The following is a 144179-nucleotide window of genomic DNA, read 5'->3' as shown; positions in this document are numbered from 1 at the left end:
TCTATAAATCTGGTCGGCTGTTAACTCTCTTGGGCATCATGGAGAGTGTCTTGTCTCTTAGGAATCTATTACCCCACTCAATCACTTAGGAAGGATATATTTTATTTGTTTAATCAGTTGTAATGAAAAAAAAAACTTCATTATGAACCAAATAATTTTTCCCTTGAGTATTTAAACCAATGACTGGCCATATGTTTTGGTTCAAAGAGCCTTCAGCACAGAATCTGAAGATTTGGGCTTCAATCATAAATCTGCTACTGGTAGCTGGTATGATCTTGGGTAACTTATTTAACTTATCTGGACCTCAGTTCCTCATTTGCAAAATGAAGGGTTTTGATTAAAAGACCTCTGAGGCCTTTTCCGTCTCTAAATCTATGGTTCTGTGACCAGCTCTAATTAGGGTGACAAAATCTCAACTCCACTAAGGCCTTGTTAGATTCAGTCAGTAAATCTTCACCTTTGATTACTATATCACAATAGAAATAATTTAGTCAAATTCAATTTCATATGAGTTATAGCTAAATTTTGGGGAAGAAAGTCAGATTTAAGCACATGCTTTAATTTTAATGAGATAATAAGTTTAGCATTAGAATGGTCCTTAGAAGCCTTGTAATTTAACTCCCTAATTTTATATATGAGGAAACAAGTCATATAAATTAAATAATTTTCCTAGAGTTACACAACTAGTACATATTTGAGGCAAGATTTGAACCAATATTCCTGCCTCCAAGAATAATTTTTGCCCCTGCAGTAGATTTCCTACATAGAAAGGTGCTGTTAGTACTCTGGCATAACTTTCAAGATCTTAAAATCACCTTTGTACTGTGATGAGGCATTAAAATGGGTAGGATTTTAGGTAAGCTTCTTGAGAGCAGGGACTATATTTTTGTCTTTCTATTCTTGGTGCTTAATTTGATACCTAGCACATAGCAATCATTTAGCAAATGGTTGTCAACTTGACTCTTTAAATATAGCCATCGAAGTGGATTCAAATCAAGAACACATGTGATACCCAGTGGAATCACGCCCAGCTATGGGAGAGGTGGTGGGAGGGGGGGAGGAAAAGAAAATGATCTTTGTCTCCAATGAATAATGTTTGGAAATGACCAAATAAAATAATGTTAAAAAATAAATATAGCCATCTATCTATCCATTCATCTATCTCTCTATCTCTCTATCTATTTGTTGAACAGTTGGTCTGTCTGTCTGTCTGTGTGTTTATTTATCTACCTGTCCGTATGTTAGTCTATCTGTCGGTCTATCTATCTATCTATCTATCTATCTATCTATCTATCTATCTATCTGCCTGCCTGCCTTCCTGCCTGCCTGCCTTCCTGTCTGTCTGTCTGTCTATCTATCTATCTATCTATCTATCTATCTATCTATCTATCTATCTATCTATCTATCTGCCTGCCTGCCTTCCTGCCTTCCTGCCTGTCTGTCTGTCTGTCTGTCTATCTATCTATCTATCTATCTATCTATCTATCTATCTATCTATCTATCTATCTATCTATCTGCCTGCCTGCCTGCCTGTCTGTCTGTATATCTATCTATCTATCTATCTATCTATCTATCTATCTATCTATCTATCTATCTACCCATCCATCTATCTATCTATCTATCTATCTATCTATCTATCTATCTATCTATCTATCTATCTATCTATCTATCCATCCATCCATCCATCCATCCATCTATCTATCTATCTATCTATCTATCTATCTATCTATCTATCTATCTATCTATCTATCTGCCTGCCTGCCTGCTTTCCTGCCTTCCTGCCTTCCTGCCTTCCTGCCTGCCTGCCTGCCTGCCTGCCTGCCTGTCTGTCTGTCTGTCTGTCTGTCTGTCTGTCTGTCTGTCTGTCTGTCTATCTATCTATCTATCTATCTATCTATCTATCTATCTATCTATCTATCTATCTATCTATCTGCCTGTCTATCTATCTGCCTGTCTATCTATCTATCTATCTATCTATCTATCTATCTATCTATCTATCTATCTATCTGTCTGTCTGTCTGTCTGTCAGTAGGTCTATCTCTATCTATATAGATAGATATAGATATATCTCACAATTATAACTACAAATAAATACCTCTAGTTAGAGTATCCTGACAAAGGCAGATGCTGGCAGAGCCAAATATAGCAATTATTAGCCATGCTCTCAATCATTGGTGAGTGGCACCATTCCACTGATGTTTTGATTATCATCTCAAAAATTGTAAGACACTTCTTGACCGAATCTCCTGTGTCACTCACAGTACACACTAAAATCTGCTTTATCATCTCTTGCTCTCTATTTGATCAGAATAGCTAATACATTTTCTTGGATCAGCTGCCAACTTGTAATTCTCCAGCTTGGGTTGTCTTGTAGACTGATCTAAATCCAAGACAGGCTAGGTCCTGTCTTCACCTCTGTGAAATTAGTCTTTTTTTTAACATCTAAGCTATCAAAGGCAATTAATGAAGTACCATTCCAAGCCCACTCCAGATGAATAAAGTTTGGGGATATCATTTATAGGCCAAAACATTTTTCCTTAACCAATAGGATTCCTATTTTGAGGCAAATTGCAAACCCATACTTGATTCTTACATAAACTTCTCTCTGGATTCTTAGAAAAAGCTTCTGAAGATGTCTCATGGAATAATTTTGCTTCACCTACAGTGAGATTATTCTTTAAGTTAGAAGGTTCTGTTTTCAAATTCTTCTTCTTTTTTTTTTTAAACTCTTACCTTCCGTCTTGGAGTCAATACACAATATTGTGTATTGACTCCAAGGCAGAAGAGTGATAAGGGCTAGGCAATGGGGGTCAAGTGACTTGCCCAGGGTCACACAGCTGGGAAGTGTCTGAGGCCAGATTTTAACCTAGGACCTCCCGTCTCTAGGGCTAGCTCTCAATCCACTGAGCTACCCAGCTTCCCCCTCAAATTCTTATTCTTGACAGTTATGTACTAACCTCAGTTACATTTATGATCCTGAAGGACTCAGAATGGCATCAACATTGGTCCCCAATAACACATTTTAGCACTTTCAGACAAAACTAACAGAATTATGGATTTGTTCAAATTTGAAAGGATCTCATTAGAAATCTAATCCAACTGGTGCACCCAAAGAATCCCCACTTCCTGACAATTTTCAGCTTGAAGGCTTTCAGGGAGGAGGAGACCCACCACTTTGAAGGTAGTTCATTTCACTTTAGGATAGCTCTAATTATTGGGAAGTTTTGTGTTTGTTTGTTTTTCTCTTATGGAGGTTAACATTTTTTGTTGTTCTGTCCTCTGGAAACAAGCAGAAGTCTAATCTTTCTTCTACAAATCAGTTGGTGGTGCCTGGAGTAAAATTGGGGGCCTGCTGTAAAGAAGTCTTGAGTTCAAATCTAGTCACAGGCATTTAGTAGCTTTGATACCAGACAATTCACTTAATCTCTATTTGCTTCAATTTTCTCAAATGGAAAAGAAAAAAATGAGCATAATAATAACAGTGATCTCCCAGGATTAGTATATGAATCAAATAAAATATTTGTCAAGAACTTGAAACATATCAACTGCTCAGTATATGCCTGTTCCCTTCCTTTTTCTTCTCCCATGGAAGCCTTCAAATATAAGAACACACACACATCTCATCATCTTGATCTTCTTTTCTCCAGACTAAAATTTAAGTTTCTTCTACTTATGAAATTCCTTCAAGGTCCTTTATCCTTATTTTTATTCTCTGTTGGATGCTATACAGTCCACTCTAATGTGAATATCCCAGCTTCAGGAGCCCGCCCCTCTCCCTGAGATCCTTTCTCAGTGTTGGCTCCATCCAAGATTGATCCAGAGACCCCCTGAATAATAGCAACCATTTTCCTTTTTATATGTACACATTTATTGGGGAGAATTTCTTCCCTAAATGACAGGATATTTATCCTTGCCTTGTTGAAAGCAATTTGATTTCAAGCTAAGCAAAAATGGCTCTCTTGAAATCCCCATGCCGGGCTGCTTCAAAGTTCACTCAGTGACTGAGAACTCTAGCATAGGACTGTCTCATCAGCATAAAGATGAATGCTGCACTCAGTACACCGACCTGTCAGCTCATTTATAAAGATCATAAATAACAATGGTCCAAGGATTGATCCCCAAGGAACCCCATAATGACATCCATTAAGTCTGACATGACACCGTTTAATAACACAAGTTGTGTGTGCCCTCTTAAGTAGCTAGCACACCGATTAATTAAGGATGATGCCATACCTCGTCCATTCCACTTATCCAGCAAAGTACAAGCATGAGCCACCAATTAGAAAATAAAAACGTATTTAAAGGCACACTCTGCATTTCCTGTTGGAAGATCACTTTCCTTGAGTTGCAGTGGAGAATGAATAAAGGGACTTGGGATGATACACTCTTGTGGTCAAATACACATCTTCAGTCTCCATGATCTGAGATTATCAATTTGAAATTAAATGGATTCATTCTACTGTTTAACCAAAAAAGATGAGGAGGGAGAAAAGAAAGCGTGGCCAGATCTTTCAAACAGAAATGCCACTTAAATAATACTTTCGGAAACTTCTGTGATTAGGGATGTTTTTGTTGCAACTGAACTTTTAAGTTTCTCCTTTTTTCATTACCACTTAAATGAAGTCAATAGGACAACCTGGGCTATGGTATACTTTGGAGGAATTCTTTAAAACATCATTCTATCTTTGGTTGGAAAAAGTGAGTTGTTCCAATTTGCGTGAGCCAACCTATATTTGCAAAAGCAAGTGTTTGCACTTTGCACCCTTCTCCCTTCTCTTTATTTTAATAGGGTGAAACTTATGTACCTCTCCAATACATGTTCACATTATGATTTTAGCTGTGGTCCAGGATCAATAGCCAATGAAAGGAATAAGGTGGAGTAGAAACAGTCAGATACTGGGAGACATATTCAGAGAGAAAGAGACTGATGAAGACAAAGAGAGGGATAGAGACAGAGACATTGAATGAGAAACTCCTTTGTCAGAAAGTAATATGAGCAGAAATGAAAAGAGGATGGACAGAGAAAAAATGGTAAGGAAAAACATCCCTTCATCTGAAAAGCTGTGGGAATCGAAGAGAGAGAAGGGAGGAACCTCTCTTTGGCATTTGAGGCAGACTGAGATAATGATGATGATGCCACATTATTGTACTTAATTATGTTGAATCAATTTGTGATGATGTTGTAGATGATGATGATGCTGATGGGTTTTAACTTGAATCATCTAATGTTCTTTCATTAGCATGAAGGGAGAGTAGTTGGGGAGGGAGAAAGAGAGGAGGCAGAGAGAAAGATCAAAAGATAATACATTTAGAGGCTCAAGGGACTTCAAAGTTCATATAGTCTAATCATTTCACAGATGAAAAAACGGAGGCTTGAATAGGTTAATAATTTGACCAAGGTCACCAATAGGGTAAGTAAGTAGGATTTGAACTCAGGCCTCTGTCTAAGTCCAACACACTTTTGACTTGCATGGAGAAAAGAAAAAAGACCATTTGTGAATCCAAAGCTAGTTTTCTAGCCATTATGGAGAAGTTGTTGAAGCCAGTCACATGCATAGGAGAAGTATGAAAAGTGGATAGAAGACTGAACTCAGAGTTAGGAAGACTTAGGTTGAAGTCCTCCTTCTGACTTATATAAGCTTTATAACTGGGAAATTAACTTAAACTCTTAGTTCTCAAGTAGGTCACCAAGAGGAAATGTGGCAGAAGAAATTGCAGATCTTAGCGTAGAGAATTTTCATATCTGGTGGTCCACAGACAGACACCCCCTAAAAAAACACAAAGAGATGTATGTATACCCTCTACTCTGCTGGACAATTTTCAACAAAAAAAGTTGTAGCTGGACTGGTAAATGCTTTTTCAACCCACCTGTCCCCCCCCCCCCCCCCCCACAAACCCCAGGCCAAGGGTCAGAGACATGGCCAGAAATGTAGCCAATGAAGTCTCCCCCTCCCAGAAAAGGCCAACTGAACAAATGTCTCATTGCCCCAAAGTCAATCCCACTGGGAACTCCGTAAATCCCTTTTTCTGCCGTCAGGAACTCAGACCTTAGCTACAGCTGCTAGACATTCTCCAATTGAGGAGTTGGCCCTGCTGAGTGCTTGACATTTGGAAGGTGCATATTTCCTCTAAACTCAGTCTTTATAAACCGAAAAATCATGAATTTTCTATAATGACTAGCTGGGGCAAGTGTGAATTGACTGTCAATGGTGGAAAGCCTTTTGTTGAATTGAGTGGCTGTTAAAGGTTTGTTTTATTTTATCTTTTTTTAAAAAAATAATTACACTAATGTTTAGGTGAAACCAGTCTTCATGAGAAGATATCAAAAGGATTTATAAATGTAATTGTGTAATTAGATCTCACCTGCAATTAAGAATGCAGCTCATTATACCAAACTGCATTAAAAAATAAGGATAGCTATCTTCTCTGTTTTATATCTAGGGAAACTAAGGATCAGAGAGATTTCATCACTACCCCAAGGTCTTTAAATAAACTGCAATGAAATCAAGATTTGTGATCATGGCTTATTGACTGCCTCTCTTCCTTTTCATTAGATGAAGTTGAGATGTCCAGGATGCTTTTACACTTGCATCCATCAACACACATTCCTCTGCTTTCTGAGGCTCTGTCTATATTGTATATAACTAACAGCATATCATTAGTCAGATTAGTTAAGGGAGACCAGAATGCTGAGGGTCAACAAATCCCCAGAGTGCTGAGTTAATTTGGGGATCTATATTAAATAAGTTCTTTGAGGGCAGGGCTGTCTCTTTCCCCATTAAAAAAAAGTGTACCTACAGAATGGCACCTGGTAGTCTTTAAATAAATGTACATTGAATTAATCTTGAAATATTAGAGGCACCATCTCTGATTTCAAGGAATTTATTTCCATGTCAATCTATCACTTAAACAAAGAATGTTTGTTAAGCCCTTACAATATGGCAGACGTTGTCAATCACACAGCAAAAATTTATTAAATAACTAAGGAGATAGTTTAGTATAGTGGAAAGAGACAATGGTAGAAATCTTGGGTACAATCCTACCAGTTTAAGTCCAAGAGCCTCTGTTTCTTTAACATTAAAATGGGGTCATAGAACTGGATTGCATCTAAATTCCCTTCTGGGTTGTGAATTATGATTCTGGAATCTTAAAAGTTTAATAAGATTCTAGTCTATCACAAGCATTGTGCTGGGCACTAGAGATAGACAAAAGTGAAATAGTTGCTGACTTCTAGGAGTTTACAGACTACTGGAGGGGGAAGATCAGAAGTAGATAACTTCTGTACTCCTATTAGTGAAAGCATTTCGATCAATCAATATTTATCAAGCACCTACTATGTGTCTAACACTATGCTAAGCACTGGGATATAAAAAGAGATTATCCTCAAGTACATTACAATCTAATGGAAGAGAAGACAAATATATACAAAACAAGCTATATATGGGATGAAAGGAAATAATTAACAGAAGGAAGGCACTGGGTTAAGAGGAGGTGGTGAAGGCTTTCTGCAGAAGGTGAGATTTCAGTTGGGATTAAAAGGAAGTCAAGGAAGTCAATAGTTGGACCGATGAGGTAGGGGAGGTGGGAAAACATTCCAGGAATGATGAACATCCAGTAAAAAAATGGATAAATATAGAATATCTTGTTCATGGAACAGCCAGGAGGCTTGTGGATTGAAGAGTGTGAGTCATATTTAAATCTAGTTTTCCTCTAATTTCTTTCCTTACCAGATTCAGGTATGTGGCTATCATCTTGTCAGTTCCTTAGCAGAAACGAGGTGGTACAATGGTTGGATCATGAGACTTAGGAACAGGGAGACCTGAAGTCAACCTGATATCTCTTAGAAAGAGACAAACTGGAAGGACTTATCAGAACACAAGAACACTTAGCCTCTGTCTACCTAAGTTTCTTCAATTATAAAACACAGATGTAATACCACCTATCTCCCAGGTTTGTTGTAAGGATCCAATGAGATAGTATTTGTAAAGCAACTGGTTGTTCCTTTGTACTTTGGAGATAATGTGAATCTTATAAAACTCCATTGGCACAGTCCTTTGCCATTCTTGATGTTCTGGTATCTTCATAATTATTAATCTCCCTACCTACTGGCATAGCAGAAGAGCTCGCCATGTCCTCAGTGCTTCATGAAGTCATTGAAAGGATCATTGATGGTGGTGGGTTATCATCCTTTGGGATGCCTGTGACCTTTCCTCGCTATTGTCATGGAAGCTGTGAAGCAGTATGCCTTTTGGAGATTTTCTTTAGCAGTTTTCAAAGACTTGTTCACAAGAATGAAATTGTCCCTGCTCAATAGAGATTGATTTTGAACAGTGATTCCTAGGGGCTAACACAGGAGAGAGACCCCCTGCTACGAGAGTAAAGCCTTGTTGGGGGCGGGATACGTTGTCGTCTATGATATCTGATCTTATTGCTTTTCCTTTTGATTTCACAGAGCCAAATTTGTAGAATTGGAAGGTAGTGGGGTTTTCCACTCTTTCTCCAAGCATCAGACTTTTATCTGGTGTTTGAGATTTACCAGCAGTATTTTGTCTGATATCTTACCTTTCTGCCTTCCCCTTTCCTTTTACGTTCCCCTATTTTTTCCTTTTCTTCTATTTCTTTCAACATTTTAGGGGAGAATAAAGTCATTTTAAGAGAAAGACATAAGCATGTAAATATAATAAGAGCAGAGATCACTTTTTTCCTACTTATCCTGTTACCTTTATTCCTTTTCTTTCTTTGGTTTCACACATACAATGTGATGGAAACATTTCAGTGGAGAAATAGGTTGCAAAGGTCTTAATTTAACATAAAAAGCTCCCTGCCCTAGAAGAATGATTGTGATATCTTGTGCAATCTAGCATCAGAATTTTCAAATTAACATTGTGCAAGACTGGCCAAGATAGTGCCTCATTTGTGGTCATGGGCAAGTGGTTGGCCCAGGAATATCTCTTGGTCATAGGAATTTGCATGCTTTTGATATATATAAAACTATTGACTTAAATAAAAAGATCCTGGATCTCAGTGGTACAATGAACATGCTGTGTTTTAGAAAGAGATAGACCAGCTTCCATGACAATAGTGAGGAAAGGTCACAGGCATCCCAAAGGATGGAGATATAAAAAGGGAAACTAGAGTTAGAGATCTAGCTGGGACTTTAGAAGGAATCTAGTTTAGTCTTCTGTTTTTACAAATGAAGAAAATGATCCCGAAAGAGTTTATGCAACTTGTATAGGGGAAAACAGCTTGAGTTCTTTTGTGAGAGGACTTGAAATCAGGTTTTCCTGAATGCAAGGTTAGGACACTATACCTACACTATGCCACATGGCTATCTATAGCCATTCTCAAAGAGTTAAAGTCATCTAGAAGGATTGAGATCTATTGTCACTTTTTTTTTAATTAGGTCCTTGTAGAAATAAATTTCTGAAAATAAAATTGAAAGTTCTAGAAAAACCTGGTACATTCAGATTCTAGCCTAGATGAATTGTTCTGATCTCATTTTACACTATTTATATTAAACCGCTATGAATCCGGATGTGAATTATAATACCAAGGGAACAGGGTCCCTTCCCAGGTAAGGACCAGAATGCAGGGCAGGAGAGCACTGACCATACCTTTTCTTGATTCATGGAAGCACCCAAAACCTCAAAACCCTGAGGACAAATTCTGAAAACAGCCCAGTCAAAAAAATCCTGAGGTGTGAGACAATCTCCTTCTACCTCCTAACTGGGAACATATCCCAACATTAACATGAAATCGAGAAAGATGAACAAATGAAAATCAATAAATGAACTCACCATAAAAATCTACCATGGTCACAAAGAAGTACAAGGCATAAACAAAAAAAAGGTAATAGAGTCAAAACAGCTATAAGCAAAGCCTCAAATTAAAAATGTGAATTGGACGCAAGCCCAACTAGGCTGCAAATACTTATATGAAGGGATGCAAAGTGAAATGAGCAGGACCCGGAGAATGGTAACAGTAATAATGTAAGATGATCCACTGTGAATGAGTGAAAGATTATCATCAAAGCAAGGAACCAGGAAAATTCCAAGGTACCCATCAATTAAATAACTATCTATTGCTAAAGAAGGAACTAAGTCTAAATGCAGATTGAAGCAAACCATTCTTCACTTTATTTCCTCCATGAAAAATCTATCTCCTCCATGTACAAAAATATTAATAGCAACTCTTTTGTGGTGACAAAGAATTGGAAACTGGGGAAATGTCCATGAACTGGGCAATGGCTGAATAAATTGTGGAATATTATTTTCATTGGAATAAGACTGTTAGAAGAAATGAGGAGCAGGATGACTTAAAAAAAAAACAACTTTAAAGACTTAGAAAAACTCATGAAAAGTAAAGTCAACAGAACCAGGAGAATGGTGAACACAGTAACAGCAATATTATGAGGATGATTAACTGTGAAAGACTCATCTACTTAAATAAAACAAAAAGACAATTCCATAGTCTTCATCATGAAAAGTATTTTGAATGCAGTTTGAAGCATATTTTACATTTTATTTTATTATCATTTTGCATAAACTATATGTACATATTGTAATATATCGACCTATTTATGCTCTTACTACTATAAATATACACAACTTCTTTTATTAAGTTAAAATAAATAAAAAGTTAAAGGTTGCCAAAGGAACACAAAAGGCAGCAGATGACACGCAAAGGCTAGAAATGTAGGGCTATCTTAACGTTGACCTACATATAGATTATGATTGTATTTAACCCAAATTTTATAACAAGGTACTATAAAGACCCCATAAAAGAAAAAAGAAAAAGAATCAAACTTCTTCTCTAGTATAAAGGGAGAGCGAAAAAATTTTATGAGGATTTTCCAGATCCCCAGGGTTGAATCCCCTTAACCACCACAAGATATAAAGAATATCTATATACATTTCTTTGTTTATCATGTGAAATTAGATACATATTGCTTACACCTAGACTTTTTAAAACTTTATTTTAATTTAATTTTGTTTGTGTTTTCTTTTGCCTTTTATTATTATGATTTATATGATTATTATTATATAATTAATATAATGATTAATTATTATATGATTAATATGAACATATACTTTTCATGACTTCACATGTGTAATTCTCAAGGAGGAAGGAAGGGAAAGGAGAAAATCTGAAATAAAATTTAAAAGTTTATTAAAATGTTCAGATGTAATTCAAAAATATTGAATGAAATAAATTTTAAAAATTAAATACATTTTCACATTTTTAGACTCTTGTCCTATCTGGGGTTATTCATTTACATCAATTTTTCCATTTAAGGGCTATTAATTTCCATTCCCCACAATTCACCACCTAAGTCAGATGTATATTCAATGTTTCCTCTTCATGCCTCCGTGTTTACCACATTTACTCCAAACCAGCATTGTTTCCTGGTAAGAAAGGGTAGCCTTTTATCTTTTAGTTTTGGTAGTTATCATTCATGACCCTGTGCTGCTTCAGAGGGTTCAATTTTAGGGTTCAAAAATACCCCAAATTGAAATGAAGACTCTTCTATGTTATGAATTGCTGGAATAATAAGGCAGGTTTTTTCAATGCCTCTAAGATCATATTATCTGCATTAAAACTACCTATCCTTCGCCCAGGTCAGAATCTCTGTGACATCCTGGGTCTGCCACAAGCTCACTAAAGGACCCTGTTGAAGTTATTTAACCTCTCAATGTTTGTTTCGTCAACTGTAAAATGAGGATCATTATCTTTACCTACCTCATAGGGCTGTTGTGCAGATTAACTAATTAATGATTAGAAGTGCTACATAAATGCTAAGTATTATTAAGGAAAAGCTAAGTATTTTTAGTGCCTTTGGGTAAGAATGTTACTTAGCTGGGAAATGACTCTGAGAAGGCTACGAGTCAGTGATCATCTGATAGCCTGGATGGAGGCTGCCAGCTTCATCCCTGGGGAACACTGACTGGCTTTGATTCCAAGTCTGGCCTTGTTTTTTGCCTTTTTTACTGGGAGACATCAGGGATTATTCTGGAGAGTGGGTACTTAGAGCAGGGTTTTGTGCTTGCATTCAGAAACATTGGAAAAACTAATAGGGATGGTATGGTCATTCCAACTAAAAGAGTCAGATTTATTTAACTACTTAGAATGAACTTCCTCTTTCTGCCATGCATTTTAGGTTGCTATGAGAAATCTGTGGAAGAGAGCCGTATGATTATCCTGCTATTCACATTGTAGCTAAACTCAGCTAAGACATATTAATGGTTCATGTGTGGTTCTTTTCTGTGAGTAGGTTTTTTAAATATTTCATTCAAAAGATAAGTTGTAGTAATTAAAAAAAAATACTTACTTTCTGTTTTGGTATTAGTCTCTAAGACAGAATAGCAATGAGAGCTAGGCAATTGGGGTTAAATGACTTGCCCAAAGTCACAGAGCCAGGAAGTCTGTAAGGGTAAATTTGAACCCAGGTCATCTTCAAAGTAAGAAAGTGGTAGTATATCAAAATATATACATTATTAATCAAAGTTACTAATCAAATTTTCCTTAATTTTTTTTTCTGTGTTAAAAGAAAGGTGTAAGAAGGAGGAGAATAGGACTTTGATGTAAAGACAAAAGGCAGAAAAATATTAAAAGACAAAGAATAAACAAAAATGTTTTACTTGTATGTCTAATAAGGTTAAGGAGGGAAAGAAAACTTGTTTATGAGAGTTATGTTTTATGCATAGGTCTATGTATACATGCATATACATAGATGATACATAAGTACATAGATAAACATAAGATGTCATAGTTGTACTTTATAGTCACAAATTAATAGAAAAAGCATGATTATGGGTAAATAAATTGAATGTTGGCATATGGATGTAGAGATATATTACTTGGCTTTAAGAAATAGAAAATATGAAATATTCAGAGAAAAATACTATCATACAAATTAATTAAAAGGAACCAAGAAAAGAATGTATATTTGACAATAATAATGTAAATTGAATCAGTCAAATAAAGCTGAATCCTGTAGAATTATAAATACCAAACTGTAACCTAAAGAAGACTTAAAAACAGAACATCCTACTTTTTATTAGAGAAGCTGGGGGTTATGTGTATGTAAGGTCACTGTGTCTATTGTTTTTGCTTAAATGTTTGTTTTCCTGATGAGGAAACTTACCAGTTGGTTGTAGTGTGGTACATTTTTAAAAAGTCTACTATATAAAAATAATACATCAATAATTAAAAAAAATTTTTAATGATTCTATCTTCTTTCTTTCTTGACTTTGGAATAGTCAGTATACTGGAGAAAGATTTTAGTCTGAATCCCCTTTCTTATTCTTTTCCAGTATTTCAAGATCAAGTAACAAATTCCTGGAGGGCAGTGCCGGTGGTCAGAGAGAGTAGATCATTTCTGGCACCCATGCCATAGGTTCCCCATCACTATTCTAGACAATGAAAACAATATACACTTGATGATGATGATGATGATAACAATAATAATAATAATAAGACAAAGAAGGAGGAGAAGAAGAAGAAGAAGAAGAAGAAGAAGAAGAAGAAGAAGATGATGATGATGATGATGATGATGATGATGATGATGATGATGATGATGATGATGATGATGCTGGACTTTTATTCCTTTCCCATACCTCCTCCTGGCTTGTGTTTATAATGCATTTTATTTTTTACCCCATCTTTGAACTTCCCCCAAAGCTTGGGACCTCCTCATCGTTGCATATCTAACCATCCCTCTGGCCTTCTCAAAATGGGAGAATCTCACTGGAAACTGTTTCCCCTTCTGCCATTAGTGAGTTTCTACAGGGGTCTCTATCTTATAGAGTAGTACAGGAAGGAATTCTTGCCTCCCCCTTCCTGGTTCTTTGTTTATCTTTCAGAGTTCAAAAATATGCCCATCAGTTTTTAGGTACCTTTTATATACTGTCATCCCCCATTAGACTGTAATCTATTTGAAGTCAGGGATTGACTTTCTCTTTTGTTTATATTTGGATTCTCAGCACTTAACACAATGTGTGACACATAATAAGTATTTAATAGCTACTTCTTTCTCTTCTTCCTTCTTTCCTTCCTTTCTTCTTCCTTCCTTCCTTCCCAAAACCTCATCGAATAAAGAGACTGTTTTACATAAGAGAGGGAAACAGAGAGAGGAAAACAGAAGGAACAAGACATAGACAAATGGCAAAAGATATAATAAGGATTGGCCCAAGGACATGGCCTTTTGGGAAAGTTCTTATTGACTAGAAAAATGAAAATCCATCCAAAATAGAATTTGTAAATTCAGGGTGCAATTCATAACAACAACCATAAAAGTAAAAAAAAAATAAAGTAATTCAAATAAAGCTGTTCTTGATGTATCCAAGCTTGCCCAAGAAAACTGCCAGAAAAATGTAGGAGGAAATGGGAAAGCACAGGCTTTTACCTTTTCCCCTTTTACCTACTGGAAAGAGGAAATTGAATGCCAAGTATCTTCTCTAAGGTGGAGATTTGATTGTCTTTAGAAATGCCTTCACACTATTTCTGATGGAGTCAGTCCAGTTGCAATGACCTTCTTTCTTGCTAGTCTCTCTACTTTCTCCTCAGCTGCCCTGAGAATTGGGGGCAGCACTATACCTTCTGAATTGAGAGCTGTATGCCAGGATGAAGGGCCTCTCTAGCCCCTACAGGAGTTTTGAATCAAGGAGGTCTGAACTAATCAGCAAGAGAAAGCCACTGCTGCCTCCACCCCACCACATGATTCATTGCCACCCACTTTCCTGAGACCTAATGTTCTACCTAGATCCAAGTAGGGGAAAAGTAAATTATTACCACTTCTACCATTACCACTTCCCCCATTCTCAGTAACCAGAAGGTAATGAAGTGCTAGCTAATAACTATGATATTGCCAGGGGATAGCTATATAGGCAAGTTTCTAACACAGAGGTTGGAGGTATTTGACAGATTAATGGAAGGACTCACTACGATACTTTCTATTAAATTTAGTTATTTAATATTTTGATAAACTGTACTTCACTATTGGTTTCCCTTACAGTGGTATGTATTTTATGCATGTAAAATTCTTATTCTGAGAAGGGATTCACCAGTCTGTCCAAAGGGATACATTTTTTTTTTAAAAGAGCATGAGTAACTTTTTATTAATTAACTAATTTTATAATACTTTTAATAAAATAGGCTTGATTTTGCCTTTCAAATATAGATAGGGATTAACTGAAAAAGGAATAGGGAAATTCTTGAACAGCTACATAGTGACCCTAGACTCTGGAGTCAGAAGATATAAACTCAAATCCCAGGGATGCCACTTAATACTTGTGTGACCTTTGCAAAGTGATTTTAGCTTCCTTATGCCTCAATTTTCTTTTCTTTTTTTTAAATTAGGGAGTTTGATTAGATGAACTCCAAGGTCCCTTCTAGCTCTAAATTTATGATCTTATGATCCTATCTGTGTAACCTTGGGTAAGTCACCAAAGCTTTCCCCAGCTATTATTTCCTTATTTGTGAATCATGAAGACTGGACTATTATTGCTTCAATGGTCCCTTCTTACTCTAGATCGATGATCCTCTTTATCTAAGTATATTCTCAAGGTTGAGGGAAAGGGCTTCTCCCTACCTCACAGCAACCTATAGCTTCCAGACCAAGGGACTTGTAATTCTTCCAAGTAAGAGATCATAAATGGCTACTTATCTGATTTGAGCAATCCCTTAATCCTGACTTTTATACTGAATGTCTCCAGGGTATGGAGGTGATTAGCCATTGCTTCAACTGTTTCATTTTTGAGATATAACTAATCTCTAAGAAAACAGTTGATCAGGAGCTTCCAAAGTATGTAGAGAGCCAAAAAAAAAAGCCATTGTTCATTAGAAATGATGATCTCTTCAAGTCTTACAACACTGTGGATTACGTATACATAAATATGCATATATTATGTATATATAAATTTTGTTATGAGAACTGTTGATCTAAAGCCAATTTCTAGTGAGCATATAAACACACACACACATACAACTACCAATACACACATATATACACAAATGCACACAAAACTAACATCCTGTCAGTGGCTCAATTAACAGAAGGGGCAACGAAAAGAGAGAACATAGAAAATGAACTCCGGGTATTTTTTTCTCATTGGCAAATATATAAGACTAAAGTCTAACACAGGCAGGACCCATCAATATTTTAGTCATCTAGACAAAGCAGAAAAGCAGGTTATGCTTCATTAATTTTGAAGTTTCAAGTTTCTTTTACATGAAAGAAAGGAATGAGCCAAGTGGTATCATCACTTAGTTTAGTATCAACAAAAACAAATTCTGAATTATAATACGTATATAATATATAAGGCATATATACATGTACAGATATTTAAATAAATATCAAGGCTTATACGGGTCCTTATAAACTGGCTTTTTCCATCATCCCAATGTTGATTTGTAGTTAAAGAGAAATTAAGGAATAAAAGGAATTCATGCCTTTGCATAGACATGAGATGGGAAGAAAGCCATGTGTTGGTTGTATTTTCCTGAACCAACCTGCAACTTAGTTCGCCATTTGTAGGGCTACTGACATAGCACTTTTTTTTTAATGAAAGAGTAAGTTAAAATTTTCATTAAAATCCTTTTCAGCCTCAGCTGAATAAAGACAGCTGTTCTTTTCACTTGCTCTGCTTGAACAGTGACACCCCATCAACACTGAGACCAAAGGGCTCCAGAGGACAACAGAACTACATATGCACAACTGTGTTTTTCCCAAAAGTTTGACAGAGCAGAGTTGGCTGGCAAGAAGGAGAAAAAAGCTATCTTGATCAGAAACCTGCCAACTTCTTGATCTAGATGAGTTAACCACCTGTGAATAATAAGGCAATTTGTTTTCTTTAACAATGGGTATGGGGGTGTGGGTATCTCCTTCTGCAGAACAATACATTACTATTTTGGGGATCTTTGGGAACATTTGTCTTTTTCTTCATGGATTCTGCAAACACCCTATGCTAAAGCCCAAATGTTCCCAACGAGGGAAAACACTTTCCCATGGGCATGAAGATTTATTCATTTTATTTTCATTTAAAAATCTTTATTAAAATATCTTTTGTTTTTACATTACAACCATTTCCAGATATTATTCCCACCCACATACATCATGTGAACCTTTCTTTGTAATAGAGAAAAATGACTGAACGGATTCAACCAAAAGAACAGTCATTTCTGACAGTGTATGTGGTGTTTCACAACCAAAGATCCTCTCTTCTCTCCTTACTACCTTAACCAAGTAATCTAAGAGGATGCATTTCTGGTTCTTTCCTCCAGGGCTAGGAGAGAACACTGTTATTGCATAACATTTTCTTTATTTGATTCTAATTTTCATTTGTATCCTTGCTCTCTTTGTGCAATTAGTTTTCCTGGTTCCTTTAGTCTTCCTTAAAGGATGTTCTCTGTCTGTCCTTAGCTTCCATGCTGGTCAGCCACATGGAGGACTAATCACAAAGTTAACCTATTAGGTAATGGCCACTATATCCAAATAACAAACAAAATTTGTCCAGAAACTTCTCTAAGTATATGAGAATACCACAGTTTGAATGAAGTGGAAAGCAAGGGTTATGGTAGCTATAAGAAACAGAAAGTCAACAAATATCCAGGTAGCATAGACTAGTGGAATGAGAATCAGATTTAAAATTTCTAGGACTAGATTCCAATTTGGACTCTACCACGTACCAACTGTGTGGTGTTGGGCAAGATATTTAACTACTCAGAGCCACCACTTAGTCTGTAAAAATAATTCAGTATCTCTTAATTGTCAAATACCACCTGATCGATCAATCTACAAGTATTAATTCAATGGCTACTAAGTGCAGTGCACTACACAAAGTGCTAATGATACAAAGAATGGCAACAACAACAAAAAAGTTATTGCTTATAAGGACCAATGTTGCAAGGAGCAACCGTCTCATGGAGGAGACAACATTCAAATAACTGGAGAAATAAGATATATGCAGGAGAGTTTGGAGATAATCAAATTGGGGGAGACATTAGCATTGAGGGAATCAGGAAAGGCTTTTTGTAGAATACAGAATTTTAGATGGGATTTGAAAGAAGTCAGATGGAAATAAGAAGGGAGAGAATTCCAAGCATGAAGGACAGCCAGTGAAAATTCCTAAAGTAAGTGAAATAACATGGATGAAGAAGACCAAAGAGGCCAATGTCATTGGACCAGTGGTTATATGGCAAGGAGTAAAATGTTTGAAGACAAGAAAGGGAAGAGAGAGTGAGCTAATGAATGGCTTTGACTGCCAAATGGAAGATTTTATATTGGAGACTGGCTGTAATTGGGATACACTGAAGTTCCCTGAAAGCATGTTACATGTATATGGAAAGACCAGTTTGACAGCTCAGAGGGGATGGATTGGATGAAATAAGGCAAGGAAATCAATCAATAGAAAGTTGCTATTTTTCCAGAATGATAAGGACCTACACCAAGGTAGTGTCAGTGTCAGAGAAGTAGGGGTGAGGAAAAGGAATATACCAAAAATGTTATAAAAGTTTAATAGCTAGACCTTGACAACAGATTGAAAATGGAGGGTGAGAAAGAATAAAGAGAGAAGAATGACACCTAGGTATACAGCCTGGGTGATTAGGAGATGGTAGTGCCCTAATTAGTTTTTCTTTTCCAGATTACATGCCAGTATAATTTTTAATTTCGCGTTTTCTGACATTCTGAAATTCATGTTCTTTCCCATCTCTCCCTTTCCCCAAGAAAGCAATTAATATGGTATAGGTCGTACATACACTATCACATAATACATATTTCCATGTTTGAAATATTGTGAAACAAGACACATATTGCTTACACTAAAGAAAAATTCATGGAGTACTATCATTAATAAAAGGAAAGTAAGGAAAAGGGAGAGGGCTTATAAGGAGGAAAATATAATGAATTCAGTTTGGGATTTGCTGAGTTTCAGAAGTCTCAAGAATATCCAGTTTGATATGTCCAGTAGAAAGTTGGAGATGCAAGTTTGGAGGTTAAGAGAAAGACTGAGGCTGGATAAATAAGTTTGAGAGTCATCAGTATAGAGATGTAAATTGAATCCTTTGGCCCTGATGTAATTATAATGAATAATAATAAATAGGGAGAAGAGAAGAAGGCCTAGGACAGAGCCTTAAAGGATATCCATAGTTATTGGGTGGGAACTGAAAGAAAATTTGACAAATTAGAATGAAGAGAATTCTTCTTTGAATTTGATACTCCAACAAATTCTGATTCAATCTAACTCTCTAATTAATTTTTTAAAACTAAAATAATAAGAGAATCTATTCAAAGCTTTGCATAAATAGTGGTAAAATATCCATAGCTTTCTGTTATCTATTAGTTTAATAATTTTGTCAAAAAAGCAAATGAATGTGTATGCTATCCTGTTTTGTAGATCTTTTTTATTTGCAATTTCTCCCCTTATAATTTAAGTTCCTTGTGGGTAGAACTTTCTTTATATTTGTTTTCATTTGTATTCACAATATTTAGCTTACTGAATGATACATAGTAATAACATAATGATTTGCTTGTTGACTTGATTACAGCTAACATGGAGGGAACTAAGAAGTTTTAATTCTTCTTCAGATGTTGTCACTATTAGCAAGTCACTTAATCCCTCTCAGACTAATTTTCCTCAACTATTAAGTGAGAATAATAGTAATATGCCTCCTTCAATGAGATAATATGTTGTAAAGTGCTTTGAAAACCATAAAATACTCTTTCAAATTGTAGTTAGTATTCTTTTTTTTTAAACCCTTAACTTCTGTCTTGGAGCTCCAAGGCAGAAGAATGGTAAGGGCTAGGCAATGGGGGTCAAGTGACTTGCCCAGGGTACACAGCTGGGAAGTGTCTGAGGCCAGATTTGAACCTAGGACCTCCTAGACCTGATTCTCAATTCACTGAGCTACCCAGCTGCCCCCTGTAGTTAGTATTCTTCATAGACTGTAATCTGCATGAGAGCAGGAACTGGTTGTTCTCTTTAATTGGCTCATTAGCATTTAGGAGAGAGCCAGAAATACAGTAAACACTTAATGCTGTTTGACTGGCTTATTGACTGACTGTAAGGAAAGATCTACTAAAAAGTCAAAGAGCTCTACTGTTGTAACTGTCCTTTTCCATAGTGGTATTGATGACTCAGATAAAGGCACTGAAATCATGTTTATTGAATTTGTAGTTTATACAAAGCTGAGTGATATAATGTGCTAAAGGATATCAGAATAATGATTCAAAAATAAGTTGATATATTAGACAAAATGGTAAACATTAGGAATATGTAATTTGGAAAAGATAAATATAAAGTCTTACAGTAAGGTTGGGCAAGAAACATTTAAAGTTACAAAACTGAGGCTGACCTGTTTCTTATAGGGGAAAAAGTGCAAAACATATTATCACTGTACTTTTCAGACAAAGTTGATTATTGCATCAATAAGAGTTTTTTTTTATAATGTTGATTATGACAACAATAGTGAAAATAACATTCATTAAGCATCTGCTATGTACAAGGCACTGTGCTAAGAACTTTATAAATAAGAAATCCTTGGTAACTTTAATAAACTGCAAGACCAATTTTTTCTGAGAGGGATGTATTCATATCTAAAATAAATGCAATGTTAAGTTTCATTAATAATGTATTCATTTGACAAAGAATCATTAAGTATCTATTATGGTTAATAGAGAGTTGCACATTAAAATAAAACATGGTACCTACTTTCAAGGAGTCTGCAAAACATTTAAATACATATACTCTTTAATAGAATAAAAATTAGAGTAAGATAACTCTATTTGTGAAGTTCACTTTCAAATGAATTCAAAAAGGGTTTATTTAACTCCTGTGAGGTTCAAGGTTAGGTATTAACTTAATAGTTAAGATTAGAAAAATTAAAAAAAAGTCATGGCATCCACATTGAAAGAACCTATAATTTAAAGTTTTAATTTTTAAAAGTTTTATGTTTTATGTAGAAATAACTTTTTGGCAATTGTTTTTTGACATTTTAATATTCTGATTTTCTCCATCACTCTTCTCACTGTCTTAGATGGTGAATAGTCAGATACATGTTATACTCCTACTTCCATATAATACATATTTCCATATTGTTATATCATGATAGAAGTAACATATCAAATATACAATTGAAATCTTATAAAGGAAATACAGTGGAAGTTGGTGTGCTTTGATTTGCTCTTAGATTCCAACAGTTCTGTTTTGAGCTGTGAATAACATTTTCATCAAGAGCCCCTGCTGCTTATCTTGGAACCTTGCTTTGCTAATGCTGATTTAATCCTTCACATCATATAATATTTCTGTTACTGTACACATTGTTCTTTTGGTTCTGTTTACTTCATTTTGCATCAGTTCATATAAGTCTTTCCAGGTTTTGCTCAACTCATCCTGTTTGTTATTTCTTATGGCAACATAGTATACCATTACATCCATGTACTACAATTTGTTCAGCTGTTCCCCACGTAATTGATAACCCCTGTTTCAAAGTTTTTGCCACTACAAAAAGAACCAATGAAAATAGTTTGGCGTAGGTCCTCCTCCCTTATCTCTGATCTCTTTGGGATACAGATGCAGAAGTAATATTGATGGGTTAAAAGGTAAGCATAGTTTTATGATCCTTTGAGCTTGGTTTGATATTGCTCTCCAGAATGGTAATATCAATTCACAGTTCCTCAAACAATCTATTAGTGTTTCAATTTTTCTACATCTTTGCCAACATTTACCATTTAGTATTAGCTAAACTGTTATGTGTAAGGTGGTATTTCATAGTTGTTTTTATTTACATTTCTCTGATCAATAGTGATTTGGAACATTTTTTTTATATGTCCATGGATAGTTTTAATCCTTTCCTCTAAGAACTGCCTATTCATATAATTTGACCACTGTTGAATTAGGGAAAGTTTCTAATATTATACATTTGCTTAGTTCTCTATATATTTGAGAAAGGAAGCATTTGTCAGACACCTGCTATGAATTTTTTTTTCTCAAAGTTTTTTGTTTCCCTTCTAATCTTGGTTTCATTGGTTTTACTTGTTAAAAGAAAACAAAACTTTTAAAACTTAATGTGATCAAAATAATTTATTTCATTTTTATCATGTTCCCTATATCTTGTTTGTTCATCAATTTTTCCTTTATCCATAGGTCTAACATGTAAAATTTTCCATTTTTCCCTAATTTGTTGACAGCATCACCCTTTATTTCTATTCCTTTATTTCTAGATCAAGTATTCATTTTTACTTTGTACTAGTGTTTGGTATGGTTGGTTCATGACTAATCTCTGCCATACTGAGTTCCATTTTTCCCAGCAGTTTTTGTCAAATAGTGAGCTTTTTCTCCAAAAGTTTGTATCTTTGAGTTTACTTAACACTAAGTTGCTATGGACATTAACCACCATATATTGATTACCTACCTAATCTATTTCATTGATTCACCACTCTGTTCCTTAAACAGTGCCTGATTGTTTTGATGATTACCACATTAGTATAATTTGATATCTGGGGCAGCCAGGTGTCCTTTTATTAAAAAAATTCCCTAGATATTTTTGGTCTTTTGTTCTTCCAGATGAATTTTTTCAGTGGTGGAGTTGTTTAAGTATTCTATTTCTTCTTTCATTAATCTGGGTGGTTTGTATTTTGTAAGTATTCATCTGTTTTACTTAGATTGTCAGATTTATTGGCATATTGGGCAAAATACTACCAATAATTGCTTTAATTTCTTCTTCATTGGGAGGAATTTCAACTTTATTCTTGATTCTAATAATCTGGTATTCTTTTTTTTTAATCAAATTAACCAATTAGCTTGTTTTATTTCTTTTCTAAAATTAACTACTTCTCTTATTTATTAATTCAATGACTTTCTTATTCTCAATTTTATTACTATCTCCATTGGTTTTTAGGACTTCCAATTTAGTATTTAATTGGGGATTTTAATTTTTTTTCTTTTTGGTAGCATGTTCAATTTATTGATCTGCTATTTTTCTATTTTACTGATGTAAATATTTAAAGATGTAAATTTTCTCCTATGTGGTGCTTTGGCTGCATCTCATAAATTTTTGTATCACCTCATTGTCATTTTCTTTAATTAAATTGTTGATTGCTTTTAGGATTTGTTCTTGATTCAATTGTTCATTAGGATAAAATTATTTAGTTTCAAATTATTTTTTATTATTTCTTTCTCCTGCCCTTTGGTGACTGTAATTTTTATTGCATCATGATCTGAAAAGCATGCATTTAATATTCTTGTTTACATTTGGGTGTGAGGCTTTTATGCCCTATCACATGATTAGTTTTTGTGAAGGTATCATATATCCTGAGAAAAAAGTATATTCTTTTCTTTTTCCAAAGTTTTCTTCAGAGGTCTATTATATCCATTTTTTAATAAAGATCTGTTTATCTCCTTCTCCTTGGTGCATTTTTTGTTTGGATTCATCTACTTCTGAGAGGGGAAGTTTGAGATACCATTTTACTTTCTATTTCCTCCTATAATTCATGCATTCTTTCCTTTAGGAATCTGGAAGCACCATTTGGTGCATATATGTTTAATATTAATATAGTTTCATTGTTTATGTGCCTTTAGTAATGATATAATTTTTCCTTCCTTATTTCTTTTGATTAGGTAAACTTTAACTTTTGCTTTGCCCATGATTACTCCCCTGCTTTTTTTTTTTTTAACTTTATCTAAGGCATAGTAGATTCTGCTCTAGCCTCTTACTTTTACTCTGTGTGTGTCTATTTTAAATGTATTGTTTTGTAAAAAACATATTGTGGGCTTCTGTTTTATAATTCATTCTGTTGTACTTCTCTGATATATCCCATTTGTCCCATTCATATTCATAAGTATGATTACTAATTAAATGTTTCCCTCCATCTTATTTTTCCCTTCTTTATTCTTCTCTCTTCCTCTTTTTAGCCTTTTCTGATTCACAGATGTTTTGTTTTGGATGACTAGCTCTCCCAATTCACCCTCTTTTTTGTCCATGTCCCCCCTCTTCCTTATTTTTCCTGGCCTCCTATTTTCTTCTAGGATAAGGTAGGTTTCTATAGCTGACTGAGTGTGGGTATTATTCCAGCTTTGATCTAGTTACAGTAAAAGTGAGGTTGAATCATAGCCACTGCTTCGAGTCTTCTTGACTGTATTTGCCACTTATTGGCTTCTTAACAAAAGGGGTTACTCCTTTCTATCTCTCCTTTTCTCTTCTCCTCATATATTCCACTTTCTCATCCCTATTAAAATATCAGTCAATCTTATTTAACTTCATTCACATATAAAGATATATATATATATACACATAGATATACAAATATTTAAACATAGACAAACATATATACCTATATATACTTTTTCATTGTTCTAATAGTGATAAAGTTCTTAAGTATCATAGGTACATTTAATAAAATTTAATTTTTAAGTACCTTATCTTTTTCAAATATCATAGACAACAACTATTTCAATTATCACTTTTGGGTATGAATGTACTCTATTCAAATTCAACAAAACTCTTTTGTTTTTACTTTATATTTTCATGCTTTGCTTGAGTGTTGGATTTGCTCATTGAATTTTCTTTTGAGCTCTGTTTTTTTTTTTTTTTAGTCAGGAAAGTCTGAAATTCCTCTAGTTCATTAAATACTAATCTCTCCCTCTCCCCTGTCAAATTATGTTCAGTTTTTCAGGATATGTAAATCTTGGTAGTATATCTAGATCTTTTGTTTTTTTTTTTTTGTAATATCATATTTTATACCTTCTGATTCTTTAATGTAGAAGTTGCTAAATGCTGTATAAGCCTGATTGTGGCTCCTTAATACTTAAATTATGTCCACCATAAAGCTTGTAGTATATCTGTTTTTCCCTTGGCCTGGGAGTTCTGGAATTTGACTATAATAATCCTGTTTATTTTTTTCTTTAATTTTGGGCTCTCTTTCAGACATTGATCTGTTAATTCTATCAATTTCCATTTTTCCTTCTTGTTTGAGGATATTGGAGCAGTTACCCCTGATTATTTCTTATAATATAGTGTCCTGGCTCTTTTTTTTTTTAATCATGGCTTTCAGGTGTTCTTATAATTCTTGGATTATCTCTCCTGGATATATTTTCTAAATTAGTTATTTTTCCAGTGAGGTATTTTAGATTTTCTTTTTTTTCCTTTGTTTTATTTTTTCCAGATGTCTTATGGTTTCATTAGCTTCTATTTGTCCAATTCTAATTTTGAGAGAGTTGTTTCTTCCTTGAGTTTTAGTGTTTCCTTTTCCATTTGGCCAATTCTACTCTTTAAAGATAAGCTATTTTCATTTTGGGGTTTTTTGGCCTCAATTTCCATTAGATCCATTTTATTCGTTAGTCATTTATTTTCTTCAGAACATTTTTGTGCCTCACTTTCCTTTTGATTTATCTTAGTTTTTAGGTAGTTTATCTCTTCAGTGAATTTCCCCCAGCTATAGAGTTTTTCTGTCAATTCTATATTTGTTCATTTATTTAATCATTTTCATTTGGTCTTTTCAAGTTCTTTAGTTGGTTCTTTGAAGGCCTGACATCCTTTAATCCTTTCCTTTGAGGATTCACTTATTTCCATTTTGGCACTGCTGTCCTCTTCTGAGTTTATATTGATCTTCTCTGTCACTAAAATAACTTTCTAAGATCAGGGTTTCTCTCTTTGTCTTTTTATCATATTTTTATATATTTTCCCCTCCTTTATTTTATATATCTGTTGAGGTAGAGGGCACACTACTCCAAATTTACAGAGTAATCTATTCTGCTACTTAGTGCAGGCTCAGCTGCCCTTGTTCATCATGACATATCTATTGAGAAGGTGGTCCTGTTGGTTTCTTCTGGAGAGGTTTGCAGCTGTTTTGTCCAGCTATATTTAGCATCCCTTGCTATAAGTTCCCCTGTTGTTTCCTAGGTTGATCTATTCCTACTCTCCTGCTTCTCTATCCCTGCAAAGTTGTCTGGGCTAGATACAACCCCTGCTTTACTAGTTCAGGCACTTTGCTGCTGTATGGGAGTGCATAGGTCATTGTAGTTCTGATTAGGGCTCTACTGCCATGTGAGAATTTATGAGGTTCCTGCCTTCTCTACCTGGAGGAGTGACTCATACTGGACTCATTCCCATTCAGATACCCTGTTGTTTTTGGTAGAGTCACCACATGTTGAGCTGCTCTAAGTTCTGTTGATTCTCCAAGGGGCTGTTCTCCCTGGGACACTTTCTCCTCTTTTCCTAGTGAAATGTGTTCCTCTAACTTTTCAGCCATGAGGCAATTTATTTTCTTTATGCATATGTGTGGAGGGATCATGGGAGTGTAGCATCCTTTACTATTCCATACTCCAAGTATGCAACTAGATAGTTATAAGTTAATGAATCAATTAAAATATTTTAAAAGTAGCAAAAATATTCCAAGTACTGTTCTAGGCACTGGCACTTCAAAACAACCTCGATCCACAAGAAGTTTGAGGATAACAGTGCCTACTGTTTTGAACCTGACATGTGAATTCTATATACTTTAAATGGAATATGGCTTACATTCAGAAGCTTATGTGTCCTACAGAGATATACTTCTCTATGTATGATACATAGATAATAAGAGAAAATAATATAAAGTAGTTGAAAACATATTTTGGAATAGGGGGCATTAGTAATTGGCAAGGCAGAAGTGGGTAGTTAGGAATGAGGCATATGTGATCAGAAAAGATTTCATTTTAAAATTCTAATTTTACATATCGTTTAAAGAAAGAGAGGTACTTTGTGAGACAGAGGTTAAGCAGAATTTCTTTTCAGGTATGGGAAAAGGCTAATAAAAGATATGGAGATGGCAGTTGGAGTATACTGTTTGAGAAACAGAGAAAACATGACTTTGGTAACAGAATGCAGAGATTAAGGGGTGAACAATTCTCAATGTATCTGGAAAGAGAGGTTGAGCAAGATTATTAAGAGCTTTAAAAACTTAAATAAAATAATTTTATTCTACTTTAAAGATCAAATTATTCAGAAAAAATAAAATGTACATTTATGTATAGAATAAAAAGAGGACCATAAACAAAGCCAAGTATCTATATTATGAACAACTCACTTTACTCTTTGAGCATGTACTGAATTCATCATTATAGTTCTAATTCTGACTGGATCATGTTTCCTACTTCATTTTTGTCTCCTCTATATTTTGAAATGTTTCAATGACCTTATTTTCTCACTTCTCTCTTTCCTTTTTGGTAAACCTGTCAATAACTTTTTCCTTTGCACACTACTTCCAATTCAAAATGGAAAGAAATAAAAATACATCATTTTTATATTAGACATGGATAGTGAGATAAATTATGTCTCTATGTTGGACCTGCCTGAAATATATATGGCTTATTCTATCCATTCTTACCCATTAAGTTCATCATCTCATTGTTTATTTACTATTATTTTAGAATTATAGTTGGTCACTATATCAATGAGTTAAGTTTTCTTTAATAATTGAATTGATAACAATAGTGATAATATTTATTAAGGATACACAGTGATAAGCAATTTAAACATATTACCTTATTTTATCTTCATGACAACCCTTGAAGGTAGATTCTATTATCCTCATTTTACAGTTGAGGAAACTGACGTAGAAAGACACTAAATAACTTGCTCAGGTTCACACAGCTAATAGCTATATAGGGCTGACTTGAAACACAGCTCTTCCTGACTTCAGACCCAGGGCTCTAACCATTATACAACTTAAGTTCCAATTTCATTTGTAATTTCATTTCTTTTTAATGTTATATTTAAATTGTTCTACTAGTTCTGTTCACTTTGCTCTGCTTTGCTTTATACCAGTATTCCTAGATTTATTTGTAAACATCTTTTTCATTATTTCCTAACATGTGATAATATTCCACTATAGTGATAAAGCATAATTTGTTCTGCTATTATTCAATTGATGCTCCATTAGTTTCCAGTCCTTTTTGATACAAAAAAATGACTAACTGTCTTTGAAATGTGGATCTTTTTTCTTCTTTCTTTGAATTATTTGGGGTATAGGCTTTGTCATGATATCCTGGTCAAAAGAGAGGAAGGGAAGAAGAGAGAAAGGGAAGTTGAAGGGGATTGAGAAAGAAAAGAAGGAATTCAACAGTTAAATTACATGATAAAAGCAAAGGAGTGCTAACACAGAGGAAATGTGTGTTTGATGAAAAAAGAATCATTTTTTAGCTGAGTTAAATCATGAAGGAAAGGAAAATTTTTAGCAGGCATAGATGTAGAAAGAGTATATTCCAGTCATGGGGGATATTGTGAGTAAGGATACAGAGGGAAGCATTGCAAAAGTAATAGCTTTTTTTATAATCTAGAGATGAAAAGGATATCTGAAATCACCTAGACAAAACCATATCTGAAATATGAAACTCTTCTACAATGTCCTTCACAAGTGATTTTTCTGAACCCTCTTAAAAACCTCCATGGGAAGGAAATTCATTCTCTCTAGAGGTAATTCATTTTACTTCTGTATAACTCCTTCTTAGAGGAAGTGATATTTGAACTTGACTTTGAAGAATGTTTAATTTCCACAGGTGGAAATGGAGAAAAGGGACATGCTAAGTCATGACCAAAATAATAGAATTGGGAAATCCTGGAAAATATTTGAAACAATTATAGTCCAATTTGGCTAAGAAAAAAAAATGAGAGGGAGTGGTATGGAATAGAACTAGAAAAATTTGGTTGGGTAGATTTTTTTTTTGTACTGCAAAACACTTTTTAAAATAATTTCTTTTAAAGTATTTTTCCAAGGTTATATAATTCATGTTCTCTCCCTTCTTTCTTCTCTCCCCACTCCTGGAGCTGACAAGAAATTCAACTGGGTTATACATGTATTATCACTCAATAGTTATTTCCATATATTTGTAATTTAGTAGTCTTTTAAAAACCAAACTCCCAAATCCTATACCCATGTAAACAAGTGATAAATCATGGTTTTCTTTGGCATTTCTACTCCCACAGTTCTTTCTCTCAATGGGAAGAGCATTTTTTTCTAATAAGTCCCACAGGATTGTCCTATATCAGTGCATTGTTATTAGTAGTAAAGCCTATTATATTTGATCGTCCCATAATGTTTCAGTTACTGTGTACAATGTTCTCTTGGTTCTGCTAATTTCACTCTGCATCAGTTCATGGAGTCTTCCTAGTTTTTATAGAAATCTAGCAGTTCATCATTCCTCATAATAGTATTCCATCATCATCAGATACCACAATTTGTTCAGCCATTCCCAAATCAAAGGGCACCCCCCTTATTTTCCATTTTTTTGCCACCACAAAGAGTGAGGCTATAAATATTTTTGTACAGACATTTAAAAAATCTCTTTGGAGTACAAACCTAGTAGTGGTATTGCTGGATGAAAGGGGAGACATTCTTTTAAAGCCCTTTGGGCTTAATTCCAAATTGCCTTCCAGAATGGTTGGCTCAATTCACAACTCCACCAGTAATACATTAGTGTTAGCTTGGGTAGACTAAAGGAATTTGAATGAATCAAATGAAAAAAATAAATATTCCTGAATAGATAAAAACAAAAAGTCAAGAATACCATAAGCATTAATAAAAAAATTAAAGAAAGGAGATCTAATTATTGGATTTTAAGCTATACTCTAAAGAAGTAATTACCAAAAGTATCTAGTAGTAACTAAGAAATAGAAAAATAGATCTTTGGAACAGAGCAGAAATACAACAAATAGCTAAAAAAGTAAAGACCCATGTTTGGGGATAATAATTCACTGTTTGGTAAAATAGTCATGAAAATTAGAAGGCAGTTGGGAAGAAACTAGATTTAGAGCAATATTTTTACACAATTTACCAAGTTCAAAATGCTTGCATGCTCTAGACATAAAGGGAAATATCAAGCAAATTTGAAGAACAGGGAATATATCAACTGACATTTATGGAAAAGAATTTATGAATAAATAAGAGCATTGCAAGATGCAAAATGGATAATTCTGAATACCTTAAGTTTAAAAAAAATTCCTCTGGCTCTTTCAGAAAGATTTTGAATGTGGGTAGGAAAGTTTAATTATTGAGTGAATAGAGCACTTTAGGTACTGACAGGGTGCTATCCAACCCATTCCTTCCCCAACTCTGAAATCTATCCTGTAATGATAATGACAATCATAAAACTCATCTTTTACTATGTCTGTGAAACTCTAAAAGCTTTTCTCTCTCACTCTGCCATTTATTTAAGTCTACATGTTAGAGGCAGAAAGCCTCACAAACTCCAGGTTCCTGGGGAGCAGTCTTGATTTTTTTCAGTGCACCTGTAACCGATGAGTTTATTTCTCATAACGTAAAGATTGATTGACATGTTTAAGGTATAAGAATGGACAAATATAAAATAACAAATAAAAATAATGCTAAAATTGGAACAATATGCAAAAGGATATGATGAAAAGGTCTAAAGATAATACCAGAAGACTGTCCACTAGCAAACAGATGGCCTTTCATTTTATTTTTTTTTTTAATTTCACAGAGACAGGAAAGCAGATGGACACAGAGATACAAGGCTCACACTAGCAGGGTTATTGTTTGCTACAGTAGGGTGAGGTTATTCCTATAGCCACTTCAGCCATCAGTTTCCTCTCAACATTCATGTTGAATAGCTGTTTGATGCCCCAGATGCTGAACTCTTGTCTCTTGCTTTTTACCCTTTTTCTTGAAAGAAAGATGCACTTTCAACTCTAAAATGATAGTACAGCCTCAGGGGTCATTGAAAGGATTGATTTTAGCCATCTTTTTTTGTAAAACTAGCAAAATAAAAGCTTTCCATTTTTTGCTTTATTTCAGAGAATGAATGACAGAAGCAATAACATATCTCATGCTTGTCATGTTAGTTTCTGGAAACTTTTAGTATCCTGAATGTATAAGGTAGGAGAGCCAAAGGACAGAAATTGGGGGATATTTGTTGATATACTGTTGATACTTAGACAAGGCTCAAGGTTTATGCATTAAATACTACTTTAAATAAAAGAATGATAGAAACTGATTTCTTTGTGTGGTGAAACCTGCGTGGGATATATCGTCTGTGGTCCTTTTAAATTTCATATACTTTGTGGGTCTTCTAAGCATTGTCAACCAGTTACAGGAAAAAAAATCTCTAAGAATAGGGAGATGTTTCTATAAGTTGATACATGCCAACCCACAGGAAAGGTAACCCAAATCCAAGCCATTACTTTGTATTATTTTACCAAAGAAAATTGTTGTAAGCTAATAGAATCCTTCTTTTCCTTTTTTGTTTTTTTTTCTTTTAATTCTCAAGTTGATGACAGAAAATTTGTCTTAAATAAAGAAAACATTTATTACAAGAGGTGAAAATTTCTCAAAATTCCTCAAAAACATGAAAGAATATGATTAGAGTTTGTAAAATTGGGGAGGTTTGCTTATTCTATTCTTCCAATTATTTTAGTCATATATGCAGTGTTGAATAGTTATTTCAGTATAAATGCAAGTTTATGATATTGTTGATATAATCTACATCCATATAATTTGAATAATTACAGTTGCATATAATTATGATATGGATTCATAATTATATCAATTATAATAAAGACTGAATTTGCTGTGAGACAGGGAGAGGCAAACTTCTCTTAGATTCTTCTGCATTCACATAAGATCATTTGATGTCATCTATGATCCTAAGAGTTCCCCTTTGTAAGTGTGGTCCATGTTTAAAATACTATCTTTCATCTCTTTAAAAATAGACTTTTTTTGAAAAATCTAATTTGCCTTTAGTGAAGAATCACATTGGAAGATAAATGAGAAATTCCAAGGCAATCAGCTAATATATTAAAAGGGAAATAAACAGGGATATTTGTATAGCACTTAATAATAGGCTTAAGTGGCATTGGCTTTCAATGGATGTGTGGTTTTATTGAATCTGAGAATGGAAATCAGGGCTTTAAAACACTCCCAGACTGCCAGTCCAGTTGTCAAGGCTATCTTCCATTGGATCTATCTTTAATGTGAATTCTTGCTTTATGTTTCTTGGTGGCTTCTACCTACAATCACACAGGATCAACAATAGTGTTTTGTCCAGTAATTAATGATGTACTTTTCTGTTTACATGTTTGCTATGCCTTCCAAATAGTATATAAGATCTTTGAGGGCCAAGTTTGGTTTTCATTTTGTCTTTTATCTACTGCTGTCTATCCCAATGCCTTGGTACTTAACAAAATCTTTTTGTTTTCAGACATGGCTAATATGAAGGTCTGTTTTGCTTGACATGTTCCCATGTTACAAGGAAAGCTTTTTTTTTTTTTTTTTATTGTGAGGGTATGGAGTGTACTGGAGGAGAGAGAGACTTTTGTTCTTTTAGAAAAAGAAAAATAAAAAACAAGCAATCAAGCATTAAAAATGCACCAAATAGAATTCAAAAGGGAATTCAAAAGGAAATATAAACCAATAGAACATCTTTGGAATTATGTGCTGGCTTTAGTCCATATTCTTTTTAAAAGAAGTTTTATACAATGGAGATTTACAGTTCCACATAGCAGTTCTCTTTTTCTTCTCTTTTTTTAATGTATGGGTTTGTCAAGTTCAAAATAAGAAAAAAATTAAAGTAAGTATTGAGTGAGGCATCTAGGTGGTACAGTGGATAAAATATAGGGCCTGGAAGTCAGAAAGGCCTAAATTCAAATCCAGCCTCAGACACATTAGCTGTTTGATCCTGGACAAGTCACTTCACCTTGTTTGTCTCTTTTTCCTAATCTATAAAATGAACTAAAGAGGGAAATGGCAAATTATTTTAGTATCTTTGCCAAGGAAACACCAAATGTAGAAATATTCTGGGCCTTTGTGCTAAGCAGTGGGAAAACAAATACAATAAAAAAGAAAGTCATTTCCTTCAATGTGCAAAGTAAGGGATGAGGAGAATGTGGAATCTACCTGAGAAGTATTGAAAGAAAAAGATATCCAGGAGAGGAGTGATGAAGTGATCATGCTTTTGAGTTGGGTACAACCTTAAAATGAAAGTTTGGGGAGAGAATAAATAATATTAGGATAGAATTTCAGAGATGGAAGCATCTTTCAGGGCACAATCATCCTGGATCATAAAAGAGAAGTTCATAGAGATAATCCTATCCTGGTCTGTAAAGGGATAAATACATATAAAAAGAATGATCCTAGCTTTTCAGGAGCTTTCTTTCATCTCCATTGTTAGTTAGTGTAAAAGGTTTTGAGATTTATAAATAATAAAAATATTTAAAAAAATGAAGAAAAAGGAGGGGGAGGGAGGAAAGAAAGAAAGAAAGAGAAAGAAAGAAAGGGAGGGAGGAAGGAAGGAAGGAAGAAAGAAAGAAAAAAGAAAGGAAGGAAAGAAGGAAAGAAGGAAGGAAGGAAGAAGATAAAAAGAAAAAAGAGAAGTTTAATGATGGCAGGCCACTGATAATTGCAACTGAAGAATAAAATAAAAGAAGAAAAAAGGGACTTTTAAAAATGAATATTTAGGTGCTAGTTCTTAGAATCAAAGGTGAACTATCATTCTGCTGCCTGCCTGAACCCTGCTGGTCTTTTCTCTATTGCTTTCTTGATTATCTTATTTTCCATATTGTTTCCTGCAGCATACAACCACTTTCATTTAAAAGCCGGTGAAGCTTTTAAAAAGCAGATTTGTTTCCAGGTTTGATTTTTTTTAATGCTTCTCACCTATTTCCTCTTTTTACTTTCTTTTTTTTCCTACCCTTATAGACAAACATTTCAAAGCTCTTGTTGGTACATAAGTAATGATGAAAGGTAGCAGGCAAATGACCTCTTGCATGTTTCTGGAGAAGTAATTAGTGAGTTAGATTCCCAAGAGACATGGGTGATATATTATAGCTTGTAGGTGGTGGTTTCAAATGGCAGATAGTCCACCACCCACACAACTCTAATCAACTTACATATTTTAATGCCCAAGTGAGGAACTAGAATGAGTCAAAAGGAAACGTGTTTATAAACAATGCATGTGTGTTTTCCTGGGCAAACAGGGAAAAGCAAGAGAATGCTCATTACCTTCTGGATGTCACAGTGACAACTGATAGGAGAGGTACTTAGGAACCCAGCAAGTTCTCTAATGTCCTTTCATGTCAACAGGGTGGCTGATGGATTTTTTTTTTTTTTTATGATTTGCAATTAACAAAGAAAAAAGCTAAACAGTAATGATGGAAAATGAGGGACATTCATTTTCTACCTTCTCTTTGGGGCGGCCAAAGCTCACTATCACTCAAGACAATTCCTACCCTTGAAAAACTAACTGAGGCACGGGAACCAACTTTTTTCCAAAGCAGAGCAGGAGTTTGAAGCCCAACATGGACTTTAATCATTTTTATGTAGAAACTCTTTTCTTATTCACTATTTCTAACACAACTTTTAAATGCTTTCCCAAAGCCTATTGTCTATTTTTACCTTTTACCTTGCATTTTTAAGTCAAAGATCTAGTAATTAAGATGAGGGAGTGAAATCTGGATTCTTATTTCTAATTCTATCCCTGCTTTGCTTAGGGAACATGAATGAGATCACCTTGATTTACTGAAAGACTCTATATCCTGGGAAAAGAGAATAAAAACACTTTGAGAAAGTGCTTTGGAATTCTCTGACTGAGGGATTTAAAAATAAGATATGAAACCCCAGGAGACAAAAAGCCTAGTAGAGGGAGGCCTTGAAATCAGAAAGAGCATTGTTTATGTTTTGCCTCGAACATATACTATCCATGTGGCCTCTTAACCTAAGACCATACATTATAGACAAGTTACTGATGTGCATTGGTAGAAGGAGTGTAAAGACTTAGAATTCCCAACATCAGGGAAAGCACAGGTAAATATATTATATCACATACACAATTTAATATACATCAATTTTTAAATTTGATAATTAGTATATAATTATCAACTTTTATTTAGATTTCTAGATTCAGGCATTGACTTTTCACTAAACTATTATGACTTTGAAGTTAACAGAATAAATTTTATGTTTTAAGAGGTATAATTTTATATTTTTATCTGTACTTCTCTATTCTTTCTTTTTGATCCTCTTTCTTCTTCCCTGCTCAAATTTCCAGTATTCTCATATCTCTTCTTTAGGGCTGTCTGTGGTTATAGTTGTGGTAAATTATTGGGAAGAATATCATTGCTCTGTAAGAAAAGAAAAGCTGGTTAATTTAAAAATGGAAAGATCTCTGTGAAATTATGAAGAATGAAATGAGCAGAAGCAGGAGAACTTGAGGATTGACTTGTGTATGTCCACTTCCAGAAAAAGAACTAATAAATGAAAATAATAAAGGCATAATTCAATATATATCTGTCTATCTATCTATCTATCTATCTATCTGTCTATCTATCTATCTATCTATCTATCTATCTATCTATCTATCTATCTATCTATCTATCTATCCTCCTATCTATCTAGGTATTTCTTTGTCCCTCTCTAATGTGGGGAAGAGTAGGGAAAGATGGAGTTAACTGGGTATTTCAATGTAACAAACAAATAAATTTAAAAACACTATAATTAGTAATATTTTTAGCTACCAAAAAGAAAAATTCTCTCCCTCTCATCATCCCATGGGGGAGGTGTCAGAAAAAAAGAGACAAAAATCTTGTAGCAAATATGCATAGTCAAAGCAAGATAAATTCTTATGTTGGAGACATTCAAAAATATGTCTCATTTTGCCTATTGACCTAATAACCTCTGTCAGTAAGGAAGTAGTATACAACATCAGTGTCATCAGTTTTCTGAAATAATAATTGTTAATTATGTTGATTAGAATTCTTTTTTATTCCAAAGTTGTTCATTTTCCTAATGTTGTTCCAGTGTAAATTGTTCTCTTGATTCTTCTCATTTCACTCTGCATCAATTCAAACAGGAATTCCCCACTTTCTTTACAACTGTCCCTTTTGTTGTTTAAGTACCATTGTAATTCATTAGCTTCAAATGCCAATATTTGTTCAACCATTTCTTCACAGAAGACCATCCATCAAGATGTTTTGCATCCAATTCTTTGGCACCACAAAAACTGTTCATGTAAAAAAAATATGTGTACATATCAGACTGTTTCTTTTTTGATCTCTCGGGAGGTCAGCTGGTCTGTAGTGTTATGGATGGGTCAAAGAATATGCAATTTAGTAACTTTTTTGGCTGTAGTAGCATATGTTATTTTCCAGAAAAATTGCTTTATTTTTTATTTTTTATATTTACTTTATTTTTATATTTATTTTAAATGGTTAAAAGTTTGAGTTAGTATGACTATATTTGAGAGACAGTGTGGCTTTGGTGTTTAAATTCTATACTTTGAATCAGATATTCTCTCTTCAAGTTATACCTCTGATACTAACTGAATGAGTATGGATAATTCATTTAACTTCACTTCACCATGGGGCATTCTTTAAGACCATCTGTTGTTTTTTTAATTGGTTTTCATCCTGTCTGACTTTTCATGACTCTATTTGAGTTTTCTTGATGAAAATATTGGAATGCTTGTTACTGTTATTCCCTTTTCCACATCATTTTATAGATGAATAAACTGAGGCAAACAGGGTGAGTTTTCTCAAGATCACACAAACTAGTAAATTTCTGGCGTTAGATTTGAACTCATGAAGATGACTTTTCCTGACCGAAGGACCAGTGGTCTGTCTACTATGGTGAAGACATATCTACTGAAGTATCTAGTTTGAACGTGTGTCAATGAACATATTTTTGATACATTTCAATGCATTTGACATACATATAACTGTTCAGTAAGTATATACCAGGAAACTAGGGTTTGACCTGAATTTCCATGGGATTATTTCTAGAAAACAAATTGGGAGGAGATAGAATGCTCTTAAATGTGTTTATTATGACAGATCTTAATGAAACATGGGAAAGTCCTAGTATATTCCTGGGTTTCATCATATGATTTTATTTTTCCTCATGTACCCTATACCAATTAAGGATCAATATACATTTCATAAGTATGGCACTAATGTTTGTGGTGATTTTCTGATCATTATTGTGTAGGTCCTCAGTTAAAAGTCTCTTTGTGATTGCTGTTCAAGAGGACTAATAACATCATGGACTGATGTCTTGACTTGAGTGTGAAATGGGATTTAAGAGAGCCATAGTGGAACGAAGTCACCAACCTCATGCTCTCTTCCAGAATGATCAAAGTCCAGTGGGAAGACAAAAGTCAGGATGACTAGGGATGGTCCAAGATGCAGTACACGACCATGGTTTATTCAATGCATGACCAAACTTGTTTGAGCTGCCTTTGTGGCTTTTTGAACAAATTGTTCTCATCCACCCATTCTCCTGGGGGAAGTCTTCACATGCTCTAGCTTCTTAGAGGCACAGGTGAGAGTTGGGTAGAAGGTGGACACCAATGGTGAATGAGCAGTCCTGAAAAGGACCCAGCAATCCCTCACACCAGAGATGCTAGTCCTTCCCATTTACACAGAGTCAGGTTCAAAACAATACAACAAAGACTTCACACAATTCTCATAAATGAATAAATTTTTCTCATAAGACAGAAATTGCACCAGCTCTGTAATTGAATAGAAAGAACTGAGTAGCTCCAGAATTGAGTCACAAGATGGAATCATTGTGGTTTACTCAATCCCCACTATCACCTGAGTTCTAGTTCAATTTAAACTTAATGATCTTCAGAATCCCACCCACCTCCAAATCTCTCTCCCCAACCTTCTCACTGTTGAAGCCAGAGGTGGCCTGAGACAATGCTTCACAGTTTCACTCATTTTGTGAAACTTGGACCCTAATCATTTAAAAAAAATATTGCCTTTGTTACAAGCTTGGTTTCTGGGGTTTGCATATTATTGGCTTCCAGCTGGCAACCAAGAGAAAATAGCTTTCTTCTATTTTATGCTGGATCACCTGGCTACAGTTTATGTCTATCACTGAAGTAGAAAGGAGGTGGTAGTTAAGGAGGCCAAGGCTGGGAAATTAACTCCCCAAATGCAGCTCTTCTGTACGGTTGTGAACAGGGATTTATATGTGTAAATAAGTACAATCCTAGTCAGTGTGATTCAAAGTCAAGGATTTTCAGACTATTCAATCCCAGGCTGAAGTTGAGAAAGGTTCTGGGTGTATTTGCTTTCTTTGTAGTCAAACAAAAAGCTAGTTGAGCTAAAAAATAAAAACTATTGCCACCTTCACACAGGGGCAAATGCACATACATATGCATACCTACCTATTCTTAGCAGCAGTCAGCAATAGAGACAGGATTCAAAACTGGATCCTTTGACTCTAAATGCATTGTATTTATCATGAACTCTTCCCTTCTCTCCCAGTCTCTCACTCTCTAGTCTCTCTCTATCTTTGTTTCTCTCTCTGTGGGTCCCTGTTTATCTCTCTTTTCTGTTTGTCTCCATTCCTCTCTTTCCATTTCTTTCTCTATTTTTCTATTTCCGTCTCTATCTCAATCTCTCTCTTATACATGCATGCAGCTCTAAATAGGTGTATGCTCATTGTGTTATATGACAAGCATTCAATATGGGATCAGAATTATTAATGTTAGCAGAAAACAAGAAAATTATTATATGGCTACATGAGTAGGTATATATAAAGATAAGATTAATGTAACATTGGATAATCATAGAAAATTCACTTAGTCTCATTGGGCTTCCTTTCCTTTATTTGCAAAAAGTTGACCCAGATGACATATCAAACTAGATCTATCTAGATCTGTTATTTCCCTATGCTATGAATATCATCATGTTATCCTTTCATCTTCTAGCTATTTAGTTCAAATGAATGATAGTCTTAGAGTCAGGAAGATTTGCAATCAAATTCTACTTCATAAACAAATGTGTTGTGTTACCTTGGGCAAGTCACTTTACCCCCATAGTTTGCAGTTTCCTCATTCATAAAAAATGTGGGAGGTTGGACTATATGGTCTTTAAAGTCACTTCCTATTAAAAAACAATTGATGATCCTGTTCACTGATTTGGTGTATGGCTTGATGTTTCCTTGGATCCTTTGTTAATGTGTGGATCTTTGGGGCAGTTGAACACAGGACAAGATGTCTTAAAGTGAAAGCAAAGTAGAGAGAGAAAACAAATAGGAAATGATTCTATGAACACTGAAGTAGAACACCAATTAAGCAGCTACCCAGGGATTCTTAAAGCACTGCCTGACTTGGAAGGATAGCTTGCAGCTCCATCTACTGCCTGCAGGAGTTTTAGTGCCTTCCACTTATCAAGAGTTCATTGACTCCTCATTGCTCATTTCCCAGGAGAGGAGGCATTTATGTGCTTCAGACAAAGCCTGAAAATCTTACACACACCACACTCTTCTCCATCCTAACCTCCGGGAAAACGTGGAGACATTTTTACCACTTAAAAGTATAGTTTATTTGAATTAAAGAGCAATCACCTTAGTTCTGAACCTCCCCAAAGCCCTCAGTAATCTGAGGAACTGAGTTCAAACCTCTATGATATTGGACAAGGGTTTTAATCTGCATTGGCTCTCATTTTCTTCAATTTTTAAACAATTTTTTTAAGAGTATTTGGACTAGATGATTTCTATGGGCTCTTCCAGCTACATCGTAAGGGTGCTATGATCTCTTAGGTAGCATTTTCTCTGGATGAGCCACTCAGCTTGACACTCCCATTCCCATCTCTGAGATTTAGAGGACTGAAGCCCCCTCAGGGTTTGGGGGTTATCTGACGAATAGCATCTGACCACTATATTTCATGAATCCCCATTGGTGTGCTTCTGACTAAGTCATTTCCATTCATACAGGTAGCTCTTAGAAAAGCATCTCCTAACTTTAGCAATATGATATAAGAATATTCAATATGGAACCTTGATTCCCTGTCCCTTAGCAAAACAAAACCAGACCAGCAATGACAATGACAACTTCAGCCTCTGTATTATATTATTAGCCACAGTTTCCATGGGAAGAGTTGTAAATGTAAACTTAGAGTATGATTATAACGAAGTACTCATGTCGGGCGTATGTGTGTCCAGTGCTACTCAGTATTTTGGAACCTGGAAATCATTCCCTTTATAGAATTTTCCCATTGTTCCTCTTGGTGGCTCAATGGATAGAGCACTGGCCTTGGAGTCAGGAAGATCCATCTTTCCAAGCTCAAACCCATTACCTCTATGATACTGGGCAAGTCACAACTCTGTTTGCCTCAGTTTCCTCATCTATAAAATGAGCTGGAGAGAGAAATGGCAAACCACACCTCTGTATTTGCCAAGAAAATTCCAAATGAGTCACAAAGAAATGACTGAACAACCCCTGAAGGCAGTGTCTCTGTTGGGCAAGTTACTTGGCTACATCTCAAGGGTCTCCTGCCATAGTCTGAATCAGTTGTTGTTGTCACTAAGGGTCACACAGAAGTTGCTTTATTCATTGTTTGCTAACTGGCTAGATTTATGTCTGTCTGGAGTATATGGCTCTGTTTCCTTCTATGGTACCTTACCTTCAAAGCTGATTTGGGTAGCAGAGAGAGAGAGAGAACAATCTCCTTCATTTATTGTGTCATGAGTCTCTGCCACAGACAGCTCCCCAAATCTGCAATTGCTGAAATTGCTTGAGGGCCTCAACAATTAAAGTTCTGGGGTATAGGGGTTTTTTCTCAGCAAATCATATTGCCCTTTCATTCAACCAGAGATCCATTCACTGTCATAAAGGAATCATAGAATATTACACCTTGTTAATATAATAAAACCTTGTATTTTGTGACTTCAGAAGCTGACCTGAAAGTGTAAAGATGAATCACACTCTCCTTATGCTTGTACAATATTTTTAGCATTGAGCGGGAGAAGAGACCATGGTGGCCATCTTCTCCAATCTCCCCACATAATATAACTTGCATGTGATAATATTAACTTCTTTTTGAAGATGTCCAAGGAGGAAGAACCCATAATAGCATGTGTCTATCTGTCGTACTTTGGTCAGCTCTCATTGTCAGTAATGTTTTTCTGTTATCAAATAAGTCTCTTTGCAATTTCCAAGCAGTGATCCTGATTCTAGGGGACAAACACAGCAAATGTAAAGCCTCCTCCCTATGGCAATCCTTCAAGTACTTCTAGATTGCTATAATCCCTCCCTTCCCTGCCTAGATTTCTCCAGGATAACCATGTTCAATGCCTTTAACTAACCTTTAAACATATATATATATATATATATATATCATTCATAGCTAAAGAGGACCAAAATGACACCATTAATATATTTTGTCTAGATCATAAACTTAAGAAAGACAGTCACCAAGTGGTCTGACTCTCTTTCCTAGAGTCATTGAAGTCCAGTTGCAATACAAAAGTTGAGATGATTGGCAATGTCCCAGAATGCAGTGGATGACCTTGTTGTCTTCTGTGTCTGACCAGTTGGTAAGAGGTCTATAGCACCTGATTCTAATCCTACTTTAATGGCTTTTGGAACAAATTCTTCACACGTCTGGGGTAGATTTAAACTTCAGTATTAAACTGTGAGGCTCAGAATTGAATATAATACTCCAGTTGAGTTTTGATATGGGAGAACATCTCTCTCTACTTAGAAAATTTGTCTCTCTTGATAGAATCCAAAAATCTTGAGGTCGTTTTCACTGATTCTTTACTCTGCTGACTCATTTTGAGTACTCAGATCTTTTCTTAGAATAACTGTTATTTAGCTATGCCTTCCTCATTTTGAATTAGAAAAGTTAATGTTTTGTACCCAATTTAATCTCTATTGAATTTTGTCTCATTAGAGTCAGTCCAGTGTAGTGGTCTGTCAAGGTCTTTTTTGGTCCCTGACTCTTCTCCAGTGTGTTAGTTCTTGCTCCTAACTTTGAGTCATCTGAAAATTTAATGAATGTTCATTCAACCTTTATACATATACATATAGATATACATACCTTTATATATTAAAAATTATTTAAAATATCACATTTCAATGACTGAAGCAGAGATCCCTGAAGTATTCTACCAGAGACAACCCTAAAACATTTTTTAAGTCCAGACATTCAGCCATTTTGAAACTCACTTAATTTATTATCATTTAGTCCATATCTCCCCATCTTCTCCATGAGAAAAGTATAATATATTTTCACCAAAAAACCTTTGTTAAAAATCTAGGTGAACTGGATTCAGATCAACTCCTCAGACAAAAATGCTATCCACTACCTACCCAAAGAATTGGGTGAGTCTGAACGTGGATTAAAACATACCATTCTTCACTTCATTTCATCAGTGATTCTTTTTTCTTTAGTGTCTTCTTTCACAACATGATAGACATGGAATTGTATATTTCATGGTAGCATTTATACAATCTATATAATTTTTCTTTCTATATTGGGGAGGAGGGAAGGTTGAAAGAGTTATTGTATATTAATTTTAATTCTCACAATTATATATAATACAATACATATATGTATTATACATAATACATATATAATATACACAATATATTACATAATATAATACATATTTATTACATATAATAAATATAATATATGTATATAATATATATTTCCCCATTTTTCATGTTATAAAGATACATATTTATACTAGAGAAAAACTCATGGAGGAAAAAAATGGAAGAAAGTATTCTGACTCTGGATCATCTATTGTGGTGGGTGGACATCCTTTTATAACATGAGTCCCTAATTACCTCTTGATTGATTCTATAATTTTCCAAAATATTGAATTCAAACTTAATGTCCTATAATTGCAGACATTTTTTTCTACTTTATTTAAAATTGGGTCAACATTTTCCTGTCTGCAATCTCATAGCACCTCTCTCATTTTCTAGGATTTATATGATAGCAATGATAGTTCACCAATCTCCTCTGCTAATTTTTTTCAGAGGCTGAGGATGTAGTATATTTGAGGCAGGTGAGTTGAATTCATTAAGGTAAACTAAATGGACTTCATTATTGCCTTGGTCATCTTGGTTAACAGCTGCCTCTTGGTCATTTTTGTTCCACTATAGTGCAGAGGTCATTCTTGACAGAGAAAACAGAAACAAACAAAAAAGAATGGAATTGCTCTGCTTTCTCTCATTTTTTTAGTTATCATTTATCATTTAGTTATCATATATATATATATATACATATATACACTTTTGTCTGTTCTTTGCATGTGTGGTAAGTAGGTGACTCTCCCTTCCTTAGCTTAGTCCAGTTCCTATCCAACACACCCAAATTTCTTAGGAAACCAAGAGTTTTTCATGCAAATTTTCATTTCAGAAAGATGAATTCTGCCTAACAATGCTGTTTATAATTTTACCCATCAGCCTTCCGGTGGTAATTTGCCACCATCTTCTGTTAATGTTTACAGAGTACCCAGAATGGCACATCACTGTAACAGAGTATACAATGAAATAATTGAAAGGAAGCTCAGAGATCATTTAGTCCAACATGTACACCTCTACAAATTAAGATGATGAATTAAATGGAGATATAGTAGAGTAGAAAGTTTGCTAGCTTTGGAGTTTGAGGACCTGGTATTGAATTTTTCCTCTGAGGCATTATTACCCTTTAGATATTAGATAAGTCACTTAAATTCTCTTGTCCTCAGTTTCCCCATGAGTAAAATTAAGAACTGGAATAGTTGGTCCTTAAGTTCCCTTGTGGGTAGCTAGGTGGTACAATGGTTAGAGCATCAGGCCTGGAGTCAGGAAGACTCATCTTCCTGAGTTTAAAACCAGTCTCAGGCACTTAGTCACTGTGTGACCCTACGCAAGTCATTTAACCCTATTTGCTTCAGTTTTTTCATTTCTAAAATGAGATGAAAAAGGAAATAGCAAACCACTCTAGGATCTCTGCCAAGAAAATCCAAAATAGGATAAAGAAGAGGCAGTTAAGACACAAGAAACAACTGAACTGCAAAGTTCCATTGTAGTATAGAGCACTGGACTGAGTGTCAGGGAGACCTGTGTTCAATTCTGTCTCCTATAATGAGAAATTTAACCTTTTTGTTCTTCCATTTCCTCATTGGTAAAATGAAGAGCTCAGACTAGATAGCTTCTGAGGTTCATTCTATCTATAAAGCCATGATCCTGGGATGAGATCAGCTTCTTTTTATTTTGTAATGAAATAAAATTCTCCCTTCTTGAAGTCTTCAAAGCTGATGCAAAACACTGGTCCCTCTGAACTTTCCTAGCACTCAGTTTCAAAGCTGAAATCACACTAGGGCATTGGAGGCCATTCCCCTTTGGGGGAGCCCAGGGCCCCAGCTGGAAGTCTACCCCTCTTCTCAATTACTCACTAGATAATGAGGGAGACAATAGCAGACAGAGGATTCTGTAGTGTACATGTTGTTGGGGATGAATTTTCAGATCTTGGGGTAGATATCTTCCATCAATAGACTGTTGCTTATGAGTGGCAGTGTGGTTTTCTGCTGACAGAGCCCTTGACTCTAATTATAGTTCTACTGAAGATTATCTAGGTGGTTTTGGACATGTCTTCTTTGGGAACTTTTGGGAGAAATTCTCCTTTGTTTGATTCAATGGACAGAAAAGAAGAGAGGGGCATGGATCCAGTGTCTACAATTTCCTTATCCAATTGAGCTATCAGTCATTAGCAGACTAATCAAAGGAGTATTTCTCTTTGTTATTCTCCTAGATCCATGATCTTACCCCTATTGGTTATCCATTTATCAAAGCAAATCACCACCCTTCCATACCTTCTCACTCTGTGGAAATCTTGTCCCTGTTTCTTTTAAATTATCTGAAGGTGCTTGAGATGGTAGAAAGAACTCTGATTTACCTGAGTTCATACATTGCTTATGTCATTTTCTATCTATATGACTTTGAGCAAGTCACTTCATTTCTCTGGGCCTCAGTTTCCTCAGCTGTCAAATGAGAGTGTTGATGACTTCTAATGTCTCTTTCAGCTAAAAATCTTGTAGCCCTCAAAAAGAGCAAATGACAAACATTTTGGAGATACTGTCATTTTTTAAGAGACCCAATAGACCCTGTGTCTATTTATTGTCTCAATTTTAGCACATACGTGGGCTCGATCCTTTTTTAGTCATACCAAGTCTTGGCTATGTACTTCCTGACCCTCCTTGCATTTAAGAAATTACAACTATCAAACTCTATCCTGCTTATACCCACCATGCAGCCCAAGATTTTATTTGGTAGTCATACTGTGCTGCTTCAACTCGTGAAACAGTTGGATAATATTATACCAGAACTCCATCTGAGGCAAGGTTATGGGACTATTCCTGCAATTATTCAATCAATTAACAAAGATTTATTAATTGCCTATTATGTGTGAGGTTCAAAGACAAACACTCTGAGTTCTTTTTACCTCTTATGCATCTATTCTCTTTGTGGGTTGTAGTTATATGCATTTATATCTTCTTATCCTGTAGCTGGATGATAGACAGCTGGAGAGCAAAAGTCGTGTGTCATTTATCTCTACATCTCCCTAAGTAACTAGCATAAGTGTCTGGAATCCTTTGAAACTTATATTTGTTCAATTAAATTAGATTTAGTAGAGTAAGGTTTGGAGATCTCCTTTTTGCACATTCTTTTTTTATTTTAACCCTTACCTTCCATTTTAGAATCAATACTGTGAATTGGTTCTGTATAATTAGAATCTGTTTACCAGGACTCTAAATCCCAACTTCCTATTTTCGCTCTCACCTTACATCCTTATGTTTTGGAGATAAAGTTTGTGTGTGACTCTTCCCCTCTCTCTTCTCTCCTGATTGAGCTGGGAAAGTGGGCTTTGTGCCAGGCAGGAGAATCTACCCACGTGGTTTTACATTTTGTTAGGTTTGAACTTCTATTTCTATTAGTTTATTTTCTTTCTACTTCAAGTGATTATTAGTAAACTTTATAGAATATAACATTTGGAGTTATTAGATATTAATTTAAATTTTACAATTCCCAAGGCAGAAGAGTACAAAACGCTAGGCAATGGGGATTAAGTGACTTGCCCAGGGTCACAAAGCCAGGAAATGTCTGGGGCCACATTGGAACCCAGAACCTCTGGTCTCTAAGCCTGGTTCTCAATATTGTGTACTACTCTTGCTCCTATTTGCCAAGGACAATTAAGAGCTGTTTGTATATAAAATTCGGATAATGTTACTTTTAAGCGTTAGTGGATTTTAAGCCTTAACCTTAAAATGGCACTAAGATTTTGGGGACAACTCATGTAAACTTTGAGAAAGATCTTTTGCATATAATGTCTGGTGATCATTGCAAAAGAAATGAATAAAAGTAGTGGAGGAAACAGGGGTTAAGAATGATTAGTAGGAAACTTCTTTTATTTCTGGATTTCTCCAATGTGATCTTCGACATGATTGTAATAATCTTAATTGCATCATTGTAATAAGTGGCAGTAATCAATGAAGAAGGTTTTTAATGGAGTGCGTCTTGGTTCCATGCTTGGTCTTGTGTTGTCTAACACAGGATCTCTGGATCACAAAATTAATACAATTGATGAGAACACTATGACCCAAAGAGATGATGACTTGTTCAGGGACACAGAAGTTTTAAAGGTCTGAGTCAGGAGCCCAACCCGGGTCTTCCTGATTCCAAATGCAGTGGTCATGGCACTATGCCATCTGATCTTTCATTGTTTAAAGGGATGGATGAAGACAAAACAATATTTGCCTTTGGATTCGATAGGAATGATAGTGTTAAAATCTAAAAAGATTTGACCATCTTCCTGAGATTAAGAAGATTAGATTTAATAGGGGAAAGTGTACATTCTTACACTTTTGGTTCCAAAAGGCAGCTTTACAAGTGTAAGTACAGACTCGCCTTGGAGAATGTGCCCAGTGTGAGGGAACAATTCCACTACATCTCAGAGGTCCTCAGGGGAAGAGGAATGGGAGGTACTCACTCACTCTTCTAGGTACAAAGGGGGGAAAAGGGGACTAGACAGAATTTTGTCAAAAGGAGATCAGTAAGTTAGTTAATGGAACCACAGTGGTTCAAGGGAACAGCAATACTATGCTGTTCTGATGATCTGAATCCTAGATTTAGAATCAGAGAACTTGAATTCAAATCTCAGCTCTGCCACTTAACTACTAAACCCAATTCACTTAACTTTTGTGGGCCACATTTTTTTTCAGGTGCAAAATAAAGGTTTTGTATTAGATTTCTTCTAAGGACCCTTCCAGAGCTAAACCTATTAATATACTAAAATCAAACTTTCTAGATAGTATATGTTTTACCTTTCTTGGAAAATTATATAACGTTTAAACAAGGAACTTCCCCCCTGCCATTTTTCCTTTTTTTCCCCCTCTCTCAGTGACAACTTCCCTCTATTAGCTCAAATACACAATAACAATAAAAATGCACAAACATGGAAGTACATGATTATTAGGATTTTTTGGCTGGTGCATCTAAATTATTCCAACATTTTGAGTCAGCATAAATAAAAAGAAATTCTCATTAAAACAGGATCCTTCATGAGATTTCTGGCCATGGTTATGACATACCATAATTGGACCTTGCTCTCTGGGTATTTCATTCATTTGCTAGAGACTCCAAGCAGAAATGGGGAATTAAAAAAATATCACATTCATTCCCTCACTCACTTCACACTTGAACATCTCAGAATCTTACTTGGTTTGATGTAAAATAAAATGAAAGATTCTTCATTTTCTCAACTAGTCTCCCCATCCCTGAGAGGCACAACCTTTCTCTTTTTTTTTTTACTTTAAAATGTTCATGAGAGTTTTCTTTCATTTGGACACTGGCTTGGTTTAGTTCCAATTTTCATGAATATTTAGCATTTATATAGCATTTTATAATATTCCAATTATTTGTAGTAAATTCTTACCTCACCCTGTGCAGTGGGATATTATGAACCATTTTTTGGCATCAGAAATTTAGAGGTTAAAAGACATTATAGATTCTCTTCTTCACTGTTGCCAAGAAAGAATATCTTTCTCTCTTTCCCTACTCCCTTTCCTTAACTTATGCCTAGACCTTAGAAAGGATAAAATCATCCAAAAGAAAATAAAGTCAGACTCTCCTCTAAGAACCACCTTTAAACTCTAAATATAAAACTTTTAATTATACAATGTATCAATCAATCATTATTTATACAGTATACACTATGTGTTAAACACCATACTGAGTGCTAGGGATGCAAAGACAAAATAAACATCATATATAGTATTAAATGACTTAGTAGGAGAGGGAACAAATAGCTATGAAATAAGGAATAAAGCTAGGTCATTCAGTAGATAGAGTGCTTAACTTGGGTCTGTGGACCTGAGTTAAAATTTGACCTCAGACACTGTGTAATTAGAATTTGCTCCCCAGGACTCTCTTTTCCAGCATCCCATTTGTGTATTTACATTACATCCTAATGTAAGGAAGATATAAATTTTGTGTAGCTCCTCTCTCGCACTCAGCTCCTAGGAAGGCAGTTTGTGAAGATTGGGTGAGAGCCACACAGGAGAATTTTACTCATGTGTTTTTAATCAGACTTTTTTTTTTTACTTTTGTTCTTTTATTTCTTCTACTTCAAGATTACTAATAAATCTTATAAAATTTAATACTTGGAGTTATTGGATATTAATTTAAGTTTAACAGCACATACTAACTCTATGACCCTGGGTAAATCATTTAACAGCATTTGCCTCAGTTTCCTCATCTATAAAATGAGCTGGAGAAGGAACTGGCAAATCATTCCAGGATGTTTGTCCAAAAAAAACCCCTCCAAAAATGATTAAAAAGTAAGTAAGACACAACTGAAAATGGCTCAATAACAATACAAGAAGAAGGAAAGATTTCAATTTTAGCAATTTAGTTAAATTTTCATAGAAATAATTAGAAATTCTAAAGGTTGGTTAGTTCCATTGAGATTCTTAGTCTATTAGTTCACTAACTCATACTTTTTTTTTCAGTACTTTTAAAGAGCTATCATGTCATCAATGCATGTATCATTCCCTTCCCTGATTGAAATTCTGTGGCTTCAAGCTATTGTCATCTCTGTGATCTGATAGTGTGTATGGGGAGTAGGTGGGAGTAGAGGAGTATTTCAGGGAGAGAGGAAAGTATTTGTGACCTAACTTCAAGGGGCATGTGGTGGATCCATAGGAGAATGGGACAACATAAACTATTTCCCATTCTTGCTCAAATATCCATTTTAGAGGTGGAGTTGATTTTCAATATATCAATACCTATTTTCCTCTCCCAACACTCCTCAACTCCCCAGACCATTCACGGTCCAAATGGGGTTCTGAGTTTCCCAATCTCTCCCACTAAGTTAGCCCCTCAGGGCACGAAATTATATACTCTGTATGGGTGTCATAAGAAATATTGTGTCATCCTGCCTCAATGTTATGATTGGGCTAGACTCTAGCCTTGTAACTAGTAACAGGTAAGTAAGAGTTTCCTCTTCTCCTTTGTGGGATCGAATGAATCACATAGGATGAGCAAGCAGTGATGGATTATGAGCTTCATTCCAGTTCTCATTACATGACCTTCCTTATCCCCAAGCCCACCCAGACTCCAAAATTCCTTGTTACCTTCAAGGATACTATTGTCCTTCTAGCCACTGAGGTTCTTATCACATAAGCAACCATGTAGAAGACTCATTTTCCTCCCCTCTTCATCCCTATAGTCAATCAACTGTCAGATCTATCTCTTCTACCTTCTTAACTCTCCTCCCATTGCTACCATCCTATCTCAGGGGCACTCGCCCTATGTTCTAGATGATCTCTCCAACTTCTGAATTGTTCTCTGAGCATTGCGTGTTTCACTACCCCAAGCTGTCTTCCACAAAATGCCAAAATGATTTTCCTAAAGCATAGATCTAACCACATCACTCCTCTGCTCAAAAAACTTCACCAACTCCCTAATACTTTGGGAACAAAGATAATTTCATTTTTATCTCAAACATTTAAAATGGTTTCTTCTTTATGATTCATAATATACATACAATTATTGGTTCAGTATATAATTCATAAATAAGTAAATATATGCATTGTTGATATATACTCTTTTTAAACTAATAGTAATAAATAATTTTAAAAGTTTGGATACTACTGCTTTCTGAGAGATGTTGCTGAAAAAAATTGCCACAGCTCCCATTCATACAATGCTTTAAGAAATAAAAAGCATTTACATTTATAATTTCATTTGAGACTTAAAACAACCCTGATAATTAAATGCTATTATTGATTTTCCTCATTTTATTATAGATGCAGAAAATGAGACAGTTAAGTGATTTGCTCAGGAAAATTTCTGAGGTAAGATTTGAATTCAGAACTCCCTTACTCTGAGTCCAGCACTTTAGGCCCAACATCACAACAATTTCTAAAAATGTCTTCTTCCTAAAGTGTGCTTAGTAATGAGATTCTTTAAATTTCTCTAGATTGACCTGAAGATAGAAGATGTATAATGTATCATTCTTCTTCCATCTCTAAGTATCTAACAGATCTTGGCCCCTACTGGCTTAATATTCCAGAAACCCAGACTATGTACACAATGTTTAAACACATATTATTTTTTCTTTTTTTAAGTTTCTCATTGTTTCCATTTATTTTTATATGTAACAATAATATAATATATATTATTTGTTATAGATATGTAATAAATTATATTAAATGTGTTTATACCACAAATATTTATTAGACTTAATTTCCTCTAAGGACCCTTCCAAAGCTAACCTTACTATTATGATAAATTCAAAATTTCTAGTTGATATACATTTTGCTTTTATATCTCATTTATTTATTTTTAAACAATAGCAATTAATTTACCTTACCACTTACATGACAGAAAAACTGACAAATATGTTTCAATTTGTAGACTGGATTTAGCAAAATGAAAGTTTGTGTGACCACTGAACAGAGAATCAGATTCAAAGTTAGGAAGACTAGCATTCAAATCCAACCCTGCATAGAAAGACATGCTAGCTATCTGACCAACAGTATCTAACACTACTACAGTGGAGGGTCAGATTTGCCAAAGCATTTCTACAGACTAAGAAAGTCACAAATCTGTCTCTTCTTGCAACCTCTAACTTCTGGCAACCTCTAACAACTGAAAAAATAGAAAGATTCTTAAGATTATGTGGAGAAATGAAAACAGGTATTCTGAACCTATTTCATCTCTAGAAATCAATTATTGTATGTATTGTTGTTCAGCAGTTCAGTCATATCTAACTCTTCTACTCCATGGACCAGTGATGGTGAACCTTTTGGAGACTGAGTGCCCAAGCTTCAACCTTCCCTCTGTTGTGGGATTCAGAGGTGAATCCCTGGGGCTTAGGAAGGAAACCTTTTTCAAGAATACAAGTCTCAGAAACTTGGCTTGAAAATAAAGAGAAATTTATTAATATGAAAGTAATGTTGAATCTGACCAGGAGGCAGCATAGGTGGAAGCCTGCCTCCTAGGTGGAACAGCATGGGTGGAAGAGCTGCTCCTTAGGAGGATAGCAAGACAGCATGGGTAGAACAACCTGGAGGGTTGTTCCCAGAATGCCTCAATTCTGGGGTTTTTATATTCTTTAACAGCAGTGAGGATGTGACTCTGGAGCAAGAGGTTAGGGGGAGGAGGTTTGCCTGAAGGCATGGGGGTAGTTTTCCTGATTTAGAGTACAGATGGATGAGGTGTGTCTCTTTGTTCATCTCAAATCAATGGGATAGTCAGAGGAGGATAATCCTCTCAGGGTCAGATGTTTTGGGTTGGGTGTCTGAGGGTGTAAGGGAGCAAAAGAATTTCCCTGATAATAGTTTACCTGAGTTTCTAGGGGTACAGTGACCATGCCAACTCCACCTATGAACCCTGTCATTTTACCCCATATAGGGGAGGGAAGAAGCACTCCCATTGGGTTGCTGGTTGGAGGTACAGATGAAGTGAAGAATATCCTCAGGAATGTAGAGATGGGGAGGGGAATGGCCCAAGCTCTCTGCTCTCCTCCAGCTCTGCTGCCTGTGAGCTACTCACCTTACCTCCTGTGAGCTGCCATTGGGCTTCTGGGCAGAGGAGCAGCTCTCATAGGATCGCCAATCTTGCCATGGACCACAGCATACGGAACATTCTCTCCTCCACTCTCTCTCAAAGTCTATCTGAATTCAAGTTCATTGTTTCCATGACACCATTTATCCATCTCATCCTCTGTGGGTATATATTATTTATTCAGATAGAATATAAACTCCTTGAAAGCAGAAATTGTTTTGGTTTTGTCCCTGTATGCCCACTGATTGCCTAGCAGAGTGTCTGACTCCTAATGGGTATTTGATAAATACTTGTTAAATGTTATTGAACAAGGAAAAGAATGAATTAGAAATGGGGGGCTCTGAAAGTAATTAAAAGGCAAAAGAGTTCAGGAATATCAATATCACAGGAATATGAATGCTAATCAGGGATAAAAATATTCTGTATATCTGGGAAGAAAGAAGACAGGTAGAGAGACAGCAGAGAAACAAGTCTTTGAGGAAGGGGATGAGGTTCATTTAGCTGAGAGCAAAATGAATTCTTCGCTGGAGTATTCCCCAAAGAAGAAAAAAAGGTAACATTCTAGAGACTGCAATACATTCTCCTTGGGGGAAAGTGAGATGTTAAAAGGTTTTACCATCACACTAGAGCAGATAATTAGGCAATTACAACTATTAAATTTGACAGAGCATTAGGTTTAAATGCATTACATACCAGAATTCTGAAGGAAGTAACAAATAGTAAAAAAAAAAAATCTTCTGTGAATACTTTTGATAACTCAGTGAGGACAACATACCACCAGAGGGTTGTAGGGTGCTAATGTAAACCTGTATTTGAGGAAAAAGAGAATACGAGTTCTGTAAAACAGAATGATCTGGTCTCCTCCTCCGGCTGTTTTATAGGCAATGATGGTGGCATGCATATGGACAAAGAACCATTAATTTCCAACGCTTTCTTCCAAAGGAGGTAATAAGACTAATTTTAGAACTTCCCACTTCGCTTTTCATAGGTAAGAATCAGAAATCCCCAGGGGCCCAGAAGTTGAATGGCTTATACATTACCATGTAGAAAATAAGTGGAAAAAACAAGGTAACTGAATTATTCTCTGCCTCACATTTCGGGTCTGCGTGTTAGGGAGATGGTATTAGGATTAATATTGAAATCATCTCCAAGCATTAAGTAAGGACATAGTACTGGAAGGCCTTAGTCAGTGCAGACAGAGCCTTGCTCAGGCTTCTTTAAAAGGTTTATTGCCTAGATTTTAAGAAAGCATTTAATATTGTCACACTTAATAACCATTTAATATAATAATTGTGTAATGCCTACCACTTAGAGAGCACTTTTTGACTAACTCATGTTTTACAAATTTCAATGGATCCCAATGGTTCTCACATTAATATAAGTACAAAAGCTTGAGGGTGAGGGAGAATAGGAAGGAAATTAGAAAAAAAATACGTACCCCTGATGCAAGGTGGAATAGCGATGCCAAGAGCATAGGTGGAAATTATGATGAGGTAGGTTAGGGTTCAGCTAATGGAAGAACTTAAAAATTAGAGATGTCCTTGAAATGCAGATCACTTTCCTTGGGTGGGTGTGAGCTCCCCTTTAATGGAAATATTCTTGTTGAATGACCCCTTCTCAGCAGTGATAGAGGAGTTTGTATTTAGGTAAGCAATGTATTACATGACCTCTGGGTTACTTTTATCTATAGGATTATATGATTTCATGACAGTCCTAACCTAAACTTTCTTCCCTCTGATATGCACAGGAAAGAAAAAATAGCTATGGATTCAAATCCTTGCTCTTCCACTTCCCAAGGGTATGACTAGAGAAAAAGTAATTTTGGCATTCTGGGATCCAATTTATTCTTTTATAAAACTGGATAAAATGTCTTCCAGTTCCAAATAGATAGGCCCATGATTGAAATGATGATATGATTGCTCAACCGATGATTGTCATTCTCTTTCTAAAGTGCTGCATAGACTGATTAGGTGGATAATTCATTAAAACCTGAAGCTGAAGAGGGTCAGAAAGTAAATCTGTAATTTCTCATGAGGGCCAAGCAAAGATATTTTCATCCATAAGTCAACAAGTCAAAGTCAGTCTTTACTCCTTTGTGACTTTTATTATGCTTTTAAAAATTGAATTAAAATTAATTTAATTAATCCCAAGACATGTAAAAATACTTTCTAACATTTTTAAAAGAATATTTAGTCTCAATTTTTCCCTCCCTTTGCCAAAACCCCCACTTACCTCAAGATGGTAAGCAATCTGATATAAATTCTTACATGTGCCATAAAGTAAAACATTTTTCTATATTAATCCTTTTGTGGAAGGAAACTCAAATAGAAAAAATAAATTGAAAAGTGAAAAAAAAAACATTTCCTTTGGATATGACCTTTATGTTTCTAACAGCAATAATAGCTTCATATTTTTAGATTAGATTGAGGAATCCAAGAGGCTAAAGATTATGTCTTGCTTACTTTATGTCACTCTCAGTCCCTAGGATCCTCTAGAAGATAATAAAAAAAATGAATAAATGAATCAACAAGGATTTATTCAATGTCAGTTCTATAAAATATTCTAGGGTTGGGGGCATCTGGGTAGCTCAGGGGATTGAGAGTCAGGCCTTGTGATTGGAGGTCCTGGGTTCAAGTCTGACCTCAGACACTTCCTAGCTATGTGACCCTGGGCAAATCACTCAACCCCCATTGCCTAACCCTTACCATTCTTCTTCTTTGGAACCAATACTTAGCATTAATTCTAAGATGGAAGGTAAGGGTTTAAAAAAATATGCTTGGGTGAATGATTATAGGAATTTCTTTCTTTTATCTGTCAACATTTTTTCAGCACCACAAAAATTATTTCAAGTTCTTAAAGTAGCTGAGAAATCATTAGTTTTTATTAAAAATGAAAATAATGACCCCATTTAAAAATCTTGATATTCCCTTAGACATGTAAGCCAATGACAGTGGCAGTTAGGTACATTGGTTGATATTCATAAAACTGCTTCTGTCTTCTATCAGCTCTTCCTAGGTATAATTTTAAGATTAGAAGGATCCATGATTTTGTTCATTCATCTGGGAACTCTTATACTCTTTGCAAATGGCAGTCCCCCTATAGCTTAATAGAATTATAAGATCTAAATCTAGATCCTCTTATCAGGATTAAGATCATACAATGAAGAGGTACCAGAGGAGGACTTCAAAGCATTGATGTTACCTTATTGGGGGTCAATAGGACCATTGGGGAGGCAGTGTCATATACAGAGAACTCAGGGTTTTCATCATTACACTGACAAGTCACTGAAACATTTTGAGACAATTTAAAAATGCAAAAGTATCTTAGAGGACCACACTACTCTGATACAATGATTCTATAAGAAGAAAAAGTAAGAAAAAATTTCCAGTACATATACCCAAATTATCATAGTATCATTGTATCACAAAGAATATTTGCAAGTCAGAAATCAAGGCACATTCAGAACTTATTTAAATGCAATTAAAAAATAAACTAAAGAAATATATAATTTATTAAATAGATGGAGGAATGTTTAGTGCCCATGGTTAGGTTGTGCCAACTTAATAAAATGATAATACTCCTAATAGTTAATTTATAATTTGAATATCCTACCAGTTAAATTATCATTTTTGCTGATATTCCTCTTTTTCTTTTCTTTCATTTTTAAAAGAAAATTCAAGTTATATGAAATGGCTTTCTGTTTGGGGAAGAGGAAAAGATACAGGGGGAAGTTTAGTCTATGTGAATATAAAAGATAACTATAAAGATCCAATTAAAATGCTATACCACATATAAAAATGTCTTGTTAAAAATAAAAATAGGAGTCTTAAAGGGAATCAGTTGTAATCTAGCCTAAGAATGTAGGACATAAGCATTTGGGCAAAGAGAACATCTATTTGGCTGACTAGAAATGTCCTTGAACAAAGCCTCATTACTACGGGGCCAAATCTGCTGATCATGCATATTTGAGTCCAGAAATGGTAAACATGCAAGAGCCAAGCAAACACAGTTATAATGTTTGGGTTAGATTAGGTTTGCTGGATGCTAAGTAGCTTAGGAGGCCTTACCCAAAGAACCATAAAGTAATAAATGAGTCTATGTACAGAAAATATTCATTGAGGTCAGACATTAAAGGCCAGTCTAATACAAGAGGACCATAGGGAAAAGAAGCAGGGAATGTGATGTGATAAAATGATTTAACATATTAAAAAGATTAATCCAAGGTAATGCAGAGTGAAAAGCCAAATAAAAATATGACATCTGCAGTGACATGGACATATCAGAAACAGAACCTGATGCAGATGTGGAAAAATATAGACCCAGAAACTGAGACATTGAGACAAGCAAAGAGAAAGTATTGATTATAAACATGCAAATAAATTCAACAAACATTTGTATTCAATTTATTGAAAACCTTTTCATAAAGAAGATACTATGATATGGATCAGACAACCCTACCCATCCCTATAAAGATATAAAGACAAACATGAGATAGTCTCTGCCTGTAAGAAGCTAGCATTCCAATCGGAATATTAATCAACAAGTATTAATTCAACACCTACTATGTCCTGGGGAGAGAAGGATAAAAATGAAATAGTCTTTACCCTGAAGTATCTTAAATTCTATTGGAGGAGGTATAGTATCCACATTACAAATAAATAAATAGATTCAAATCACAAAGTAATTTCCAGAGAGATTAGGCATTACTTGAGGAAGGAATACATATAGTTATATCATAGATAACTTTTGCTAGTGTTAACTTGGAAATAATACAGAACTACTAAAGTAGTCAGAAAAAAAAAAAAGTCTTTAATCAGGAAAGAGATAGGTCCAATACTTGGCCACTATTACCAAGCAAAGTGCCCAGAAGTACACAGAGTCAACATCCTGGGGCTTTGGGGACAATATCTCAGGGAGAACAAACAAGTCTAGAAGATTCTCCAAAGAACAATAGAACTTGGAAAATTTATATACCATTTGGGGAACTAAGGACAAGGAAGTATGACTGATTGACATTACCATGGCTACAAGGAAATAAGAAGTCCAAGACAGGATTATCAGGAAAGAGGCTGATGCTTTACAATGGATAGAAAAGGGAAGGGTCCAGCCTAGGCCTGAGCTACCTAGAAGAGGACTTTGATACAATGGGAGAAACTACTAGGACAAAAGGATACTTAACATTTGATTAGGTCTACTTTTAGGTCTATTGTTCTGTCTGAAATGGCCTAGTCTAGGACTTCATTTGGGGTGAATTTTCAGGGGACCAGAGCAGTTTTGGGGTCTCCAGATTTCAGGTTGACAATAGACTAAGAATGTGTGGAGGAGAGGATCATAGGATAGGGGGAACCAAACTGTGAAGAGATTTAAGTGCCAAAGCACAGGAAAAGTATACTATCCTGGAGAAAACATAAAACCATTGTAGTTTCTTTAAATGAGTATGGGGTACACACATGGTCAGATCTGTCTTGGAGGAGCTAGGTAAATGATGGGTTGAAGTAAGGAGGCATTGGCCACATCAATTAAAAGATTATTGGAATAGTCCAGGTGAAAAGTGATGAGGGTCTTACCTGGGGAGATGATTATTTGAGTAGAAGGAAGGAGAGGAACATGAGAACTATTGTGAAAGTAGGATATTTAACAACTGGCAAGTGAAACCTTTGGATAGGAAAAGAATTTAGGTCAACTCAAAACAAAGAAAACTTTATGAATATAAAAAAAAGATAATGGAGTATATAAAATTAAAAAGGTTTCTGCACAAACAAAAGCAATGCAGCCAAGATAAAAAGGCAAAGAACAAACTGGGATAAATCTTTAAAGCAAATCTCTCTAACAATGGCTTTTTTCTCAAATATATGGAGAACTGAGTCAAATCTATAAAAATACAAAGCATTCCTCAATTGATAAATGCTCAAAGGATATTCTCAGATGAAGAAATGAAAACTATCTTTATTCGAATGAAAAATACCCAGAATCACTCTTGTTTAGATAAATGCAATTTAAAACAACTGTGACATGCCATCTCAGAACCATTAGGCTGGCTAACATGATAAAAAGGAATAAAGGAAAATGTTAAATGCCAGAGGGGATGTAGAAAAATTGGAACATTAATACACTGCTCGTAAAGCTGCAAAATGATACAACCATTCTAGAAAGCAATCTGGAACTATGCCTAAAGGACCATAAAACTGTATATATTATTTGACCCAACAATACCATTAATAGGTTTGTATTCAAAGAAATTAGAGATAAGGGAAAAGAACCTACCTGTACAAAAATAGTTATAGCAATTCTTTTTGTGGTGGCAAAGAACCAGAAACGGAAGAGATTTCCATCAACTAGATCAATCTGCATTCTAGTAAGACAGACTCTTCTGCATTCTAGTAAGACAGATGCTTCCTGCCAAACTTCTAAGTTATGCTGAACTGAAAGTCTTTTCCCCTCTCTCTTCTTATTAGTTCTATTGCATCAGCATTTGTTTGAGGCATAATTTTGAAGATGTTTAAAGAGTTTGGGGACAGCTCAGCCAAGTGTCTTCCTTCCCTTGGCACCATCCCTTCATCATACCTCTTCAATATGGAAAAGGCCCTTTCAGGTATTTCTCTAAGTTTGATTTTGGGATTAAACAAAGAGCAGATTATACTTCTAAATTAACTATAATATGAGAAGATCTGATTTTCCAATGAAGCTAGTCTTATAATCCAGAAAATGTTCCAAATGTCATGAGCATAGGCTTATAGGAGCTTTAAGGGCTCAAAAGGTACAGAGGATCAAATGTCCTCATTTTATGAAAAATGAAACCCCAATTATATTTGATAAACAGCTTATTTTCAAAGTGAGTCCCCTCTAAATATCTCAAAATCAATATGACCAAAGCAGATGAGTAATAATATATTATATTATAATTTATATATAATGTAATAATAATAATAATAAAAATAATTTATATAGTTACTATGATATGCACTGTGTTGAGTGTTTTAAGAATAAAATTCCATTTAATTCTGTGAATAACTCTTGGACATAGATCTTTTGTTATTCTTATTTAACAATTAAAAAATTACTGTATAAAGAGGATAAATGATAGTAATAAAGAGCCTAGACATCTTATTTTAGGAAATTATCAAGGGAATGATAAATGTCCTATTATTGCAAAACCAGAGGATAAAACAAAATTGTAGAATCCACCAATCACCTCCTGAAAAATATTCCAAAATTAAAATTCCCAGCAATATTTTAGCCAGATTCCAGAGCTTTGTGGTCAAGGAGAAAATATTGCAAATAGCCAGAAAGAAACTATTAAAATACTGTGAAGTCACAGTCCAAATAATACAAAATTTCTCTATTTCAATGTGAAAGGATTCGAGGACTTGGATTGTGGTATTCTGGAGGGTAAAGGAGATAGGATTATAACCAACATTTGCTTACACAGCAAAATCCAGGAAGAAATGATAGATATTTAATGAAATAGAGAACTTTCAAGTATTCTTGATAAAAAGACCACAAATGAATAGAAAAATTTCCTTTTAAATATAAGACTCAAGAGAAGGTTTTAAAGGTAAACTAGAAAGATTATTAGAATTATATTAATTAATAATTAATAATTATATATAATATATTATATTAATAATAATAAATAAAATCACAAGATATTTAATAAAATTAAACTCTTTACATTCTTACATGGGATAAGCCTAAATAAATATGTATAATATATGGATACCTATATAGAGAGAGATATATAAATATAAATTCCAAGAACTTTATTATTATTAATGTAGTAAGAAGTATAAATAGAGGGCATGGGTGTGAATTGATTGTGATAGGATGATATCCAAAAATATAAAATTAAGGGATGAGAAACAGGATTGCCCTGGAAGAAGAAAGAAGGGAAAGGAACAGTAGGGAAAATTATTTCACATAAAAGAGGTATGGAAGCACTTATATGGTGGAGAGCAAATGGGGTGATCATGGTAGGAACTATTTGAACCTTATTTTAATTAGAATTTACTAAAATAAAGAATAACATACACATTCAGTTACTTATAGAAATCTATCTTAAACTAAAGGGAGGTAGAGAGGGTGGGAGATAAAAGGAGGAGGTTACTGATAGGAATGAGGGTGTATTGGACAAGGCAGTGATTAGAGACAAAACTGTTTTGAAGAAGGACAGCATGAAAAGAGAGAGGAGGAACCAAAGGTGGAAAAAGTAAAATGGATAAATATATAGTTAGTAATCATAACCATGGCTGTGACTGGAATTACCTCAACCATAAAACTGAAGTGAATAGCAGAGTGGATTAAAAAATAGACTCATAATATTGTGTTTTCAAAATATATGAAGTAAATTGATACAGAGTAAAGATAAAGGGATGGAGCAGAATATATTATACTAGGAAAATTAAAAAAAACTGGGTTAGTGATCATGATCTCAGACAAAGCAAAGCTATATCTAATTACAAGAGTGAAGTAGGAAAACTACATTTAATTTCAAGGTACCAGGGAAAACAAAGTAATATTCATCATAAGCTAATATGCACTAAATGGTATAGCATCCAAGTTACTTTAAATTCAAAGTTTTGCAGAAACAAATCAATTACAGCCAAGATTAGTGGGAAGTAGAAAAGTAGGAAACAAATTGTATAGCAATTTTCTCTGACAAAGGTCTCATTTCTCAATACATAGAGAACTGCATCAAATTTATCAGAATACAAGTCATTCCCCAATTTATAAATGGTCACAAGATATGAAGAGGCATTTTTCAGAGAAAGAAATCAAAGCTCCCTAAAGGTATATGAAAAAATGCTCTAAATTGATATTGATTAGAGAAGTACAAATTAAAATATCTCTGAAGAGCAACTTTGTACCTATAGTGTTGGCTAATCTGACAGAAAAGGAAAATAATAAATGTTTGAAGAAATGTCCTGAAATTAGAACACTAGTGCACTGTTGGAGGTGTTGTGAATTGATCTAATCATTCTGGAGAACCATTTGGAACTATGCTCAAAGGACTATGAAACGGTGCACAGGCACACTCTTTTACCTAGCAATACCACTACAAAGTTTGTATACCAACCAAAGAGATTTATTTTAAAAGGAAAAAGGATCTATATGTACAAAAATATTTATAATGTATCTTTTGGGGATGCCAAAGAATTGGAAATCAAGAGGAAGAGCTATCAAGGAAAATGGCTAGACAAGTTGTATAAAACTGATGGAAATATTACTGTGCTACAAGAAATAATGAGTGGAATTTCTTTTAGAAGAACCTGGAAACATCATATCAACTGATGTAAATTGAAGGGAGTAGAAACAGAAACATTGTAGACAGTAAGAGTAAATGTATATGATGATCAACTGTGAATGACTTAGCCACATTCAGCAATATAAATATCTAAGACAATTCTGAAGCACTTATGATGAAAAATGTTATCCATATCCAGAGAAAGAATTGATGGAGACTGATGTAGACCAGAACATACTTTTTAATTCACTTTCTTTTTTGGATGGGAGAAGCTTTTTTTTGTTGTTGTTTTTGTATGCATTTTCTTTCACAACTTGACTAATAGGGAAATATGTTTTACATATCTATATGTGTACACACACACACACACACACACACACACATACATAACCTTATCAAATTGCTTGTCTTTTCAATGAGGTTTGGGGAAGAGAAAGAAGTAAGGAGAGAAGTTGGAACTCAGAACAAAAGAAAATTTAAATGTTTCTATAAGTAATTGGAAAAAATATATAATTATCATGCAAGGCAACTCATAAGCTTGTAATTGAAAAGAATATAGGGTCATTCAAGACTAATGATTATCCATCTTTGTGGTTTAGAACAATAAATAAAAAAAGATTGAATGAGGACTTTCAAAAACATTATTAAAGATTCACAGGAAAAGCATGTATTGGTGGTGGACTACAGTTGAAAAGGGGAACTTTATATTAAACAATTTCTAATTGTGAGGTACAATTAGACAATGAAAAAAGTCATCAAGGGAGGTTGCTGAAGTGGGGTTACTAAATGTATTAAAAATGAATTAAACACTTGACCCATGCTTTGACCTCCAGAAATGTAGAGATATATTGCCTTGTGCATTCCAGTGGATATTGAAATCCAAAGCAATTTACTCACAAGTTAAGGGTATAAGTAAAGACTCTGGCCCAGACTTCTGAAGTAGAACAGTCTAATACATTTCGCAACAATTTCCTTCATCCAGAGAAATCAGAAATGCTCATGTATAACACAGAAAAAAGTCAAGGGTGGTATAAGTTGCCTGGATTCAAGTCTTGTCTCCTACAGTTACTTACAGTCATGGCTAATTACTTGACCCCTCTCAGATTCATCTTCCTCTTTGGAGAATATGAGAATGTGGATAATTATAGTATTGACCTTAGAGTTATTTTAGGAATAGCATGAGTTCATGTATATCTTTGCAATAAAAGTAGGAAACTCCATTTATGACTTCTTGTTGACTGTAGGATTAAAGATGAGTTTCTCTGCAGTTTTTAAAGCCCTTTATAACTGGACCACAATCAACTTTTCCATCCATATTATATTTTACCCTTCTTGCACTCAGTGCTGCAGGTAGTCTGGCTTCTTACTGTTCTCACAGGTGTGAATCTCATGTCCTCTTTCTGTACCTTTGTATCGACTCTCCCAAAATCTCTTAGAAATTGTAAGTGTAAATCATCATCAGGGGGGATTATGAATTTTAGATTTTTCTCCACCCTACTTAGTGTAACAAAACAAAATTCTATTCAAATACCACCTTTTCAATGAAACTTCCCCTGCTCCTCCCAGTTACCTAGACACCTACCCTCAAAGAAAATGTACACACATTCAAACACACATACATTCCTATTTATATATGTATAATATGTACATTGAAGGTGCTCATTCAATAAATATACATGCATGTAAATTTATACATACACAGTATATATTCTATTAAAATTTATTTCATCACATATACATTATAATAAACATAAATATTAACATATTTATACTTATAGTTTTAACATGGTATATATGTTCACATGATATATGTGTAAATTATATTACCAGATAATTATAACATCATGTTATATATGCATATATTTTATATATATTTAATATCTATAATATAATTATATTTTATAGCATATATAACATGTGTTCACATATATGTAAATTATATTACTAAGTAAATATGTTAGATTTTATAAATATATATATATATTTCTATGTGTTTAGCTATATATATATATTTTCTTTTTAGAATGTAAGACCTTTGTGGGTGGGAACTGTTTCTCTCTTGTCTTTGTAGGTTTTTAAATTACTATACAATAACTCAAGTATTATATTTATAAGATTTATTAAAATAAAAAAAAAACTAGAGTGAAATCTGCCTAACTTGGCCATGAGGAAAAAGACAGAGAGCAAGGAGTCATAGCAAACTTAAATGCAATAACATAAGCATGAGGACTCAGGAAAAGGGAAAAGGATTCTAGGTAATATGGAAAGGAATTTTGGGTAATGTAGTTTTTAGGGGTTCAAGAATTTCCAACTATACATCTTTCTATCCCTAGAATGTAACATCAAGAGAGGTACACAATAGGGACTTTATATAATTATCAAAAGATTTATTATATATAAATTTTGGGAACTTTAAAGTGGTTTATAAATGTTAGTAATGATGATTATTATTTTAAAATGTTTTAAAGTATTTTTATAATGTTGGTGCTTAAATTTAAAATAATATCCAAGTTCTTGATGCCTTGAGTTGTGAAAGATTAACTACCTATCATCCCAGCTTTTCCCCTTAGAGACTGAAGAATAAGGGAAAAATACAAATTATGATGGTCATAACAATAATACTGATCAAGACAATGATATTAACAGCTAATATATATGTAGTATTATATACTAATTGCTAAGTAGTCACTTTCTAATTACTACCCATCATTTCTTGATCTAGAGTGGTTTGCCTTTTCTGTCTTCAGCTCATTTAACAGATGAGGAGACTGAGGCAAATGAGGTTAAGTGACTTGCCTAAGGTCACATAGTAAATATCTGAGGCCAAACTTGAAGTTGCGTTTCCCTGACTCCAGGTCCAGGACTCTAGCAACTACATTGCCTAGATATATTCAGAGAAATTCTCCCCTTTGGGGAATTAAACCTTCATTTTTTCTTGTGACAAATAGTGATACTCACTGCTATACTAACAAAGAAGGTGCTACTATAATAATGATAAATTAGATGAGTTATTAATAGGTCTAGTTTGCCACCTAGAATTTTCCCAAACTGTGGTCTGTTCCTAGTTCTACATCTGTGAATGCCTCAAGTGACCTTTGAGGATCTTTAATGCTAAATATCAGTGGAAAGTAAAATCATACCCTTTTAATGATAATGAACTACTTAGAGATGCTTCAAGTAAGGCAAAAAGATGATTTAGAAGACAAGATAACAATTCAGACCTCTTAGAAACCTCTTCTTTCTCTCTGTTTCTCTAATGGAAATAATTTTGAAATATGGTCATATATTTTCTGGTCACAAGAGATTTAAACATGACTGTATTACTACTAATGTAACACAACTTTATAAGACATTAAGAGAGAGGATCAAATTTCATCTTAACTCCACTGAGGTTCATTATGTAGGATTTGTATTTTATTTTATAGTCTGGGACAGTAATTACATCAATAGAAGGAATTCCCTGTTTGGGTTTTCCCTCCAATGAAGATAGACAACTCAGCTATAATTTAAAAAAATAGAGCTTTTCTGGGCCATCAACAGGCTAAGAGAGTTGCTGATAGTTATACTGCTAGTATGGCGCAAAGACAGTCTTTACACCCTGGTTTTCCTTCTTGTCAAACTTCTTGTCTTCTGTTGAGTTACTTAATTTGGAATTCAAACTGGGAAAGTAAAAGAAGATTTAATCAAAGTATCACTCATTTGTATCATCAGATCAACATTTAACATAAAATAAAACAACCACTGGCAATAATAATTTAGGAGGCAAAACACATCTATTTGGGTTAACCATAATTCTAGGTTTTGAGGAAGGCATTGCTATTGTAATTAGGGATAGTTAAATTATGTTTTCAGAAGTGTAGCTCAAATAATAAGACTAAAGAAATAATAGAGGACTTTCAATTACAAGTTATTAAAAGTGGTTTTGAAGCTGGATCATTTCTAATGCCAGGGATTTTGAAAGCAGGAGTCTCATCATCAGATTTTTCAGCTGGCCTTCTTTGTCACTCTGGGTTAGTCTCATAATTTCTGTTGTTATTTTATTTTACATCAGTCAGATGGAGAAAGATGTATCTTAAGAGATTAACAAATGGAATAAATACTAAAATGCCCTAAATCCTTTGAAAATATGAAATGAAACTCCACTGATAAATGCCACCCAAAAATAAATAAGCCAAGAATAAAGATTTAGGTTTTATAAATGTTGCTAAGTAGTTTTTCCAAATGTGTCTTTATGATCCCATTTGGTGTTTTCTTGACAAAGATATTTGTGAGGTTTGTTATTTCCTTCTCCAGCTTATTTTACAGATGGAGAAACTGAAACAAATAGGGATAAAGACTTGCCCAGGGTAACATAGTTAATAAGTATCTAAGGCTAGATTTGAACTCAAGAAGATATATCTCCCTGACTCCAAGATGGGCAATTTATCTACTGTGGTATCTAGTTACCCTTTTAAAAATATATATACCAGTCCAGAAAATGAAAACATTATGCAACTATTTGTTTATGGTGTTTTCCTTTTTTTGCATATGTGGGTGTGTTTGTATATTTATTTAAGATAAATAAAATGAATATTTTTTCCTTCATTATTTGCATTGTATGGACAAAGTTAAAATACAAGTTTGTTTGTTTTTTTAATCAGATTGTACTGCTTCCTAAATTCCAATTCTGATGCACAATCTCTGCAAGAAGTAATCCTGGTTTCTTGATCTCCATGCTGAGAGAGTTCAAGTCCTGGTAGGATCTACCAATCTAGAAAGGTTGGCATAAGTAACCTGGCAATAGCCTGCTTCTACCTTCAGTTGGTCCTAATAGTTGAGGAATATTTTGGCAATTCATGAAACATATTTTTAAAACAGTTCTTAATTAGCATAGACAAGGGAAGAAGCCTACTGATCAGAATTCAAGGTCCTTTGGTCAAGCACAAACATTAATTAAAAAAAATAAAATAAGGTAACTACATGTAAACATTTCATTATAGCTGAGTTGAAAAGGGTGGGAAGGGGAAAAATATCCCACAGATCATAGAAAAAGCTTTTCCTTCATTGCCCCCAAATGATTAAGGTGACTGGTAGGCACCATATTATATGCTTGTGATCTCATTTCTATAAAATCTTTAAAAGAAAGATCAACAGATCCTTTAGTCTTATATTTGAGGGAAACACAAGAAGGGAAATATCAGGCTTTGTCAGATAATTTTCTATAGCCAGTTGATTATGTCTTTATAGATATACAAATCAATAAGTTTAGGGAATATAAGACCTTTCTGCTTCTTGATTTTTTTAATATAATGTCTCCTTGGGACAAAATTTAGCCTTAAAGGATATCCCTAGTAAAGGTGTCCATAATAAGTTAGTTAAAATCAAAATGATTCAATGAGACACAATGTTGGAGGTGACTATGATCCACTAATTGAATGTCACCAGCGAAGATATATAGGCTCAACTAAAACATTCATTAGAGAAATAATAATAATAATAGCTAATATTTATATAGTTCTTACTATGTTCCAGGCACTATAATAAGACCTTTACAATTAGTATCTCATTTGATCCTTAAACCCTAGAACATTATGAAATAACCTGAGTGAAATCCATAGTGTTTCAAAAGAGATTGATTTAATACCATGGATGGATAATGAAACATCTCCAAAATTGAATTAGTAGAAGAAATTGGGTTGCAGGGATTTGGGAAATCATGAAACATTTTTTTTATATCAATCTACTCTGCTTACATAAATGACCATCTCTTGAACACCAGTGTGTCCCTGATAATGCTTTGTGATTCTTTACACTTTGCCCAAAGGACAATGAAAGTAGGCTGTAACTATTGACTCTCCTTGTTTTGCTATTTTCAGGCATGTCTTTGTGATCCCATTTGTGGTACGCTTACAAAGATACTGGAATGTTTTGCAATTTCTTTCTTCGACTCATTTTTATAGATGAGGAACTGATACAAACAGGGTTAACTGATTTGGCCAGAGTTGCAAAGTAAGTGTCTAAGGCTAGATTTGAATCCAGGCCTTCCTGACTTTTACTTGGTATTCTATTCATTGGATCACCTACCTACCCTTTGACTTTCATTACTTGTAGACCAAGAGAGGAGAAGAAAATAATGTCAGGAGCATTAATGATCATAAAAAGGAGCAGACATGTCATAGAAAATGACAGTGAGGAAGATGTGGCATTCTAAATGCCTAGCAACAACATCTCTTTAGTTTTCAGTGTAAGTATTCACATAGCTTATATCAGAAATCATCAAAGGCTACATATCAGGGATAGATTTATTATTTTGTTGAGTATCTAGATCTAAGGGTATGATGGAGAAAATGTTAATTATGGAGATTAAACTTTAAAAGAACTTTTTTTTTAAAGAGAGGCAGTTAAAATTTACCATCACCCCTCTGGTGGGACTACTGACAATGCAGAAGTATTGTAAACTACAATGGTGGAAGAAGTACCAACCCTGATAGGTACACAGTACACAGCTGGATTTGTATTGCAAAATTATTTTATTGATCAGTCATCAGTGAGGCATGAGTTACATGTGTTTCACTTGGTTTTATTCTCCCCCATCTCTAGTAATGGTAATGAGTTTGCAATAAACACTTGACTGGAATAGTGATTGATGTCAGACAGGTGGCTGGGAGAATAAAGGGTGGGATTAAGGTGGGGGGCAGAGCTAAGAGCTTCAAATAAAAAGGCATTTTTTCTGTATGTGAAACTAAGTGATCCGTATGGAGAACAAACCTTTAACCTTGATCTCCTAAACTCTGAGTGAAGCAACTGAACTGACCGATCCAGCCTCTTCTTTTTTTCATAGAATAAAGAGCTTATTAAAAAAGGAATGGAACTTGACAGCTGTTAGAATCTTCCACTAGATTCAGCTATTCCAAAGACTATTAATTTTTCCAGGCTCCGGTTTTTCTATTTAGTTTAGGACTTCCCAGAATCTCACTTCAAAAAGAAGTCAGAAGTCATCTAGTCCAGCCTCTACTAGAATGGACATCCCCATCTCTGACATTCTTGAAACCATCAATTGGGGCTTTCTTGTCACTTTTCAGTGATATTGGACATGTAAAGCACATGGGAGTATTTTAGTACTAGGACCTTGGGTTCCTCTCCTGAAAGGCTTAGCAAATATATATTTTTGAATCATTTCTTCTTATAAGTAGCTTCATGATGTGGCAGACTGAAAGCTAGCCTTGGAGTAAGGAAAAGCTATGTTCAAATCCTACCTCCTGCACTTTGGCTACAGGACTCTGAATAAGTCACTTCAATTTCTGTGTCCCAGGAAAGCTTTAAGACCCTACATTGCAAAAGAAGTGCTATTGGTAGAAGTACTTGGCAGATGTAGTACCAAAAAAAATACTATAATGTAATGAAATTTACCTGCAGTTTCAAGTAAGACTGGCATGTTTCTTTACTTGAGTACATATTGTATCCCCTATGACAAAGTCAGCTCCCTAAAGGAAGGGAATGTTTGTTTGTTTGCTTGTTTTTATCTTGATTATGCATAATATGTGTTTAATACTATTTAAAAATAGAATTCCATTGAATCCTAAAGAATAATAATGATGAATTCCTATCCTTACAGTTTAGGAAAGTGTGGATTTCCTACTCAGCCATGTGAATAAAGAGACATCACTTCATGATGTCTGGAGTCATAACATTGCTTTGAGGCCAGTGATGAAGAGATCTTTCTTCCCATTAATCTTGAGTGTGTATGTTGCAGATGGAAGAGTTGGGTGTTTCCCTTCCTATCTCAACCACAAAACCAGGGAGTTCTATCAAAAGCCATTAGGTAGAAGTCAGTAAGAAATATTGAAACTGGCCCTTAGATTGCACTGGATTTTAGTGTGTAAAGTTCCACTAGAGAGCCATAATGGCAAGAATTAAAGCATTTTACATAGAAATTTTGTTTTCCCATGCTTTCGATTCTCAAGTGTACTTGGTGACTCCTGTAGGAAAATAAAAGTCTACAAGTTATTTCTTTTTTTTTTCTTTAAGGTTGGATAATATTTTTTTGAGCAAGACCCTCCTCTGAGATTTTACAATGTACATGGCTGCATAGGTGTTCTCCCAGTAAAATTCTGTTCCAGAACCATTTGGCTTTCTCTATTTTTTTTTTCTTCGAGAGAGAGAATGAAATATCATTGCATGAAAGAATTACATAGTTTAAATATAAATTTATAGAATCAAAGATTTAGATCTAGAAGGGACTTTAGAGGTTATGTGATCCAGTCTTCTAATTTTAATAAGATGGTGGTGGGGGAGGGGGCTCAGATGCAGAGAAATCAAGTGACTTTTACAACCTCACACATATAGTAAGGGATGGAACAGAGATTCGAATGAATTCTCTGATTCCAGTTTGAGTACTCTTTCTGTGGCATCATGCTGTCTCTTAACTTATTGTCATCATCATGGAACAGCAATTGTTTCAATGTGAAGAAATTTTACTGCTTCTACGTCAAGCCTCGCTTGTGTCCAAAACAATAAATTTAATATGAAAATTTATGGATGCTTGTGAGACTCAGTGCTTCTCCAAAGTATTCATATTGCTTTGAGAATGTCTAGCGCTGCCCAGGCTAATTGAGGATAGCAGAGTCCATAGTCAAATGCATTTTAATCCAAATCACTTGCCTTGAATACAACCAAACTCAGTCTGTAGGTTTATACTCTTTGCTGTCATTTTCGCACTTCTCAGTCAGGACTACTTGAATAATAATTAATTGTTCTGCACAGCATCAGCTTTAAAGTTCAACTGAATGACCTTTCTGGCTGGTGCGATTGGAAAACTACATATTTCTTCTTCATGTATATCTTTTAAAAAATGTTTTCAATTTCCTGAGATGACATGGCATCTTAAGAATGAGGCTGGCAAGGAAACCTTTACTACAACCTTCAGTGATAAAGGTGAATTTTGCACACTGTTTTACACACACACACACACACACACACACACGCACACGCACACACACACACAAACACACACACACTCACACACTACCTGGTTTTAAAAAGTTGTAGAATTAATCATGAATAATGTCAACCTGGAAAACTACAGAACCACCAAAGTAGTTAGAAAGAACAAGACTTTAATCAGGATAAGGAAGATGATGCTCTAAAGGCCACCACAGAGACACAAACTCTGGAACTCTGGGAACATTGCTTCAGGGAAAATGCTACTGGAAAGGTGATTTTCCAAGGAATTGAAGAATTTGGGGTCTGACATACATTTGGGGGAATAAAGGAAAGGAAAGATAATTGACTAGTTTACATGGAGACAAGGGAAGGAGGATTCCAGCCAGAGACTGGACTACTTGGGAGACATCTAGATACAATGCAAGAAACTTCTAAGACAAAAGGCTACTTAAGATGTGATTATATCTACTAAAATCATTGGTATTGTAAGGTTTATTGTTCAGACTAAGAAAAGGGTTAATCTGAGAGTTCCCTGAAGGACTCTTCTCAAGGGATAAAGGTAAATTTGGGGGTTCCATAAAACAAATTCATCAACAGACATTAACTTCCCCCACTTCCATTTTTTTGTAATTCCTTTTGTGTGTTCTATGGACCAGCATTTCTCTATTTCTCAAACTTTAGGTCTTTGGATCTCTTAACAATTTTAAAAATTATTAAGGTCCCCCCAAAAAGGAAGAGACCTTAGAGGTTATTTGATCCAATCTACTTATTTTACACAGGTGGAAACTCAGATACAAAAAAATCAAGTGATTTATATAGTTTATCTATCTAACTCTATATAGATAAACCAAAAATATCTATATAAATATAGGTCATATTAGTAAGAAAATAATTTTATATTATTATGAAACTGGTTTTAATTCACTAACTAATTGAAATGGAATTAGGGATCCCTGGTGGTCAATGGGACACATTTTGACAACTTTTATATACTGTTTTTACTGATATTTTATTTTCTTGCTTGGTTTTGAATTGAAAATACTTTTGTGACAGCATGGTAGAGAAAAAATGTATGATTTAATAGGAGTAATTGTTCTTTTAAGTTCTCAAAACATTTTCCACCAATTATTTACTTTGATCTTCGCATGACAAACTTGGGGTGGATTCCAGGCCAGATTTTCAGCCATAAAGCAGACTGGAAAGCCCTAAGTAGCCAGGATTTCTGGAACTTGAGCCCAAGGGGTGAGTGGTAGGCTTGAGCTTGAGCTAAATAAGAAAGAAGTTAATCTCAGAACTTCGTGCCCCCAAAGCCTATACAGGTGCTATTGAGTAAATGCTTATTGAATTAAATGAATGGAGGTGAGTAAATTAATTAAAAAGCAGACATTAAGTATTTATTATGTGCCAAGCTTTTCACAAAGTTCCTACTCTCTAGCAGCTCTCATTCAAAGAGAAATAGATAAGGGAAGATTAAGTTCCAAAGTGGATGGAAGGGTGGAGTGCTGCTCAGGGTTCAACTCAAGGGTAGATGACCTTCCCAGATTCTTTAAGATACACTGACATATCAGGTGGCGATGCCTGGATATTTAGAGTACATTGTTGTTATTGTTCAGTCATTTCCGTTGTATCCTATTCCTTGTAACCCCATTTGCGGTTTTCTTGGCAAAGATATTGTAGTGGTTTGCCATTGCCTTCTCCAAATCATTTTAATGATGAGGAACTGAGGCAAATTGAGTTAAGTAACTAGCCCAGGGTCACTCAACTTATTATGTGTCTGAGGCCAAATTTGTACTCAGGTAGATGAGTCTTCCTGCCTCCAGGCCTAACACTCTAGGTCAGTGATTGCAAACCTATGGTGTGGGTGCCCAAGATGGTGCTCGAACACCCTCCTTCCCTACTCCCCACCCTGAGAGTTACTAGAAAGGCAGAGAAACTGGAGTGGAGCTGCTCCCCTTCCCCTCTCCACTAGGCCTGATGACATTTTTTCCCATCACTCATTCTTTTGCCCAGCAGCAGCCCAATGGGAACCCACAGGGGGTAAAGTGGGCGGCTCACAGGTGGCTCACAGGCTCACAGAGCTGGAGGGGAGAAGAGCACTTGGTCAATCCCCTCCCTCTCTCTACACTGACTAAGGACTCCCTTAGTCCACTCCTCTGCCCAGCAGCCCAATAGGGGCCCTTTCTCCTCCCCTGTGTGGGGTAAGGGGAGCGGGCCATACCCAGAATGTGGGGTAGGGGTAGGGATTATCACCTGGTCTCTGGAGAGATGGGGCAGGCACTTGGTCTGGAGAGTGGTTGAGGGCTGGCCCCAGTCTCTAAAAGGTTCACCATCATTGCTCAATGACCTTTTGACTCTTCTGGCTGGATAATGAACCCATAACACTTTCCTTGTAGAAGAGATGACAATGTTGAATTGTTCTGTATTACTTAAGATGACTCCACAGGGCTATCTTGGAAATTAGTAAGACATGGGTTTCAATCTTACCTCTGACTCACAGAAGCTATTCAACCCTGGGAAATCATTTAACCCAGGATTTCCCTCTGCAGCCCTCAGTTAACAGGTGAGTTGTCCAATAATTTTTGAGGGAGTTATTACCTTAGCATTTTCCTATATTAATTAAATCACAAGTCCTTAGTATTCTCTTTCTCTTAGCCCTTCCCACTAAAAATGAATAAAGCAAAGGATGTAGAGGACCAGATCCTTGAGGGAAATCATTTGAGCTTTATCCTTGATTTATAGTAACGCTAACTAAAGCGCTCTCTTTACTAGGTAGATTTTGTGTTTGAGACAGTGATTACCTGGTGCCCACCTCATGGCAATCAGCTACATAACACTGTCCCCATCCTCCATGGTTCTCTGAAAACATTAAGGAGCTTTGCAGCATCTCTACTCTCTACTACTGAATCTAGTCCCTACCAATGATGTTTCCCTGAATTTAGGGAGGTTGACTGTTCCTCAGATCCATTTCTCCATTTAAGTCAGATTAACTTTTACAAAGAAATATTTACCAATAGTAAACAAACATCCTGACCCCAAATCCAGAGCATAATTACCCCCCCCCCCACTCAGGGCCCTCTCCTATTCTTAGCTCAAAATTTAACTCAATTCCTATATAGCAAAGTCTCAAGTTCCCCCACCCCTGCCCCTTCTCTCAATTGCTAGAGATCTTAGAGGTACATGTGGCACTTGGTTATCTCCTAGAATTGTAAATGTATGAAAAATCTCTGGCTATCTCTCTCTCTCCTCTGTTTCCATCTTTGTCTCTGTCTCTCTGTCCTTGCCTGGAGGGAATAAAGAAAGGACAGAGGAATGGTCTCAAAGGAGGAGAAAAAATCCCTACCCTTACTTGACCCATTTTTATTTTCTTCCCAGGGGAAAACTAAGACAAAAAAAGCAAGCTTAGATAAAATTCAAAGGACCAGTGTATTACTAATTGGGTAAGTAAACAGTCTGCAGTAAAACCTTGTTAATTTGATATCAGGATCATTCGGAATACCATGAAATTTGAAGTAACTGCTATTCCCCCGCCAGTTAGATAAGATGTCCCTATTAAAATCATTCACTTAATCCAAAGTACAGAAAAGACATAATTTGAGGTGGAAACGAGCTCCCAGGGGGGCTTTGGGTGACTAAATTGGCCAGATAACTTGAAATAAGTGTCACAGAGCTTCTGGCAAGCTAACCTTAAGGAAAATAATGATCTGAGAATACTCCTGATTACTTGTCAACAGTCGAAGAGGGAGAGGGAGCAGACTGGAAAGAAAGTCACTCTTCAGATAGCTTCCCTCTACTGATGAACAATTAGGATTCTTGACCATTTCTTCATAGGGCTTTAGGACCATAAACTTATTACTGAAAGAGACCTCAGAGGTCCCTTTCATTTTATAAAGGAGAAAATTGAGGGCCAAAGAGGTAAAGTAGCTGGGCCAACCTTCAGTTCTCAAACAGCACAGTAGAGGTAAGATTTCAATTCTAGTCTCCTCAAGTCAAATGCAGTTTTCTCTTTTTTATTTTTTCTTATATGCTGTTTTTCATTCTTTTAACAAATATCTTTGGAGTGTCTACTGTACATGGGAGGCAGGAAGGAACAGTGGATAGAGAATTGGCCTTCAAATTCAGAAGATCTGGGCTAAGTTCTGCCATTGACATAAACTTAGCTGTGTGTCCATGGGAATGTAAATTCAATGCTTCCAGACAAACTTTGGATCACAGAAGAAAAAAATGGATCTTTATAAGGAGAAGTTGCTTCCACACTGGAATTGATGCTTGTTGGATGAAAGCACAACTCTACACCCACTCTGTATGGCTTTGGACTTTTATCTCTTTTCATCTCCAGATTCTGCTTCTGACTTTCTCAACCATGGCCCCTTAGAAACAGGATATTCTCTCCCATTCCCTCTCTAATTTTTCATCTTCCTTTTTAAGTGTTGGGTTCCCTCATTAGCCTATAAGGTTCTTGAGAAAAAGAGACTCTCATTTGTTATATATTTGGATTCTAAACAGTCCCTGACTGGTGTTGTTGTTATGCCATTTGACTCTTTGTGACCATCTTTGGCAGAGATACTCAATTAGTTTATTGTTTCCTTCTCAAGCTCATTTTACAGATGAAAAAACTAAGGCAAACAGGATTAAGTGACTTGTTCAGGGTCACACAGCCAGCTAGTAAATGCCTGAGACCAGATTTGAACTCATACTAATGAATCTTACTGATTCCCTGTGCCATCTCACTGCCCTGCCTGGCACAAGAAATTCATGCTTACTGACTTTACTTGATGGGAGTATAGGTATGGGGTAAGCCAAACTCCTTTTCTTCAGAGTTTCAATCCTCCACCTTAATTGTTTGACTTTCATCATATTTTTAATTGTTCTAAATGTCATCTTTGAGGCCTTAATTAAAAGAGACAAGATGATAAGATGGCCATTGCCCACCCCATGCTCATGTAGTCACTGATGTCTGCATGTTGAGCAGTAGATCCTAGTGAAGCATCATGGAGCCCCGGATGGGGATGTTCATGAGGCCCCCCATATCAAAGTTATCTTCGGTTCGACTTTGTAAAAGCAGCTGTGCTTTGTTGCGCTTGCTTAGATCCCAACAGTGATTTAGTTCTGAGGATTATATATTTGTCTCTTATGTGTCAAAAGTCTTCTCCCTTGTGACTTTACAACTCTGTTTTTGTATTTAATGTAAAAGCATGATAGCTTCACATTGATGATTGTCAGCAGTTGCTATTTATCATCTGTCAAAAGTTTGCCTCGTGGGAAGGCAGAAAATCAAATGGATTATGGCTGTTTTTTTAGTTGCTTCAAGGAATCTTACATGACACAAAGCAAAAAAAAATGGTAAAATGACTTCTTGACAAGTAACTTAGCATTTGGAGAAATGTGGGATTTTATGCACAGAACAGCCCTGCCAATCATCCTGACAAAGCAGCATATTTTAAAATGTTCTGCCAGTTCACTCATCTGACCTCTAGGATGCTAGACCACCTGGCATCATCATTCCATACTTCTGCCATTACTCACTTTTTTCTGGAGAAACAATAAACACAGCCGGGTTGTTAGTAAAGCTGAAGGGTGTGAAGGGATGGAATTACTGGATTTTGACTCTTTCTGTCTTTCATTCGATTGTCAAAATTCGTAGGTCAAATAAATACCAATAACTCCTTTAAAACCAGGAAGATAAACCTCCATTGAAAAAACAAATAGTAAAGTGTCTGTAATGAATGTCTGCATGTATGTATGTCTGTTCATGACTCAGTAGGAGTTAGCTATGATTTGGGTCAAAACAATGAATTGACAAACTTTTATTAAGTGCCTACTGTGTGTCAAGGCAGCTTGAGACATTTAGTTGTGTGACCCTAGGGAAGTCACTTAATCTCTGTTTGCCTTAATCCTTTTGAAAAGGAAACTGAGTAAACACTCCAGTATATTTGCCCCCCCAAAAGCCCCATGGACAGTATTGACATGCCATAATCCATGGACATCCTAAGAATCAGACACAACTGAATGACTGAACAACAACTTGATTAGCTAAGCATTGTTCTCAATGTTTGGGATGAAAAGCCCAAATCCCCATACCAAAGGATTTTGCAGTCCAGTAAGGGGAGATAATGTACACATGTGCACATAGTTACAAAATAGACAGGAGGTAATTTGGAGGTGAAAGGTATTGGCAGCTGGGGATGGAGGGGAAGGAAATACCTCATACAGAACATGATGTTGGAGCTGGCCTTTGAAGGAAAGTGGAGATACTAAGAGAAAGAGGTAAGAATGATTTCCAGGCAGTGGAAGGTTAGTGCAACTGAACAGAGACATGATGTGGAATGTCAAATATGAAGAACAGTAAAAAAGGACTATTTAGCTGTTGTTGCTTAGTCTTTTTATTCTTTTGGGGACCCCATTTGGCAAAGATACTAGAGTATTTTGCCACTTCTCTAGCTCATATTACAGGTCAGGATACTGAGGTAAATAGAGGCTAAGTGACTTGCCCATGGTTCACACTTCATCCATTGTTCCACGTAACAGTTTAGCAGGACTATAATCAATGAGGAGAAAAAAACTGTCATGAGGATACCCAATGAAAGAGTTGGACTTAATGGCATCTAAGGTCCCTTCTAAGCTCCTAATCGTAGGACATGCAACTCTTTTCAGATGTTTCTTATCCCCTCTATCTGAAAGTGATTCACCTTTCCTAGGTCAGTTGAGATGGTTTGTGAAGAGCCTGAAACAAATACCAATCTAGGAGTTTATTTTTGATCCTTGAAGTAACAGGGAGAAATGAGGGTTAGCTGAATAGGGGCCAAAATGCTCCAACTACACTTTTTGGAAATCCACTTTGGCAGTTTTGTTTAGGATGGATTGCAGAGCAGAGAGATTTAAGGCAGCAAGATGTTATACAGCTGTTACAAACAGTAATCCCAATGAGAGTGGCTAAGGGCATCATCTAGGATGGTTGCCCTAGACAGGGATGCTTAACCATTAGACATGCAAAAATGGCATGAAACACGTTTGAGTTTAATCTACATCATTAGCATTTTCTAAGTCTAGATGGTCAACAAAACAATAAACCAAGCCTTGATTTGTAGTGTTTGACTATTTCTGGGATGTTAGGAACTCTTACTGAAAATTTAACAATAGGCTTTCATAAGCTAGATTTAGTTATCCCTAAGAATAAGGAATAGCTGAAAATCTTAAATAAAAGAAATAAAATCAAACCACATAATTTATTTCAAATAGATATAATTTACTATCCTGTAAACTTCTTGAGGATGAAGAATAAATCTACAACATCTTTCTCTATCTGGCTGCCCTGACAGAGAGAGAGAGAGAGAGAGGCAGAGACACAGAGAGACACAGAGATGGAGACACAGAGAGAGGGAGAGGCAGAGAATATAGGCAAGTGTGTATATGTGTTCCCTCTCCTGACATACCTCACATGCTATGTCTTGTTCAAAGAATCATATTGTCTAGGTTGGAGAAATAAAAATAGGGGGTTAGATTACTTAGCTTCTACCATTTCTTTTAGCTCTACATCTATGACCTTATGAACAAATAGGTGATTTTAAAAAATTTAAGCTAAACTTTGAGTTGATGCCATATGTGCACTGATTTAAGGAACTGGGAATTTTATGCTACGTAGATGGAATCCTAGTAGATAGAGCCCAGCCTCAGATAGTAACTAGTTGTATGAGTCAAGCAATTTATTTAATTTCTTTCTGCTGCAGATTCCTCAGCTATAAAACAGGGGTAATGATAGCACCTACCACCAAAGGTTATTATGAAAACAAAATGAGAAAACATTTATAAAGTGCTTAGCACAATGCCTAGAACATAATGCTCAGTCATTTTTTTTTTCAGTCTTGTCTAACTCTTTGTGATACCATTTGGGATTTTCTTGGTATAAATATTAAGGTGCTTTGCTATTTCCTTGTACAACTCATTTTGCAAGTGAGGAAACTGAGGTAAATGGGGTTAAATTACTTGCCTAGGGTCACACAGTAAGTGTCAGCTAGATTTAAACTCAGGAAGATGAGTCTTCCTGATTCTAGGTCCAGCAGTCTATCTACTCCACCACCCAGCTGTCTCCGGAACATATGGGTATTTAATTATTTGCTTCCTTCCCTTCTTTCCAGAGAAGAGATTGAAAGGTTACTGATGTACAGGTGACAAGAACTTTAGTTGTCATGTAGTCCATCTCCTCATTTTACAGCTAAGGAAATTGAAACTCAGAGAGATTGTGACTTATCTAATGTCACACACTTAAGGGTCAGAGGTGAGGTGCCTAGTGAGTTCTGTTTTATACATGATGAGTTTGATATACGAGGACTAGACCAAATAAAAATATGCTTTGAGCTGCAGTACTAGAGTTCAGGAGAGAGACTAGTACTGGGTATGTAGTTGTGAACCATCTGCTTAGAGATGTTGACTGAATTAATGAAATAACTAAGAGGGGGTATAAAAAGTTGAGCTGAGATGGGGTTAAGGGAATAAAGAGAGAAGTTAGTGTTAGCAAAGCAAATGATATTATTATTATCCTTATTTATTAAATTTATGAGCTTTAGCTTCAGGATAAAGAGGGACTCATATTGCAAAGGTAATTGTTTTCTTCAGTATGTAGGAGGCAAAGACCTCCACTAGGAGGAGTGTAGGATGGCATGTGGTAGTGAGACTGAAGAAAGAAGAGAAGGTCTTGAATAGCTTTTATGTCTACCATGATAGATAATCAGTATGGAAGAATGCAAAAATATCTCTAGAAGAGTTAGGGTCCAATTGAGATTGCATGATACCTATTTGTAGTTAATCTAGTCAGAAGATCTATATGAGATTCCATTAATAATAATCAGTACCTGAATGGAAGCAAAGAAGGTAGATATTAGGGTAAACTTAGAGTTGTAACTTGGCAAAACATGAGCATGGCCATTAGAGGAGCATGAATGATTCAAGGATAGAGAGGTATAGTTGAAATAGTTAACTGTGTGGTCAAGACTAAGAATGTGGGGCCAGAGCTGGGGGGATGAAATAGATGGACTGGGAGATATGGAATGGTAGGAGATTATAATGAAAACAAATAAGAGGTTTAAGAGTAGTGAGAGAGAGGGAAATTTGGAGCTAAAACAGCTTATTATCAGAGAAACAAAAAAGATTAGGGGGTACTACAGTTGTGGAAATCATGACTTAAAGGGTATGGCCATCCCTGTGGATATCTTAGATAGCATGAAGAAGTAAATGGTAAAAAAAGAGGTGGTAGGTAAATTCAGAGGCCATTCTGTTTGAAGAGATATTAAAATGAATAAAGATGTTTATGACGAGAGACACAAAAGTTGAAGTGGAAAGAAAAAAATGAAGCATATATGAAGTTACTTAATTCTATTAGAAAGAAGAAAAGAAGAAAAATCTGTTGTTGACTAAAACTAGGATGTGGATAGGGTCATAAAGTGAACTTCGAAGAAAGGTGGTGGTATCACAGTGGCAAGGTGGATGAAGGAATATGGTCTACTCTTCCTGGTCTATTATGTGTATAAGAAAATATAGATCCTGCACCAGAGAGGCTATCCAGGAATGTAGAATTTTCTGCCAAGGAGTAGATTTCTCTTAGAGAAGAAATATGGATAGAATATGAGAGGAAAAGATATAGGATGAAGGATAGTCATGAAATAATTCAAGGAGGAGTTCAAGAGGTGATAATGAAAGTAAAAGTCAAGGCAAGGATTCATGGATTCAAATTTTGCCTCAGACTAGCTATGCCATCCTGGATGATTTATTTACCTTCTCTGAGTCTCAGTTTCCTTAGCTGTAAAATGGAGGATTTGGGCATAATAACCTCTGTAGTCTATTCCAGCACAAAATGTATGATCTAATGATTCTCTGAGGAAGGCTCTTATAGACTTGTTGCTTGTTTAATTTTCTTTTTGACTAATGTTACTGTACTTACCAATATGGGACATAATTCTTTTATCACATTCCCCATGGATATGGAGACCCACGGGGATGGGGTATGCCAAAGCACATGGCCAAATGATGAATTTCTATGTGATGCTGGAGCAAAATCACTTAAAATTTTTTATACCAAATGTATAGCATTCATCTGTTTCTGATAGCCTGTCAAAACATTTTACCGAATTAAATAAGAGGAAAAAACCAGTTCTGTGGGAAAAGGTAGTCTCTCTCATGATTCTTAAAAAGTGCTGGCCAAATCATTTTCTAAGGGACTACAGGCTTTCTGTATTCTAAAGCAGGGACTGCTGCAATACCTTTTTACACAAAGCATGGTTAGATTTATGGAGCAGCTAAAGAGGAGTTTAATGTGGAATAAAAAGAAGAAATGAAGAGAGACATCTTATTCAGAAAGCTAAAAAGATCTGACTGAGTCTTCAGAAGAACAAAAAAAAATCAGGGGATAGATTGGAGGATAAGAGTGAAGGACTGAGATTTGTTCCACATCACTCACTCACCATCCCTGCCTGAAACTCAGAATGAGCCAGAAGAAGGCCAGGAAAAGAGCAAACGTCAAACCCAGCTCTGGAGAAGAGGCAGGGGAGAGATTTTAATGTATTTTTCATTTCTTTTGGAAGACATCAAACTCTTTTTTAAATTTTCCCTTCATATATCACAGACATGGTGTTTTTAGTAAACATTTTTTATTGATTGTGATAAATTTAATTCATTTCAACCAACACTCATTAAATGGCCTCCTGTGTGCATGGCGCTATACTAAGTGCTGGGGGTGAAAAGAGGGGTAGAGACTACATCAATGATTTCCATGGTGGAAATTTCCTGGTAAGAAAACTCTTTACCAATGTAGGTCAATTCTTTCTCTGAAATTTTAACAGTGCCCTATAGCACCCAGTGACTTGCCCCAAGTAACACAACCATTATATCTCAGGATAGGAAGATAAAAACAAAACTGTCCTGAAATGAACTGGAAACCAGAAGCAGATTAGAAGTTTGTGAACAGTAGTCCAGAAGAGAAGTTATAAGGACTATGGGAAGAATGTGATATATGTCTATATCTATGTCTATATGAATGTTATTTTTATTCTCAGGGACATATATGATGGAAGGAGAAGTAAGAGTCAAGGATAACTCTGAGGTTATAAAATTGTATGATTAGGAGAAATGTGGAATTTTGGATCTGGGATAGTAAAAGAGAACAGGAAAATTGGTTCTGTTTTATATATTGGGAATTGAAATTATAATAGTACATTCAAGTAAAGATGTCCAGGAAGCAATTGGGTAATTCCAGGCTTTTCCTGTTTTAACCTTATTCCTTAACCTAATAAAATTATGGACACTATGTTTCATCTAATTTCTCAGGCAATATTTCCTGAATTTTGCCTCAGTCTATCATTAAATATCTTAGTGGTTAGATGATAAGAAGGACTAAAAAATTAGTCAAATATATTGATGCTGTAGACTCCTTTATGTTAGCCAAAGAAAGTGCCTCAACTATGAATCTTCCCATTCCATCCCTTCTTTTCTAGTAGATTACCTGCTCTGTCATCCCCATTCTTTCACTTAATTTCATTTTCTCCTTGAATTTTGGCTTCTTCTCTGCTACTTACAAAAATGCCCATATTTTCTCCAACTTATGAAAGCCCTAGCTTTCCATCCATCACCACTAGTTATTGTCTCATATCTCTCCTCTCTTTCATGGCTAAATTTCTTAGAAGATTGTCTCTTGTGTAAAAATGGACTTGAATTCAGGACTTCAATCCCCAGAATTCCTTGCTCCACTTCCCCAGAATGCTTTGTAATATCACTGAATTCTCACCTGGGCCAAGATCGAGAAGGGGTATTTAACCTGATTGGATTTTTATTCATTAAGACTACTAATGAATGGTAGATGTGCCTTAAGGATTTGCCCTAAGATTTATTCAATTCTCCCTTTATAATATCTTACTTGGTGATCTCATCAGCTACTAGAGATGCAATTATTATTTCAATGCTGATGCTGATTCTCAGATGTTTCTCTAGTTGACATCTCTTTGCTGTTTTCTACTCTCACATCCCTAGCTATCTTTTGCCACTCTTGAACTTGAATGATGAATAGAGATCTTAAAAATCAACATGTTCTAAACTGAATATATCTTTATTCACCCAAAACCTCCCATCTTTAGTTTCCTATTTCAGTGGAGGGTTCCACCAATCTCTGAGTCATCTAAGTTTGCAATCTATGTGACATCCTCTGTTTCTTCCTTTTTCACTCTCTAAATCCAATCTGTTGCATAAGGGTTTTGAATTTTACTTTCATAACACTGTGATTGATTATCCTTTTTTTTTTTTCTAACACTGCTACCACCTTAGAACAAGCCTTCAGAATCTCATACCTAGAACATTATGGTAATTTGTTAGTTTGTTAATTTTTCTCTACCTCAAGTCTCTTCCCACTTCAGTCCATCCTTCATCCAGTTGTCAAAATGATCTTCCAAAAATCATAGGTTTGACCACCTCCTTCCCACATTCAATGAACTCCAATAGTTTCTTATTATTTCCAGGATCAAATATAAAATCCTTTGTCACTTTCAAAGCCCTTAATAACCTTGCCCACTTTTACTTTTCCAGACTTCATACATTTTATTCTTCCATTGTACTCTGCAATGATTCAATGATACTGGTTTCTTTGCTGTTCCTCAAATACAATACTCCATCTCCTGAATACATGCTTCTTTACTGACTGCCCTTCCATTGATTCTCTCATTCTTCATCTCTGCATCTCAACTTCTTTCAAGTTGTAAGTAATTATCTCCATCTAATCCTCTATAAATGTTGTTTGTATGTAGTTGTTTGTAAGTTGCCTCCTCCAGTAGACTATATTAGTAGTATACTACTAGTAAACTATAATAGTAGGGACTGTGTTTTGCCTTTCTTTGCATTCTCAGTGCTTAATATAATATCTGGCTCATAATAAGCACTTTATAAAACCTTATTGACTGATTCAGTAACCAGTCCTTTTATAATATGTCATATCCCTACTAGGTTCATGCATTGTATAACCAGAGATATAATATAAGCAACTAATGTGTTATAAGAAGACGTTTTGTTTTATTTAAGTACTCTTTTGATTTATAAAATGTAAGAGATTCCCACAATTACAGTTGATAACTTTGAAGCCAGGGACAAGTTCCACAAAATTCACCCTAAAATCAATCTATATGGGAAGATACTATGAGGCATCAACCCTCTCTACATGTGTGTGTGTGAGAGAGAGACAGACAGATAGATGGACAGGAACCCTAGACCACAGGACTATTTTTAGGCGGTCCACTAAAGGAATAGGAGTAAAGTAAAATGGTGTCCAAGTAGAAAATCTTCTATTATTTAGTTACAGAATGAAGGATATCAATTGGTGGGTTCCTACTTTATGTAACTATTCTTGATAAATAGTCTCTATCCTAGAAAGAGAATGAAAATACTAAAATAATTAAATATTGTGATTTTCTAAATTTCTTGATCTTTTAAAATTACCAATTAAATTTTTTCTCCATAAATTGTGGTGGCCTTGGACAATATCATAGTTTACCTACCACTATCACACTTATATCTCTGCCAGGCCCTGGGGTAATGAGCCAGAAGAAAAATTAAGTTTTAATGAAAAGATGAGGGCTATTTTGCATAAAGGGCTTTGTATAACCAGGTAGAACATTACACATGATAGCAGTAGGTAAACTCACACTAATATCAAACAATGAATTCCTGTCTTCAGGGTAGAGAAGCAACCCCAAATGAGACTAAAGAAGAGGGTGAAGGGGACCAAAGTTCAGTTTTATTTATTTCATGTTATTCTTTAGAATCAGCCTTGGTATCAGTTTTTGATAATACTTGAACATTCTCGAATTACCATGACATCTAATACTCAATAGATTTACCCTCTCAACATTTCAATGGACTTCTATTATTGCATGTTAGAAGTTCACAATACAAAATGATATGAAATATTCAGCACCTTCTAATGAGATTTAACACAATTTTAATGTAATAAAACCTTATTAATTTCAAGTTCTTCTGAAATAGCAAGTGGTTTGTAAAGCAACCACAAGATTCTCAACCAGTTAGAGAGATTTTTTTCCTTGGGAAATGAAACCCTGAAATTAATTCACATAACTACCTAACTAGAATTAAGGTTCATTTCTGACCACTCTCCATATGTTGGATTCCCACTCCCTATTTCCTTGCACCTCAAGTACATTTGCTCAATCGTAGAGAGTAGCTTAAAAATTGTTTTCACAGATGAAGAAATTGACTTTTAGAGAAAGGAAGTGACTTGTCTGAGGCTACTTGGATAGTTAAGGGAATTGTCCTCTTTGAGTATTTTACAGTTCACATTTTTTGAACCTTTAATAACTCCATTTTTAAAACATTGCTTTGATTGCCTCTCATCTGCTGCCATGCTTGGAACAGACTCTTCCCTCATCTCTTCCTTCTAGAATTTCTGACTTATTTCAAAACTTACTAATGAGCCACCTTCCAGATAAGGGTTTCCTTGACAATCCCAATGATACCTCTGGGAAATTTTGTTGTATATATCAGCAAATCAATCAACACATTTATTATGAGGTTTTTATTTTGTTTTGTTTTATTTTTACTTTTTTATTATAAGTACGTATAGGATGACCCAAGTCTAAATCCAGTCTCAGACACTTGCTAGATGAATGATCCTATATAAATTATTTAATCACTCTTTGCCTTGATTTTCTTAGCTATAAAATAAAATTAATAATAGTGTCTATGTCCTAAGATTGTTGTGATCATTGCCCAGTGCCTGGCACATAATTGGCACTTAAATATTTGTTTCTTTCCTTCTGTCCAAACATTATACTAGGCACAAAGGCACAAAGAAAAATAAAAACAGTCCATACTTACAAGAAGCTTATATTCTAAAAGTTATTTACTTATATGTGTTCATATTACCAGCTCCTCCACCTAACACCATGTCTGGAACCCACAAGGTGCCTATTATTGTTGTTCAGTTGTTTGTTCAGTCATGTAGAATTCTTTGTGACACAACATATCACACTGTTCTAGATCACTCTGTCTTTCACAGTCTTCCAAGTTCGTTATGTATTTTCAGTGTCCCCTGATTCAATTTATTCATTCAATCAGCAATTATTTATGAAGACCCTACTAAGTTCCAAGTGCTCCTTAATCATCTAACATTCATCCTGTAGGCTACTTTGAAACACTTGCTGCTCTCTGGAAATCTTCCTGAGTTGTACAGAGCTAAATATTTCCTTTTGTTCTGTCCAATATGGAATTTAAATTCTCAAACTCTCCCTCTCTCTTTCTCTCTCTCTCTCTCTCTCTCTCTCTATATATATATATATATATATATATATATATATGGGAGTAAGGGAGTGGTGACGCAACAGGTGGAGGTGACCACTGGCAGTTGTAGTCACGATCCTGCACGTAGGCGGCCCACGGACCAGTGGTCGCTTGGCCCTGTAGGGCAGCAGGGACGTTCGGCAGCATCCTGGGCGACTGAGAAGCCCTCTCTAGGATAGCACTACTCACCCTAATCAAGGGAGGGGACTAGAAAAGGTGTCCCAAACATTGCCTGCCCTACAAACACCCGGTCAGCACACCGCAGCTGGCGGGTCATCCTTTTAAGTGGTCGAAATCAAAAGAAACAAAATACAAAGAAACTTCTACTAGGAGCCTGGAACATCAGAACATTACTTGATAGAGAGAATACCCCAAGACCTGAGAGAAGAACAGCTCTAATCGGTAAAGAACTGGCGCGATATAACATCGACATCACAGCCTTAAGCGAAACACGCTTACCAGAAGAGGGATCACTCAGCGAATCCACCACTGGATACACCTTCTTCTGGAAAGGCAGAGCCACAAATGAAGACAGAATTCATGGTGTTGGCCTGGCTATCAAGACCAGTTTGCTCAAACAGTTGCCAGACTTGCCTGTGGGCATCAGCAAGAGGCTCATGAAGATCTGTTTACCTCTCAGCAAAGACCAGTATGCCACAATCATCAGTGCATATGCCCCAACACTGACCAGCACAGAGGAGACCATCGAGCAGTTCTACTCTGACCTGAGTGCCGTCCTGCACTCAGTGCCCACAAATGACAAGCTGATACTACTGGAAGACTTCAACACCCACTTTGGCCAGGACCATGAAAGATGGAAAGGAGTGCTTGGCAAACACGGCATGGGCAAAATGAACAACAACGGCCTACTGCTACTCAGCAAATGCTCAGAGTTCGAACTCATCATCACGAACACTGTGTTCAGAATGGCAAACAAATATAAAACAACATGGATGTACCCATGATCAAAACAGTGGCATCTCATTGACTACATCATTGTACGCTGGCGAGACATCCAGTATGTACAGATCACCAGAGCCATGAGAGGAGCTGAATGCTGGACAGACCACCGATTGGTTAGAGCAACTCTTCAAATGCTCATTGTGCCTCGCCATCCAAAACGCGCCCAGACTGTTCACGAATTTTACAATGTGAGTCATCTTAGAGAGCCATCTTATTTGCAAACATTCCAGTTCTGCCTGGATGACAAGCTGTCTGCCAAGGGACCACTCACTGGAAACTCAACCGAGAAATGGAACCAGTTCAGAGACACAGTGAAGGAAACATCAAAGGCAGTCCTAGGCCCCAAACAATGCAACCACCAGGACTGGTTCAACGAGAACAACACTGCTTTTGAAGACCTATTGAGCAAAAAGAACAAAGCCTTTATGGAGTGGCAAAATATCCCAAACTCTGCTCCTAAAAAGGAGAGATTCAAGTCTCTCCAAGCCATGGCACAGCATGAGATCAGGAAGATGCAAGACCGATGGTGGGAAAAAAAGGCAGAAGAAATACAGTGTTTTGCTGATACGAAAAACTACAAATCATTTTTCAGTGCCCTCAAGACTGTCTATGGGCCATTAAAACCCACCACCACTCCCTTGCTATCTTCTGATGGTGACACTCTCATAAAAGATAAAAAAGGCATCAGCAACAGGTGGAAAGAACACTTCAGTCAGCTTCTCAACCAACCCTCTTCAATCGACCAAAGCGCCCTTGACCAGATCCCCCAAAACCACACCACTGAACAACTTGACGTCCCTCCTTCAATAGAGGAAGTCCAAAAAGCCATTAAACAAATGAGTGCAGGCAAGGCACCTGGTAAGATGGGATCCCAACAGAGGTGTACAAGGCCTTAAATGGAAAGGCTCTCCAGGCATTCTACATAGTGCTGACCAGCATATGGGAAGAGGAAGACATGCCCCCAGAACTCAGAGATGCCTCCATCGTAGCCCTATACAAGACAAGGGCTCACGAGCAGCCTGTGACAACTACAGAGGCATCTCACTACTCTTCACTGCCAGAAAGATCTGGACACGTCATCAGCATGGACGCACAGCGAATACCAAGACAGGTATTCTATGGTGAACTGTCAGCTGGACTCAGGAAACAAGGCCGACCAAAGAAATGATTCAAGGATCAGCTAAAGTCAAACTTGAAGTGGGCTGGCATTACACCAAAGCAACTAGAACTTGCTGCCTCTGTCAGAAGCAGCTGGCGAGCCCACATTAACCATGCCACCACCACCTTTGAAGATGAGCGATGTCGATGTCTTGCTGTTGCACGTGAACGCTGACACCAGGCCACAGCCACACCTCCCGTAACAACTGGCGTCCCATGCCCCATGTGCCACAAACTGTGTGCCTCAGCCTTTGGACTTCAAAGCCATGAGGGTACATCAATAGATGACAATGCACAAAGACAATAGTTATTCTCGGTCACCAAGAGACTACCACTATATATATATATATATATATATATATATATATATATATATAGATAGATAGATAGATAGATAGATAGATAGATAGATAGATAGATAGATATAGATCTTCTTCATACATATTTTTCTTCACATCTATTATTCACTTTATGGATATAGATATCACATACGTATATGTATCACAGTAATTGGTGAACATCAATGACTATCCATTTCTACCTTATTCTAATGTTATCTGTCCAGATAAAATGAGTAATCACTCTAATAAGATGAGTTCCATTGTCAAAGTGTTTTCTTTGGATGTCTCCATAAATATCTGAATTGCTTTACATTGGTAATTAGGGAGCTAGAGTTGAAATCAGTAAGACCTACCACTCAACCCAGGTCCTTAATTTCTTCATCTATAAAATATTTTTGAAAATTGTATTTTCCTAAAAGAATTATTATAAGGCTCAAATAAGAAAATATACAAAATGTGATTTGCAGACTAAAGATTATACAAATGTAAAATGTTACTATATTGGTTAACTTTGTGCAATCCTTTGACATTGGTTTTCTATGTTAATCTACAAAATCATTGCCCTTACATTGTAGGCAAACCCTGGGTTCTACTCTCTTTAAGAGATGCCTAGTTTGGAAATTGTGTGCAAATCATTGCAGCAACTCTGTGGTGACATCCCTTATAAGGCAGAGGGCAATCTCTCCAAATGAATGAGTGTGAGGTTGCTTACAGTATCTTCATGTGTTCATTTGTTATAGACAATATCATAGACCCCCTAAATTCACCACACATATATCAGTACACATGCATATACCAATGTACACATGTGAACACACACAGAATAAGGATCAGGCTGCTTATTGTTCTGTCAAAAGAGTTCATGACACTAGAAGAATTAATCATTCCATTTATTCCTTCACCATTCTTCTCTGATAAGTGACATTGTATTTTATAAGAAAGGAAACTGAGGATGAAAAAGGTTAAATGGCCTGTTCAGTATCACAAATCAAGTCAGTGACAGAGTTAGGCAGATGGTACATGTTTGCTGCCTCTGGCTCACTTTTATCATGACTACAAATTTTATTGGGAACATTATTTGTTGGCCTGGTCATAGCTCTATAACTGTCTCCTGGAATAACTTCAGGGAGGTTGGTGTGACCATATTGATGGCATTAAACACAAACATGGGGTGCATGAATCCCTCTACAACCAATAGTATAGAAGCCCTTTGAACATTAACATTGGTGACTTGGAGGAAAATCTACTTTGAGATCCACAGGATGTAAAGTGTAATTTTGATCATTAGGAATTAATTTTATTGCCATTTTTCCTACCTCCCTTTTAAAAAAGTCTTACAACAAATGGTGGAAATGAACTGATTAATCAATAGATCACTGAGAAATTAAAAAAAAGGCAAATGCATTTAAGTGCTTAATTTGTGCCAGATATAATGCTAAATTTGAATAAAGAAATTCAAGAAGAGAACAGTGCCTCACCTCAAGGATTTTGCATTTTATTAAAAGGAAACAACATGGGTAAAAGAGTGGAAGTCAAGAAATGGAGGTTTGGTCAGGAGAACATTGAAAGGATGAGTTCATCCATTGTGTAGTCAATTGAGTTGCCCTTTCCAGCCACAGCAAACAGTGGAAATGTGTTGGGATATGTGTTCAAGGTGATGAAAAGGCTCAATTGTTTTAATAAAAGAATAGAGAGAGCTCCATTATTTTTCATCATTTTATTTGTTCACACTACATTGGCCAACTTCAATGCCTTAACACATTTGTCATTGGTGTCTTTACACTTCAAGTCTAGTGTTAACCAGTCTGCTATAGTGTAAATCTGTTAGGGTCCAGGACTCCTAGGATCTTTGAGCCTTTAGTCATCAAATGATGTCAAAGCCAAAGGCTACACACTCACATAAAACTTTGTTTGATGTGGAATTATATTTAATTGAGGCTATGCAATGCAGCTATTATCAGTCATGCTTACTTTAACTTCAAACCTATTATTAAGCCACATGGAGCAGAGGATCACATATGTAAAGTTGGAAGACACATCAATTTCAACCCCATCATTTTACAGATAGAAGACCTGAAGTTCAAAAAAGTTAGTATTTTGCCCAGGGTCACACAGAAAGGTGGTGTCTGAGGAAATCTTAGAATTCAAGTCATTTTGACTCAAATCCAACACTCTAGCTAGAGGAAAATCCATTGAAATTATGATATCAGTGACAAGTATACAGCTCAGTCAATAGTTACTGCTGCATAATGAAAGTATAATCTTAAGCAATAAACCCATTATCAAAAGTGAAAAGATAAATGTAATGGATTGATACCTTTTCCAGGCTTAGAGACCAAACCTGGACCTTAGGGTGGAGTCAAGATGTCAGCTTAGAAGCAGCAGAACCCAAAACCTTTGTGACTTTCCTTCAACATCAAAAGCAAAAATAAGCACTTCAAAATAGAGAGAAAGACAAACTCAACACTAAGACAGAACCATAGGTCTCTCCTATTTGCTTTAACCTGAAACATACACAGATAAAGGTGGGGTCTCCATTATGAGGGAAAGATACAACACCACTCATCCACCTACTTCCCTGAGACATGGGATAGGACTGGGACTGATTGTGGGATCTCAGGGTGAAGGCTGCAAATGCAATGGAGTACCTTAGTACCATCACAGGAAGCACAGGGTTTTGACCAGTAGCTGACAGGGTAGAAGTTGGCAGAGAGGAGCAGAGGGGAGAACCAAGGATAATTACTTTTAGTCTCCAAACCTCCCCCTTTCCCTTTATACTTTCCCTGAAGCTGGGGAAGATTGAGCATCAGGACAAAAATATAACAGTCCACCTCAATCACCGAATCCAGTTTACCAGCAGAACAGAGAAGAAACCTATTCAAGGCAGAAAAGCCCAAACTCACAGATCCAGTAAACATATGGAGGAACAAGAATACAGCCCAATAGTAGGGGGAAAGAGAGGGAAAAGTATTAATAAAGAACAGAAGAAAAAAGAAATCACCATTGACAGCTTCTATTGAGGTAATGAACAAAGAACAAATGGAACAGAGGAGGACCAAGGAACAGCAAACAAAACCTCAGAACTCCAGAAAATTGGACTCAGGCTCTGGAAGAACTCAAAAAACAATTCAAAGAACAATTAAGAGAGTTTGAAGAAAATTGAGAAAAGAATGTACAAAGCAAAATAAGTCATCTGGAAACAGAGGCACATGATCTAAAACAGGAAAATAGTGTCTTATAGCCAGAACTGACCAGCCCAAAAGTGAGGCAAAGAAAGTAAGAGATAAAAACAATGACTTACAAAGAAAAATAGATCAACAGAAAAAGGAGGATCAAAAAGTCAGGGATGAAGTTCAATCTTTAAAATTAGAATTGAACAACCTGAAGTGATAACTTCAAAAGGCATCAAAAATCTATTAAAAAAATCAAAAGAATGAAAAAATTGAAGAAAATCTGATACACCTCACTGATGAAACAACTGACCTAGAAAACAGATACAGGAGAGACAGTTTAGGAATTATTGGACCACCTGAAAATCATGACCAAAAAAAAAAAGCCTGGATATTATTCTATGGGAAATTATTCAAGAAAACTGCCCTGATATTCTTGAATAAGGGGGTAAAACAGAGATTGAAAGAATCCACAGATCACCTCCTGCATTAAATACCCAAATGTCATAGCCAAGTTAAAGAACTTCCAGACCATGGAAAAGATACTATAAACTGCTAAAAAGAAACAATTCAGATATAATGGAGCCAAAGTCAGGATTATACAGTACCTGACTGCATCCACAATAAAGGACAAAAAGGCATGGAATATGGTATTCCAGAATGCAATGGAAATAGTTCTACAATGAAGAATTAATTACCCATCAAAATTGGTTATATTCTTGTAGGGGAAAGTATGGTCATTTAATAAAATAGAAGATTTCCAAACTTTCCTGAAGAAAAGACCACACTTAAACAAAAAATTTGATGTTCTGATACAGAACTCAAGAAAATCACAAAAAGATAATTAAGAAAGGACAACAAATAAAGGACTCAATTAGGTCACATTATTTGTTTTCCTATATGAAAAGATGAGATCAATAACTTTTAAAAATTGTTGTCTTCATCAGAATAACTGTAAGAAGTACACTTAAAGGTTACAATGGTAAACTGTATAATATCATATGTCAAAAATATATAAAAAACTAGGGGCAAAAAGAGGATAATACTAAGAGACATGGGAAATATATATATGTATATGTATCTATATATACATATATATTTAATATTTCATAAAGAAGCACATGTAGGTGGGGGGAGACCAATTCAATGGAAGAGAGGAAGAGGTTGGTGACATATAATACTTAAATCTTAAACGAATTGGATTAGAGAGGGCAGAACAGTCAGATCCATTGGGGCAGAGAATTATATTGTGCCCTGCAGAGAAGTAGAAGGGTAATAAATGGGATGAACTAGAGGGGAGCGGAAGGGAGATATTGTCAGGGTAGTTTAAAAGCCACTAAATAAAAGGCACTATAGTAAGAAGGGAATAATAAGAAGGGAGGGAATGGGAATGGGAGTAGCATTGTGGAGGGGAAAGGAGGGAGACTGACTAAAAGAGAAAAGCTGGAGGGGAGTAAGAGGGATAAGAGAAATGTAGAATTAATGGAGGAAGTCAACTTGGAAGGGAATACACAGACAATAATCAAAGCTGTGGATGTGAATGGGATTAACTCACCTATAAAAAGGAAGCAGATAGCAGAATGGATTAGAAAAAATAATCTTACCATATGATGTCTACAAAAATACACTTAAATCAGGTAGACATACATAGGATAAATATAAGAGGGTGGAGCAGAATTTATTGAGCTGCAACTGAGACAAAGAAGGCAGGAATAGCAATTATAATCTCAGACAAAACAAAAGTAAAAATATATTTGATTAAAAGAGATAAGGAAGATAATTACATCTTGATGAAAGGTTGTATAAATAATGAAGAGAGTCAAGCCTGGACATGAGACCAAATGCAATTCCTCTCACCAAGTGGAGAGATTCAGAGAAAGAGAGGAAAAGATATATAGAGAAACAAAGAGACAGATAGAGAAAGAGTGGTATACAGAGATAGAAAGGAGAAACATAAAGACAGAGAGAGAAAGAAGGAAGAGAAGAAAGGAAAGGAAAAAAGAAAAAAGGAATGAAGGAAAGAAAAAAGGAAGAAAAAAAGAGAAAAGTTTTTGCAGCTCAAAAGGGAAAAAGGCTTAAAATATACTCAAGGGACTACTTCTTATTTGGGACACTGGGAGGGATGGAGGAGAGTGTCTGAGAATTATTAGGATCTTATTTTCTTATCGCCAATCAAAAATGAATAGAACATTTTCTAATGCTTAAAATCAAGCCATTTTATCTGGTCAAATCAGTTCCCATATTTTTAGTAAATTGTCATCCTGGTAGGTCCCAAGATTATATCTCAGCTCTTCCTCTAACTATGCAGTAATGTTTATAGTCTACCATGTAAGCATTTGGAAGAATCCTTTTGAAACATGGTGAGTCTGCTTTTCGTTAAAAGAACTGAAAATAGCCTTCCCTCTAGTCCATGTGATTTATTGGCAACCCCAATATTGAATCAAGGGTTTGTATTACAATAGAAAATATTCCTTAAATCTCATGGCTGGTTTGTGGGACAGTATCTATTCTTTTATGAAATAGTTTCTGGACAATCAGGGTTTTCCACACCCAACTTGAAGATAACTATTGTTAACTGAAAATTGCTAGAGACATGGAAGATCCAGAGAGGCATCTTTTCAGTATATTTCATTCCAGTAGTGAGAATAATTGTGGAATCTCAAAGAGAATCAAAATAAGTTAAATTTTAATAATAATGATGCTGATGGTGCTGATGACCTTTTAAATTTAAGGACATAATTCTGCTGTTGTCATCATTGATAACACGAGGCACTTCTCCCCTTTTGTCAAACTGTTTTCAAGAAAGAAAATTATGTATATGTTAAACTGATTTAGTCTGAGGGGGGGAGTATTTAATATTTTCTGCAGTGCTTAAAAAAGCCTGGTTAAATGTTTGAGTACTTGATTAACAGAACTTTGACACTTCATCTCTCTTCTTCATGCCTTTTTGGTGTATTGTCCTCCATGGATAAAATATACTCTGTTCCTCATTTCTACTTCATGTTATCCCTCTCTTTGTTGGAGTTGTAGCTAGCTCAAGCACAATTTTCAACCTAAAGCCTTAATGATACTCAAATGCTCATGGAATATTTCCATAATCATCTTACATTCATCTTTTTGTTGTTCTTCTTCAGCCATTTCAGTCACATCCAACATTTCATGACCCCATTTGAGGTTTTCTTGACAGAGATGCTGGAGTGTCTGCCATTTACTATTCCAGCTCATTTTAGATATCAGTAATCTGTGGCAAACAGGTTTAAGTGATTTGCTCAGAGTAACATAGCTAGTAAGTGTCTGTGGGCAGCTTTGAACTCAGGTAGATAAGTCTTCCTGACTCCAAGTCCAGCTCTCTAACCACTAGACTGTGTATCTGTCCTTGTGTATTTAACTACTATTTAGTTAAATTCATTTAATTTGTAGTTCAAAATAAATTCTCTCTCTTTATATTTTTTCTATATATTCTTATATGTTTATTTTCTGTCTTCCTTTTTACAAAGCAAAGGTCTTGAGACAAAATAATGTTTCTATCTTTGTATTTGTATCCCTCATGTCTACCATAATGTCTATTATAGAGGAGGCACTGAGAAACACTTGATGATTGATTGATTGACACCAGTATTAAAAAAAAAGCACCACCTGCAATTCACTGAGTGAACTGCAATAATTTTGTAATACCCTAAAAATGTGATAGAAGCATACTTTAAAAAATAGATGACTTCAGTCAATGGACCAGATTTTCATTGATGAATTGAGAAGAGACAGCTCTGATGCTCACAGTAATAATACTAGACTTTGAACTTCTATAGGATCTTTATCTGATGAGTTCAAAGCACAATAAAAGAAAAATTGAATTAAAGGGGTAGTGGAGTAACAATAGACAAAGTTAAAACAGGAAATCTATGGAGGTCCATACTTTTCAAAGAGGCTATAATCATGTAGCTACATCATTTCTAGATCAGTTGTTCCAGTGCCTCTACACCTACAGAGAGACAAGTGACAGTGAAAACATCAAATAATACAACTAGTAATTAATGCCTGGAGTAGAAGGATAAAATATATATTCTCCTTGGTAAACATTGGACTGAGTATCAATAGGACCCTTTGAGGCAAAGGGGGGAATATTTGTCCTTCAGGGAAATAGCTCGCCTATTCACAATTCATTTTGATGACACAGTTGTTTGTAAAAGATTAAGATTGTCAAGAAAAAAAGGAAAGAATGTTTGCCTTATTAATAAATAAGAAAAATAATGAACAGCAGACCCACTCCAAGACCAACTACAAAAATCTACAGAAGGCCTTCAAAGGATATTCTATTTAGGGCTAGAAGATGTTGGAGCAGTGGTCACATTCTCTTACCCACTCATTTCAAAGAGACGAAAAGTCATTTGGCTAAGGCAGTGATGGCAAACCTTTTAGAGACAAAATGCACAAATAGCACATTCAAACCATATGTGAACTGCACCCTTAACCGAGACAGGGGAGGGAGAAAGCACTCACTGGGTTGCTGAGCAGAGGGGCAGATGATAGCCTCAAATGCCAATTGCCAACATGGGTCTAAGACCATCTAGGCAATTAAGGATCAAGACAGAATTAAAATCTGGACCTGCTCATTCCAAATGTAGCTTTCTTTGTTGCCTCAAAGAAACCTTTTGCTTCTTGAATGTTTCTATCGAGCAAGAAAGAAGTCTGCTTTTAGAAAGCAATATATATATATATATATATATATATATATGCACATATATATGTTTGTGTGTGTTTTAAATATATACAATATTTTATTATTGTTTATGTGTTATATTTGTATATATCCCATAGATAATATATTATGTATACTTCTATAATATATATGTATATATCTTTCTAGCTATATCTCTCTATATTATATAAATGCTTTTTCCCTTTCTGTTCCCACCTCTTTACTATCTTATCTCAGTCACTTACTAGCTGGGTGATCCAGGTAGAGTCACTTTGAAGTGACCAGGGTCATACAACTAATGTTTCCTCCTTTATAAAATAGGGTTAGGGATAATACCTGCTTCATAGGATTGTTATGAGACTGAAATGAAAGAACATGTAAAGCATTTTGCAAATTTTAAAGCAATCTATTAAGAATAACTCATTTAACTATTATTCTTTGCAACTTATAGAATTAGAGAGTTAGCTAGATCTCTGAGAGGTTAGGAGGCTCTAGGGTCACTCAACCAGCTTAGACCAGAAGAGAGACTTAAGCTCAGGTCTTCATGGGTCCAAGGCCAGTTCTCTATCTGACAAGGCAAGCTGCCTCCCATCATCTCTATCCAACAAAGTGCCAGAGGCACCTTTTTCTTCCTTACTATGATTGAGATTTTAAATTCATGAGAAAAAAAGCAGTAAAGTGATTCAGAGTTATTCATACTCAAATAGATTCAGCGTTTGTCAGACTGAGATTCCTTCTATTTCTTGGGGAAGAGTTCTTTCCAGTCTTTGTCTCCTTTTAGGGAATTTCTCTTTAAGGACACTTCTCCAACAATAAAGAGAAGTAAAGAGTCTGGGGACAAGTTAGTGTCTGGTCTTTGGGGCTTCCCATCATGCCGCCGTGGAGTTCCTTCCGTGGAGGGTCCCAGAAGCAGCTGACACTGTCTGATTAATTTCATGGTGGCAGGCACAGAACTGTCACCTAATTCATCAATGTTTTAAGGGACATGGGGCAGTGTTCTCCATTGCTGGGGAAAGCTGTTAGGGAATATGGTAATGAGAAAATGCCTAGAGTCTAGTCTTGGCTGATCTAACACCCCATTCTGCAAGAATTTGTCTTGCTCCATAGAAAGATGGTTACTTGGGAAAAAGAAATACAAAAATCCACCCCAGCTCTCTCTCATCTCTGTCTCTGGAGAAATCAAAGAGACAAAGTCCATATATTAGCTTTCTTGTGTGGTATAATAGAAAGACTACTAGCTCTGGAGCAAGAGAACCTGGGTTCAAATATTGATTGCAATTCAGAATCCTTATATAGGTTTGGGAAAATCATTTAATGTCAATTTTCTCATCTGTAAAATAGGAGATGAGAGTGGTAGTAGATGAACACTGAGGTCTCTTCCAGCCCTCAATCTATAATCCTAAAATGTTCTATTTGATTGGTATGATTCACCTTTAATAGTGTAAATACCTGTTTCTGACTATCCCAACAATTTTCTTGAGGAATGATGCTGTAGTTTCTGGAGGTAGCAATGACAGGAGAGGATATGAGATGTGACCTTCCACAAAAATTGTGGAGAAAAGACCACATTGAAATGTTTTTTCTACTCCTGGAAATAGGAGACACACTTAGAAAATAATTTGGGCAGTTAGAGGGAACTTTTTCTAGGTCAAGTATTAGAACAGTTAGGTAGCACATTGGATAGAGCACTGGGCTTGAGATCAGGAAAAGTCATTCTCATGAGTTCAAATCCAGTCTCATTCACTTACTAGTATTGTGTACTTGGGCAAGTCACTTAATCTGGTTTGCCTCCATTTCTACATTTGTAAAATGACCTAAAGAAGGAAAAGCCAAAACATTCTAGTGTCTTTGCCAAAAAAATTCCAAATAAGGTCATGAAGATTTGGATATGACTGAAATAACTCAAGAACATTGAACATCTGACTGGTTGGTTTTTTTTTTATATTCCTGGCCATGTATACTAGCATTTTGTATTAAGCAAATATGATTTATAGTATAAATACTTTGTGTGTGTATATATATAATTGATCTACCTGATAAGGAAAATACATAATAGTAGGAAAAAAGTAGAATTTCATAGATCTAGAACTGAATTTATAGCAACATCTGGAGAAGCTTATAGATTCTTCTTGGAATAATATTTTTAAATAAATAAAATATATAGAATTAGAATTAATTAATTATATTAAAATATAGTTATACAATATATTTTTAAAAATTCAATGGACTATGTTAAGAACTCCAAACGAATATAATTGCCTCACTTTAATACAGTAGGATAATAATGTCTAGAAAGTTAAGGGAATGAGGTACAAAGTCAAAAAGGTAAAAAGTACAATAGACAAGATTTGAACTCATGTCCTGTGACTCCAAGATCAATATCCTTTTAATTGTCCTAGCCTGTCTTCACAGATGATTTTAAAAATAGATCCAAATTCATTCCATTAAGAGAATAGACAATTATATACTTATTAATTTCCATTGATTCTACTTCCCTAACATTTTTAACATCAGGGGAATTTTTTTGTATGTTTGTTTGTTTTTCTTGCTTTGTCAGAAATCTCCCTAGTTTAGATTCTAGCCTTGCCTTGATTAGATTACAATAATATCTTCTCAAATTTCATTCTATATTCCAGTAAAGTTCCAGGCCCAGGCCCAGGCCCACAGAGATTTGTTCCAGAAATGTCTGAATTCAAGGTTGCGAAATTGGCACTAGAGTTGTGGTAGAGAGTATCTCTGGGTTTTGATTAACACTTTAAACTATACAAATAAAAGTGCTTTGTACAAATTGCTCCCCCCACCCCAGTAGTTGAGCAAAGAGTCCCTTATCCCCTCATTTCTGGGCCACTTTGATACTAATAGTCTAGGAATCTTACAACAACTCAAAATAAAGTAGGGTAGGAAGAATGGCAAAGGAGATGATGAGAGTGAGAGGGCAGGATTTCAATATTAAAAATTTCAGACTATTACCCAACACCCAGGCAAAGAGAGAGTGATAGTGTGAGGGATTGAATGATAATGGGAAGTAGCCTTACTAGACTACTGTCGAAACAATAATTCTGGAGACTTAATAAATTTAGCGCATATATTAAATAACTTGAAATAACAAAGAAATAGCGCTTGAAATTCTTGGAATCTTCTACTCTCTTCCCTTCCTTTCCCTCCCTCTTATCCCCCCTCCTATTTCCTGCCCTCTTTTCTCTTCTTCTCTCCACCAAGAATAGCTAAAACTGATCTCTTTCATATTAATTTCTTCTTATTTATTACTTGAACATTTCTTTATAATTCATATACTCCCTTTGTATCATTGAAGTTGGTATACTTTCCGTTCTTCTCCATGTTATTTTTAAACTCCTTAAAAATAGGATCTGAGTTCATATCCAGCTTTCTTTGGAGCTCTTGACACTGCATTGCCTTGCACAGAGTAGGCATATAGCAAATATTTGTTTTATTTGAAGGAAAGACATTTCTCTGAGTATCTGCCATTAATTATGTAATCTCGGGGCATATTATAGCCTTTTTGATGGTTAGTTTTCCCGTCTGTAAATAGAGAAGTTATACTATTTGATCTCTGAGATTTGTTCCAGCTTCACAAATCCATCAGTTTTTATTTACAACCTAGATGCCTTTGTGCCTTGGATATCCAATGGAAGTCTGAAGTATTTTTATTTTTATATTTAACATGAGACTTTCTTTGAACTGAAACTCTATTGGAGTTGGGAGGGGAATTGAGTAGCATTTTTTTCTTCACTTTCCCATGGTTCTGTCTTGGTGCTAGTTTCTAAAATGAAAACTTTGGGAATTCATTTCTGTATATATATATATATATATATATGTATATATATATATATATATATATATGTGTGTGTGTGTGTGTGTGTGTGTGTGTGTGTGTGTACATAACCATTTAATTGGGAAATAGTGATTTCACAATGAAACAAATGGAGTAGCTACAGTTTGTATTTTTCATAAGATTATATAGTCATAAGCATAAAGCTGAAACAGGGACCTCAGAGGCCATCTAGTTCAACCTCCTCATTCTAGAGAAGGGCAAAACACAGCATAGGAGATTAAGTGACTTGTCTAAGGTCACCTGTGAAGTAAATATCAGAAGTAGCATTCATACTCAGGTCCTTTAATTCTAGTTAGCGATCTATCTAATGTATTGTTTCTCTTTGAGGTATTCTCTCAAGAAAAGAGTTGATTTCAAAATCAGGGAATAAATTAAACATTTCAGGGGAGGAATAAACTATTACTGGACATAATTTCTGTTAAAAAAGAGCCCATAAGGGAAACTAATAATGAAAAAGTGAAAATTGAAAGTGTCATTGCTAAGTAGAATAACAAAAGTATGAAATGGCATTGGACTTTGACTCAGAAAGCCAAGGTTCAATTCCAATGCCTGAAATTGATTGGTCTCAGTTTTCGCACCTGTAAAATGGGGTTAATTACCCTTGTATCCACAGGGCTGTTGTGAGGCAAGCGTTTGAGAAAAAAATCTCTGTATAAATATCAGATTTTTTTCTTTAATAAGATCAAATCATCTCTTTTTTTTTAAGTTACATGAGAGTTATTACAATTATTCACTAAGATCCATTACAACTTTGAAAAAAATCCATTACAACTTTGGAAATTGGATCAAAAAACTGAGCAGCCTGAATTCCTTTTATCAATTTATTTCACATTCTAGTTTTTGCAACAAAGACACATCTAGTATTCTTTAGAAATACAATAGTAATGTTCTGGGTTATTATTTTCAGTCCTATTAAATTTCTTATGTTACCACAGTTTTCTTTCCTTCAGTCCCTGGAACTGATCTTTTCTACTTTCCATGAAAGGAATGGAATCCTATAAGTGTTTCCATGGCATTGTCCAGAAATTGTCTCATTTATCTTCATATCATAGATGTTGTACTCCTCCTCTTCCTCTTCCAGATTTCTTTGTTCAAACTATTCTTCCTACAAGGAAAATCCTTTGCTTTCCATTCTACTAATAAATCATCTACTTATTTTTTAAGGGCCAAGACAAATCCTCTTTTTTTCCATGAAGTCAATTGAGGATGGTAGGGAGGGAGGCAAGGAATTCCAGGGCCACAGGATCTCTCTATCTTCAGAATTAATTTTGACAGTTAAATTATTCAGATATTTATTCTGAGAATAGTATGTTCAGTAGGTACTATAGATAGGAATGGGAAGTAGAAGATGATAAATGATATTTGAACCTTGTCTTCAAATGGCATGTAAACTAATGGGGAGATGAGAAAAGACATGTCAATAAACACAATATTATATTTATCTATATATAATTGGAAAATTAATACTTTATTACCTTGTTGCATCTCATATAATTATCTTGTTAAAGTACTTCCATTGCTTTTATGGCTCAATAAGAACCAAGTTTTCTTCTTCTTGATGGTAAAAAGTCCTGGAGAACAAACTCTCTGTATCAGTGCAGATTGGCATTTATTCCACAAATAAAAATATTTATGTAGGGCACCAAAATGTGAGTTCATTTGCTTAGAGTTATATAACCAATATGGCATAGACATGGCTCAAAACAAGGCTTTCCAGATGCTGAAGTCAACTCTTAAACCATTCTTCCATTCTGCCTTGATAAAGTTCTTTGGGGGCGTTATCTGGGATTGTTATAAGGAAAGTGCTTTGGAAACCTGACCTCTCACTATAAATACAAATTATAATGATCTAATTTGTCACTCATGGAAACACTGTGAGGTAAGAAGTATAGGTCAAATTTTACCAATTTAATAGATTAAGAAAAATGAGGCCCTATTTCTTTCCTTTGGTTACATAGTTAATAGAGCTGACAGAGGATTTAAACTTTTCTGTCCCTACTCCACATCCAGTATTCTTTCCATAACATTATACTAACTCACAACTAAACGTTTTATCATCCCATCTAAATTATATGCTTTATGAGGGAAAGAGATCATGCCCTATTTTCTTCTGAATGTCTTAAACACGGCAGATATTTATTAAGTATATGGAATTATCATGATTTATATTGGTTATATTAGAATGAGAGTTTAGAGTTAATGAGACAAGCAACCCCTGACGTTATCTCTCTGTCCCTCAGATTATTTGGCTGAATAATTGTAGGTAACTCTCAAAATATTATATTTTTCAAATACATCATTCTGGAGGTCATCTCTCACTTTGCTAAATCAATGACTGTAGGAATATTGGATCATAGATTTAGAAAAGTAAGGAATTTTAGAGGACACATGATCTAACTTTAATTTCCAGAGGAGGAATCTGAGGCTAATGGAATTTAAACTATTCCATCATAGTCTTATAGGTTAGGTGTCAGTTAAAATTTGGACCTAGAGCTTCTGATTCTGGAGCTAATGCTCATATGTTTCTTTGCTAAATACAAACTGAAAGAGAAGAGTAATATTCCACCCTTTTAAGAACCATGATTCAATGATTTTCCTTCATTTCCTCTCATCAATAAGAATTTATTAAGCACCTATTGAGTACCAAGCACTGTTGAAAAGTGAAACAGTCACTGCTCTTTTCCATCCAAGCTTGGATGTCACCATTTGTAATTTTATGTGTTTATATGAATTTCTGTCAAAGTTTCTAGTTTACTTTTAGTGTTATGTGGACTAATCTATTATTGATTGATTTTTACTCTTTGGTATTTGCCTTAGTAGAAACATAAAGCAGGAAAATAGTAATAAAGAATGGCCAGGGATGGAGAAGGGGTTGGTATAAGATGACTAAAAGGGATATGATAGGTCAAGTCTAGGAGATTTCTAAATAATGCAATGTTTACAGAAATTATACATAAGAGAATATGGAATGATAAGAATGATGTTGAACTTGTTTTAATTGACATTCTGTCATATTAGTTTTTTATCTAAAAGTTCCATCTGAGTTCATATTCCCCATCACTCTAGTTCTGCACAAGAAGTCAAAATATGCCTTACCTCCCACAACCATTTTTTCTTGGTGGCCATCACTCAGAAATCTTTATTCCTTTGAAATTCACACTATCAGAATTTCATTCAAAACTATCCAATCCAGATCAAAGTGATTGTTGACTACCTATCCTCAGATTATTCTCCCTCCTTTGTCAATCAGTTCAGTACCTGGCTCACCATCTCCCTCTCAAATCAAGTTCTACTCATTAACTAGGGAACCTCAAGAAATGTTTATGTTCTCTTTCACACATCCTAAACTCCTAGTTCCTCAATTTATTCAAATATTAGGTTCTGAATGGAGTAAAAAAACTAGATTCAAATTCTAATTCATTTCCTCAGTTTAATCAAACTCTTTAGTCCTCAGTTTCCTCAGCTGTCAAATAAAAGAATTAGAACATACATGTCCTGAGTCCCTTTTACCTCTGGATGTGGGATTGATGGAATCTTTATTGATGTGAGTTGTACTGGATTTCCACAAGCCCATGCCAGTTCCATAAAATCCCAAAGGTCCTTCTTTCACAGCCACTTTTGAAGGGGCAAAGGAAGGGTCCTGCGTTCCCATCCAGGAAACAAAAGCACAGTTTTAAAAGCTAGATGACCTTCTTGAGGTTGCTCTCAATTGCCTTTGTGCCACTGTTGTAACATTTCTCAGAGGGGACCGGAGATTATGAAACCAGACCCATTAGCCAGCTCTGCCCTGCCTGAGCACCATCACCTGCAGTGAGAAGCGGGGAAACGGAGCCGGCTGATAATGTACCAGGATGCCTTCGAGTAGCTGCACACTGTGCGAGGGCCAGGAGAGGTTGTGCTTGCCTTGGAACAGACCTCCCCAGAGCTCTCAAGTTTCAACTTCTGTAATCAAAGATGAATGCCTAAGGATTAAAAAAAAATAATGGTATGCAGCGCTGCACCTGCATTCTGATGCCATGGAAGACTTTGTAGTTTGGGTAGAAAGGATTACTGACAGCGGGGGGGATGAGAGGTACTTGTGTCCAAAGCATTTGGTACTTGTGGGGAACACACAATGTGACATGTCTGCCTTGACTTCCTGTTGCTGTTGCCTCTCTCCAGGGAAGTGAATACATTGATTTGCCCTTCTGAGAATAGAATCCAGGAACCAGTAAATGCAGGGAAAAAAGAGAATCTGCATGTCAATGGCATTTCTAGTAATATCCTGGGAAGACAAGGTAGCTACTAAACAGACAGTGCTTGTCATGCACTTAGGGAAATATGGAATGGGACAAGTGTCCTCCCTCTGCTCCCGGCAGTGCCTCACAGGTTTCCTTAGTGTTTGTAAAACCAAATTCAGAGAGTGACCCACTCCTTCCTGAGGTTAAATAAACTCACTCTATCTTTTCTCTCATTCCTTTTCTTCATTTACTTTTTTTTTTAGGTTTCAGATTGACATTATGGATTGCTGATTTAGTCTTGAGGGTTCACACTTCCTGCATTAGAGGATATTAAGTAGTTGACTTGGTTGAATTATTAATGAATGAGACTCATTGGGGAATTAACTGGGGGAACTGGGAATATTTAGCTTGGAGAAGAGAAGGGTTTGAGGCAGGGAAGGAAATCATGAGAGCTGTTTTCAAATATTTGAAAGGGTTCTCATGTGAAAGAAGAATCAGACTTGTTTTATTCAAATTGAGAGAGCAGAAAGAGGAGCAATGGGTAAAAGTGACAAGAATCACAATATAAGGCACAACTTTCAAAGAGAGATTCCAGTAAAAGTAGTAGGTTCTCCTTCTTTTGAGAGCTTCAAGCAAAAGTTGGATAACCATTGTAGGGTATGTTGTAAAAAGGATTCTTGTAAAGGCATCAGATTAAACTTGATGGCCACTGGGATCCCATCCAGTTCTGAGATTCTGTGACTCTTTCTAAAAAAAAAAGGCAATGCTTGCAATCCCCATTGTCCAAATGAATCCATTCACATAGGAAACCATTTTTCACACTTCTACTTACGCTCTTGGTAGATTTCCATTAATTAATTTCTTGTCATTTATATCAAACTGTAAGAAAAATCTAATAAGCAAATAGACCAAGACCCATTTGCTTTATGCAGGTTTAGAGAATGAGCTGCATTTTGTCCTTCTAGAATGGTGAAGTAGTGGTTCATCTGAAACATAATTGAAAGTCTTAGTTGATGGCAAACTTAATATAATTTTATTGTATGATGTCATAATCATAATCAAGGAAACAAATGTGACTTTTCCACTGTCCACACTACAGGAATAGTGTTGTTTTCTGCCTATCAAATTTTTAGAGAATGTCTAGAAGATAGTAAAATGTTTAAGGATCTTAAGTTCTTGGCATATGACTATTTGTTTAAGGAACTAAGACATATTTACTCTGTAGAAGTGGTAAATTTAGTTTAAATATAAGAAAATAACAAATAACATGGATATAGGTTTTCAACAATGATACATGTATAACCCAGTGGAATTGCTTGTCACCTACAGGAATGGGGAGGGAAGTGGGGTGAGAAAAATCATGAATCATGTAACCATGGAAAAATATTCTAAATAAATAAAATATTAATAAAAGAAAATATAAGAAAATATTGTGAATCATGTGAAAACAGAATAAGCTATGCAAGGAGGGACATGTTAGTTTCTCCATTATGAAAGATCTTCAGGTAAGTACTGGATGACTTTATCTTTTGAAAGTGTCAGATGTGGATTACAATGGAGGTTTTATAGCCCCTTTCAACTCTAGATTTCATGTCTTCAAAATTGAGAAGGGAAGTTAATAAGAATATCTCCCAAAATTCTGTTTTCACAGCTTACACAATACCTTTAACATAGTTGATGCTTCATAAGTATTTCGTTGGATTGACTTTTGTGAATTTTGTTCCATATATTTATGATGAGCAAAGATTCATAGTCAAGACATTTTTGTCATATTTATCTTTCACCCTCTCATAATTCTGGAAGATAGAGATCAACCCAATCATGAGCTATCTTCTGTGTCCAAAAGGTGGTCTTTTTTTTTTTTAGTATAATATCTAGAGATTTGCCATTCCAGTAATTGGAAGTTCATTATAAAAAAAGGATAAGATTGATATGTAAATTTAAGATCACATTCAGAAACTTGTGAATCAAATCTCATTCACAAAAATCCTATCTGTAAAAGATAATTTAAATGAATGCAATATGAGTAAATAAATTATTCAAGGAATATTTATGATTTTCAAATTTTCTGAACACATTTCCCCTACCATCTTACTGTATTGAGTATAATTTAGTTCCTCAGTCTTAGAAGCTAATTTTATGTCCTGAATCTATAACTTCAGCATAGGGTCCATTATAATGTATTCAAGTTGATTATAAAATGTTTCTCAAATCATATTATTTGTGGGCAAGATATCAACATAACTAGGAAACACAGGCAATAGCATAGAATTATAATGAGATCCATAGATCCAATGCTTCTAAGGACTTTACTCATTCATCTATTTATTCACTTGATTAACATTTATCAAGCATGTACATGTACAAGCATGTACATGTCATGCAGGGTACAATGGACAGGCATTGTGAGAAGTTCAGGTATTGTACAAGTTATGGTGTTAGATAAGACAGAAACCCAGCCTTCAGGGTGGCTAGAAGAATTTGAAGTAAAGTTTTAAATATAAAAGAATGATAAGTGTAATGCAAATCTGGGTTTCACCCATTGGACTATAACTTTCACTATCATCTCATAAATTCTGTGAAGGCAAGAACCATTAAATATATTTTTATTTCCTCTGGTAACTATCATAGTGCTTTTCACACAGGAAGTGCGCAGTAAATGTTTTTTGATGGGATTAATTCTGATGGAATTTCTGATTGATTCCAAAAATCCTCTCTGCTCAACCATCTCCTTTCTCCCTTTGGTTATTTTATTGATGTTAAGAGAGAACTAATGGTGTTATGGTTGTGGGATAGTATGTCTTTATGAATTTTAAAACCACTATGGTCACTTTTCCAAATAGCTATGTGGTGTATTTCATATTTTGAATCTTTTTTTTTTACTAAACCTATTAATATGGGATTTCAAAAGCTGTGGAAAATGCTTAAAAAGGAAAGGCATTAATGAATAATTACCATCTGGTTATTGAATCACTAGAAAATCATTTTTTAAAGTTTTTCTAATATTTAAGGGTGACAAAATAGGCCTCAGGTATAGGTTATATGATGACCTACTTTGAAAATTTCAGAGACATAGGGGTGAAAATATTTATTGGAAGGGTTAATACCTACATCAATGTGGCAAGATACAACACAAATGTACAAATTAAAAAATGGGCATATCTGACTAGTACTATCAGAAAATCATAAAACTGATAATAGAATCAATTCAATTCAAAATTAGTGCAATGTTTATAAAAAGTCTGAAAGGTCAGCTAATATTACACAGAAGATTTAACAAAATATAACTAAAATAATCCCTTTTTAGGGGTTTTATTTTATTATTATTTTTAAATTTTAATAAATTTCCACATTGATTTTCCAAAGTTATATGATCCAAATTGTCTCCCTCCCTCTTTCTTCCCCCCTCCTCCTGGAGCCAGCAAGCAATTCAATCTGGGTTGCATATATATTATTATGGTAAATATCTTTCCATATTAGTTATTTTTGTTAGTAATCTTATAAAACCAAAATCCAAAAACATAGACCCAAATAAACAAGTGATATATCATATGCTTTCATCTGCATTTCTACTCCAACAGTTCTTTCTCTGGAAGTGGATGACATTCTTTTTCATAAGTCCCTCAGATTGTCCTGAATCTTTATATTGCTGTTAGTAGCAAAGTCTATAACATTTGCTCATTCTACAATATTGCTGTTACTGTGAACAATGTTTACCTGGTTCTGATCACTTCACTCTGCATCAGTTCATACAAGTCTTTCCAACTCCTTTTGAAATCATCATATTCATCATTCTTCATAGCCCATTAGTATTCCATTACCATTATATCCCACAATTTTTTCAGCCATTCCCCAATTGAAGGATATCTCTTTAGTTTCTAATTCTTTGCCACCACAAGAATAATTATAAATACTTTTATACAAACAGATTCTTTCCCATTTTTTTATCTCTTTGGGATACAGACCTAGTAGTGATATTGCTCCTCATCAGAGAGTGTGAATTCTTTTATAGCCCTTTGGGCATAATTCCAAATTACCTTCCAGAATGATTGGATCAGGTCACAACTCCACCTGCAATGCATTAATACCTGAATTTTGCTACATTCCTTCCAATATTTTTCCTTTACTGTCACATTGGCCAATCTGATAGGTATGAGGTGGTATGTCATAGTTGTTTTAATTTGCATTTCTTTTATTGAGTGATTTAGAACACTTTTTCATATGATTATGGATAACTTTGATTTCTTTATCTGAAAACTGCCTGTCAATTGGAGAATGACTGGATTCTTATTATTTGACTTTTTTTTAATATATAGTTGAGAAATGAAACCTATAACAGAGGAATTTGTTATAATTTTTTTCCCACAGTTTGTTATTTTCCTTCTAATCTTGGTTGCATTGGTTTTATTTGCATGAAGCATTTTTTTAATTCAATATAATCAAAATTATTCATTTCCCATCTTGTAATGTTCTCTATCTCTTGTTTGGTCAGAAAGTATTCCCTTCTCCATAGATGTGATAGGTAAACCATAAACCATTCTATGTTCCTCTAATCTACTTATATTATCACTCTTTATATTTAAATCATATGCCCATTTTAACTATTTTGATATAGGGTATGAGATATTGCTCTAAACCTAATTGTTGTCATACTGTTTTCCAACGTTCTCAGCAGTATTTGTCAAATAGTGAGTTATTATCCCAAAAGCTATGATCTTTGAGTATATTAAACACTAGATCGCTAAGATCACTTAGCCCTAGTCTATTCAATTGATCCACCCTTCTGTCTCTTAGCCAGTCCTATACTGTTTGATGACTACTGCTTAATATTACATTTTAAAAGCGGGTACTGCTAAGCCATTTTATTTCCATTTTTTCGCATTAGTACCCTTGATATTCTTGCTCATTTGTTTTTCCAGATGACTTTTGTTTCTAGTTCCTTAAAATAGTTTTTGATAATTTGATTGGTATGGCATGGAAAAAGGAAATTAATTTAGGTTGGATTGTCATTTTTATTATATTAGCTCAGACAACCCATGAGAAATTAAGGCTTTTCCAGTTGTTTAGATCTAACTTTATTTGTGTGAAAAGTATTTTGTAATTTTGTTCATATAATTTCTGAGTTTGTCTTAGCAAATAGATTCCCAAGAATTTTTATATTGTCTAGTAATTATAAATGGAGTTTCTCTTTCTAACTCTTACTACTTAACTTTTTTATGAAATATATGGAAATGCTGATGGTTTATGTGAATTTATTTTATATTCTTGCAACATTGCTAAAATTATTAATACTTTCACCTAATTTTTATTTGATTTTTAGGAATTTCTAAGAATACCATTATATCATTCAGAATGAGTGATAGTTTAGTTTCCTTATTGAGTACTTTAATTTCTTCAAGTCCTTTTTCTTCTCTAATGCTAAAGCTAGCATTTTTATTACAATATTAAATAATAGTAGTAATAATGGGCATTCTTGCATTCCTCTTGATCTTATTGGTAAGCCTTCTGACTTGCCAATGGTTTTAAAGAACTACTAATTATTTTAAGGAAAGGTCCTGTTATCCCTATGCTTTAAAGAGTTTTCAATAGGAATGGGTATTATATTTTTTCAAAGGGTTTTCTTGCATCTTTTGTGATAATCATTTGATTTCTGTCAATTTGATTATTGAAAAGGTCAATTATGCTGATAGTTTTCTTAATATTAAACCAGATTTGCATTCCTGGTATAAATTCTATCTGATCATATTGAATAGAAATATTTTATTTAAGATATTTGCATCAGTTTTCATTAAGGAAATTATTTTGTAATTTTCTCTCTGTTTTTGATCTTCTTGCTTTTGGTGTTACCACCATATTTGTGTCTCTGCTTATTTTGCCAAATACTTTATGTAGTATTGTGAATAATTTTTTTTTTCTGTAAATGTTTGATTGAATTCAATTGTGAATCAGTCTGGGCTTGGGATTATTTAAGTATTCTATTTCCTCTTTTGCTAGTCTATTCTATTTCCTCTTTTGCTAGACTTGGCTATTTAGATTTATTATAATATAATAGGGCAAAATAACTATTACTGATTACTTTAATTCCTTCATGTTTGATGCTGATAATTTAATTCTCTTTTTTCCTGTTTTAAATAAAATGATACAATATTCTATCTTTTGTATTTTTTAATAGAAGCACTTTCTAGTCTTATTTATTAGTTCAATGATTTTCTTACTTTCAATTGTATCAAATTCTCCTTTGATTTTGAGGATTTTAATGTAATATTTAATTGGGGATTTTTAATTTGTTTTTACTCCCTTTTTTAGTTAGTTGCATGCCCAACTCATTGATCTGCTTTTTCTCTATTTTATTCATATAAACATTGAGGGATATACATTTCCCCCTGAATACTTCTTTGGTTGTATGCCATAAATTTTGATATATGGTCTCTTCATCTTCATTCTCTTTATAGAAATCAGTGATTGTTTCTATGATTTCTTCTTTGATCCAGCTGTTCTGAAGAACTGGATTATTTAGTTTCCAATTAATTTTTAATTTTCTTTTTTATAAGCCTTTATTGATTGCAGTATTTATCATATTAAGATATGAACATGTTTTCATTTATTATTTCTGCTTTTTTTGCATTTAGCTGTGAAGTTTTATGTCCTAGTACATGGTCATTTGTATATACATACATAAAAGTTGTATATGTACCATGTGCTGCCAAAAAGGTATATTCATTTTTAATGTGTGTGCAATTTTCTCCAGATATTTATTAAATCTATCTTTTCCAAAATTTTATTCATCTCCTTTACTTCTTTCTTATTAATTTTTGGTTAGATTTATTGAGTTCTGATAGGGGAAGGTTGAAGTCCACCACTAGTATAATTTTATTGTCTTTTTTTGTCCTTAAGTTCCCTTAGTTTCTCTTTTAAAAATCTGGATGCTATACCATTTGATACATATATGTGAAGTATTGATATTATGCCATTATGTATACTACCTTTATGAAAATGAAATTACATTCCTCATTTCTTTTAATCAGATCTATTTTTACTTTTTTAAAAATCTCATTTGAAGCCCTATAGAATTTGCTCCAGCCTCTTACCTTTACTTTGTGAGTTTCACTCTGCCTCAAATGTGCTTCTTGTAAACAACACATGATAGGGTTATGGTTTTTAATCCACTTTTAATGGAAGCTATCTGCTTCAATTTTTTGGTGAGTTCATCCCATTTACATTCAGAGTTATAATTAACCTCTGTGTGTTCCTCTCCATCTTGTTTTCATCTTTTAATTCTGCCTTTCTCCTTTCACTCTTTCCCTCCACATCAGTATTTTTCTTTTAATCACCCTGCTTCCTCTCCCTTGTGTTATCACCCTTCCCATCATCACCCTTACTTATTCCCCTCATACTTTTCTAAAGAGTCTTTTAATTACCCCTGTTCAACTTCTCCCTCCCTTATACTACTCACCATCCCACCATACAGATTCTTATTCCCCTTTTACTTCTTTATAAGGAAAGATAGGATTCTATACCCCAACAAATTTGGCTGTCCTATCTCTGTGTTAATTCCAATGAGAGTAAGATTTAATTATTATTTATTACCACCTTTATCCTTCCTCCACTGTAATAGTCCTGCATCTCTTTATGTAATGTAATTTACCCAATTTTACTTCTCTCTTCTCATTTTTCTTAGTGCAATACTTTTTATCAACCTTAAATTTTTCTATATCGTCCTAAACAACTTACTACCACTCCATCTGTTTATGTATGCTTCTATAATGATAATGATTTTAGTTATTTTTAAAAAATCATTAATTCAAAGGAAGTATGAGAGAGAATAAAAATGGGAGAAAAACTAATTAGAATACTCAGTATTTACATACTAAAATTGAACTGTGATCTCATTGATTTTGGTATTCTTGTCAAGGATATAGATGACAATCCATCCATTGCTTCCAATTCTCTGTGATTCTTGCCATATTTTCCCCAAAATTTTCCAGAAAGTATCCAGTAATTTTGCTGAAGTCATTTCTCAAATTCCTTTAACAATATGAGGGTAACAAGAGAGTACTATGAGTGTCTACAAACCATCTATCAACCTCACCACATGACCACTCTAGATATTATTTCTATTATACACTTAGTTGATGACATTCTTTTCTTCTGTCCTTGAAATGTTGCATTTTCCCAGCCTGTTCATGAACTGTTCCCTGTTCTCTGTATTATACTAATTTTAATTCTTCAGAGACCATTGTATTTAAATGTCTAATAGTCTTATAATAACTCTGGTAGAATTTGGTATTAAAATACCAATAAATTTCTTAGGATGTTTGGAGTTATTAAAGGCAATTTGTAATATCATATATGAAATCTATCTCACTATCCTCTTCCACTTCAACTCTAGTTCCAATTTATTTTCCCACTGTATTCTTTCTCTGTTTCCAATAAACATACCAATGGTTGATCTCTCTAGATTTTTCATCCAAATTCAAGCCATAATCTGGGAAACAGACACTCATAAATCATCCCCAAGTGGCCTTTCTTTCTTTGGGTAGTCAAGTTTTTAAACACCTTGAGTGGTTACAAATCTTTTCTAGGAAAGTCTGAAAAGATTCAGAGATTCTGAAAGCATCAATTATGGTACCCCAAATAGGAGCATTTGCAAGATCTTACTATATACAGAATCAATGGCAAACTCTTGAATATTACACTGAATCTCTTCCAACACATTAGTGAACACTCAAAGTGAACATACACAGCCCTATTTTACATTATGACTACTGTGTATTTTCTTACAATTGCTGAATAAAGTAAATTTCTGCTATTTTTGGATGATTTTGATTCATGGATATGGGAAAAAAAAGATTAGAAGCTGGAATCTTGCTTTACTAAATCATAGTTTCCCTATAATTAATAATTAGGTACAATAAGATTATTATTATCTATCTTTCAGATATTTGTAATTGATAGTTATATTTCATTGTTTAATATAGCTTCCAAAATATTATATGTTCATTTTAGGAGGAGCCATCAAACCATGTGGATATTACTCATGAAAATTTTGCATAGTTAATAAAAAGATGTAATCATAATTGAATTTGTTCTCTGTCACTTTTAAAATTTTGTTTTGGGTCTCCCCACCCACCCACCCCTAAGCCTTTTGTATTTATCATAGTTTCAGATACTGCCTCTTTGAATTCCTCTGTTTCCTTAGCTAGGTGGAGCTGTGGATAGAGTGCTGGTCCTAAAGTCAAGAACACATCAGTTCCAACCCAGTTAGTTAAGACCCTTCTTATGTGTCTTGCTGACTTCAGGCATTAGCTCTGTGATCCTGGACTGAAGTCTATCTTAGTCACATCAACTATAAAATGAGGATGACATTATCATCTACCTCCCAAGGTTGAGAGGATATAATATGATATTTCTAAAATACTTAGCAAAGTGGCTGGCATATACTACATACATAATAACTATTTGTTCAGTCATCTTTCTTCTTCTTCCAGCACAACTTCTCCATATATGTTTGCTACAATTTGACAATTTGTCTTTGTTCGACTCAGTGATATTTCTCTACATGTTTTACGAGCACAGTCAGTACTGTGCTACTGTTGTCCAAGTTTGATTCTATTTTCCTTGATGATAGAAACTATCATCTATATCTATAAAGGATCTTCCTCCCTTGTAAAACTCAACTTGTTTGCTTCTTTCCATTTTCGGGCTTAAACATCTAGGGATGATGTTCCTTACTTGGCTCTCCTGCCCAGTTTTATTAAACATTTTTTCCTCCATTGACTCTCTACCAGGTGAGGTAATTTAGGTGGTACTCATTCTTTATGTTTAATCTCCTTACAATTTCCTAAACAAGGAAAGGGATAAGAGAAATGATATCGAGAAGTTTTGCCTATGTAAATCTCTTGCCATATGAAGAGAAAAAAGCTGAGAAAGAACCTTAGTCATCAACATTTGAGTCTGGTTGATAAAGGCAACACACTGGTTTATAATGTAATCTCATTTACAAAGACTTAGAACAAATGTGTCAAACATGAGGCCCCTGTGGCTCACAACACACATCACTGTGGACTGAATCACATAAAAATATAATTGTGGAATATTTAACAAAATAAATTAAAATATGATAAACAAAGAAAATGTCATATTTTAAAACTAAGTCAATGTGTGGTCTACAGGGATCCTTATATATATAAATCGTTGGCTCCCATTTCTATTTGAGTTTGACATCAGTGGTCCAGGGTATCAGGAGAAATAGCTAGAAAAATTACAAATAAAGGTTGCAAAGCATTTCCTAGATGCAAAATTATATTTTAAAGCAGCATTAAAATAATTTAATGATGATTTAAAGTGGACCATTTGAAAAATTCACATAAGCAAGAAACAGAAGTGATCAATAAAGTTATGCCATGTTTGTTAAACTCAAGCATATATTATAAAGGCATACCTTAAAAATAGTATGAGACCTTGAAAATTTTTTTTACATCAAATAAATTTTAGGAAAATTTCTTATGCTATATACCATGATAAGCTGAAAATGCATTTGTGAAGTGAATCTAAAAAGTCACACAATAAACAGATTAGGAAAGGTTAAGATAAGATATATTTGTCACCAATGGCTAGGAGAAGAATTTTTCAATAACTAAGGGATAGAGAAGAATGTAAAAGATAAACTAAACAATATTGACTCTTTGGATGAAAACAGAGTTCTCACAAGAATAAAATAAATTAGAAGGGGAGTGTAAGTATAAAAATATTTGTATAAAATCTAATTAAATTTCATTTACACCATTCTTTTGATCGATCAGCTTAGCCGCTTTGTCACAAAAGAAAATAAAGTCAGTCTGGCATGATAAAGTGATGTCAGTTTTTGTGATCACTGTGTCCGTTTCTTAGATGTTGATTTGCCAACTCTCTAATAATATATTTTCAAATTTGCTCAAGAATCTCGGTCTAGCTTACTGGCCTTTCATTTGTAGACTCCATTATTGTCATATATACCACCAAACTTCATTAAAAATCAAAAGTTTCAATAAAAATTGCTATATCATTTGTTCTTTAAACTTGTGGTATATCTTTTGTTCTCTATCCAAGAACACTATAAATGGTTTAACCATCCCATTAATTCATTTTTTTAGTTCTCAGGAATGCCAATCTTTTTACCTTTTACTCTTGTCAGATTTCTTCTGCACTTCTCTGTTGTTCAGTTTACTATAGTTCTTTTTTTTTTTTAACCCTTACCTTCCATACTAGAATCTATACTATGTATTAGTTCCAAGGCAGAAGAGTGGTAAGGGATAGGCAACGGGGGTAATTGACTTACCTAAATTCACACAGGTAGGAAATATCTGAGCCCAGATTTGAATTCGCAAACTCCTGTCTCTAGATCTGGATTTAAGTCTACTGAGTCACATAGCTTCTGACCTAATGAAAAAAAACTGCTCCCCAAAAGGGAAATATTGGACAATTCACATTGGGGTACCAACTTCTAAGACTTTAGAGAGAAGACAAATGAAATTCAAATTCCACATCCAGAGGAAGGTCATGATACTTGGCAGATGTGAAAGGAGATGTATAAAGAACAAGGATGTTTAATTAATCCTCTAGAATCATTGCATTGATTATGCCTCTTTTAGATTTAAAATTTGTCTTTTAATTTAAAAAGTTTTAGATGGATTTAAAAATTGTTTGTCTTTATACTATTGTTACTGTGTAAATTGTTCTTTTGATTTTTCCTTCATCCTTCACCAAGTTATAAAAGTTCTCAGAATTGTTGATTTTTATAATATTGATGTTATATAACATAAATCACTTTTCTGCTACAACTTACTTCATATAAATCCTTCTATGTAGTTTTGAAATAATATACTTCCTCATTTATTACATCATGAGAGTATTTATTCCATCACATTCACATTCCACAAGTTATTTAGTCATTCCTCTGACGGCTCTGAGGCAGCAGGGTGACACAGCAGATGGAGTATCAGATCTGGTTTCAAAAAGTTCTGAGTTCAAATCCAACCTCAGACATTTGCTATCTATGTGGCCCTGGGCACATCATATAATCTGATTTGCCTCTGTAAAATGAGATGAAGAAGGAAATGGCAAACCAATTCAAGATCTTTGCCTCCTAACCCCCAAAATAAGTGCATGAAGTCAGACATGACTGAAATGATTGAACTACAAAATTAAGGCCTCACTGGGTGCAAGACTTTGAGCTGGCTACTGAGACAAAAAGAAACAATCTCTGCCTCAAGGAAATTACATTCTATGATTGATCTTATTAATTTAATTGTAAATGGGTTTCACGCTTAGGGTGGGTAACAGATTAGATAATTTCTGAAGTCTCTTCATAGTCTATAAACAATAATTCTAATAAACATGAATAAAGAAGGACTAAGTTTTTCTTTTATTAACTTTCTTCAAGTAAAAGAAAAAAATGATGTGGAAGACAGCTCTTTTCTAATAGTATGATTGAATGAGATTCTATTACTAGAAAAATAGATTTGCATTAAATACATAAATGAACATTTTTTAAGTTAGGCTTTATTTATTTTTATCACCATAACCAATGTTAAAGTATTAGCTACTGTCAGACAGTTTTTAAAGCATGACAAAACCAATATGTCTAATTATCTGTTTGACTATGTTAATTTTTATTAAGATTGAATTCATCCAATCTATTAACTTCTCAGTCTCTTAAGATGAGAATTACATTGTTTTATGAAATTCCATACTTTTTAAACTTTGATATGGATTAATAGGAATCAATTATATATTTTATATATATATATATATGTCTAACCACAGATATAATTTATATTTGTGTACACACTTATCTACATGCTAAATAAACATAAACATGTGTGTGTATATATAGGTATATTCTATCTGGTAAATATATTCATCTATATGAACAGGTATATTATCATTATTTATAAAGGATAAATTGAGAATAATCTTGGAGCAGAGGGAATAACTTTTAGAGGTCTCTATACACGCTCTCCTTTTTCCTGCTCTGAATTTCAGAGGTTCTTTTTTTGTTCCCCGAGGAGTTCAAAGCTCATCACATGTTCCCATTTATTCTGACCATCTGCCTAGGAGGTAGGTGGTGGTACATTGTCTGGTTTTCTAAGTCACTTTTACAGCTAGGATATCAAAGGCCAAATTTGTTAACTGCCTTGCCCGAAGTCACACAGTTATTCACCAACACAGCCAAGAATGGAACACAGTGGCCTACGTTGCTCAGTCCAGATTATCTCTCATTAGAGGAAGCCGTCTGTTGGGTATGGCTCACAGCTGAGAAAGTTATCTTGGTTTAAATTTGGGCTTTGGACATTGCTTTAATAAGTCCAATTCTTCTTCTTACCTTTTTTTTTGTGTGTAGGAAAATATATCCTACTGCTAGAGAGTTTAAATTGATTTTGTTTTTAGGGGTTTTGAGTTACCCAATTCAGTAAAAATTTATGACATTTATTCTAATGAATGTTAGACTTTATGAGGATGAGTTGAGAAATTTAAATTATGGATCAAATCCAACAATACCTTGTTCAACCTGTGAGAAACTTGAATTTTATTCACCAAAAGCTAATAAATATTCTTAAATCCATTCTCTTACATTTTCAAAATGCATTCTCCTTAAAAAATGTATCTGCATTTTTCTCATTATGCTTGTATTGATGAATAAGTAAAATTGAGTTTTAAAATCAATATTCCTGACTACTATCAAATTATAAAACACAATTGAGTGTTAATTAATTTAAACAGATGCTAGGACTTATTTCAGTTACAAATTACAAGGGTGAAAAATGCACATAGGTTATTAGTGGGTTTTACTTTTGAACATTCTTCTATGTCTGCATGTAGCTTCCCCAAAGAATGCCTGGTATAGGCAGCTTACAAAATGTGCCTATTTGTACTAACGATTGCTGTCTTATTACAACTTTCCTTTAATTTGGAGAAGGCAGTCCCTGGATTTGTATTTAACATTACCCTTCATTGGATATTCTTTTCGCAAGGAGGCAGAAGAGAAAGAACCATAAATTAGTCTCAGTAACTGCAGGCAAGATAATGATTTACTGCTTGTTCAAAGAAAGAATGGGCCACCCAATGCATAAATCGATTCTGGTCATTTATCTAATGGTAGAATCCTCAATGACCATTGGAGAGGGAACCTGGGACTTTTTACATTATATCAACCTGATGGCATTGGAAATTAAAGAAGGGAAGAAATAGATAGAGTGTTTTATTTTCAATTGCCTCCTGTAATGCTTATGACAAATGCACAAAACGCTGACAAATGACTTGCTATTAAATGGAATTAGACAAAAACTTATGGTTACTGTTCTTAGAGTATTCCTGTTCCTGACTATGTTTTGGAGGCATAAAGCATTCAAGGATCCATCCCCAAAGCCCAATGTTACATTTTATTATGATTCCCCATCTTAATTCTTAACTTTCACATAAACTGTGCACTTATTTTATATCTCCAACACTAAAAATATTCAAGATATAACTCATCATTTTTCCTCACAACCCTTTTCCCTTTTTCTTTTGAGGGCACTGCCATCCTTCCAGATATGTACGAATTCAAGGTCATAGTGATTCTCAACTTTTCTATTTCTCTCAAACCTCCTATCTAAATAATTGGCAAGTTGTGACCATTCTACCACCATAACATCTCTAGTATTCACCCATTTCTCTCTCTTCACATCTCCAACATCCTAGTTTAATTCCTCAATTCTTACCTGGACTAATTTAATACTCTCCTAATTTATCTCAGTATTTTCATTCTCTCCCTTCTCTGATTCAACTTCCATTCAGCTACCAGATGGATATTCTTAAAATGAAGGTCTAATCACTTTGCTCTCCTAATCAAGAAGTTTCAGGAGCTCTCTACTATCATAAAGTCCGGCATCTGAAATTTGAAACCCTTCACGATTTGTATCTGACATATCTTTCCAGATGGATTTTACATTTCTCTCCTTTTCACACTCTACGTTCCAGCCCAATTGTCCTACTTGGTAACTCAGGCTATCCTCCATGTCTTCCTACTCATCACTGCTTCTTCGAATTCCTAGCTTCCTTTAAAACTAGGTTTTCCCTTCGCATTCAGGTTTTTGGGTTTTCTCCTTCAATCCAAACCCTTTAATATTTATTTTGCATTTAATTATCTATGCACTCATTACCTCTCTCTGGTACCATCAATATGATGTAGACTCCTTAAAGGAACACATCTTTTTGTTTTGTTCTTTGGCTTGTCTCCCCACCATCTATAATAGAGTATGGTTCATTGTAGGCATTTAATAAGTCCTCATTGAATAAACTGGCTCAGATATGACCAGGAACTGACTTAAATAGAAGTAAGTGAAACTAAGGGGAACATTGGTTGCAAATTTCTAATATTTTGGAGGTAGAAGATAAATGAAATTTTTTTTTCCTACATTGTCGTTAAGGGTCACCAGTGACTATAGAAGGAATAAGAACATATCCAGTTTTAAGGGTTTTGTTCTGATATCCATACATTTGTATTAGAGAGCCTGTCAAATACAATCTGGGATTATTTTTGTATATAATCAAATCTTGATACTTGACAATTTTTTTCCAAATTTGGTATCTGACATATTTTGATGAGAATAAATTCTCTTCATATTTAACATTTGTTTGATACTCAACCCATTTGCTAGAACTTGTTGGCATTAAGATGTCAGGAAGCTTATGCGTGCTCCAGCTGAAACAAAAGATCATGAGTTGCTGAAGGAGTTTAAAGAAGAGCTCGACACCAAGGAGCCGAAGGAAATTCAAAGGGAGCAGTAATAGCTAGTACTGGGGCCTTTCTTTAGGTGAGAAGAAGGGAATGGAGGATGTCCCTTCTACCTTAATTAAGGAAATGTGTGCCAAATGGAAGTGCCAGAACTTTGTTGAAGAATATAACTTTGATAAAACTTTACCAAGTTGAATTGTAATTTGTTAAATGACTGACCATTTCCCATTTCAGAAGAATTTTGAAATGCAGACAAAAACATACATCATTGGATAGGTTTCTTGTGAAGCTTACACCTGTGAATCTCAATCAGGGTTCAGTGGTGTTAAGGAACAGCAAAGAGAAAGAACTCCACAAAGGCAGTTGTCCTCGGATATTATGGAAGAGAACTTATCTTCCAGATTATAACATTTCTTCCTCATCATCCCCTGAATCCACGAACATGTTCAATACAGGCAAAGTTAAGTTAAATTTATTTTATTTAATCTAATTATTGTTTTTTATTCATACATACATATTATTTATGTTCTTTAGTGAAACAAATCTCCATTAATGCACATACTCTCATATGATAGGCTTTCTGGGTATCTGGAATTGACTAATTCAATTTATATTATTCTTTAGGTGAAGAATTCATTTGCTACTTAATCTTTTTGGTACTCACCCTGACTTGTGAAACTAATTAACAACAAGACTGCCAATGTACCACTGTATTATTAAATGTACATATTGCATACTTTAACAGAATAGATGCTTCCTATGGGCAGAGGCTGTTCTGTTTTTGTCTTTGTATTCCCAGCATCTGGAATAGGGACTATCACATGAAAGGTATTTAATCCATTATATGTGATGGATAGATCTCATTTATGTGGATGTTCCCCTTAGTGATGCAGATGCAAACCTGTCCACACCTGTCCATTCTGGGATTCTCAGTCATAGTCAGTGTTTTTCTACACATTTTTCACAAAGGACCAGCTTAATAGGGTAGAACATTAAGTCACTGGGGCACTGAAAAAGAAGTGTCATTTTCTAACCATTGGCTGGATATCAGTGGAACACATTCTTCACTCTTGTGACTGTTTCATGGACATCTATTTCAACTTTTGGTTTTATATATATGTATATGTATACATATATATGTACATATATACATATATGTATGTGTATATAAATAAAATTTGGTGATATCTTTTATGCTCTTTCTCATCAACAGCTTTTCATTTCTAATGCATCACAGCTTAACAAAGACATTATTTCTATATTTTCTATAGAAGGAAAAGGAAAAAAGAAAAAGGAAAGGACAACTGAAATCTCTAACCAAAGGACCCCATAGGATGAAGGTGAACAAAATATAAATTATTTGTGCCAAATTTCAGCATTTGGAAACTATGCAATGCTTCTTAACATTGTCCTTGTGTGTATATCTGTTGGGTCACAAGACTAGACAGAAAGTACTACATAGATCACTAAGTTAGGTAGAGAAAACATTTATCATCCTGAGAGAAAAAGCAAGAGAGTTCTATGAAGGGACATAAAAGAAGCAATGCTAAATGGGAGAGGTACATACATCTAAATATCTCCTGCTGTTTGCTGTGCCGACATTGAAATTTTCAACAGTGCAGCCCCTCTTACCAGTCTGAGTCAGGAGTATCAAGATGGAAGAAGAATGCCCATGAGTCTGGGTTTGAATATCTCTGAATAGGATAGTAAGGAAACCATATTTGAAATGCTGCATTTAATTGAGAACTGCCCTTTGGCCCCAATTTAGAGATAAACTGGAGCTGCTCAAGAAAAAGCAACAAAATGGATCAAAGAACTAGGAAGATTAATGTGGAAAGGAAGATTGAAAGGATTTTATGTGTATATGTGTGTGTGTGTATACATAAATCAAGATTGTATATATGTATAGAGAAACTAATACCCACAGACACCCACCCACAGACACACACACATATATATATATATATATATATATATATATATATATATATACATAGAGAGAGAGAGGGAGAGAGAGAAAGCAAAGGAGAGACAGAGAGAGAGAGAGAGAGAGAGAGAGAGAGAGAGAGAGAGAGAGAGAGAGAGAGAGAGAGAGAGAGAGAGAGAGAGGTTAAAGAATTAGATTCATGCTATGGTTACTGTTTTTAGAGAATTTCATCTCTTCCCTAAATTGCTATTGCATAATGTATAAAGAAAGGGGGAGGGAAGTTCGTATTTTAAAATAAGAAAGAAGAGGAGGTTATTTATTTCTAGTGTTATATTTAGCAGCCACATGGAATGTGCATGTCTTTTAAAAATGATTTACAACTACTGTATTAATTATTCTCCTGAATCCCTGAGAGTCCTGGAATTGTTGGTTGAAATGAAGAAAAGGGAAATCTAAGGCACTTCCTGACAAAGAAAAATATTGGGTTACAAGAATAGTTTTGCAGGAAAAGTGAGTGATAGCAGCTTAATCACCAGGGACATACAAAAGTCAACAGCACTAAAATATAAGAAGGTTTATTTTAGGAAGCAATTTCCCCCCACTGGGGCATGTGTCTATATGGACGAGATGGCTTACTTGATCTTTCTTCATCTCCAATGTCCATTTCCATTTCTCAATTTGAGTATGGAAAACAACATCCTTAACACAGAAGATTAATTTTTTTTTTATTTTGGGTGACCTACATCTCTCCTATTGGTCCCACAAAAAGAAAATACAGAGATTTTTATATACTCTTCTTGAGGTAACTTTTCATCTCTGAAGTCATCTGTCCCTTACCTTATGTTTGTAGTCACTTAAAACAGCAAAACAGCTAAATAATAACCTATGATCAAACAGAAAACATTTGTGTGGTGTGTGTGTGTGTGTGTGTGTGTGTGTGTGTGTGTGTGTGTGTGTGTGTGTGTGTAGAGAACAGTTTCCTCTTGTGACTGGTCAGACAGAAGAAACTTTTCAAATGCTGAGTGAGTTCATTAAGTCAATTACATTTCCAATTCTGGAAAGACATGACTGGTTTGGTCATGGTTAGTGTTAGTGATTTCCTGCCGTGTGGTGTTTATGATAGTAGCACATGGCTCAGCATGGAGTTACATTTGCCTACAGGCAGTTGTAACTTAAATGTTTGCTTTTTGACATTTGTGGAGGAGGATAATGTATTTAGATTTCTCTGACCAATCTCTCCTTTTTCTTTTTGTCTTTATCTGTGCGTGACTTTCTCTATCTCACTATATCTCTACCCTCTCTGTTTCTCTCTGCCTCTCTGTCTCTTATTTCTCTGTGTCTTCCCATCTCTGTCTTTGTCCTTTTGTGTCTGTCCCTGAATGTCTGTTCTTCTTGATCTTTGTCTCTTTTTCTCTTGCTCCCTTCCTCTCTCCTTCTCTTAGGTCTATAAAGGTATACATTAAGAACTGATATTAGGTAAGAATGAATTCTGTCTTTATATCACTTGAAAAATAATACTCAATTGATCTCTGTCTCCCCACCCATTACACCTTTATTCCCAAGAAGTTCCAGTTCTCTATTCTATAGTTTCTTTTTGTTAGTCACAAGATTTTAAACTTAGGGGGCAGCTGGTGGCTCAGTGGATTGAGAGTCAGGCCTAGAGAAGGGAGGTCTTAGGTTCAAATCTGGCCTCAGACACTTCCCAGCTGTGTGACCCTGGGCAAGTCACTTGACCCCCATTGCTTAGCCCTTACCACTCTTCTGCCTTGGAGCCAATACACAGTATTGACGACAAGACGGAAGGTAAGGGATTTTTTTTTTTAATATTTTAGACTTAGAGGAGGAAGGGATAATAAGAGATCACCTGATCACCTGGCCTATTGTTTTTGCTCATATAATTTTTTTTAATTCTTCAAAATTTCAGTGTCAGTGCCTGAGACTGATAAACATTTATTCTGTGTATATGTTAGTGTGCCTGAGCCAATTCACCTCTAGATCACTCAGTGCCTCAAAGAATGGAACTCTGATTTGCATTGATTCAGGAAGTTCTTCAGTCAAATCTTCCAGTGGTATTAACCTCACATGTCAACAAAGAAGGAAGGAATGAAAAAAAGAAGGAAGGAAGGAAAGAAAGAAAGAAGGAAGGAAGTGAGGGAAGAGAGAGAGATTTTCTATATAATTATATTTTCTACATAATGTAAAGCAATGAGACATAATGGATAGGTGGACTTAGAGTAAGGAAGTCTTATATTCAACTCCTGAGTCTTGCCATGCACTGGCAACATGACCTTAGTTAAGTCATATAATCCTTTACGTTCCCCAGACAACTCATTAAAAATATTAATTCTAGAGCAGGTTTCAATTTGCAATAGTATAAGAAGCTCCCTCACTGAAAATTCCATATACCAATAAAGTCACAAGTCCATTTCAAAATCACAAATATTCTGTATTTATTTCCTCTCAGTAGAATATGAACTACAAGAGAAGAATTTATTTTTATCTTTGTGCATCAGTACCTGTTACCCTCTGCTGATAATTTGACCTGCCCCAGCACCAGGAATCTTACTCCCTGAAATGTTCAACTTTCTAGCTAATTATTCATTACACCTGATATAAGAAACAATCAGATATACCTAAGGGAGACCCCACTCTTTCACATAAAGTATCTAGACTTCCTCTTAAGAAAGTAATCCTGTGGGTGGAATTGACATTGGCATACCTGATTTGGTTAGAAAGAACCTAAACCTCTCACAAGCCAGGCAAAAGTTTTCTCTCTAGATCATTGATTTCCTTCTTTTTACTTCCTGTCCCAAAAGAATAACAATAATGATGATAATAAATATAGCTTATACAACTTGTGCTTTAAAATTTTCAAATCTCTCTATCATCTATATAAACCTTCATATCTCTATCTAACTTTCACTTTTGATTTTTACAACGCTATGAAGTTATTATTCTCATTATTTCCATTTTATAGATGACAAAACTGAGGCACAGAAAAGTTAAGACACTATCAAGTGTCTAAGTCCAGGACTCTCTCCACTGCATTCCCTAACTTTGCACCCTACCCACTTACAGATTCTACTTTTAGCCCTATTTTCACAAGGATTTTAATCTGGCCATATTCTTTTTCCTTCCATATACCAGTGGAGGTCTTAAGTGAAACCCCAAACTTTGTTTTAGTGAGTTAAAATACCCCCTAATGAAGTTCTACTAGTTTGCCTCAATAGTAGGTCTAAATCTTTTGCAAACACTCCCTTACATCCCAGAAGGAAACTAGTCCAACCTCTTCTTACTACCATCTCATTTGTACTTTTGCCCCTTTAAAAGAGAGATATCATTTATCTATTAAAATCACTGAGTATGACAGGGATTTCCTCAACAGAACAAATGAAAAGAACTGAACCATTCTTTGTTCTAGCTCTCCCTTTTGACCATCTACACTGTACCTGGGAAACAGAGGGAGGGTCTCAATTCAGGAATTGTTCCCTCTTCTTTTATTCAGTTACCTTCAGTTCGATGGTGTCAAGACCTTGATCTGGCCTCCTCTTAGCACAGGAAGAAGTCAGGAGAAGCAGTAATCTTATCACACTGATGCTTGAAACATATCTGCCTCTTGGTTGATATTTAATATGCAAGAGTCAAAGGCCAAAAAGTGAGACAGAGTTTATCCTTGTGGAAGGAATTTCACAAAATGAACTTGAGCAACGCAGCGTAATAACTGCTCCATATGATAAGGGAAACATTTGGTGACTTCAGATGTCAATTTGTATTTACTTGTGCTTTTCAATACCAAATTAGATAAACCCAAATAAATTGTGTGCGTTATTTAATTGGCAAGGTTGGATATTTGAAAGTCAAGAGCAAGACTTTAAAATAGATACAGCCTCATATTTACATGCTATGTGTTTTCCAAAGATCATGGATTGTAAATATTTTAATAGTGAAGAAAATAAAACTCCCATGAATAATGCAGTGATGAGAGATGAAGAATTCGAAGATAGGCTTATTCAATACAGCAATTTCAATACTTTGAGTGTCATTTGTAATCTATTAGGTGTGGGTATTCCCTACACTGGTTCAGAATGCAACCCATCTGAACCTTCCCATATTACATAATTCTAGTTGATGTCCTTTCATAATTTCTCTATAAAGGAAATATTAAGACCTTCCTCAGTGTCTTTTAATGTCCTATAGGCCCCCCACTACAATGCCTTAGATATCTATTATCTTTTTGCCAAATATCACTTTTTTAAACTCTTACCTTCCATCATAGAATCAATATTTTGTATTGGTTCCAGTTCCAAGGCAGAAGATCAGAAAGGGCTAGACAATGGGGGTTAAGTGACTTGCCTAGGGTCAGATAGTTAAGAAGTGTCTGCAGCCTGATTTAAACACAGGATATTCCATCTCCAGCCTTGGCTCTCAGTCCTGAGTCATCTACCTACCCTCCCCCCAATATTACTGTTTCTTTATGTAAATTTGGCAAATTAGGGGTCAGCAGAATTACATGACACCCTATATCCATTAAAGTGAGTAGACTGAAAGAGGGACTAATTAGGTCCTCCTTGGACTGAGCTTTCAAAAGAGGGCAATTGAATTATGACAGTAATTCCAGTAACTATATTTTAGTCATATGTTTATTCATTAAGGTTTACTCTTCTGTTTAAGTTTCCTTTTCTTAGAGATTAGCTCCCTGTGGCTCTTGCCTTATGACAGGACAATTCATGTTTCTCATTTTGTAACAAATTCTTTTTAGCCCCTTATCTTCACTTTCATGTTTCTTGCCCAAGACAACTCAATGCAGAGGGCATCAAGCTGCTCAGTAATGAGGTTAGAGCTTTTATCCATTTGCTACCTACTTCTTTTTTGGCTCCTAATAAAGTTGGAGATCCTTTGAGATCTTAAGAAAATTAAAGACATCATGATACCCAGGGAAGAGCTTTGGAATCAGAGGGTCTGGGGAGGAAGCCCAGACCTGCCACTGTGTAACTGTGGCCAAATCACTAAGCCTCTCTTAGTCTCAGTTGCCTCATCTGTCAAATGACACAATTTCACAATGTGATCTTTTTAAGTTCTAAATTTATGATATTATGTGATGATCTTTTGCTGTTGATTTTTTGTTCTCATTTTTCAGTCGCATCTGCCTTCCTGACTCCATTTGAGGTTTTCTTGGTAAAGTCATTAGAGTGGTTTACCATTTCTTTCTCAAGCTAATTTTACAGATGAGGAAATTGAGGCAAACATACTTCAGTGATTTACTCAGAGTCACGCAACTGCTAAATGTCTAAGGCTAAATTTGAAATCAGAAAATGAGTCTTGCTGACTCTTGGACTGATAATCTATCAACTGTGTCCCTCAGGTGCCTAGAATGCCAGTATTTAATGGATTTCTGAAAGATCTAGACTTTTACAAGTCCCTAATTTCTGTGTTTTGTCCAGAGTTAAAACTAGCATGGGACAAATGGTGCTTTGTCCAGTCAGTCAATATTGGAATGGGAGTGTACTTATTTCTGACAGAAACCATCGTTCCCATTCTTTACTCCTCTGCACTATCTGGTGTGGTTTTTTTTACTATGAACATTAAGAATGTTCTCCCTCATCACTTCCTCTTAATTTTTCTGTCTTCCTTTAAGACCGACTTCACATGCAAAATAATGGAGGTCTTTCTGGAGTTGACACTTCCTCCCCATTCCTAACTGCTAGTGTCTTCCATCTGAGAACACTTCCCACCCTGAGTGCTAGCTCAATACCCTGAACATAGTAATTTCCCAGGAATTAGCTATTATTGCTACTGATCACAATTACAGGAGACTGATTACAGAATAAGTTCTGTCAAAAATAGTGCAGAAATAAAAAGCAATGTTGTCTAGTATATGACACTGGACTTGGATCCTGAAAATCTAGATTAATATAATAATAGGAAGAATTTATGATACCCTTTAGGGTTCTCAAAGCACCTTTACATGTGTTATCATATAAGATCCTCACGACGACCTATGAGCTAGGTGACATTATGATTCTTAATTTATAGATGAAACTGAAGTTTGGAGAAAATAAATGATTCATCTAGGATCCTAGAGGGTATAAGTGGCTCAGGAAGGATTCAAACTTATTTCCAGCATAAGAGAAAGCTAGATGGCATAATAGATAAAGAGCTGGACCTAGAGTCAGCAAGATAAGTGAATGAGTCTAACCTTAGACACTTTCTAGGTGTGTGATTATTTAACTTTCCCTTTTCCAGTTTCTTCAAATGTAAAAATAGAATCATCTCAACTACTTTGTTGTGCTGTTGTGTAGAGCAGATGACATATTTGTATAATGTTAATTATTATATATAATTGTATGTTATTGTAATTTGTATATTATTATTGTTCAGTTGTGTGCAAGTCTTCATGAACCCATTTGGGGTTTTCTTGGCAAAAGTACTGGGGCAGATTTCCATTTCCTTCTCCAGATAACTTTACAGATGAGGAAACTGAGACAAATAGGTTTAAGTGATTTTCCCAGGGTCACACAGCTAGTAAGTATCTAAGGCTAGATTTGAACCCAGGAAGATGAGTCTCTCTGACTCTATTCATTGTGCCACCTAATTGGCCATGGGGCTGTGTCCTTAGGTCCTTAATAAATGCTCATTCCTTTTTTTTACCCTTCATCCACTGTACAGTTGCCTCTACACCTGTCTCAGACAAACCACCAATTATGTGACTCTGGGCGAGCCTCCATCAAGATCCAGCTATCTATTTCCTCACCTTCAAAATGAAGGACCTAATTGCTTCTAACATCATTTACAGCTCCAAACCTATGTTCTATTATAAGTGCTACAAGGAGGAGAAAGAAACACTAAACTAAAATTTTCCTTAGTAAATGATCAAATTGTTAATATTCTTGTGATATCTGGGACCCAATTTGTAATTGCACACAAGGATGTCCTCATTTACTTACTATTAACTCACATGATGATAACTTTAGTCAGGCAACTAACATTTTTCAAATGCTTACTCTGTTCCAGGTGCTTTTCTAAGCACCAAGGAGACAAAGAAATACAACAACGACGTGTGAATTTGGAACATCATTGCCAGGTGTACAAAAAGGTTTCCTAGGTCAGTTTCTGATAAAATGCTTCCTCTGTTCTAGCCTTATAGATAGAAACTGAAAACAAGAAGCCTGTGTTTTATCAGTAATGGTAATTTGACAGTGCTAGAAACATCGTATTGGCCTGACCAATGGTTTCACATTATCTTTCTGGCACACCCAAGTTGATGAAAAGAGCAATTCTAGGAAAAATAATCTCTTTCAATTTGTAGTCTCTCATCTACGTGATGAGCTCTCTTTACATTGAGTAAACAACAACAACAAAAAGAATGATGAGGAAATCTATCATGAAGGATTACATGACATGGCAAAATTATTCTTAGAATATTACACTATGTATGATTTTTTAGACCTTTCAACTAGTCTTGTACAATGATAAGGTCAAGGTAAGAATAGAATATATTTTTATATAATTATGCTTCTCTAAAAGACTACTGAAAAATCTACCTGGCATTCCCCTTTCATTGCTATCTAAATGTTTTAATTTTGTTTTTTCCCCTTGGTATAGTACAACATAACTAATTTTTAGCATTTGTCCTTCCTTGATGTATTTGCCCTCTTGAAGTCATATGTGCCTGTTTCTCCGCCAGAATACTGTCCTCCAAACCCAACTGATGTCAGAGCCATTTAGAATCATGCTGAGGAGATGAACAGGAGGAGCAGATGAATGGGTGGAGTCTGGGATTCACAAAGTCCTAACATGCCTGATGTAATAGGAAACAGCTGTTTGGTTCAAGCAGCAACAACCACACCCCTCCTTCAGCTTCCCCAAATGAGCAGATGGAGGCAAATTCCCTGGCCTCTGGCCTCACCAGGCCATTAGGTAGTCTTTAGATGAAATAAGAAGCTGTTCTCATTGCTCTTACCCTCCCCCCCAAACATACCACTACTACCATTACTACCATTACCACCATCACCACCATCACCAAATTAACCATGAATCTCTTGAGAGCAAGCACTACCCGATTTCTGATGCTGTATCCTTAGCTGCTAGCTTGGTGCCTGGCATGCAAAAGAGACTTCATAAATTCTTACTGTGTGACTGTCTAGGTGACTTGGTGCATATTATCATACCCCCTCTGGTCCTCAATATTCTCATCTGTAAAATGAAGGGGTTTCACAAGTTGACTAGTTAGTCCCGGCTTTATATTTTATAGTTGAAACCCGAGAGGCACATTTCTCTGCTCCTGGGAAATCAGTGTGACTTGTTTTGCCTATTAATTCTTAATCGACAATTTCTGAAAGGTTTCTCCTGCCTTGGTTTTTATGAATTTGTGATAGTATAATTATATACACATGTATTTGTTATATTACTATAAATATATCTAATGACATATGTCCAAATCCTATTTCTGGTGAATGCTAATTTTTGTCCATTTGAGAGTGTAACAATGTCTCAATGCCCTAAGAAATCTCTCTTTCTTTCTCCCTCACCTCTATTTTTATCTTCCTGTCTATTCAGCTATTATCTTTCTTTCATTTGTCTATGTCTGTCTACTAATTATTTTCTTTCTACTGTTTTTTGTCAGTTTATCTATATCTACCTTTCTCTATCATCTATGTATCTATCTATGCATCTGCGTATGTATGTATGTATATATCTATGTGTCTATATATCTATCTATGAATCTAGGTATGTATCTGAATATCTATGTATCTATTTATCACCATCTGTCTATGTATCTATCTATCCCTCTATCTATCTATCTATCTATCTATCTATCTATCTATCTCTATCTCTGATCATTTTTCTAAATTTAGTAGAAATTGTTTACCTTTCTGGAAGGATTTCCTTACTCAGTTTCATATATAATTAAAATTGCAGATTTTTTTTATGAAAAAAATGTGCCTGAAAAGATTAAATAATCTGCTTAGGGTCACCTCTGATTAAGTGAGTGTCTTAGTTGTGGATCCAGATATAGAATTTTAATAGTCTGTTTATGCTGCCTTTCATAGTAGGGAAAGAGACTGGACTTGTATTTTCACTGATATGGAAACTCCCTCTATCCATGAAGTTTATGGGGTTTTATGGAATTTGAAATCTTAGTGTGTTGCCTAGAATCATAAGACAATAACTAACTTGACCAGGATCATACAGTAAGAAAGTGTTCAAGACAAGATTAGAACTCAGGCCTTTCTGGCTTAAAGGCCACTCTGACAGCTCTCAGTCTTCGATATATGCTGCCTCTAACAGCCTCTTATGGTTTTTAAAGCTCTTTGTATATCTACTGAAGTGTGGCTTTAAACAAAAGTATTTGACTACTAATCCAACATTCTTTCCACCCTACCTTTACTTTCACTGGGAATCACAGTGATTTATATATTCTTGCTCTATTAAGTTCAAGGTTTCATAATTCAGTTATCATGAAAAATGAATTGAGACAATGAAGTTGTCATATCTTACCATGTTAGGCTCAAAGATCCAGTGAATGCTTAATAATGTTTACCTACCTGACAGGTGAAAAGCTGGGGATTGACTTGCTACCTTGTAACAGCTGCTGAGATCTAATACTTTTATAATGTCTTCAAAGGAACTGGAGCAAAAAGGAATGTTTTAACGCCTTTGTACTTCACAGATTCATATCCTTTGGAAGAACATGTTTCAGTTGGTCCATCATGTTTAGAAATTCTGTTAGAAATTTGCCTAACGAGGTTAGAACAATTCTGCCAAACTGCTGATTAAAGTATTATTACAGAATCATTGATCATTAGAACTGGAAATGACCTTTAGAGATAAATTAGTCCCATCTTCCCATTTAACCTATGAGAAAATTGAGACCCAACAAAATTAAGAGACTTTCCAAGGTTCTAAGATATAAGAAATGCTTCAGATTGACCTTTAGGTCATAGATTCTAACAGAGCTTGGCTTTTCCATTTTAGAACAACCATCTTTTTCCATTCCAATCTCTTGCTCTTAATTAGCATTTCAAAAGCCAGGTCAAAAATAGACTTCTCCCCCAACAAATTAATATACTCTAAATTAAAAGCCATCTTGCTTGAACATATGGGTACAGTGGAAAAAGTACCCTGGATTTCGGGTCAGAGGAACTGGGTTTGTGATTATTTAGTTCAGTGAAATCAATAATATTATTATTAAGTTTATATAAGTCTTTGTTTTGTCCAGATGACTATGAAGAATAGTTTAACATGCCCTTCTACTCAACAAATTCAAATGGATTCCTAATCCTTCAGGATAAAATACACAATTATTGGCCTTTTAAAGCTCTTCCTAACTTGTCCCCCTCCTATATTTCCAACCCTCTGAAAACATTTCCTCATTCCTTTCTACACACTCTGTGATTCAGTGTCATTGGCCTCCTCACTGTTCCTCACATTCAATAATGCATCTCTTGACTTTAAGTGTTTTAAAAGGTAATTCCTCCTACCTAGAATAGTCTCTGTCCTCATCTCTGCCTATGTTATTCCAGGGGTTCCTTCAACTCTTAGCCAAAGTTCCATCTTTTCCAATAAGCTTTCCCCAGTCTTCCTTAATGTTAGTCCTATCACTGAGATGACTCCCAGTTTATCCTGTGCAAAGTTCTTTGCATGTTGTCTCACTGATCAGACTGAGCTCCCTGAAAACAGAAGTTACTGGTTGTTTTCATTGATTATTTTGTTTTTATCTTCATTTGTATCCCCCATGTTTAATATAGTCCCTGGCATATCTAGTAAATAATTAATAAATGCTGCTTGACAATCCCTCCAGTACCATTGATTAGCTGAGTTCTCTAGGACATTTTAGGGTCTATCTTTGAGGTATCATGATTTCAGTATTCCATGAAAGGTAATGAGCTTTTTGTATACAGTTCTAAGTACCAGGTTATGTCTGACTAGGCATTCAGAAGGTACTTAATTTTTAAAAACCATAATGGGTTACACGCTTTCTACTATTCCTTTTCTTTAAAAAAAAAAAAAAACAAACCTTCACCTTCAGGGGCAGCTGGGCAGCTCAATTTAGAGAGAGCCAAGCCTAGAGATGGGAGTTCCTAGGTTCAAATCTGACCTCAGACATTTCCCAGCTGGGTGACCCTGGGCAAGTCTTTAACCCCCACTGCCTAGCCCTTACCAGTCTTATGTCTTGAAACCAATCCTCACCTTCCAACTGAGAATGAATACTATGTATTGGTTCTGAGACAGAAGAGTGGTAAGAGCTACACAATGGAGGTTAAGTGACTTGCCCAGGATCAGACACCTAGGAAGTGTTGGAAGTTGGAAGGTGAGGATTGGTTCTAAGACATAAGACTGGTAAGGGCTAGGCAGAGGGGGTTAAATGACTTGCCCAGGGTCACCCAGCTGGGAAATGTCTGAGGTCAGATTTGAACCTAGGACCTCCCATCTCTGGGCCCAGTTCTTTCTCCACTGAGTCACTTAGCTACAATTTCCTTTCATTATTTGCCCTGTTTACTAAGTCTGAGCTCCATAAGGATAACCACTTAAATTTTTTTGGTTGCAGTAACCTGGTCCTGAACCTTCACCATAAAATTCCTTTATTTCCAAACTCAGCTTTATGTGGTGCAGCCTTTTGTATAACCCTTTGCTTCTGATGTTTGCTGGACTACATTCATAAACATGCTATCCATGAATTGCCTTTTAATTCCCCTCTAGGAATGTGGAGATAAATCACTTGAGATTATATTCAACCACTACATCTTGTGCTTATGTATATATGTATATGGACATATTTATGTAAATATATATACACAGATACATGTTTATTAGTGTGTGCATGTATGTACATATATACATAACACAAATATGTTTATGAATATATATGCACACATATATACACACATGTATACCTATAGTCAATTTCATTTATATGCCACTTGAGAACACACTTTTTTATAGCAGACAAAGTGAATTGGACATCATTATATTCTCCATAAAATATGAGCTTAGGAATTTGACAACATCAGTTTAGAATGCTTAAATTTCAGAAAAAAGATTTGAATTAAAGATTACTTTTCTGGAACCTCCCTTTTCAACAAATAAAATGAACTAAAAGAAATAAGTTTTAGACATGAAATTTATTAGATATTTAAATTAAGTCAACAAAGATTTGTTAAGACACGGTTTGTGCTAACATTTGGAGATACAAAGAAAGATATAAAAATGGCCCCTGTTCTTAAGGAGCTGACATTCCAAAGTAGGAACCAAAATACAAACAACAACTATGTACATATAGATTACTATAAATTAAATAAGGAGCAATCTCAGGAGGAAAGTACTAATCCTGGAATATGGAAGGGGTGACTTAGAATGGCTTATTGGAGAAGATTTGAATTTATCAGAGATTCAAAGACAAGCTGGAAAGTCACCAGGAGGAAATAAAGAAGGAGAGCATTCCATTCATGGGAGGCAATCAGTAGGAAATTTCAGAATCAGGAGATGAAGTGTCAATTCCAAGGAACAGTGAGAAGAAAACATAAATATAATCAGAGCCAACATGGTAGTGTAGAAGCAGGAAATGTTGAAACCACCATGAGAATTCCCTCCAACCAATCTTAAAATAATGTGGCAAAATGAGTATTTGAGTGAAAGAACCAACAGGGAGATGGAGTGAGGCAACTTTCATGCAGAGAACAACTTAAAAAGTAGTATTAGAATAGAATAGAGGGAATGAGGATTTGAAAAAAAGTTTAAACCTACATCTGGGCTTCAGCCTGTACTCAACTACCATAAAGATCAACACTAATTAAAATACAACCAAGTGACTTTTATCAGGTCTTCTTTTTCAGTAGGCAAAGATCATCTGGGACATTTGAGTGAGAAGGGAACACAGCCAGCTGTAGACTACAACAAAGAATAAGGAGCAAGTTAATAGCCATGCCCCTCCCCTACCCCACCATCTATTTTTCAGGTTCTGAACCTGGGCCCAAGCCAATAAGAAGACCCTAATACCTTGCCTAAGTCAACAGCAGTGCAACCCAATGCACACCCTTTAAAACTCCAAACAAACCTTCAGGATGGCCTAGAATTTTAGCTCAACGAAGTCTGGGCTGCTGATCTTATCTGTGTAAACCCAGAGGAAGGGCAGGAGCCCCAGCCCAAGCTTTTATTGAGGACCTGAATCCCAGCTTGAGGCAGTCCATATAACATTCTGGAGCAGTATATACACAGGAATAAGTCCACAGTTTGCTAGCCTGTGAGAGACCAGACCTAACTAGGCATTACCAAAGCTCAAGGTAGAGTCCCAAGGCAAGGAAATCTACAGTGTGCCTGATCTAATAGAGCCCAGAGTGAGAACAAAAGACCCCATCTAAGCCTGAAGCTAGATGTTAACTTATCTGCAATCTCTGGGGATGATTGCATCAGTTCTTGGATATAGTTTTCAGAGGTCTTAGCTCACAGATGTAAAAATTAAAATTATGTCTCAAATAATAAGATTATTATATTTTATAAGATTTATTAAAGATCATTACAAATCAGAGAATAAAGGGGATACAAAATAAAAACCACATGCCCATGGCAGGTTAGCCATTTTCAAAATCCCCACTCACCACCATCACTGCTGATTCTACATCATGCCAAAAAAAGAGAGGAGGAGCCTTAATGCCCACTCCCTATATCCTCTGTTTACAGAAAATATGTAAGTACAGGAAGTTGGTGGGCTCTTGGAGTATGTACTTCTTTTTTTTTTAGGGTAACAGATTTTCAATTATACACAGTCCATCAAACTGCATTAGAAGAACTGAAACTTGTATAACCCTAGAAATAAGGCTAACAGTAGCATCAAGGAAGAACTGAAGAAGAGAGTGACCTATCCTCTCTGACAACAGAGCCTACCTTTAAAATAAAAATACAAGTTAGAAGTCAAGAAAGAGGTTGGGGAAATGAGCAAGTATCTTAGAAAACAAATAAAAAATACCCTAGACTTTTTTTGGGGGGGCAAGATGATGGAGTAAAGCAGAGAAACTGAGTCACCATGAAAATCCTCTTCAACCAATATTAAAATGACATCACAAAATAAATACAGGAGTGAAAGAACCAACAAGGAAACAAAGTGAAACAACTTTCAGGAAAAGAAAAACTCAGAAGGTAGGCCGTGTAAAGATTAAAATTTAGGGGAGACTGAGGCAGGTAGAAGTTTGTTTCTCTCTGCAAGGAGTACTAGTTTTATGAGGTTTATTAAAGGTCAAGGGTTAAAGAAAATACAAGCAAGAGAAGCACACGCTAGGTGGGCCATGAGGCCCAACCAAATTTTACTCATATCATGAGACTCATCTGTTTGCCAGCGGAGCCAGGAAGAGAAGAGACCCTGTCGTGGGTGGAGACCCTTTAAATAATGATTTTGCTCTCAGCCCAGGTGAGAATTCAGTGAGATTACAAAGCATTCTGGGGAAGTGGAGCAAGGACTTCTGGGGATTGAAGTCCTGGACTCAAGTCTATTTTTACAGCTGAGAATATCTAGGGAATTGGGGTGAAAGGGGAGCATAGTCAGCAGGAGGCTATAGCACAAAGTAAAGAGCAAACCAAGACCAAGCCACAAACCCCTACTCTACATCTACTGATCCAAGTTTGGAACCTAAGCCTAAACCAACATTCAGATACTGAGACCCTGACTGAGAAAAATAGAAGCCCAACCAAACTACACTCCTTGAAATTCTAAACCTATGGTGAAGTCAAGAATCCTAGCCCAGAGAAGTTTGTGCTAAAGTGGGCTGATCTGTGTGGGCCCAAAGAGAAGCCTGAAGTCCCAGTCTGGGCCTGTGGCAAGGACATAGATATCAGTTTGGGGTGGTTGGTAGACCCAAAGGAGGTCAGGAAAAATTTGACAAAAGCACCGAGAGGAGCTCCAGGACAGGATAATCAACTCTGTACCCAATAAGATCAAGTACATCAAGTATAAGACCAAAAATTTACATCTAAGTCTGACCTTAAAATTTGAGCAATTCTTGACCTGATCAAACTCGGAATGAAACCAAAAGCTTATGCCCAAGCCTGAGGCAAGTCTTTAACTATCAATATCTCAAAGGTTAATTGAATCAGCAGTAGCAGGTGACCCTCTGAACTCCCATCCCAGAGGCCATCATAACATCTTGGAAGAACTAAAAAATATCTATCCATAGAAAATCTTTATGGTTGACAAGAGCAAGGTACAGACCCAGAAGGTAAAAGCAAAGCAAACACATGCAAAGCTTCAAAGAAAAATATGATTTGGACTCATAATCTGGATTAGCTCATAAAAGTTTTTAAAAATCAGTAAAGAGAATTAGAGAAAAAAATAGGAAGAGAAGTGGAAGAAATGCAAGAAGAAATGGGGTAATTGAAAAGGGATGCTCAAAAGCTCAGGGAAGAAAATAATTTCTTAAAAATTAGAATTTGGCAACTATAAACCAATAACTTTATGAGACATTAAGAAACAATAAAACAAAATCAAAAGAAAGGAAAAAAAACAAGAAAAAATTCAAAATATCTCATTAAAAATTGATCTGGAAAATAGACCCAGAAGACACAATTTAAGAATTATTGAATTACCTGAAAGCCAGGATCAAAAAACAAAACAAAACAAAACAAACAAAAAAACTTGACAGCACAATGTAAGAAATTATCAAAGAAAATTGCCATGATGTCCTGATATTCTTGAACAAAAAAGTAAAATAGAATGTTAAAAATCCTCAAATCACCTCAAGAAATAAATTCCCAAATGACAACTTTCAGGAATATAATAGTTAAATTCAAAAGCCTTTAAGCTTAGGAGAAAATACTGGAAGCAGTTAGAAAGATGTAATTCAAATTCAAAACAATGCTACAATCAGTATTACACAGGACTTAGCCTCCACATTAAAAGATCAGAAGGCATGGAATATGATATTCTAGAAGGCAAAATATTGAAGTTTACAACCCAGAATCACCTATCCATCAAAACTTTTCAAGGGAAAAAATAGTCATTCAATAAAATAGAAGATTTCCAAACATTTCTGCTGAAAAGACTAGACCTAAACAAAGCTTGATGTCCAAATACAAAAAAGCAAGAGAAGACTAAAAAGATAAGTAAGAAAAAGAAAGTTTAAAGAATTCAACAAGGCCAAACTGTATGTATTTCTATAATGATAGAGAATACTTGTAATTTTTATTTTTTTTATCAATAGTGAGCAGTTAAAATAAATATACATAGACAGAGATTGTGGAAGTAAGTATGATATGCAAAAAAAATCAAGGGGTGAAAAAAAGGATTACACTGATAAAAAAGGGGAGAGATAGAATGGGGTAAATTATGTCTCCTAAAGAGGTGTGAAAAACTATTAAAGTAGAGGGGAGGATGAGGGTCATAATGCTTAAGCCTTACTCTCATTGTAACTGGCTCAGAGAAGGAAAAACAATCATAGTCATTGGATTATAGTATCTAATCTTACCTTATAGAGAAGTAGAAGGTTAATGTGTCAAGGACAGTGAAGGATGATAATAAGAGGGCAGGGAAAGTAGATGGAGTGTTGGTAAAAAGCAAAACACTGGTAAGGAGGGAAAGAGTAGAAGGAAAAGAGTATAATCAAAAGGGGAAAATAAAATGGAAGTGAATACACAGTTCATAATCATAACTGTGAATGTGAATGGGATGAATTCACTCATAAAATGGAAATGGATAGCAGAGTATAATAAAAACAAAAATCAAGAGTAGTAATCATAATCTCAAACAAAGCCAACACAAAAATAGATGTGATTAAAAGAGATAAGAAATTAAATTACAGCTTGTTAAAAGGTACTATAAACAATTAAGTAATATCAATACTAAACATATCAAAGGCAGAATCAAGATGGCCACTTAGAAGCAGGAGTCCTCTGTGAAAACCCTTCCAAACCAATAAAAAACAAAGTACTTCAAGAAAATAAAATCCAACAACAGGACAGAACTGGGGGCCCTCCTGCTTGATTCAACTTAAAAGATGCACAGAGAAGGTTGAATTCTCAGTTTAAGGAAAAGAAAGAAAAAGAAGGTCCCAGGACCCTTCCCCCAACCACTGTGCTGAGACTCAGGCAGTTGTGGGGATCTCAGGCTGAGGGCTCAATCCTGGAGGGAGTACCTTGCTACCACAGCTACTCAAGGCTTATGGCTCTGACCACAGTTGGCAGGGAGGCCACTGAAGGAGTAGGACAGAGAGGAGAGCAGCCTGATTGCAGCCCTCAGCCACTACTCCTCCATTTTGGGCCTCTGCCTCTGGAGGTTTTGGCCTCAGGGCACATCCAGCTCTGCAGATCAGATTGATCCAGCTCAATCCCATCTTCAGAGGACAGAGAAGCTTAATTTTCAACACCTCTCCCCCTACCAACTGTGCTGAGACATACAATAAGAATCCAGCTGACTGGAATCCCAGGGCAAAGACTGCAACCGCAACAGAAAAGAACTTAAAAAGCACAGTAAGTCATCTGATATTGAAATGTCCTTAATAAATATAGATGCAAACTAGCAAAAAGACTCCAAGAAGCACTTACTGGATTTTGGAGTCCATTAACATATCCTTCTCCAGTTCATTTAACAGAAGGGGAAACTGAGGCAAACAGGGCTAAGTGATTTGCCCAGGGTCACATAACTTGTGTGAATTCAGGTTTTATATCAGAAAGAAGAGTCTTTCCAACTCAAAGTCAAGTGTTCTACCTATTGACCTACAAAGCTGCCCATTTACCAGAGACAAACAGGCAGATATTTATCTTTGGGTTCTTGGAATAGGTAGGAAATTATGAATATGCCCTTAATTTTAGTAATAACTATGATAAATAAATGGCATTAGCCTACTAGCTTTATGAAGTTCACTTGAGGTTGGCCCAAAGACAACAGTTTCCTACTCTTTTCTATGAAAAAAAGTACAATGTATTTTTTTGTGAAAACATTTTATGAAAACACAGAATGTTTAATATATAACAAATTTTTATATTTGTATTGATATAAATATATTTTAATATATAAAATAATATAGTATATAACATAATGACATATTTGTTACAAATATATACTAAATTATAATAAATGTTTATCCAAGAAATAAATTCTTACATTACCAAAAATCTATGTATCTCGTTATTTTACCCCTATTTCCTACTACTACCACTCTCCAATAAGGCAGATAATATTATCAATTATCAAACAATACATATTTCTATGTTCATCATGTTGTGAAACAAAATATATATTGCTTACAACTGAGAAAATTTATGGAAGAAATAAAATAAAGAATGGCATGCTGCATTCAGACTTGTTTGCAATGTTTTTTGGTTCTGCTCATTTCACTTTGTATCATATATGGCACTTTGATCAGACATTCCCCAATTGATGGGCTTATCTCCAGTTTCCAGGTCTTTGTCATCACAAAAAGAGCTTCCATAAATATTTTGTACAGGTAGGCTCTTTCCCCCTAACTTTAATTTCTTGAGATACAGACCTAGTATGGGCACTGTTGGGTCAAAGAGTATATACAGTTTTATGGTCCTTTGGGCAAAATTTCAGATTTCTCTTCAGAATTGTTGCATCAGTTTGTAGCTTCACCAGCAATATATCAAAGTTTCAATTTTTCCACATATCTTCCAGCATTTGTCATTTTGATTCTTTCATCCAAAAACTCTGTTCATATCTTTTGACCATTTATCATTTAGAGAATGGCTTACACTCTCTCTGGGCAAACACCAAAGCCACTCTCATAGACTTCTCTAGCCAACCTCCTAATTTTTGTTAAGCAGGAAAAATGTCTTACTATGTCATTTTTTTGTTGGCTTTGATGTTCTAAAATTTTATTTTAGTCATCATCGTAAAGTTGTTTGCAGGAAAATACTGGGAGATTTCAAGTAGGCTGCTGCTCCTCTTTGCTATCTTTGCTCTTTACATCATTTTCCTCAACTATAAAATTGGAATAATAAGAGAAGCTACCTCCCATGGTTGTTGTGAGAATAAAATAAGGAAATTTTATAAAGAACTGAGTACAGGGCTTGGAATATAGGAGATGCCTATCATAATAGTTGACACACATTTTTTTTCCTTCCTCCAAATTATTTAATGACTTTCTTTCCCAAATTCCTTAAATGCAAAATGAGAGGTTAGACCGAGTAGTTTCTAAAGTTCATTTCATTTTTATTTCTATAATAATTATAAACTCAATGGTTTTGACAATCAAATTATCCAAAGGTGTTATGAAATAACATTTGATAATATCTGTTTCCTTCATGGAGGGGAGCTCATATTCTCCAGGTTTTCCTCTATGTGTATATGTATGAATGTGTGCGTGTGTATGTGTGCGTGTGTGTGTATGTGTGTTTTAATGGACACCATTGGAAGGAATAAAACAAATTGAACTAAAAATACTTTAGGATATCTAATTTTATTTCAATCCATGATAACTCATTTTTCTAAACTGCCTTAGTTTGCTTTTTTTTAATGAGGAATTAACTATTAAAGCAATTAGTTAAATGACTGACTACCTGCTAATCACTTATTTTATGGATTAATTATGGAATTCTTTTGTTTCCCAATATAATTTTAGGATTTATTTTTAACTTTTTTTCATTTACTTATTAAATCTTGGTCCATTTGCTTCATTGAAAATATTGAAAATTAAAAATTGAAAATAATACTGACTGGCTAATTTTATAATTTTTTTTTAATACTAAACTGATTGTTTTAGATTGTCATTGGTAGAAATAATGTCTACCTTAGAGCAATGGTGGCAAAACCATGGTACAGAACCTTCTTGAGAGCAGCCCAAACCATATCAAAATGTAATTGGGGAATATTTAGCAAAATAAATAAAAATAAAATAAAATTTAGGTAGCACTATATTTTTTAAATACAACCTAATTTTTCCTCCAATTATATGTAAAATATTTTAATCTTTTTTTTAATTGAGTTCCAAATTCTCTTTCTCTTACTCTCTATCACTCACTCATTCCCATTCCAACCCCTTCCAGAATGGGTAAGAAATCTAATACTGATTTTACATGTTCAATCACGTAAAACATTTTTCCACATTAGTCATTTTGTGGAAGAGATCGCAAATAAAAAAATAACAAAGGAAGAGAAATATAGTATGTTTTGGTCTGCATTCAGACTCCCTCAATTCTTCCTTTGGGGGCAGATGGTATTTTTCATCATGAGTTTCTGGGATTGTCTTGTATCACTGGATTACTGGGATTAACTTGATCATTCATAGTTGTTCACACATGCAAAAAGTATATTATTATTCACCATGTATAATCTTCTAGTTCTGCTCATTTCACTTTACATCAGATCATGTTACATCTTTCTAGATTTTTTCTGAAATCATCCTGTTTGTCATTCCTTACAACACAGTAATATTCCATTTCAATCCTATATCACAACTTGTTCAGCCATTCCCAAATTGATGGATATACTCTCATTTTCCAATTCTTTGTTACCACAAAAAAAGCTGTCATGAATATGTTTATACAAATATGTCATCCCCCTTTTTTAACACTTTGGGATATAGACACAGGAGTGATATTGCTGGATTAATGGGTATGCACAAATAAGCATTACATTATAAAATTAATTAAATTTGCAGTCCCCAGGCCTTTTTACATATGGTTTATTGGTTCCAGTTCCTATTTGGATTGGACAGCCTTAGGGGACTGACTTTTGCTTTTTCATGAATAGGCAAGTTCAACCCAATTTTTTTTTTTTATGCAGAAGTAAAATCCTCAACACAAATAAACTTTTCTTCTAATTGTTTAGGTTAATTTTTTTTTTAAATTTTCACTGTAAGTGGTAGTCTGCTGTGGTGGAAAGAATATTAAAATTAGAAATAAAAGAATGTGAGTTGGAGAGAAGAGATTATATCATTTATTTTTGCCTTTGTTTCCCTATTGCAATGTTTAGTCCACACCAGGTGCTCAATAAATGCTTATTGACTGATCCATTGATGTGACTGTAAAGAACAAAGACACTATACTTAACCCCAGGTGATTGTAATGCCAAGCTTTGCTTGCAAGAAAGATAAGAAAATGTGCCTTTTTATGTTCACTGTGAATAAGTGATTATGTGTGTGGAATATTTCAGATATTCTCAGACGAGTTTGATGGGCTGGTTAGTTTTTCTAACTCCTTTTTTGTTTTTATTTTTTCTTATGTGTTAAAATCCATGATTCCTTGGGTACAGAATGAATAAGAATATTTGGAGCAAGTGACATATTTGGAAATAAAGGGGTGTAAAAGTTATTAAAACAATTTTTAAACCTTGAAACACAATTCTAGTGCCACATTTTACATTAAATATTTCCTGAATCTTGTGTTGTTAGAAACTCACAGGATCTGGGTATCTCATCTTCCTTTCTTCATAGAACTCCATGAAGTCAGGAACTATTAAATTGTTCTCCTTTTGTCCTTTACACCTAGCACACATGCACTGACAGAAAAGAGGTGTTTAATTAATGTTTGTTTGATTAAATTGAATGGAAATTCCAATGAAACAATCCAATGAAGTTGATATTTTCATGACTTGAAATAATTCCAGTTTGTGTCTTCAGAACAAGATGTGAGCTTCAAGATCAATTTTCAAAAACATGAATATTTTTTCATATATTGATTGCTTTTAGAGTGGAAAATTTCATCTTTTCATCTTATTTCTTCTTTTGAAAAAAAACAGCTTATAATACACAACTCTTTAAGGGCATGAAGGGAGAAAAATGTAAGGGGAAACCTAGGGATGTAAAAATAAAAGATCAATAAAATTGTATTTTTTAGGTTGATTTCAATTTTCCACATATTGAAAGAACTCATACTTTAACAGAATCTCTCAGCCTTGCCTTATTCTCATTCAAAGAGCTTGTTTTGACATATAATAATAATTAAGGGTATAAATGATAGGGACACATTGAGCATTTAATAGTCTCTGATTCTAAAGAAACATGATGTGTATCATGGATCATAACTGCTCAATATGGTAAGTTCACATTTTATAAGCCAATTAATATTAAATACAAATGGTATTAAAATGGTGTTTCTGGATGGAAACTCAACTCCCAATTTCTTTGAATACAATTCAAGCTACATTGATTTCATCATAAAGAATGCATATCAATAAAATACCAGGTCTGAATAAAAATATATTATTATTAGAGTGAACTTCTGATTCACTCTACAGAAATATATTCTCCATATCTTTACAAAATGAAATGATTGCTGTAGAAGAGTTGAAAATACTCCCTGAAAGCATGGCATCTATAAACAGAGCCAAAGAATAATTTCATCTTGACTTCTATTCATTTACTACCCAGTTATTTGACTTTGGAAAGACTCACTGCTCTTTTTGGACTTCAGTTTAGTCACTAGATGAATCAGATGAATTCAGAGAATCATGGAAAGACTTGAATCAATTGATCCACAGTGAACTAAACAAAGCCAAGAAAACAATATAAATAATGAGCACAATGTAAATTGAAAAAAAAGTTCATAACCATTAAAAGGTCCAAAATGAAAGTTTTGAAATTATTGAGAACATGATTAACACACAATCAGAGGTGTGAGAAAATAACTCACCATGTTTTGTTTTGTTTTTTAAATAGGTAAAGTGTGTGTAATAAGTGGGAAATAAAGCATAAAACATTTTTTCATGTATTAATTTTTTGGATTTGCAGAAAATGTTATCTTATCCCATTTCTGCTCTTGAAAAATAACTTCGTGTTATAACAGGTGTTTCCTTGGGGCAGGAAGGGGAAGAAATTCAGAAGGAAATCTA

Source organism: Monodelphis domestica, chromosome 2 (assembly GCF_027887165.1).
Source record: "Monodelphis domestica isolate mMonDom1 chromosome 2, mMonDom1.pri, whole genome shotgun sequence".
NCBI lineage: Eukaryota > Metazoa > Chordata > Mammalia > Didelphimorphia > Didelphidae > Monodelphis > Monodelphis domestica.
The sequence above is the reverse complement of the archived record's forward strand: the minus strand, read 5'-3'. Positions refer to the sequence as shown.